The sequence below is a fragment of the Lithobates pipiens genome, unplaced genomic scaffold (assembly GCF_037356315.1).
Source record: "Lithobates pipiens isolate NorthernLeopardFrog02 unplaced genomic scaffold, aLitPip1_a1.2 Scaffold_13, whole genome shotgun sequence".
Lineage (NCBI taxonomy): Eukaryota > Metazoa > Chordata > Amphibia > Anura > Ranidae > Lithobates > Lithobates pipiens.
In genome coordinates, this window is record NW_027507718.1 from 307,883,218 (window position 1) to 308,009,666 (window position 126,449).

General features: G+C 43.3%; 2 protein-coding genes across 2 annotated transcripts; one reads left to right on the forward strand and one right to left on the reverse strand.

Annotated features, from left to right (window-relative positions):
• Positions 1-15,807: 15,807 nt before the first annotated feature.
• On the reverse strand, positions 15,808-48,652 carry MFSD8 (major facilitator superfamily domain containing 8). The gene is made up of 13 exons (XM_077476888.1): positions 48,488-48,652; positions 45,930-46,062; positions 40,558-40,643; positions 38,785-38,828; positions 35,098-35,338; positions 33,471-33,584; positions 33,250-33,394; positions 31,712-31,770; positions 23,016-23,121; positions 20,802-20,936; positions 20,323-20,426; positions 19,275-19,510; positions 15,808-17,555 (listed from the first exon to the last, which is right to left on the reverse strand). Exons 2-13 carry the CDS (start codon positions 45,992-45,994, stop codon positions 17,355-17,357), a joined length of 1,536 nt encoding a protein of 511 aa, XP_077333014.1. The 5' UTR covers positions 45,995-46,062; positions 48,488-48,652; the 3' UTR covers positions 15,808-17,354.
• A 742-nt stretch (positions 48,653-49,394) lies between these two features.
• On the forward strand, positions 49,395-104,066 carry ABHD18 (abhydrolase domain containing 18). The gene is made up of 13 exons (XM_077476889.1): positions 49,395-49,575; positions 66,407-66,513; positions 69,460-69,544; positions 69,738-69,838; positions 71,480-71,558; positions 82,511-82,595; positions 83,550-83,577; positions 85,989-86,127; positions 87,408-87,497; positions 88,046-88,147; positions 91,766-92,099; positions 98,242-98,404; positions 103,394-104,066. Exons 2-13 carry the CDS (start codon positions 66,422-66,424, stop codon positions 103,443-103,445), a joined length of 1,350 nt encoding a protein of 449 aa, XP_077333015.1. The 5' UTR covers positions 49,395-49,575; positions 66,407-66,421; the 3' UTR covers positions 103,446-104,066.
• The last annotated feature ends 22,383 nt before the right edge of the window (positions 104,067-126,449 follow it).

Sequence of the window (126,449 nt, forward strand, 5' to 3'; positions counted from 1 at the left end):
CAGGAAGAGATAATCTAACATGAAGAGCACTTTCTAAAGGATATATACAGTAGATATCCATGTAAAATTTATGTAGGGAGATTTATTTCATCCCTGTGTATCATCCCTGTGTATCATCTGAGGCTGTTCCCTTCACTGCATATATGTGAGGGTTTGCATCCACTTTAAGTGGGGATGTGCACTCCTGTGAGTGGCCCGTTGTTAGTGGAGGTAGATAAAACCTTTATCCCAAAACGAAAAAAAAATAATTGGCTGACTGTTTATCCAAACGTCCAGGTGAAATGGCAGATGGATAAGACTTACGAGCTTATACTTGCTAGAGACAATACAACTCAGAATAGCAATGAAAGAGAGTAATTATTATTGGATAGCCATCACATCAGAGGGCTCCAGTCCCATCTAATCACTTACATGAGAAAGATATGGTTGTGCAGTTTGGACCAATCAGAGATTCAATTATACTGAATGAAATGAATTAGGATGAGAAACAGAGACACCTAGGGGGCTCCATAACAGAAGGTCTGTGCCAGAGAAGACTTCACAAGATGAAAGAGTGGACTTCATCTGGGAATGACACTAAATCTACACAAGTGAACCTGGTTTCTGACAATCCCTGATTGTTCTAGAAATCACAACTATAACCCAAGCTAAATAACTTTAGTGTATCCCTATTAGTGATGGCCGAACGGTTCGCCCGGCGGTCGTTTCGCGGCGAATTTCCGACATTCGCGGTCCGCACGTTCGAACGCCTTTTTCCGTCGTTCGCCGCGGCGGACTTACGTGTTTAATGTATACAAGAACTTTAACCTTTGGTGACACGTTTATCATGTGATACAGGACAGCCAATTGAGACATGACAGCACATGGACACTTGTACATTCCCCCTAACCTATAAATACACCCGATCCGGTGGCCATTTTACATTCTTTCTTCTGTTAAGATAGGGACAGGTTCCTGTGTGGAGTAGGGAGAGATAAACCACTAGCTATTTGGTACACAAAAGTTCTTTTCAGGACTGGTATAGGTGTTAGGTGTTGATAGGTTTGCTGTGCTGCTGATTCTTGCAGCAGCCTGAGTGTCTTTTGTTAGTTTAGAGAAAGGGAAAGGACGGTGTATGCTACAGGGACAGCCAGATTAGTCTTTCATCATCATCATCATCATCATCATCATTAGCTGTTACTATCAAGGTCCACAAAAGAGCTGTTCCAGTAACCACTAATCGTTCTCTTTTTTTGCCAATTTGTATAGGGACAGGAAGGAAGCAGTGTTGTCAGGCAGTGAGGGTAATTTTAAAGACTTGCTGTTATTATTAGTTCCACAAAGGTTCTTTTCAGGACTGGTATCAGTGGTACAGTAATAGGCTTGTACATGTATAATATTCTTTCTTCCAAATATAGAAAGGATATTATACTTGACTGCTGCCCTTCTGCTGCAGTCTGCTAAACATTCACAACTCACTTGTTCCACAAAAGTTCTTATAAGGACTGGTAACTTGGTATAGGGTGCTACGGTACATAGGCTTGAGTGCGGTACAGTCTGCTGTTCTGTAAGGACCGCTATCGGTCCACAATAGATAGGGTTGACGTGCACCACTGCTGACCGCTGCCCTATACTGCAGCAGTCCTTCAGCGGTATAGGGACTGACGTACAGTCTGCTAATCACTAACACACAACCTGCTTGTTCCACAAAAGTTCTTATAAGGACTGGTAACTTGGTATAGGGTGCTACGGTACATAGGCTTGAGTGCGGTACAGTCTGCTGTTCTGTAAGGACCGCTATCGGTCCACAATAGATAGGGTTGACGTGCACCACTGCTGACCGCTGCCCTATACTGCAGCAGTCCTTCAGCGGTATAGGGACTGACGTACAGTCTGCTAAAAACTAATACACAACCTGCTTGGTCCACAAAAGTTCTTATAAGGACTGGTAACTTGGTATAGGGTGCTACGGTACATAGGCTTGAGTGCGGTACAGTCTGCTGTTCTGTAAGGACCGCTATCGGTCCACAATAGATAGGGTTGACGTGCACCACTGCTGACCGCTCACCTATACTGCAGCAGTCCTTCAGCGGTATAGGGACTGACGTACAGTCTGCTAAACACTAATACACAACCTGCTTGTTCCACAAAAGTTCTTATAAGGACTGGTAACTTGGTATAGGGTGCTACGGTACATAGGCTTGAGTGCGGTACAGTCTGCTGTTCTGTAAGGACCGCTATCGGTCCACAATAGATAGGGTTGACGTGCACCACTGCTGACCGCTCACCTATACTGCAGCAGTCCTTCAGCGGTATAGGGACTGACGTACAGTCTGCTAATCACTAACACACAACCTGCTTGTTCCACAAAAGTTCTTATAAGGACTGGTAACTTGGTATAGGGTGCTACGGTACATAGGCTTGAGTGCGGTACAGTCTGCTGTTCTGTAAGGACCGCTATCGGTCCACAATAGATAGGGTTGACGTGCACCACTGCTGACCGCTCACCTATACTGCAGCAGTCCTTCAGCGGTATAGGGACTGACGTACAGTCTGCTAAACACTAATACACAACCTGCTTGTTCCACAAAAGTTCTTATAAGGACTGGTAACTTGGTATAGGGTGCTACGGTACATAGGCTTGAGTGCGGTACAGTCTGCTGTTCTGTAAGGACCGCTATCGGTCCACAATAGATAGGGTTGACGTGCACCACTGCTGACCGCTGCCCTATACTGCAGCAGTCATTCAGCGGTATAGGGACTGACGTACAGTCTGCTAAACACTAATACACAACCTGCTTGGTCCACAAAAGTTCTTATAAGGACTGGTAACTTGGTATAGGGTGCTACGGTACATAGGCTTGAGTGCGGTACAGTCTGCTGTTCTGTAAGGACCGCTATCGGTCCACAATAGATAGGGTTGACGTGCACCACTGCTGACCGCTCACCTATACTGCAGCAGTCCTTCAGCGGTATAGGGACTGACGTACAGTCTGCTAATCACTAACACACAACCTGCTTGTTCCACAAAAGTTCTTATAAGGACTGGTAACTTGGTATAGGGTGCTACGGTACATAGGCTTGAGTGCGGTACAGTCTGCTGTTCTGTAAGGACCGCTATCGGTCCACAATAGATAGGGTTGACGTGCACCACTGCTGACCGCTGCCCTATACTGCAGCAGTCCTTCAGCGGTATAGGGACTGACGTACAGTCTGCTAAACACTAATACACAACCTGCTTGGTCCACAAAAGTTCTTATAAGGACTGGTAACTTGGTATAGGGTGCTACGGTACATAGGCTTGAGTGCGGTACAGTCTGCTGTTCTGTAAGGACCGCTATCGGTCCACAATAGATAGGGTTGACGTGCACCACTGCTGACCGCTGCCCTATACTGCAGCAGTCCTTCAGCGGTATAGGGACTGACGTACAGTCTGCTAAACACTAATACACAACCTGCTTGGTCCACAAAAGTTCTTATAAGGACTGGTAACTTGGTATAGGGTGCTACGGTACATAGGCTTGAGTGCGGTACAGTCTGCTGTTCTGTAAGGACCGCTATCGGTCCACAATAGATAGGGTTGACGTGCACCACTGCTGACCGCTGCCCTATACTGCAGCAGTCCTTCAGCGGTATAGGGACTGACGTACAGTCTGCTAAACACTAATACACAACCTGCTTGGTCCACAAAAGTTCTTATAAGGACTGGTAACTTGGTATAGGGTGCTACGGTACATAGGCTTGAGTGCGGTACAGTCTGCTGTTCTGTAAGGACCGCTATCGGTCCACAATAGATAGGGTTGACGTGCACCACTGCTGACCGCTGCCCTATACTGCAGCAGTCCTTCAGCGGTATAGGGACTGACGTACAGTCTGCTAAACACTAATACACAACCTGCTTGGTCCACAAAAGTTCTTATAAGGACTGGTAACTTGGTATAGGGTGCTACGGTACATAGGCTTGAGTGCGGTACAGTCTGCTGTTCTGTAAGGACCGCTATCGGTCCACAATAGATAGGGTTGACGTGCACCACTGCTGACCGCTGCCCTATACTGCAGCAGTCCTTCAGCGGTATAGGGACTGACGTACAGTCTGCTAAACACTAATACACAACCTGCTTGGTCCACAAAAGTTCTTATAAGGACTGGTAACTTGGTATAGGGTGCTACGGTACATAGGCTTGAGTGCGGTACAGTCTGCTGTTCTGTAAGGACCGCTATAGGTCCACAATAGATAGGGTTGACGTGCACCACTGCTGACCGCTCACCTATACTGCAGCAGTCCTTCAGCGGTATAGGGACTAAGAGTTTTGTCACAGGGTCATTTAAAAAATGACATGCAGAGGAAGAGGCAGGCCCTTCCGCAGGGGTGGTAGGGGTAGGGCAGGAGCAACAGGCTTGAGCCAAAGTGGGAAGTTGCAGAAGGTGCGTTCAATTACTTTAAAGGATGCACCAGACTTGGTTGAGTGGCTCGCTCAGCCTTACTCTTCTGCACCCTCCTCATCCTCTCGATCTGCACCCTCTTCTTCACTCTCTGCTATGTGCACCCCCAAAGACACTACCACCAACAACACGACCACCACCACCACCACCACATACCTTCCGCTTGAGTCACTGGAATTATTTTCCGATCCATATCAAGAGGACATTTCTGATGCGCAGCCACTCTTGGTATTGGATCAGGAAGAGGAGGTAGCAACAAGCGCTACTCAGCAGTCTGACGCCAGTACCCAGATCAGCCCAAGGAGGAGGTTGGTCCCCGGTGTTGCTGCCTACTCCGAGATCTCTACTTATAGCGGTGGGGAAGGTGACGTTGATGATGACGTGTCTAGTGATGTCACGTGGGTGCCCACAAGAGAGGAAGAGGAGGGGAGTTCAGAGGGAGATATGGACCAGCAGATAGGGAGGAGAAGCAGCAATGACTTACATTGCACAGCAGGGACAAAGCAGACTGCAAATGTATCAGGAGCGAGTCATCGACCATGTACGGTCACATCTGGCGCTCCCAGGACACCGGCACATGGCTCCGCAGTGTGGGCTTTTTTTAACGTGTCCGCTGCTGACAATAGCGTTGCCATCTGCAATCTTTGCAGTCAACGCGTTAGTCGCGGTAAGCCCAATACTCACCTAGGGACGACCGCCTTAAGAAGGCACATGAGCAGCCATCACCGAGCCCAGTGGGAGCAACGGAACACACAAAGCCACACTGCAGGCTCTCACCGTCCAGCCTCGTCTTCTACTTCTCCTTCTCCTCTCTCCTCACAATTGTCCTCCACTCCACCTTCCATCACGCCAAGCTCACATTTTTCTGCAAAAAGGCAGGCTTCCGTGGGCCTAATGTTTGAGCGTAAAAAAATGATGATGCCGGATAACCCTCTTGCCCAACGGTTGGCGGCTGGCTTGTCAGAACTCATAGCCCGCCAACTACTGCCATATAAACTGGTGGACTCGGAGGCCTTTCGCAAATTTGTGGCCATTGGAACACCACAATGGAAGGTCCCAGGAAGGAAGTATTTCTCAGAGAAGGGCATCCCAGAGCTATATGGCCATGTTCAGCGGCAAGTGAATGTATCTCTGGCACACAGTGTCGGTGCCAAGATACATCTGACCACAGACACGTGGTCTAGCAAACACGGGCAGGGAAGGTATATCAGTTTTACTGCCCACTGGGTGAACCTTCTGACGGCCGTCAAGCATGTAACCCGTGGCACCCGTGTAGATTTGGTTTTACCGCCACGGATTGCATGCAGGCCTGACTCTTCTTCTCCTCCTCCTACTCCATCCTCCTCCCTCTCCTCCTCAGCTGCCTCCTCCTTTTCCGCTGCTAGCGTCTCTTCCACTGCACCGCCCAAGCTCCCCAGAACCTATTCCACATGCCAGGTGAGACGTTGCCATGCCGTGCTGCGTCTGTTGTGCCTGGAAGCAAAGAGCCACACTGGCCCGGCACTCCTTTCAGCTTTGCGTTCACAGGCAGATGAGTGGCTAACACCGCTCAATTTGACAGTTGGTAAAGTGGTGTGTGACAACGGTGCCAATCTGCTTAGCGCATTGAAACAGGGCAAAATCACGCACGTGCCGTGCATGGCACACGTCTTAAACTTGGTCGTGCAGCGATTCCTTGTCAAATACCCTGGGGTCCAGGACATCTTGCGGCAGGCAAGGAAAATCTCGGCCCATTTCAGAAGATCTTACACGGCCATGGCTCGCCTTGCTGACATTCAGCGGCGACACCATCTGCCGGTCAGACGTCTTATTTGCGATTGCCCGACGCGATGGAACTCAACCTTCTATATGCTTGATAGGCTGCTCCAGCAGAAACGTGCAGTTAACGTCTACCTGTATGAACTCTGCGAAAGAAACGGTTCTGGGGAGCTGGGTTTTTTTTCACCGCGCCAGTGGCTGCTCATGCGCGACACATGCAGACTTCTGCGGCCATTTGAGGAGATCACCAAACTGGTCAGTCGCAGCCATGGCGCCATCAGTGACATGGTACCTTATGCCTTCTTTCTGGAGCGTGCATTGCGTCGTGTCATTGATCAGGCTGTGGAGGAGCAGGAGCGGGAAGATGAGGAAGTCGCAATGCTGGATGAATTCCCAGGGGGGGCTACTCTATCTGAGACAAGTCAACAACAGGAGTCTGATGAGGAGTCAGAGGAGGATGGTGCCGGGGCGGATGAGCAGGAGCAAGAAGAGCATGCTTTAAACCTTTCTGGGATCCCTGTTGTGCGAGGATGGGGAGAGGAGAATGAAGAGGACGACATTATCCTGGATGATGAGCAGGAGCCAGGCCACCACACCGCTTCCACTTTAGTGCAAATGGGGGCCTTCATGCTCCAGTGTTTTAATAGGGACCCCCGTATAAAAAGCATGAGGGTCAAGGACCAGTACTGGGTGGCAACGTACTTAGACCCCCGGTACAAACACAAAATGGCGGAAATGTTACCGCCGTCGCAGAGGGCTGTCAGAATGCAGCACTTCCAGGCCTTGCTTCGAGAAATGCTGCATTCTGCTTTTGCGTGCGCTGGCAGAGGAGCAATTCCCACTCCCAGAGAAGGATTTGCGGGTACCAATCCAACAGCGCCTGCAAGAAGAGGCCGGTTTGAAGATGTGTTGGTGACTTCGGATATGAGGTCATTCTTTCAGCCGACCCATCGACAGGTGTCATCCGGATCCAGCATCAGGGAACGCCTAGACCGTCAGGTGTCCGACTACATTGGGTTAACGGCCGATGTGGACGCTCTGAGGAGTGATGAACCCCTAGACTACTGGGTGGGCAGGCTTGACCTCTGGCCAGAGCTTGCCCAATTTGCAATCGAACTGTTGGCTTGCCCCTCATCCAGTGTCCTGTCCGAAAGGACGTTCAGCGCAGCAGGGGGGATTGTGACCGATAAGCGTACTCGCCTAGCTCACCACAGTGTTAACTACCTCACATTTCTAAAAATGAATGAGGCATGGATCTCGGAGGAATTCAACACATGTGACCAGTAGACCATGTATATGTCTATAAACTATTTTTTTAATCAAGCACACAGACCTTCTTAATTCATTTGGCTCACTTCCTTGACCCAAAAAAGCACACCGTACTATATGCCCCTACCCTCCTCTTTGAAGAGGTTGAGCGGTGTCATATTTCTACTGGGGCTGCTTATGATATCCCTGTGCTGTGCTGACTTCCTCCTGGGGGTTCTTATTATGAAGGGATCACACTATCCCTGTGCTGTGCTGACTTCCTCCTGGGGGTTCTTATTATGAGGGGATCACACCATCCCTGTGCTGTGCTGACTTCCTCCTGGGGCTGCTTACGGTGCTGCTGTCAGTGCTGTATGTCACGGTGCTGCTGTCAGCGCTGTATGTCACGGTGCTGCTGTCAGCGCTGTATGTCACGGTGCTGCTGTCAGCGCTGTATGTCACGGTGCTGCTGTCAGCGCTGTATGTCACGGTGCTGCTGTCAGCGCTGTATGTCACGGTGCTGCTGTCAGCGCTGTATGTCACGGTGCTGCTGTCAGCGCTGTATGTCACGGTGCTGCTGTCAGCGCTGTATGTCACGGTGCTGCTGTCAGCGCTGTATGTCACGGTGCTGCTGTCAGCGCTGTATGTCACGGTGCTGCTGTCAGCGCTGTATGTCACGGTGCTGCTGTCAGTGCTCTGTATTACGGTGCTGCTGTCAGATGCCTCTATCACGGTGCATGTGTCATTCCGGTATGTCACGCTGCTGGTGATCATCTCCTGCACCCTCTTCTTTGCCTACCCTGGTCCCTGACCTTCCCTCTCCTCCATTGCCTTCATTAGCTCCATAGTCCTGAATTGTTAGAACAATTTCCCAAATAAAATAAAAATGCTTGTAGTTATCGATCCCAAATTCACCTCATACATGTATTATGTCATTGTCCAGATGGTGGGACTACGTTTTACCCCCTAATAATTACCACGTGGCCGCAAATTCGACATGAAGGTTTGCAAAGTTCGCCTCCCATTGAAGTCAATGGGGCCCGCGGCGAACGGTCGGTTTCGCGAACGTTTGGGTCCGTTCGCATTTCGCGTTCGCGAAACGTCCCGTCGGAAGTTCGTCCATCACTAATCCCTATCACATACAGACCCATTGTCCCTGCTCATTTGCTAGGAAGGTTAGACAGCGTGTGCATATGTGCTGCATGCATATTTGTAGCAGCCTGTATGTCTTGTATTGTCTTATACAATTGTAAGCAGTTTGTATGTGCGGCATCCTTGTTCAGTAAAAGCACTTTATTGCCCGACAGGGGTTTTCTGCTTCCTTGCTTAACCACAAATTAACCAAATGATACACGCAAAATAATTGAGGGCCTGTCCAGGATTTGTGCTAAAGTTCAACTGAAATGGACTTGTTTTCTGTTGCTTGGGCTAAGAAAAATACTGCATACACTATTTAGGAAAACCAAGGCTGAAGAGGTTTCTGGTGTCCAGGACGGGTGTGCAACCTGCCTGCTAGGCCAGAGACAATCAACAGATGTCTCTTGCAAAGTATAATTCTTAGGCCGCGTACACACGCGCGGACTGTTCGCCCAACCTTGTTCGTCAAACAGTTTGACAAACAGTCCGCTCAAAATTAGCATGAACGGACTTGACCACACACGATGAACGAACAGTCCGCTAAAACCGTGCGCAATGACGTGAACGGCACGTACGACGGGACTAGAAAACGACGTCCTATACACTGCAATGCAACCTTCGGTGTGTAAATCCTTTCTGAGTATGCGCGGAACTTAGTTTGACGAACAAGCCTACACACGAGCGGACTGTCCGCTCAAACAAAGTTTCAGCGGACAGTTTTACGGAACTTCCGAAAAACTTTGTTCGTCAGACTGTCCGCTGAAACTGTCCGCTGAAGCCCACACACGAGCGGACTGTCCGCTGAAACACTGTTCAGCGGACAAAGTTGGGCGAACAGTCCGCCCGTGTGTACGCGGCCTTACTTTAATAGGACTTGGGGGATAGTGTTTTGGATAATTTCATATATTTTAGCCTTGAGGGTTTTGATTTAAGTAAAGCAGAGAAGGTAGTGTCCTTAGCTGGTTTGTACTTCCTTCATGCTCTCTATACTGAAACACAAAGGAGGGAGAAGGCAGAGGAAGAAATTGAAAGAAGTATGGGAATAGAGGTCACACTTACCTAGGTGGATGCAGCATTGGTCCCCCTGGCAGCTCCAAGACTGGCAACAAGCGATTAAACACCGCTGATCGCTCTGTTCTCACAGCTTCCTGAGCAGAGAGCTAGTGCTCTCTGTTTGGCCCCTCCCCCCACGCTCACTGGAGCGCTGGGCTGGGAGGGGTGGGAGTGGCTGGCTCAAGCTCTCAGAAGCTGGCTGAGCTGGGTGCCAGTCCAGGCGTGTGGGTGTATCCCAACCATATGCTTGTGATCTTTCCGGAGCCTGTAGCGGCTCTGTGACATCAGCTGACAGCGGGCTTCAGAGCAAACTGCACTCCTGTGATCCATGGGAGAAGTACAGCCAAACAAGCTTTGGCTGTATTTCTCCTTTAAGGTGTTAAAAGAGCAGGTAGCAATTGCTTCAACATGTACGTTCAACTGCTAGTCTGGCTGATGATTTGCAAGAGCAGTGTGCAGCCCTCATGACCAAATTAATGCCTTTAGGAAAAAAAAAAAAAAAAAAGAAGAAGAAGAAGGGGTCCCCTGGGGGTGGACTTTTAAGGCACGTACAAATTATAATAGTATACAAATTATTTTATTACATAAAACCAACAAAAGGTAATTGAATATACAGTATACATTAACCACTTAATAACCGCCCTATACCCGAATGACGGCTTTAGGGCGGTTTCTTAACTGTGGGAGGCCGTCATATGACGTCCTCCCAGAATTCCGCTCTCGCGAGCCCCCTGGGGCGCGCACTCGAGAGCATCCGTGACCGCCGGGTGCATCACGGATCACGGTAAACGGCCGCTCGTCGCGGCCGTTTACCACGTGATCGCTCCGTCAAATGACGGAGTGATCACTTGTAAACAAACCGGCGTCATGTTATGACGCCGGTTCCTCCCTCCCCCTCTCTGTACCGATCGGAACAGCGGAGGGGGAGGAGATCGGTGTCAGCAGCGATGTGGGCTGCATCTGCAGTGCCCACATCGCTGCTCACCGAAAATTAACCCCTCAATTCCCTGCAAATACTCTGCAATACCCTGCCATTACTCTGCAATACCCTGCATTACCCTGCAATACCCGCCAATACCCTGCAACGCTCTGCAACACTCTGCAACGCTCTGCAACACTCTGCAACGCTCTGCAACACTCTGCAACGCTCTGCAACGCTCTGCAACACCCACCAATACCCTGCAACACTCTGCAATGCTCTGCAACACCCGCCAATACCGTGCAACACTGCAATGCTCTGCAACACCCTCCAATATCCTGCAATGCTCTGCAACGCAATACTCTGCAACGCCATACTCTGAGATACCCAGCCATACTCTGATATACCCAGCCATACCCAGCCATAGTCGGTGATACCCTGCAATACCCAGCCATAGACACCCCCCCCCCCTCCCGCCGCCCTCCGGTGCTTCTACCGACTCGCCAATACTATCAAATCCAGAATCTTTTTGTTTTTTTTTCAGGCTTCCCAGCTTAGAGGCGAGATGCGGGGTCTTATTGACCCCACATCTCACTGTAAAGAGGACCTGTCATGCCATATTCCTATTACAAGGGATGTTTACATTCCTTGTAATAGGAATAAAAGTGATCAAAAAATTTATTTTTGGGGAAAAAAATGTCAAACTAAAATAAATAAAGTAAAATGAACAATAAAATTATTTTTTTTTTTTTTAAAGCGCCCCTGTCCCCATGTGCTCGCATGCAGAAGCGAACGCATACGTAAGTCCCGCCCACATATGAAAACGGTGTTCAAACCACACATGTGAGGTATCGCTACGTACGTTGGAGCGAGAGCAATAATTCTAGCCCTAGACCTCCTCTGTAACTCAAAACATATAACCAGTAAAAAAAAATTAAATCGTCGCCTATGGGGATTTTTAAGTAGCGACGTTTGGCGCCATTCCACGAGCCTGTGCAATTTTGAAAAGTGACATGTTAGGTATCGATTTACTCGGTGTAACTTCATCTTTCACATTATGCAAAAATTGGGCTAACTTTACTGTGTTTTTTTTTTTTTTAAGCACAAACCAGTTTTTTTTCCAAAAAAAAGCATTCGAAAAATTGCTGCGCAAATACTGTGCGAGATAAAAAGTTGCAACGACCACCATTGTATTCTCCAGGGTGTTTGCTAAAAAAACATATATAATGTTTTGGGATTCGATGTAATTTTCTAGCAAATAAATGATGATTTTTACATGTAGGAGAGAAATGTCAGAATTGTCCTGGGTGCTCCAGAACGCCTGATAGCGCTCCCTGCATGTTGGGCCTCTGTATGTGGCCGCACTGTGTAAAAGTCTCACACATGTGGTATCGCCGTACACGGGAGTAATAGCAGAATGTGTTTTGGGGTGTAATTTGTGGTATGCATATGCTGTGTGAGAAATAAACTGATAATATGACAATTTTGTGAAAAAAAAAAAAAAAAGTAAAAAAAAATCTTGATTTTGCAAAGAATTGTGGGAAAAAATAAAAAATTACAACTTCAAAAAACTCATCATGCCTCTTACTAAATACCTTGGAATGTCTTCTTTCCAAAAAGGGGTCATTTGGGGGGTATTTGTACTTTTCTGGCATGTTAGGGTCTCAAGAATTGAAATAGGCCGTCAGTACTTCAGGTGTGATCAATTTTCAGATATTGGCACCATAGCTTGTGGACTCTATAACTTTCACAAAGACCAAATAATATCCACCAATTTGTACTTATTTTTACCAAAGATATGTAGTGGTATAAATTCTGGCCAAAATTTATGAAGAAAAAAATTACTAATCTGCTAAATTTTATAACAGAAATGAAGAAAAATTCATTTTTTTACAGAATTTTCTGTATTTTTTTCTTTTATAGCACAAAAAATTAAAAACCCAGCGGTGATTAAATACCACCAAAAGAAAGCTCCATTTGTGTGAAAAAAAGGACAAAAATTTCATATAGGTCCAGTGTTGCATGACTGAGTAATTGTCATTCAAAATGTGAGAGCACCGAAAGCTGAAAATTGGTCTGGTTATTAAGGGTGTTTAAGTGCCCAGTGGTCAAGTGGTTAAAAAGTACACCAACAGGTATATATACAACCAGTATTGATTGATTTTATGTAATAAAATAATTTGTATACTATTATAATTTGTACGTGCCTTAAAAGTCCACCCCCAGGGGACCCCTTCTTCTTTGTTGTGATGTTCTAGGATGTGGCACAACAAATTAACGTGACCCTGTCATACCCTCTCTCTTGTTTAGGAAAAAGAGAGTACATAAACCGGTTAGTAAGGCTAGTGTACGTGTCACATCCCACAACTAGGATTAAAGTGGCTTTTTTTTTTTCCCTTCCTAACTTGTAAAAAAAAAAAAAAAAAAAGGAGAGAGAGAAAAGAGACAAGAGGAGAAGAGGAGAAGAAGAGAAGAAGAGAGAATTACTACAATCCCAGAGATGTGGAATTTGAAGAAGTAAAGGAGTTTACACAAACTGTACACAGGTCCTTTATTGTCCTTATTGGGAAGCCTGCAATTAAACAGCTGTATTCACAAAGCCATTATCACCTCAAGTCAGTTGGGGGAGCTAAAGAAGACTAAAACAAAACTTGTCAGGGCAGTAGATAAGGTTAAGGCAAGGCAAGGCAAGGCAAGGAGGAAATAAGCAGAGAGGGAAATGAGGGCAGAAGACAAGACATAGGGTGCAGAGAAAACCAGGTTATTTACCACTAAGAAAACAAATGTGAGTGGACTTTTAAAGGCAGGAGTACCTAATGATGAGAAAGGTGGGATTTATACTGCAGAATTGTTGAAGAGGTGAAAAGAGTGGGGAGGAATTGTCAGGGTCGGAAACACTTCTACTAGTGAAGATAACATCAGCCTAGAGTTAGAGAAAACAGAACCAACCTCTCCTTTTAGCCCCAAACTGATTCCCAAAACTGCACATGAATCCAAATCCCTTTATTCTGGTGGGTGGTTAGATTCTCAGGAAGAGGAACTGGGAGGTTCCTTATCCTTTATGAAGGGAAGGTGGGTCTTCTGTAATAGCAGTGAGGATAGTGACAGCAGGAGACAGACACCCATATGCACATGTCACTGTATGGTGGCGGAAGTCATCTTCTACACGTGATGGCTTTCGTAGTCACACATTTGCAAGAAAATCCCTCCCATCACAAAGCAGAAATGATTCATGTAGATACACAGTTTGTGAGGGTAAACCACACCAACAGTCAGGACATGGCTAAAATTGGCTATTGGCAAGGAACCAGGATGGGACAAATGTTTTGGTTATCCGAAAATATTCTTGTGAAAGATGTACTTCAAGGTCGGTCAATTCAAACTAAACATTTACATTTGGGTATCCTGATAAAGTGTATCTGGTAAGGATGATTATGATTGTGGTCAGAGAACATGCAAAATGGGCCCCTGTCCACATTCATCCACCAGAGAAGCCAGTCTGTCTCAAACAGTACAGGCTTCCAGGAGGTCACAAAGAAATTGGAGAGGCTTTTCAAGAATCATAGATCTGCTGTAAGGTTTTTTTCTCAGGTCTTATGTTCCAGTAAAGAAACCTGATGGGACATATAGAATGACTATGGATTACAGAAGCCTAAACAAAGTGGCATCTCAATTGAAGTCAGCTGTACCTGATATAATCTCACTAGCTGACAAAAAAAAAAAACTGCAAAGGAGGCAGAAGAATATCATGCAGTGACAGACCTTAAAGAGGAAGTAAACCCTGATGGGTTTACTTCCTCTTTCATTCCCTGCAAAGGCAAAGCATAATGGACTACTATGCATCGCATAGTAGTCCATTATGTGTCACTTACCTGACACAGGAGCCAGCAAAGTCACCGCTGTCCCCTGTAGTCCGGCACATCCATCTTCTCGGTGGGTCTCGCAGCTCCGCCACTGTCATTCAGCGAAGCCGCGATGACGTCACTCCCGTGCATGCACACGGGAGCCGACACGTGCGGCATCTTCGTCATGGACGATGCCGCGCTCAGTGCGCCGCTGTCTGGTAGACAGCGGTGCCTGTCTTCGGGGCATGCGTCGTAGACAGAGGTGCCTGTCTTCGGGGCAAATATCTCCTAAACCGTATAGGCCTTAATCTAGGCTTACCTGTAGGTCAGTGTGTTGTAAGGGTTTACAACCACTTTAATAGAGCTGCAACCATGGGCGTCTGCAGAACTTTTTTCAGGGGGGGGGGCATCCTTTTAGGGTCACCCATGCACCACCCCTTTTTGACAATGTAATGATCACATTATCATGGTCAGAGACTGCAGACGTAGTATCGTCCCTAGGATAAGTAATGGATAATGGCCAACAGACCCTCTTAATAGACCCAGCGAAACTACAGCAGTGATCCCTCCTGCTGGAAAATTGCTCACTCTGGGTTCCCCAGGGGCGACTCTGATCAGTAGTTTAGCATGTCTGTGGTCCAGTCTCTCTCTCTGGTGGCACTGGGCAGCATGGCTCTCTCTCTGGCTTACGCCCACCACACTCCTTTGCCCTGTAGTGCTCTCTACCTCAGCTTTTTTCCAGGATGCAGTCTCTCAATCTCTCTCTTGATCGAGCTGTAGCCTCCTCCCTGTGGAAAATGGGGCCGCCAATCTTTGGGACTACATGTTCTATGATGCCCTCCTCTCCTAGTCTCCTTTGATTGGCCCTTAGTTATGGCCAACAGGAAAGGAATGGAGCAGGCAGGAAGCTGGGCAGGGAATCTGGTAAGAGCCGCCATCTCTTTTCCCTCACAGGAGAAAGGGGGGGTGAGTGGGAGCTGAATTTAAGCTTCGATCAGATTCGGGGGGGTGGGTGGCACTTGACCCCCCTTGCCCCTACCTGCGGATGCCCATGGCTGCAACTAACAACTATTTTCATAATGAAATTGTTGGCAGATTATCGTTTTGATTTGAATAAGATCTGGAAAAAAATAAAAAAAAGTGTGGTCTGCAATTTAGTTAGTATGTAAAGTTTTTAAAAAACAAATTATTCTTGAATATCTATATGCAGTGGTAAATATAAATAACCATCTATAAGAAAAAAAAATGACCTAATACATTGTTTTGCAGATTAACACAGGACTGTACGTATATCTCTCAATTTTATAATAAATATACCATAGGAAATGCAGGGCATTTTGACTGGGAGTCAGACATGAAGGAGGAGGGGTGCTATAAATCTTTTTATATTAGCATTTTTAAATATAATCCATAATACTGGTAAACTTTTACTTTAAAGGGGGTGTAAACCCCATTTTTATTTTTTTTAATTAAGGCTTGTACCTTGTACAGTATAGGAATTCATTTTATCTGTGCCCAGTCTTGCCACAAAGAGTTAATCCAGCTCTTAACACTCCTTATAACCTTTTTCACTGAGATAAAAACAGAGAGAAAGAGTAAGTCAGTTCTTCCCCCATGCCGTGACAGACAGCTCCTTTCCTTATTTCATGAAGGAGATTGAGAGACACATTCTGTGTACTTCACACTCCCCCCTCCCCTGTCCCCTTTCTTCTCCAGCTCTCTCAGGATTGGCTGCCTTTCCTGTGTTTTGACTGGATGTTTCTCATCATGGGATGTGATCCACAGATCGGTGTGAGAGGAGGAAATGCATGTATAGTGCAGTGAACTATCACAGGAGGCCCAGCAGAAGATACACAGACAAGTGATCCGATTTAGGGGAGATGTATTTAGTCAGAGATGAGCTGAGTAGAAGCTCCAGTGATCTGATTATTGTTATGGTGCAGTGTGTGTGTCTGAAGTCCCCAGGATGTGTTATGTGGGGGAGGGGTGGATTTCTCACTTTTCATAATTACACCCAGTAAGGCTCAATGAGCTCAAAGTTTACAGCCTACCTGTGTCACCTGACTGCTCCCACCAAGTCCCTACTTGTGTCACCTGACTGCTCCCACCAAGTCCCTACTTGTGTCACCTGACTGCTCCCACCAAGTCCCTACTTGTGTCACCTGACTGCTCCCACCAAGTCCCTACTTGTGTCACCTGACTGCTCCCACCAAGTGTACTCAGGGCCCACTAACAGGCCAGGTTTGCAAGGTAACTGAAATACATCACAGGTGATATTTTCTGCTGTGATTGCAGTATTTTTGTCTGCATCTCCCCAAGTTAATACATCAAATCTGGCCTGTTAGTGGGTCCTGAGGACAGGGTTTATGATCACTGACATAATGCATCAAGGTTATTTATATATATATATATATATAAACACCTTCTGCCTTTAGAATCACTTCCTTCTCCTGTCCAGGACGATATGTCCCATGATGCATTGCTCCTCACACATTCACAAGTTTTCAGGCACTTACTGACATGTATGAATGGTGTACTGAGCTGTATGTGTACTGCACTGTGTATACTGACATATGTCTGAAGGGTGTATTGAGCTGAATGTCTGCTGCCCTTAGTATACTGACATGTACACACAGTGCAGCACACATACAACTCAGTACACAGTTAATACTGACATGTAAACAAATAATGCATTCTGTATGAAGGTCGGATAAATCGGCTGATCCACTAGTCGATAATAAAAATAGTGGTCAGTAATTTTCATTATCGGTACTACTAGTTTATGTCACTTAGTTGTTTCAGCCCTAGACCTTAAAGTGTTTCTAAGCCTAAAAAAAAGTTTTTTACCCTAATGCATTGTTTGCATTAAAGGTAAAAAAAAAAAAAAAAAAACATTGAACTGCTTTAAAACAATTTTAAATCCAGTGTAGTGCACATTAACAAATCTTCACTGCTGATACAGCCAATTCCTGCTATATTTTTCCATATCGAACGGAAAAAGCAATAAGTCTTTTGTAAACTGCTGCCAAGTGTAGCAGAGATATTGCCACTATTCCACAAATTAGACTGTAGGTCCACCGAGGTCCAAGGTGTGTGTAGGTCTCACTGACAAATACTGGTCCCAAGGTCCGAGCTGCACTGCCAGCTGCAGTTAGCCAGCCCATATATAACCCCTAAAGGAAAACAAAAAAAAAAAAAAAATAACACATTTTAGAACAGGAATCTGGGTTATGTTCAAACTTTATTGTGGGGTCACCATACCGGTGACCCCACAATAGGGATAAAACTTTTTTGCAAAAGGGAGTTTAACAAGACTTGTGGCCACTCATTAAAATTGGAAGAAAAGAGGTTTAACCTTAAACTACGTACAGGGTTCTTTACTGTAAGAGCAGCAAGGATGTAGAATTCCCTTCCACAGGCGGTGGTCTCAGCAGGGGATCTCGATAGTGCCAAGAAACTATTAGAGAAGCAACTGAACGACCACAACATACAGGGATATACAATGTAATACTGACATACAATCAAACACATAGGTTGGACTTGATGGACTTGTGTCTTTTTTCAACCTCACCTGCTATGTAACACTTATGCAACCACATTATTTTAATACATTTTTTTTACTTCCACCCCCCACCCCTAAAAGATTTCAGTTTGTTTTTCAATTGAGTTGTACAGTTTATAGGTCACATTAAAGGGATTGTAAAGGTATTTTTTTTAAATAACAAATATGTTATACTTTCCTCCACTGTGCAGCTCGTTTTGCACAGAGTGGCCCCAAACCTGCTCTTCTGGGGTCCCTCGGCGGCTGTCTCTGCTTCCTCCCGCAGGTACTTCTCACGTTCATGTGAGCTCCCTCACATGGTGAGAACCACCTGCGGGCGTGCTCCCGTGATACAGCCAGCAGCTATAGCCGCTTGAGGGGTCAGGTAAGTAAAAACGGGGTGGCTGGGGGCGCCAGCACTGTCAGATGTTTTTTCACCTTAATGCATAGAATGCATTAAGGTGAAAAAACATTTACCTTTACGACCCCTTTAAAATGTGGAAAATGTTCTGAAATCATTTATCTTTGTCTCATTTTTTTTTACATCACAGAAACCTGACATTTTAACAAGGGTATGTAGACTTTTTATATCCACTGTAAATCAAGGTTAGATCTAGGTCAGTGCCAGGGTTAATGTTTGGGTCAAGGTCAAAGGTCAGTGGGTTTTTTTTTTTTGGACAAATTTTTTTTTGTTAATTAGTATCAGTGTTCAGGTCAGTGGGATTTAGGTAGGATTTAAAAAAAATAAAAAATAAAAATGCGCACTATTGGGCTGTACTACAGGTACATACAACTAACATATGTGATATCGCTGCGATTGTCTAGGAGTTCAGGAGTTCATTCTGCTGCATTAAACTGAGAGAACTCAATGGAACTCTTCAGCCCAGGCACAAAGGTGCACAAAGGCACTCTGTCATCAACTGAAAAATTGCAGGCTATTTGGTGCTTAATCCAAGCCCCTTCCTAAAACTATCTGTGGATAATCAACTTCTGTTTGGATAAAGGCCCTGGTTGGGTATTTTAGCCACAGGCTCCTAAAAGCTTGCCCTCTGGTAAGCATGCATTTTATGTGGTGGAGGTACACTGTTGTCAAGAGGTATCACATCACAACAACCTACATTTATGTGCTATTCATGGACGATAGTGATATTTGCCATCACCCATGTTTGTGTATTCTAGTTCACACACATTCACTGTTTTTGACTATTTATTTTTAATCCACGTTCTTCTATAGCGCTGCTACTTTGTATTGTGTATCTGTGTGTAGCTCACGGTTTTAGCAGCTGCTTCATTTGTACATACATATGTTATTTAGCGCAGTATTTTTCACTTTTTTTATTTACAGACTTACCTGTGGTTTGGGGCCTATGATTTTTGAGTACAAAGTGTAAACCATGACATTACAGACTGGATAGCCAAAACCAATCAAAATATTAGATGTAAGATACTGCGCAAGGTGGATTACAGGTGTGTAAAAGCACCAGGACTGAGTTGCAGGACAACCAGTTGGCTCTGCAGTCTGATTGCTGGACATCACAAAACTTAAATCCCAGGAGCTTGAGTTATGAATGGTTGTGTTTTCAATGTCTGCAATAGAAGGCAATAGTCATAAATCAGAATATCTGAGACTGTTAATTTATACGTTTGGCTAACACTCAGTTAAGATGTCATTATAGACATTTTATAAAAAGTCAGGCAGGAATTCTGTTGAATTAAATGTAACTAAATATTTGGTGTTCAGAGAAATCTTAAGCCGCTTTTCACACAGATGGACCTATCTTTTTTTCAGGTGGACCCATTTGGACCATCCACTGCCCTCTATGGAGCGGTGGATATGACATGTGTCTGTTGACACCCCATGTCATTCGATCCGCTAAACACAGATGGATGCGGGATTTGTTCCTCATCTGTCTGGTGGATCGGATGGCAACGGACAGGCAGTCCATTTCCATCCAACAACCCGTAGAGGACAGCGGGCTATGTCCGTGTCTGCTGCGCTGATGCATTAGGTCAGTGGGGATCAGTGGAGATATCCCCTGGTGAGCAGACGGACAGGCTGGCAGACTCTACCAGTGTGAAAGGGGCCTAAAAAAGCAAAATTTATATAAAGCTAACTGCTTCCTTATTCTGAAGTCTTTGAAGAAATACATTGAGGGGGGAATGTCAATTCTGGAAGCATTGCTTTAGATCAGGGATATGCAATTAGCGGACCTCCAGCTGTTGAAAAACTACCAATCATAGTCCCATCATGCTCTGCCTCTGGGTGTCATGCTTGTGGCTGTCAGAGTTTTGCTATGCCTCGTGGGACTTGTAGTTCTGCAACAGATGGAGGTCCGCTAATTGCATATCCCTGCTTTAGATCTTCCCTCCAAAATGAGGTTATTACCAGGTATACTAACCTGCCCACTGTATCTTTGGGTATTGGTTTCCCCAAGGCAACAAGACAAAGAACCCTGCCCAAATAACAGCCAATCCACCGACAAGCCAAATACGATCTCCAGTCCTGTAAAAGCATGATGAATGCTTGAAATAAAATATTTTTAACAACAGCCATAGATCTGATTAATTTTTCACTTGATACAGCAGAGAACACATGAGTGTAACAAGCATACAAAGGAATAAAAAATGCTTACAATAATCTTTACTATCTATGAGTGGGAAACAACTTGCATTTGTTGGAAAACCTGTAGCCCTTTTCAACAATGTCACCCAGTATGATGAAAATTAAATACTATAATTTACTGATATTATTTTATGAACAGCAGTCACCTGCACTGATAATACAGCCTACAGTCTGAAGAAACTGTAAATCATGAGTTTAACATACAAATTTAACAAGAGTAATTATTTAAATTATTGTATTATTTAAGTCACTTACTTTTTAGAAAGCAATTTAACTGTAATGAATACAAACACTGATTCCACACCAATAGCAGCCAAGATAATGCCATTATAAAACACTGCCTGTGTTCTGGTCCATGCAAACATGTCCATTGTTAGTGGGGTTGCAATTCTGGAGAAACAGTAGCAAGAAAGTCTTAAAGAAAAGGATATACATATATTATGTAAAACACGCAAAGTACTCTGTCTATATTGTATAGTCTAGGTACTGCAATGACAAGGATAAGATGTCATCTTCCCCTCCCTAATTAGAACATTGCCCCAGCGTCAATTTCCAATTTCAGAGAACACCTGTGGGAATCTCATTGGATAAAGACTAATGCCCTGTACACACGGGCAGAATATCTGGAGACATTTCATGGTACAAAAAATACCTGCCAACATTCTGCCCCTGTGTATGTCAGTCTGTCCGACAGAAGCAGGACATTAGGCCAGCTTCTGTCAGATGTGCATGCTGGAAAACCAGCAGTCGACCGACTCTCGATCGGCACTCTCCGTCAATGGCAGAGAGCACCGATCGGAGTGTTCTGGTAGGGGCGTCATCCCCCTGTCAGAACACGACAGGGGGAGATTGCTGAACTAACCTCGTATGGTTAGTACAGCAGCTCTTGACTGGAGGGGTCAGTTTTTTTTTTCGTGCAACCCAAACAGTAGTGTGTACCCAGCTTTAGGTATTCATTTATACTGGGGAACAGATATTACTATGCAAACTCTTTCATACCCCACAGGGTTTCTCCATACCGTGGATGCATTTTGCATCCATTCATAAAATGCAGTCTGTGGTATGGAGCCTGCAGTGTCCCATGCAGTTCTAGCTACTTTGCGCAAGTCGCATGATCCTTACTTAGCCTGCCACCACCCCCCCCCCCCCCCCTCTAATTTTTATTGCACTCCACTTGCTTCAGAGTTCCAAAGGCAGGTGAGAGCAATGAACATTTGTACAGTCACTGCTGTGATTATTATTTATTGCAGTAGCCTTTCTTGATTTCAAAGCAGTAATATGGCCATGGTAAAGGCTATACCACTTACATTATGAATGGATCTCTAAGAACTGTAAGAAATTCTTTCTTCATAGTGATATGTACCTTCAGAGCACCCCCTCAGATTTCCTCTTTTCTGGTCTTTTTGACCCCAGACCTTATATTTAAGAGGTCTTGTCATGCTTTGTTCCTATTACAAGGGTTTACATTCCTTGTAATAGGAATAAAAGTGACACAAATTTTTATTTTTTAAAAGAACAGTCTTAAAATAAAAAAGGTAAAAAAAATTTTTAAAACGCACCCTGTCCCGCTGAACAGAAGCGAACATATATACAAGTAGCGCCCACATATGAAAACAGCGATCGTTAGAGTGAGAGCAATAATTCTAGCCCTAGACCTCCTCTGTAAACTTAAAACATGCAACCTATAGAATTTTTTTAAATGTTTCATATGGAGATTTTTAAGGGTAAAAGTGTGCCGCCATTCCACGAGTGGGTGCAACTTTGAAACATGACATGTTGGCTATCAATTTACTTGGCGTAACATCTTTCACAATCCAAAAAAAAAAAAAAAATGGGCTAACTTAACAGGTGTCTTATTTTTAAATTTAAAAAAGGTGCGCTTGTAAGACCGCTGCGCAAATACATTGTGATAGAAAGTATTGCAATGACCGCCATTTTATTCTCTAGGGTCTTGGGGAATATATATATATATATATTTATTAATTACGCTTTACTTTTCCCAACACCCTAGAGAATAAAATGGCAGGGTATGTATATATATATATATACATACATACATACATACATACATACACACACACACACCATTTTATTCTCTAGGGTGTAAAACATGTAAATATATATTACATTATTATATATGTTTGGGGATTCTAAGGAATTTTCTAGCATTAAAAACGGATTTTAACTTGTAGACAAGTTTGAAAAATAGGCCCAGTCTTAAAGTGGTTAATATGTGCATACATACGTCTATACTGTACTGTGTAGATGTTCGCATATGTACTCTCAGCGTTTGTAAACCAACATTCAATTCTATAAAACTGGGGAAAGTTTAAGCGTCCACAGTGGAAAGATCCATGAGATCTTGCCATAGAAAAAAGGCGGATCGCAACTTCACGTGAAAGTTTCACCCACAAACATGCATACAACTACTTTCTATATATGCTAATGACATGAAAAAGACATACTTACGTTTCAAAAATGGCAAATACAAACAAAGTTACAAAGAACAAAACATTTGATGAGACAACTGCCACTCGATCAATTGCCTCTTCACTCTCTTCCTGTGAAATCAACTCTGAAAATAGAAAAAACAAAAAACATACAATAAACTCACTCCAGCCTTTAGTTCATCTAGTCTAGTGGAACAAACTCAACAAGGCCTAGTGAGGCAAAAGTGTTTAACTGAGAAACTAAGTATAAACATAATAGTATGTAAAAAATACTTCTTAAGCCTCATGCACACTGGACATTTTTTGAAGTTTTTACAGCAGCTGTTGTTTTGGCCCATAGAGGTTTTTTTCTACAATCATTAAACTCTACATGTTATCCTATGTGTCCATGCACACATAGGCTGTTATCAGCAGTTTTGGGCAGTGATGTTTTTGAGCAGTAAAAAACAAAATCAAAACTGGTGGGTTCTGAGAGATGTTTTTGAGCTGTAAAAACGCTCTAATGCTGATAAACAATCGATAAATGCTCAAAAACGTTGCACACCAGTGTTTAAAATTTTTGATCAACTGGAAAAAAAAAAAAAAAAATAGAAAAAAATTTCCAAAAAACAAAAACAAAAACCTAAAAAAACGCTAAAAAGACGCTATTGCAAAAACTTTGAAAAAAAGTTGAAACTCACTGCAAAGCTACTGATGTTTTTAGAATTTTTTTTTTTAACGTCCAGTGTGCATGAGGCCTAAAGCTTAAAGAGGAAGTTTACTCTGATTTTCCTTTCTTTCCACTTATCTGCTCTCCTCAACATGCGGGTGAATTTTTAAATAAAACTTTGCCATTTTCATTCAATACCATACTTTAAAACTTACTGATGTTATCAGTAAGTCTCTATGCTTCTCTTTAGTAATGTAGGCAGATCAAGGCTGGTAGGAGGGTCAGCAAACCTTCCTGAATTTATTTACAGCACCTGCCTCAGTACTCCTATCAAGAGCTCTCAGCCCTTATGCAAGCAGCAGGTTGGCTCTTAGGAGGAGATATGCCAATCTCAAAGAGGGTCAATACCAGGGGCGTAACTATAGGGGGTGCAGCAGTCGCGACCGCAACCGGACCCTGTGATGCAGGGGGCCCATGCAGCCCCCTCTACATATGGCCGGCAGCAGCATAGGCAGCTAGGGGTACCTAAAAATTAAAAAGAAAATAATTTAAAAAAAACTACTGATGCCAGTGGTGGAACTACAGGGCTCACAAAGGTCATACCTGTGACCACACCCTGGAGTTCCACTGCCGGACCCGGAGGGAAAGGCCCTGGCTGGGGTTCAGGGAGGCCCTTCATGGTTTCTTGCATCGGGGCCCTGAAGGTTCTAGTTACGCCACTGGTCAATACCTTAAAGGGTGGACGTCAGTCTGGAAGAATAGGCTGAACTTACTAGCAGACCACCATAGGTAATATGTTGTCCATATGTTCTACTTAACCTCCATGACTAAAAGAACTGAAATCCAATGAATGAAAGGGACAAGTCAGGCTTGGGAGGAAGGACTAGATGATGCTGGATGTCCTTCAGCCAGGAAATAAGGCAAGCTTTATTTGACTTGGTGCAGCTTCTAAAGGCACTGTGTGCAGCAAAATCAGAGCAAGCTATTTTAGTACAGGAGATGAGCCTGTACAACCGTGCAAGACTAAAAAGGTAAGGCCGAAGTTCAGCTTTAAAATAAAACTTGTGCTCGTCATTTTATCAATTTTCATCTACATTGTGAAACACAAGACAACACCCGACAAATGCTGGGATGTGGGCTATAATCCAGTGTTGTCATGAACAATTATGCATATTGTGTGTGTTTATTTTTTACATTTTGAAACTCTTCTGCTCATATTTCCCAAGTTCAAACTCAAATGAAGAAAATGGCTGAGCAGCACAAGGAAACCCAGTAAGAGGCCACACTAAGGCAAGCCATACACGGTTTGAATTTCAGTCAAAGGTCAGTGCAGCAGAAAGCGGCCTGATAATCGAACCATGTATGGGCAGACTGAATGCACCAAATTGATCGATCTTTCAACTTGGATATAACCAGACTGCCTGTGACTGTTTTACCTACGATCATAGTGGCTGCTATAGCCGTTAATCATCACTGTCTTCTCCCGGCGGGAGAAGACAATGGCCTGGCAGGAGAGATTCATGCATCACTGTGTCTGCAAGAAAGTTAAATTTGCTCCGTGTATGGCCAGCCTTCCAAAATTAATATGTACAGTACTTAGGGAAATTAATGCATTATTAACCCGCCCAGCCTATAGTGAATTGACGGCTGGACGGGACTCTCATCGATCCGTGTGGACGTCATATGAGGTCCTTGTGGGGCCGTGCTGTGGCGCAATCTGTCATCGGCTGTGTCCACCAGACACAGTTGATGACTGATCACTGTACCGGCCCACTGCCGGTACCATGTGACTGCTTTAACCAATCACAGCAGGTCACATGACAGTTGTAAACAAAGGATGGCTTCCTTTTAAGTCTTCCATTGTGTACAATTGTGTTGCTAGCTGTGATTGGTAACAGTGATCACATGGTACAGGTGGGCCAAACACAGCTCATTGGTGCACAAAACAAACTGAATGAATCAACTTCATTCAGTAAATTTCTTGCATATAGCAATGAAATTCATTGCTATAAGCAAACATAATGTGCCTCTTATCAGTGCCACACCAGTTATATGACGATGCTGTACTGCACTGTGACAGTAAGTAAAAAAAAAAAAAAAAATGGTTTTAATTTCTTTTATTTTCCAAAAAATGATGACAAAAAAAATAACTTCAAAAAAACTCTCCATGCCTCTTACTAAATACATTGGACTGACTACATTCCAAAAAGGGGCAATTTGTGACATATCTGTACTGTCCAGACGTTTTTGGACCACAAAAAATTAGACAGATACATCAGAATTGATAAATTTTCAGATATATACCATAGTTTGTGGACTGTATAAATTTTCCTACAGACTAAATAATATACACCGATTTGGGTTATTTTCACCCAGAAACATAGCAAAATACATTTTGCCCTAAATTATGAACAATTATTTATTTGCCAAATTTTATAACAGAAATGAAGAAAATGTTTGGCCTTGTTACATTTATTTAGCAAACATAAAAACCCAGTAGTAATTAAATACCAATCAAAAGAAAGCTCTATTTGTGTGTAAAAAATTATAACAATTTTGTTTGGGTACAGTGTTACATTACTGAGTAATTGTCATTCAAAGTGTGACAGTGCTGAAAGCTGAAAATTGGCCTGGGCAGGAAGGGGGTAAAGTGCCCTGTATTGAAGCGATTAAACTTTATTTTTTAATTTAGTAATTTACTGGTGTGCTACTGTATGTTTCAGAAGGATTTCTCTAAAAAAGCCCTGCCCTAGGTTATTATTCCTTGAAGATTTTTTCAGTAACCTAAACCACGTTTTAGTCATCCCTTGTGGGGCTGTGCTGTGGTGCAGTCTGTCATAGTCATCCCTTACAAACGGGAAGGAGAACGTCTGGATAAAATGTAATGACATTCCTGCCTACCTTTTTTTGCATGTTTACTAGGGTCTACAAGGGTTTATGTTATTTTTTGTTTATGTATTATCAAGAATGAAGAATATTCAAGAACAGAAAATGTCCACAGTGCAAAGACACTAAAAAATAAAATTATACTTACTTTTTAGGGCCTATGTTAATGGACTTTCATTTGCATCAGAACTGCCTGTCTCCCCATACAAGTCAATGGGAATGCAAAAGCAGATTTATGCATGTCAGAAGGAGGTCAACTGCAGGTCAAATGGATCTGTCTTTAAATTCTGAATGATCTCAGAAATCTCTAAAATTGATGTCAAAATGCAAGCAGAATGCACCCAAAAGCACACTGCATTTGCTCATCAATATAAGCTCAATGCCCATCAACACAGGCCCTTCATGATTTTACCGTTCATTTCACTGGGTCATCTTAAAGTGATTCTAATGGTTCTCTTTATTTACAGTATCTCACAAAAACGAGTACACCCCTCACATTTTTGTAAATATTTTATTATATCTTTTCATGTGAAAACCCTGAAGAAATTACACGTTTCTACAAATTAGTGAGTGTACAGCTTGTATAACAGTGTAAATTTGCTGTCCCCTCAAAATAACTCAACACAGCCATTGATGTCTAAACCGCTGGCAACAAAAGTGAGTACACACCTATGTGAAAATGTCCAAATTGGGTCCAATTAGTAGGGGTGCACCGAATGGGTTTTTTGGTGCCGAAACCGATACCGAAAATGAAAAATACACTAGGCCGAAAACCGATACCGAAAATGACTGTTTTTAAAAAATATTTTCATACAGCAGATGGTCAGGGACTGCAGGCATGGTACAGCAGATGGTCAGAGACTGCAGGCATGGTACAGGAGATGGTCAGAGACTGCAAGCATGGTACAGGAGATGGTCAGAGACTGCAGGCATGGTACAGGAGATGGTCAGAGACTGCAGGCATGGTACAGGAGATGGTCAGAGACTGCAGGCATGGTACAGGAGATGGTCAGAGACTGCAGGCATGGTACAGGAGATGGTCAGAGACTGCAGGCATGGTACAGGAGATCAAAGCAGCCTCACCAGTTCCCCTCAGATGCAGCCTGCCTGATAAAAATACATGCACAGTGTTTTCCATGTATTCCAATGGCTTTAGTTCACACCATGCAGTCAGTTTCCGGTGCAGAAACTGACTGCATGGTGTGAACTAGAGCCATTGGAATACATGGAAAACACTGTGCATGCATTTTGTCCAAAAAAAAAAAAAAAAGCACACGGAACTGGATCTGGTGTGAACTGGCCCCAAGCAAGCTACCTGGTTCCGTTCCAACAGACTTCTATTGGGAATGCTCATATCGTTACCTCTACTAGCAATAACTTAACCCTTCCCCATTATCACATGGCGATGAAAACCTAGCTGGGTCAAAAATCAAGATCATTATTATTTTTTTTATATATATGGCCAATAAAGGGAGTACAGCCTTTGTCGTGTGACCTGGTTTATATAGCATGGCTACATTCACACAAGTGGCCAGAGGTAGATAGTTTCAGAGGCAAACAAATCACTTTTGGATGCAGCAGCACTGTGGGCACAAAAAACTTGATTTAGCTGCGGACAAAACTCTGCAATGCTTGCCCTGGGCACACTCTTTCCCCCTCATGCAGCTTGCCAGTGTCTAAATGCAGCCTTACCCATGCCCGGATCTGTGCAGTGATCTCCGTGTGTCACGGAGCTGTGCATTGAATTGCCTGGGCGGCTGCAGTAACAATGTCCCGCCTCCTGTAATCACATCACGCTGATTCAATGTCCCGCCATTGGATCAGTGTACCGTCTGTCACAGGAGGCGGGACATTGTTACTGCAGCCGCCCAGGCAATTGAATGCACAGCTCCGTGACACACTGAGATCACCGCGCTGTCGGGCGGGAGGAAAGGAGGAGGGAGGACGGAGGAGGGAGGACAGAGGACTGGGGACAAGCCAGGAAAACACCCGTGCAATGGGCGGCACCAGGGGGCGGAGCCCCGCAAGGTCCCGCCCCCATTGTCAGCAATATTTTCCTTTCGGCAATTTGCCGAAAACACCATTTTCGGCCGATATGTTTCGGCGGCCGAAATTTCGGTGCATCCCTACCAATTAGCCATTTTCTCTCCCAGATGTCATGTGACTCATTCGTGTTACAAGGTCTTAGGTATGAATGGGGGGGCAGGTGTGTTAAATTTGGTGTTATCACTCTCACTTTCTCATATTTGTCACTGGAAGTTCAACATGGCACCTCACAGCAAAGAACTCTGAGGATTTGAAAAAAAATAATTGTTGCTCTACATAAAGATGGCCTAGACTATGAGAAGATTATCAAGACCCTGAAATTGAGCTTCAGCATGGTGGCCAAGACCATACAGCGGTTTAACAGGAGAGGTTCCACTCAGAACAGGCCTTGCCATGTTGGACCAAAGAAGTTGAGTGCACGTACTCAGCGTCATATCCAGAGGTTGTCTTTGGGAAATAGACATAAGAATGCTGCCAGAATTGCTGCAGAAGTTGAAGGAGTGGGGGGGGGTCAGCCTGTTTGTGCTGAGACCATACCACGCACGCTGCATCAAATTGGTCTGCATGGCTGTTGTCCCAGAAGAAAGCCTCTTCTAAAGATGATGCACAAGAAAGCCTGGAAGCAGTTTGCTGAAGAATAGCAGACTAAGGACATGGATTACTGGAACCATGTCCTGGGGTCTGATGGGCCCAAGATAAATGTATTCAATTCAGATAGTGTCAAGCGTGTGTGGCGGCAACCAGGTGAGGAGTACAAGTGTGTCTTGCCTACAGTCAAGCATGGTAGTGGGAGTGTCACGGTCTGGGGCTGCATGAGTGCTGCCGGCACTGGGGAGCTACAGTTCATTGAGGGAACCATGAATGCCAACATGTACTGTGACATACTGAAGCAGAGCATTATCCCCCTCCCTTCGGAGACTGGGCCGCAGGGCAGTATTCCAACATGACAGAAACCCCAAACACACCTCCAAGACGACCACTGCCTTGCTAAAGAAGCTGAGGGTAAAGGTGATGGACTGGCCAAGCATGTGTCCAGACCTAAACCCTATTGAGCATCTGTGGGGCATCCTCAAATGGAAGGTGGAGGAGCGCCAGGTCTCTAACATCCACCAGCTGCGTGATGTCATGGAGGAGTGGAAGAGGACTCCAGTGGCAACCTGTGAAGCTCTGGTGAACTCCATGGCCAAGAGGGTTAAGGCAGTGCTGGAAAATAATGGTGGCCACACTAACTAAATATTGACACTTTGGGCCCAATTTGGACATTTTCACTTAGGGGTGTACTCATCTTTTGTTGCCAGCGATTTAGACATTAAATGGCTGTGTGTTGCGTTATTGCGAGGGGAAAGCAAATTTACACTGTTATAAAAGCTGTACACTTACTACTTTACATTGTAGCAAAGTCTAATTTCTTCAGTTTTGTCACATGAAAAGATATAATAAAATATTTACAAAAATGTGAGGGGTGTACTCACTTATTTGAGATACTGTATTGTTTTTAATAACCTACCCACTCTGTGCAATAGTTTTGCAGAGATCAGCTCTGATCCTCCTCTTCTTAGATCCCCTGCTCCTGTCCTCTCCCCCTGCCGAGTGCCAACCATAGTAAGCTTCTTGCTATGGGAGCACTTATACGAGCTCACGCCTGAGCTGCCTATGTGTGTCCATAAGACACTCAGCGTGTGGCTCAGCCCTGCTCCCGCCTTACTGGCAGAGATTGACAGCAGCGGGTGCACACTTAAAACAGAGAAGGCTTGCCGCTCCAGGTGAGATGAGGAAGCCTGATGGAACTCGTAGGTGCTTGCCTCCGCAATCAATATGTAAAAAGAATAGGCTGCACACCATGATTGGGATCCAAAATCCTTTATTGGGACACCCCAGAGTGACACCACAAGATCAGAGTGCCCGATAAACGCGTTACACACCTTTATAAGTGCTAAATCATATGGGTGCACACTACTGGATCAAGATCAGGGTCAGGTAAGTATTGGGTGCGGGATGGAACGGAACCTGCACCCAGATGGTGTTCAACCTTCATGCATAGAATCCACGAAGATATAAAACCTTCTGCCCTTACAATCCCTTTATTGGATAAAAATTTGCCAGCCTGCAAAAGCAAGGTTTGCCTCTGCATAATACCCTTATGCACTCTTCTCGCCATTTATTTATTAAAATGCTTAACCTACTCAGTCTTACCGGAAGGCCTCGATGCACAAATCAAAAAACACACTGACATTAAAAGACCCAACATACCAGCATGCCAACATACAAATTAAAAGCCAGGGAGTCTGTGCAACACACCCCCAATTAAAATTAGGTGACTCCAAAAGCTTGTACAAAAAGTCACCCATGCCAGAGCTATACCACCTATTCCCGCCACCATCTCCAACCCATCCACAAATATAGAGTGGTCGATGGTATCAAAAGCTGCCGACAGATCCAGATGTACCAAGGCTGAAGCTTCATTCTCATCCAAGGCCCAGAGTAGGTCATCCTGGACTTTTACCATGGCTGTTTCCGAGCCTCTCCCAGGATGAAATCCTGACTGGAAGTCAAAAATTTTATCAGACTGCAGGTGAGGTTGAAATTGCCATACCGCAGCTCGCTCCATGATTGTTGCCAAAAACGGCAGGGTGGAAATAGGACGATTGTTGCTCAACACAGTGAGCTCCATGTTAGCTTTCTTTAGCAGGGGTATAACCGCCGCCTGCTTCAGAATACATGGAACGACACCGGTAGCAAAAAGACATTCTGACAATGTCTGCAATAAAAAGGTGCCAGAGCATCTGAGGAGTCCTTCACCAACTGTGCAATGCAGGGATCAAGTGATGAGGACGAGGATCTGAGAGATTTGAGGACGATTTTAATATCTTCTTCCATGTGCAGGGACCGAGAAGCGGGTCCCTGCATATGGTGGGCATGTTTCTTCCACCTTTATTTTTAATAAATTTGCAAAGATTTAAAACAAACTTTTTTCACATTACATTATGGGGTGTTTGTAGAATTTTGAGGAAAATAATGAATTTAATCCATTTTGGATTAAGGCTGTAAACAAAACAAAATGTGGAAAAAGCGAAGCGCTGTGAATATTTTCCGGATGCACTGTAGGTATGTGTGAAATCTTAAAAGTATATTACCTTCAGGCTCATAGTTTAAATTTCCCATGTGCCTTCCCAGGTCATCCACTTTGTATTCTCTGCAGGGAGAAAATACTGATTAACCGCAATTTTCATAAAACCACAGAGCCACAGCAAAAATATATTATATAAAAGTTTAGAATAACCAGGCAATGAATAACAAATCATATGTGCTAAATAAAACAAAGGACAAGCAAAATAACAATACACTCCAATTGTCCTAAAAAAATTCCATTGATGAAAGAGGGCTGCATGCTCCTTATTAGCCAGAGACAAAAGACAAGGGCTTGAACTGAAGTATTGAGATGACATTGTACCTTTACATTCTAGTAGATAGCAGTCAAATTTTAGCGGTTGGCCTTTCCATGAAAAACTGAAAAAGAACATTCTCAAAAATCCCTTTAGATATGGATAATGCCTGTTATTTTCTAAAGCTAATCCAGAAGAGTTGAAGATTAACTATTTATCAATTGCAGCTGTTGACATCACATCTAAGAGAGTGGCACCAGCAGCAGTCTCAGGCCTTTTGGATGTCTACACAAGGGAGACATTTAAAAAAGGTAAAAAACATCCATAAAATATGCACATCTTATCTTATGGGAAGATTGTTAAATCTCTGGTGCCAGGGTCATTTTTATTATAGATGCTAAAGTAAATGCGGTGCAATTCCTGTCCGACTCGCATGTGGTTTCCCGCACCACTCTTGTGAACCCAAGGCTGAAGTCCTTGTGAAAAGCCTGGGCTCACACAGGAGTGGTGGGGGAAACCACATGTGATTCAGGCAGGAATCGCACTGCATTTCTGTTCAAAATCACATGCGATTTTTTCCAGTGCAATTTCAGCCCATTCGTTTTGTATGGGCTCAAACTGCACCGGAAAGGTATCGGTTTTAGGTATTGGAGCTTTTGCATGAGTACTCGTGCAAATGCTCAGTATTGGTACCGATAATCAGTATAATCCTAGTTTTAACCCCCCCCCCCCCACTTTATCCAGAAGAAAAACGTTTTTCGATTTAGTCATACATTAATTGAATTAATTAAAATCTGTGTTTCATTAAGAAAATTTTCCTTTACTTTCTGTTCTACAGATTCAACAGTAAGTGAGCAGATATTATTCCAAAGTGAGGGATATCATCTCTTGTCGGATGGTTGTCCAGGAACATGTGTACCTATTAGAAGATTTCCCCTCTATTCCTGGTCTGGTGTCAATTCATAATTTTGGCTTTCATTTGCGATGGCATTGGTGATCAGAACAATTAGAGAGAGTGACATTTCCTATGAAGGAAATCCAGCAATAGAAACACGATAGTTGTTCTAACCTTGGGTGCTCAATCTGTGGCGGAAGTGCAAATCCCATGAGGCATTGCAAGGCTGAGGCATAAAAGGCAAAGTCATGATGGGACTTGTAGTTCCGCAACAGCTGGAGAGCCACAGGTTGTGCACCAATATAACTCCTTGCCATAGATTTACATTTCCCTACCAAAGTAGATATTTAAATAAAAAAAAAATTCAAAGCAGTTTTAGGAAAAAAGTTAATACCTGAATATAATAAAGATCAGAATGATGTTCACAATGCCAAGGAACGCACCCATGAGTGATGGGGTGGTGTACATGTTCAGCTGGAGATCAATAGCAGTGAAGGTTACACCCTGTTCTCCAATCAGAGTAAAGACAGCCTGGAATGCTAGAGGAGAGAAGTTTATTTATCCAAAATGAAAGGCCTGTGCACAATCCCACGTCACCTCCAATAACCTACCTACCAGGGCCCAAGATAAATCCTAGTGCTTGGAATGCACTTGTGTTTGCCATTGCACCAGTCCTTTCTGAAATGGAAGTTGCACCAGCAACATACGATCTAACAACAGCAACATTGCCTAGGATTTAAGCAAAATATAACATAATAATCTGATGGCTTTAAAAAAAAATGGGAGTAATGATAGATGGAATTAAGAACCTAGTTCTGTTCCCCGAGTACAGGGCATGACAAATTTGATTTGAATCTAGGAGCCAGCTAAAAAAAAAAAAAGTTAGGATCCAGTTTTTTTTTGTTTTTTTTTAAACTAACAAAGCTTAGAGGTGTAACATATTTCTGAAGGTGATCTTCTCCTTTAACCCTGTCACAGCCATAGCAGTTTTTGTGCCTTTTTCACAAGTTAAAAAAATCATTCTAGGCCTGAAGATTACAAAAAACTCCCAAACATTATGTTTTCTGAATGTAGACACCCTAGAAAATAAAAAAAGTGCTAGTTGCCATTTTTATGCCACACGATATTACCGCAAATGTCAGTAAAAAAACACATTAAAAGTGTTTAATGTAAAAGTGTTAAGGGGCACAAAAACGCAATCAATTTTTGGGTAAAATATAAAAGCCACGGTTGCACCAAGTACATAGATACCCAACATGTCAGACCTTGAATTTGTGTGCACCTGTGAAATGGCGACAAACTTCAGTATCCAATATTTTCTATAGGCGACGCTTTAAAAGCCCCCTAAAGGTCATCAGTTTAGTGTTACGAATGAAGTCTGGTGATAGAATTATTGATCTCACTCTGGCGTGCACATCTATATTTAACATTTTTATTTCAAGCGACATTTTCACACATAAGTGCCCCACCACACGTGATTACATTTGTACGTGCGGATACGTTGGGGTGGGGTGCCTCAATATTTTTTTTGGGGGGGGGGGGGTTTACTTAAACCCCCCCTCCAATCACATAGGGGACAAAAAGTCCCCTATATGATGTTTTTTTTGGCGACAGGTTCTCCCTAATGAGAGATCCAGGGTTAAAAAGACGCTGCATGTCTCCCCTGTGTGCCACTGAAAGTAATGCAATACACATTGCACTGCATTACATTCTTTCCCGGCCCAGATGGCTGGGGAAACTGTCAACAGGGACCCGGAAGTGACGTCACATCCGGGTCAGCAATAAGGAGGGTCCCTCCCTCCCCTCCATGCCAGTTGTGGGCTCGCAGGTGGGCAAATGGAGCCTAGGATGCATTGGGGGGGGGGGCGCATTTGGGTGTCAGCCCAGGCGCTAGGACGCAACTTCTTGTTGCCTGGGGTTTGTGGTGCCCTGCCTGAGCATGTTCTTCAGACTAATCCTCTATAACAGGGCTCTCCAAAAAATCTAAAATGAAGGACCAGTAAACTATCCTTCCGGCTTTTGGGGGAGGGGGGGCAGACTGTGGCCAGTGGAATTAGTGAAAGTAAACAGTGTCTCCTCATGTCTGTGGGATGAATGTTGCCCCATCATTGGTGTCTGTGGATTGAATGGTGGCTCAAGGGCCAGATACAGGCAATCAATGGGCCCACATCCAGCCCGCAGACCGCAGTTTGGAGACCACTGCTCTAGAACACAATGTTTTACTATTTCTGTAGCAACACACCTGATCCGAAGCCAACCAGGGCACGGGCGGCAAGCATGTAATACTTGTTGTGATTGGCAGGAACATGTACATAGGCATAAAGACAGCTGGCTGCCACCAATATGGAGATGGAGACAACTAGAGGCTCTCTTCGTGGCCTATGATTAGACCATAAACCAAACAAGGGTGAGGCAATCATCTGACCCAAACTGTATGAAGCGATTACCCAGCCGAGGAAACTTGCATCAGCACTTGAGTCAATCTGAGAAAAATGAACAGTGAATATGGATTATATTGAGCAAGAAACATCAAAGTTTATCCCCAATGTATATAATCTCACTAAACTTCATGCCACTTAATAGTATACATATAAACTATAAACAAATATATTAATAATAATCATTTACAGCACTGTTCACCTTTTCATACTGTATATCAGCATGTCTTACAGTTTTATATTGATTAAAAAAAGTAATGGAAGGTGTGTGTGTTGCCTATAGCAACAATCAGCTATGGATGAATGACAGCTGGAGTGTGATTGGTTACTATGGGCAATACAGAAATGTTTTCTTCGGTTACCCCTTCTAAAAGTAGTGCTATGGAAAAGTGCACACAAAGCTAGAAGAAATGACATTACCACCTGGATGGCAAAACTGGCAGGCTTTTATTGCTGTCTGCTCCCCAATTAGAGGGATTCACCCTCTAGTTGTCTGATGACTGCTATCCCCTAAAGTGAAAGAAAATCCCACATTTTGATTGGTCCCCAGAACAGGAACAGAGGGGAAATCTTTCAGTGGAGACACTAGTTCTGGTGACAACTAAGGATTTCCTCACTTTACTACACCTTAAAGCAGCAAGATTTGGGGATTTTAACACTAATCACATGTTGTGAGGAATCACGGTATCATTATGGGCTTGTTTTAATGAACGCATTCAATTTTGCAGAAATAGACTGCACTAAGTCTATAAACAATCTCTTTTTATCAAATAGAGGCAATCGTTCCAGGTGGATAATTCAATTAAAGAGGTTGTAAACCCTTACATATACCCAGTGAAGCGACTGTCCTCAGGTGATACAAAGAGATGAAACAAATCCTCCTACATAAGTTGAACCCGTTTTCTGCAGTCTTCTATCCTCTACATCTGTTTATAGTGAAGAATTTTTAAAGCTTGTCTGAGCTGTCAGCAAAAAAGGGGACAGGGAGCTGAAGTTAAAAGAGGCATTCCACCTGGGGGAAAAAAATAAAATAGATAAGGGTCCATATATTAAAATTCAGCCGCTACAGTATTTGTAGCGGCTGACTTTTAACATATGGACGCTTACCTGTGCAGGGAGCCCAGATGTCGGCACAACAGCCGATTTTCAAATCCGCTGTCAGGTGCTGCCATCGCTATTCATCATAAGGGTAACCTTTCGGCTCCACAGTCGGTTCCCTACTGCGCATGCCTGGCACCAAAGAAAGGAGGAGGGGGGGGGGGGGAACCGCCAAGGGATGCTGCCACGGCGCAGTCTCTCAGAAGAGGGGAAGGGTAACTGTTAAAAACAAGTACCCATTCCCCCCTCTCCCCTGAAAGGTGCCAAATGTGGCACCAGTAGGGGGAGGAAGCAGATAAGCGGAAGTTCCTCTTTTGGGTGGAACTCCGCTTTAACCACTTTAAGTCCAGGCTTTTTCTGGCACTTTTTGTTTACAAGTTCAAATCAGTATTTTTTTAAATAGGATACCCCAATTTCTTGTAAAATGTGAAAGATATCCATTTACTTGGCGTAACATCATCTAACATGTCGTGCTTTAAAACTGCACATGCTTGTGCAATGGCGACTACTATGGTACATCGCTTGCCGACCGGCTCACGCCGATATACGTCGGCAGATTAACATACCTGTACGTTGCCCTTTAAGAAGTGGTTTACGCCCACAGCGACCTCCGTAATCATGGGGCCCGTGGACCCGATGTCCACTGGGATAGAAGGACGTCCATTTTGTTTGGGAGCCACGTCGCACAACCGCGCAATTGTCAGTTAAAGAGACGCAGTGCTGAATCGCAAAAAATGCTCTGGTCTTTGGGCAGCCAAATGGTCCGGGGCTTAAGTGGTTAAAAGCCTACATAGGCGATGCTTTAAACGCCTTTACAGGTTACCTGTTTAGAGTACAGCGGAGGTCTAGCGCTAAAATTATTGCTCTAACGTTTGCTGCGATACTTCACATGTGTGGTGCAAACACCATTCCAGCAGCTCATGAGTCGCTCAGAATGCTTTCACAAGAAAGCCAGCTGCCAATTGACAAAAAAAAAAAAAAAAACCCACACACAAAGGGTTATGGCTGATACCTTCACCCATAACCCCAGGAAACCACTTCAAAGCCGTATTCGTATTGCGGTCTTGAAGTGGTTAAACACTGCAATGCTCAGTAAGGAGAACTCTGAGAGCTGACTGGAGAGAAGGGACACACCCCCTTCACACAGCTCACAGGAACAGAGATGAGGCTGCCAATCAGCTGGAAATCCCTCCTCTGTCACCATTTTACTATTGGTTTCAGGAAAGCTTGTTAGCAGTGATTCATGCGGATAGCAGATAAATGAAGCAGCAGACAGAAATAACACTAAAGTTGACCATAGATGGTTAGAATCTCAGCTGGTTCAGCCGGGATCGGCTGAGATTTGAACCATCTATGTGCAGGGTGATTACCCATGTCGGTCCATCAATCAGCTTAAAGCGGGGTTCCACCCTAAAGTGGAACTTCCGCTCATCAGAAAACCCCCCCCCTCCGGTGTAACAGTTGCCATCTTTCAGGGGGAGGGGAGTGCAGATACCTGTCCAAGACAGGTATTTGCACCTACTTCTGGGCATAGACTCCCACGGGAGTCTGTGCTGTTTCCTGTCCCGCCTCGCTGTCTGCTGGGACACACACGGGTCCCAGAGACAGCACGGACCATTCCTATTGCGCGACTCACGCAAGCGCAGTAGGGAACCGGGAAGTGAAGCCGCAACACTTCACTTCCTGATTCCCTCACCCTCCCTCACCGCAGCAGCAGCCTAGCGATCGATCAGTCTTGGCTGCCGACATCGCTGGACCCCGGGACAGGTGAGTGTCCATTTATTAAAAGTCAGCAGCTGAAGCATTTATAGCTGCTGGCTTTTAATATTTTTTTGTAGGTGGAATCCCTCTTTAATGTAAAAACAGAATGCTGGATTTTTCCATGCAATTATTACCAGCCGCAAACAATCACTGTATTCTCCCGGCACTGTAAATTTCCATTAACACCGAGTGTGTTGATGGGGGATTGCCTCCCGTGAAACTATTGTGTTCTCCTAGCAGGGGGACTCAGTGATTATTGATAGCAGCTGTGTTGATGGGCAATCAAGTGATTTTCTTTCCTGCAACCCGTGGTTGCAGGAAAGAAAATCGTATCATCTATGGCCTGCCTAACGCTCTTAACTGAGACAAGTACACACTATAGATGGATGTGTTTTTTTCAAACTTCATGTTGGAGGTTTACAACCACTTTAAAGTCAACCAAATCAACCTTTACTTTGTTTTATCCAATAAATATTTGCAAACAAATGATCATTTGAAACAACCAGCACTACAATGTGTTGTTTATGGTTATGTATATGGTCAGACAAAGCATAAAACTTACTCATTACCCTTAGCTCTAAAACTAAACAGCAAATAAAGCATGGGGCAAGTGATAAAAGGACATAACTAACCTTTTTCAGATATGGCCAAATTGAGGTCATCACAATAGAAAACCCTTAAAAAAAAAAAAAAAATACAAAGTAAAAACAATTAAAAGGTAAACTATGTCTAGAGACACATATGAGTTTATACCCATTCTATAGAAAGAAGATTATTTTTTTTTTTTTTTTTAACAAAGCAGACCTATCCTGAGAATCAATGTCTCATGATCTACAAGAGGTAGTAGCATCAATAATAAGTAGCGCAATCCCTAAAGACAGAGCTACACTACATTACAAAAAGTATTGGGACCCCTGCCTTTACACGCACATGAAGTTTAATGGCATCCCAGTCTTAGTCCTGAGGGTTCAATATTGAGTTGGCCCACCCTTTGCAGCTATAACAGCTTCAACTCTTCTGGGAAGGTTGTCCACAAGGTTCAGGAGTGTGTCTATGGGAATGTTTGACCATTCTTCTAGAAGCACATTTGTGAGGTCAGGGACTGATTTTGGATGACAAGGCCTGGCTCGCGGTCTCCGCTTTAATTCATCCCAAAAGGTGTTTATCGGGTTGAGGTCAGGACTGTGTGCAGGCCAGTCATGTTCCTCCACCCCAAACTCACTCATCCATGTCTTTATGGACCTTGCTGCTTTGTGCACTGGTGCACAGTCATGTTGGAACAAGAAGGGGCCATTCTCAAACTATTCCCACAATGTTGGAGACATGAAATTGTCCAAAATATCTTGGTATGCCGACGCCTTAAGACTTCCCTCCATTGGAAGCAAGAAGAACTAGGGTTGCTACCTCATCACTTTAAACCCGAACACATATGAATTACACAGGTTCTGAAGCTAATTTAATACAGATAAGGCACCAAGTGAGTTTAATTACCACCTTAAAGAGGAAGTAAAGGCATTTAAAAAAAAAAAAATAAAGGAACCTACAAGGCAAAGGCATAATGAGCTAGTATGCATAGCATACTAGCTCATTATGAATAACTTACCTGAGAACGAAGCCCCCGAAGCTGTCCTCCGTCTTCATGTCCGCCGCTGCCATGGATCCCAGAGTGACTTTCGGGTCTCGCTGCTCCGGCGCTGTGATTCACCGGAGCAGCGATGACGTCACTCCCGCGCATTCGCACAGGAGCCGACACTCACGGCATATCGCCGCGATCTGCGGCATGCCCAGTGCACTGTCTTTTTGTAAATATCTCCTAAACCGTATAGTTTTAGGAGATATTTCTTGGACCTACAGGTAAGCCTTACCTGTAGGTCAAAGTGGTTTGTAAGGGTTTACAACCACTTTAATCGGCCACAGAACCTGTGTAATTAATATGTGTTCGGTTTTAAAGGGATGAGGTGGCAACCCTAAGCCCAACCCCTGAAAAACAACCCCACACCATAATACCCCTTCACCAAATCATTCAGACCAGTGCACAAAGCAAAGTCCATAAAGACACCTTAGTTCCAATGGTCCGATGATATCAAGGAACCTCACCAGCACCATTATCTTCTCTCCAGGTTATTCTGAGTGCTAGTATTCAGATGTTTAGATTGGCCAACACAGGAGTACAGTCAACCTGATGCAAAATGAGCTGTGTATGCGCAGCTCAAAGTACATTCCACAGAGGATTTCAAATAGACAGGAAAGTGTTATTACAGAAAAGATGTTGCAGGTCTCTTCCACAATAAAAAGACTGCCCGTTTATTTTCTACATTTAATTCCACTTTTAAAGCGCAGCAAAACATTATCTAACAATTACACTCCAAGGTTCACCAGGTCTTATTTGGCTGGTCAATACTCACCTACACTGCTGAGAAACATGGTAAGGTACATAATCCTGATGGACCACCATCTGCTTTTGTTCTGATCTTGAGTTTCAATGACATAGCTAGAAACACAAAATCCATTTTAATGGAAATATTACCTAATAAACTAGAAGACAGATCTTTTAGAAGAATAGGAAATGAGCTGAGAAATCAAACTATACAAAGAGTTTAACTGTAACAGTTTTAAAGTTCACTTTAATGGCCATTTACACGCCTAAGCTTTAATGAACATGTTCCAATGTACAAGGACACGTGTCATGGTTTCTCATAATAAAGATAGTGGCTGTTCCCAGCGCTGTTGGAAAAATAAAATGTTAGTTTTTTTATTGTGCATTTTATTGCCTTGGGGAGCCATAGAAGACAAAGGCAGCTCATTATAATTCTTATGTAATAGGTGTTTTAATGCACTGGAAACAAGTATTTACACATCTTGGTCAATGGTAGTTAACCTTCTCCACTCAAACTTTTAAATTTAAACACACACTGGAAACATGCACCAAAAAAAGCATATCAATGCACCAAGGCTAATGCTAAACAAAAAAAACACACACATCTCTATACACATACTGTACATATACTGTACATATATTTAAATTGGCCATTAGACAAGGTGCACTTGTGTGACATTTCCTAGTCAAATCCACTGGTTCAACCTTCTGGTGACAAGCCATTGAGAAATCAATAAAATGTGCCAAATCCTAAGGCTCGGTTCACACAGGGGGCGACGCGCCGTGACCTGACAATTCGCCCCCGTTCTGTACTACGGAACCGTTCTAAGAGGAGCGACTCGAGTCGCTCCGACTTAGAAAAAAGGTTCCTGTACTACTTTTGGGCGACCTCGGGCGACTTGCATTGACTTCTATACAGAAGTCGTTTGCAAGTCACCGCTGAGGTCGCGGAGCGGCAAGTCGTGTCGCCCCCTGTGTGAACCGAGCCTAAGGCACCTATATACAGTAGTTCACAAACTGACAAAGGTTACAAAATACTGTATTTACTGAGAGGCACACGTTATGGCAGTTAGTGCTCAGGCAGTGATCAAGTAAGGAAGCAAACAGAAGAAGCTATTGGGGATCATAAGAAAACAATCACAAGGCACAGGAATTACACTGAACCTATGACACACATTTTATACTTACTACAACCTCTAATAAGAGACCCTTATAAGAGCCAGTTGCATGGACGGGTAACCACCAGCTGCTAGTAGGAGCTGCATAAAGGAATGCCTGAAACAGTTGCACTGTTTCCAAGTACCGTATATACTCGAGTATAGGCCGACCCGAATATAAGCCGAGGCCCCCAATTTACCCCCAAAAAAACTGGCAAACTTATTGACTCGTGTATAAGCCGAGGGTGAGACATGCCTGTCCATCCCTGTGTGTGTGTCCGTCCATCCCTGTGTGTCCGTCCATCCCTGTGTGTCCGTCCATCCCTGTGTGTGTGTCCGTCCATCCCTGTGTGTGTGTCCGTCCATCCCTGTGTGTCCGTCCATCCATCCCTGTGTGTGTGTGTGTCCATCCATCCATCCATCCCTGTGTGTGTGTCCATCCATCCATCCATCCCTGTGTGTGTGTGTCTCCATCCATCCATCCATCCCTGTGTGTGTGTGTCTCCATCCATCCATCCCTGTGTGTGTGTGTCTCCATCCATCCATCCCTGTGTGTGTGTGTCTCCATCCATCCATCCATCCCTGTGTGTGTGTGTCTCCATCCATCCATCCATCCCTGTGTGTGTGGGTATCCATCCATCCCTGTGTGTGTGTGTCCATGTGTGTGTGTGTGTGTGTCCATGTGTGTGTGTGTGTGTGTGTGTGTGTGTCCAGCCTACCTGTGTCCCGAGCCTGTGTCCCGTGCCTTGCCTCCTTGCCTCCGTCCCGTGCCTTGCCTCCTTGCCTCTGTCCCGTGCCGTGCCTCCGTCCCGTGTCGTGCCTTGCCTCCGTCCCGTCCCGTGCCTTGCCTTGCCTCCGTCCCGTGCCTTGCCAGGATCGCCGCTCTTCGTCGGCGCCTCGGCGGACATTCTACCATTCAAACGCCGCGCCTCCGCCTTCGCCTGTGATAGGCGGAACACTGAATTTCCCAGCAGCCTGTGTTCCGCCTATCACGGACATCGTCTCATCCTCGTCCGTAGTACGAGGATGAGACGATGTCCGTGATAGGTGGAACACAGGCTGCTGGGAAATTCAGTGTTCCGCCTATCACAGGCGAAGGCGGAGGCGCGGCGTTTGAATGGTAGAATGTCCGCTGTCTGTCTGCTCGACACGCTGATCGAGCAGGCAGACAGCGATGACTCGAGTATAAGCCGAGGGGGGCACTTTCAGCCTCAAAAAAGAGGCTGAAAATCTCGGCTTATACTCGAGTATATACGGTAAATCCTTTTTGCTCCTTTGCTCTGAGCTAAACTACCCCCACCCCACACACACACAGATGTATACTTACCTTCAACCTACGGCTACAGCTTTCAGTGACGGTTTACATTCTGACTGTCCCCGAGCATTACAGCTTCACAGACTTCTATGGGACTGTCTCCCTTGCATCACAGCCCCATAGAAGTCTATAGGTGGGCTGCAATGCGCAGGCATGGCCAAGACAGTTAAACTTGCAGTCCTGGATGTAAACAATCATTGGAGGCTATGGTCGCTGCATCATAAAAAGTATACATCTGGGAAGGGAGAGGGTGGGTTAGTTTAGACCAAGTTAAAATTTGTATTTTTTGCTAGAAAAGTACTTAGAACCATATTATATATATTTTAGCAAAGACTCTGGAGAATAAAATGGCGGTCACTGCAATATTTTGTGTCATACGATATGTGCGGCAGCGGTCTTTCAAACGCAATTTTTTGGGGAAAAAAATACACCTCACTGAAAATTAACTAAAAACAGTAAAGTTAGCCCAATTTTTTGTATAATGTGAAAGATGTTGTTACGCCGAGTAAATAGATACCTAACATGTTACCGTTTAAAATTGCACACACTTGTAAATTGACGACAAACTACGGTATTTAAAAATCTCCACAGGCGACGCTTTAAAAAATGTTAACGGTTACCAGGTTAGAGTTGCAGAAGAGGAATTTTGCTAGAATTATTGCTCTCACTGTGACGCTCACGGTGATACCTCACATTTGTGATTTGAACACCGTTTACATTTGTAGGGACAGGAGGTGCGTAAAAAAAAAAAAAAAAAAAAAAAAATGTATTTCTTCTTACTTATTTATTTATTTTTATTTTTTAAAGAGACAGTTTAAAAAAAAAAAAAAAAAAATGTAAACATCCCTTATGACAGCAATAGGCAGTGACAGGTACTCTTTATGGAGGGATCGAGGGTCTACAAGACCCCAAATACCTCCTTTGCACTTAAAAGTATTCAAAACGCCAAAATCAGCATTTTGGAATACTAGAGATTTTTTTAAATTGACACCATTGGCAGCCAAGCAAACCGGATGCAACAACGCTTCCAGGTTACTAAATCAGAGACACACCGACGTACCCTCCCGCTCCTTGTGATAATGGCCGAGCATCTGCTGAGCCGCATCAGTTATCAGAAAGCCCACCACCACCACCCTATCCACACCCTTCTGCAGTGGGTAGGGTAGAACTGTTAGACCCCCCCCCCCCCACCCCACTGCTCTGTATAGCCCAGTGATGATGTTACTTCTACAAATAATAATATCGGAGTTTTCAAGGTCAACATAAAGAGGAAAGAATCTCCGCTACTCCCGACCAGCCCAGGTAAACAATAAAGAGCGTATTCAGCCTACAGGTCTCCACCAAACATCAGGGTGTGTGGTTTGGTAGAGACCTGTAGGCTGAGGCCACTCTTTATTGTTTATTTACCTGGGCTGGTCAGGATTAGCGGAGATCCTTTCCTCTTTACATTTACTAACCCCCTGAATTGGTACTAGAACAAACCTGCACCCCATGTTCTGGGACACAGAGATATGCTTTCACCTCTAATTTGAGCAGTCCCAAAAGTAACCAAATGGGTTTTCAAATCCATTTCATGCAAACAAAGAGCATTTACACCTATTCTGTGGTTATGGAGGAATACATGTAAACAGGAGTTTGCGTGTCACAAGTTCTCCCGAGCTGACAGGCAGGGAGGGGAGGGGAGCTGTGAATGACAGAGGCACATAAACTGACCACGGTGTCAGGGCTCAGCAGCCGTGATAAACCGCGGTCAGTTTACAGAAGGGAGGGCAAAACCAGGCAGGATCAGCCAGGTTTTTTTTACAGTTCCAGAGGGACAGGTTAGACAGCACAAGCACTGTGCTTTTTAATCTGCTGTAAGAGAGCAGGATTTTATTTTTATTTATTTTTTTAGGGTCAAAAACATTTTAATGGAGAGAATACTTTAGTATATATAAAGATACAATCAGCACAAACCTTACTGAACTACATAAAATTTAAAACATTACGCCAGCTGAACACCTGGGAAATTCTGAAGCCCAAGAAACAATATAATAATAAACGGTGCAGCACATATAATAAATTACAGAATGTCCATATCCAGACGAAAGAGACAAAAAGAAATAATTAATTTCAAAGACTCCTTTGTGCTTGAAATCCCAAGACAGACAGACCACACCGAATTCCTTGTGTAAATGAGCCCACCACCGACCTCTCAGGTGATAACCGTCATCCCGAAGTCATGAAACATTGAAAAAACACAATCTAAGTGCTCTCTGTATATTTAAGCAAACCACTTTATTTGTAATGCACTTACAATTACTTTCAATTTGAGTGAAGCCTTATTAAAAATGCCAGGCAGCTCTTGGCAATACACGATCAGTACAGATGGCATCGGGTGACGTCAGCAGAGTGCGAGAGTAGCCTTACTAAAACTGGAGCACACACAATCTGGTACAGCTGTCCAGGTCTGGCAACCATGCACAGCTGTCAGTTTTTATTGTTGTTTATACCCCCGTTAAGGAAATTCACCCTCTCTATTTGTCCTGTTTACCATTATGATTGAAAGTAAAAAAGTCCCAAATTTTGGGTTGTTCCCAAAAAATTTATAGAGGGGAGATCTAGTCCATCTAGTTCACCACTAGTTCTGGTGACATGGGGGTCCCCAAGGAATTTCCTTAATTTGCAGGGATTTGCTCCCACTTCCTGTTTGGCTTTGGGACAGGAAGTGAAGTGAAATCACTGAGGTGGGGGGAAAAAAAATTGACAGGGGGTTATAACTCTCTCTTGCTCTATCTAAAATGGAAAAAAAAAATGTTGCCTATAGTTCCACTTTAAAGGTAAAAACCTGAATCCTATCCAACCACTTTAAGCACTCTCTGCAAGATGTCAAGTGTTACTGACAATATATGCTGTTTGTTTCCTTTTGATGAACATTTGCTGCATTACCCCGGGTCTGGTGCTGATGACTGCAGTAGCGGCGAGCACTCCTCATCTTCACTCACTGAAGCCATGACATCTGTCAGTAATCACACGTCTTTATACCATACATAGCAGAAGAATGAGGAGGAAGTCTGGACTCCTAAGGAGACAACATTGGTCACTCAGTAATAAAGTACAAACAAAGCTAAACTGATCACTTCATCCCATTTGTGTATAGGGAAGATACTCATGGTCGGATCATACTGCAAATGAAGACTAGAAACTCAATGATTTCACGCTACAAAAACAATGCAACATTTTCTAACATATGTATTTAATCTCCTTATGGGTAAAGGTCCACTTAGAAAATAATGTTCTTTAGCAAGGAACATACATTCCACATTAATAATTCTGCCACCAAAATGAGTGTGCTCTGTAAATTGATTCCAGCATTGCTCCTGTTTCTTCTTGCTGGAGGCTGCAATCTTGCTGAAGGCCAGAGCCCCTGAGCAGCAGTAAATCATAAAGCGTAACTAAACCCAGTTTTAACAGTTTCAAAAAACAGTTACATCCCAGGAATGGTGGGATTGCCAACTGTCACATGTGCTTATGTCCTCAACAAAACTGTCAAACCATCAAATGGCCGGTGTCATAACGGATCAGGATTGGGCTGAGCTGCTTGTTCCTGCTATCGCGCATTTCTTTACATGTCTGTATGTCCTGTGGTGGCCCCCGTTCTCACCTTTGCTATGCTGGTTTTAACTTGTATACTTGTAAGTGCAATTCTTTTTAATAAATTCAATCTCTAAGGGCCCTTTCACACTGAGCCACCCCGGGCGTCGGCGGTAAAACGCCGCTATTTTTAGCGGCGCTATTCAGCAGCTATCGGGGCGCTTTTAACCCCCACTAGTGGCCGAAAAAAGGGTTAAAACCACTCGCAAAGTGCTGCTACAGCGGTGCTGTCCATTGATTTCAATGGGCAGGGGCACTTTAGGAGCGGTGAGTTCACCGCTCCTAATGCACTCCACAGAAGCTGCTGGCAGGACATTTTCTGATGCCCTGCCAGTGCACCGCTCCAGTGTGAAAGCCCTCGAGCTTCCACACTGGAGTGAATGCAGCCACTGTATCAGGGCGCCTTGCAGGCGCTATTTTTAATGCTATAGTGTCTGCAAAGCACCTCAGTGTGAAAGGGGTCTAAAAGGTTTTATGCCATCTAGCGTTTGTTTTGTTTGGATCTGGCTCTATGTTCACTGTGTGGGTGGAGTCCTTTGGATACTTTGAACTGTTCCTGACGTCATTCCTTCACACATCCCGTCAGTGATCTCTACTGGGATTTTTACATCAAGCCCATTTGACCCTTCATAATAAAGGGTCCAGGCTCTCTGGTAAGAGTCTAATATTTTGCGGTGGTGGCAGATTCACCTAGTGGAGGGATTTAGATCCATTCTTATCTACAGTTGGGTTTGATATTTTGATCATTATGGTCCTTTTTACAGACTGATATTTTTTTTGGACTGTTTCATATTTACTGTACTTTTGATTTATCACTTATTTTTAGAGCAACGCTTTTTTTCTTAGTTTTTTTTTTTTGCTATATTGTGAAAATCTCACATTTGTGGTGCCATTTTTTGTTTAAAACTTAATTTTTTTAATAACTTCTTCACATGTGCAGTATTATTTATTACAAAAAAGACATAACTGATCACATGTGCAGCACCATGGCAGTTGCAGATCAAACAGAAGCAGCTGCCTTGGCTGTAAAGGATGGGAGGGTTTAATTCTAATTTAAGACTGTCAGGCGATCGACCTCTACAAACTCAGCAGTGCCAAAAAATAGAGAGCAACTGAGCATGTGCAGAGCAGGGTGGGACAGCATATTACTGGACTATACACAGTATAGACACTTATTTTTTTATATTATTTTCTAAATGTACATAATATAACTGGGTACTAACATTTCTAGGTAAAGTTTATGTAGGGAATATCTGATTGCCTCTCGGGAGATCGGGAAGGAATTTCTCCCCTGCTGGAGCCAATAGTATTATACTTTTCACCTTTCTCTGGGTTAACTGTGGGTATGGGATTATGTATATGTGATTTTCTGTTTCTCTTTATGGTTTGAACTAGATGAATGGGTCTTTTTTTTTTTTCAACCCGGCTAACTATGTAACATATATATACCTGCAAAAGGTGCCAGCCTGAAGTGATCTAGCAGGACTGACTAAAGTTTCACTTTAGGGTATAACTACAGGCAAGTTTGTCTAAAGTTTTAGATAGAGCAAGGAGGGGAAACCTCCCCAATGGGACCAGATGGCCAAAAAAAAAACAGGCAGGGGTTATAACCCTCCTATACTCCATCCATACTGCAAAAAAAGTTTGCATTTAGTTACTCTTTAAAAAACAAAACAAAAAAAACAAAAATAACTTAAACAGTGAAACAAACATGCAGGAAAAAATAACATTATTGCTGAGGTCAGTTTTTGGAAATCAGGGGCATCTCCTGTAACTACTGTTATATGTAAACAAGAACTTGCATTAGTGTCGAATCAAAATAATCAGCGGGGCTAAAGGGACTGTTTACTTACCTTGCACAGCCAGTCCAAGCAACATTACTACCAGACTCCCTAAGCTTCCAAATGTGGGTCAAAGGACTGTGTCACATGACCAGGATCATATTCTTCCGCCAGTTGTCGCCATATTCATTGTGGGCAAAAAGTAGCTAACTCCTGAGAGTATTCATTGGTGCTGATAATAACTATGCACGTCTAGCGGTTGTTATTCAAAACTCCGCCTTTGCACTGTTAAAGCGTATTAGAAAACGAATGCCCGTTGTCGCCATTTTGTCGTAGCCCGTGCCACAACTTTTCTACATAAATTGTTACTATATAGACATGATTTATCTATTTATGGGCTTAGAGTTATGTAAATCTCTTTATAGTGCAATTATGTGCATCTGCCGTATGTCATGTGCTCCGTGCCGCTCCCCTCTACATTCCGCTCACAGGACGGGACGCCCATTCAGAGATGATGTCATGATCCCGCCCCCGTGTCTTCAGTGTCCAAGTGTTTCATCAGATTTGGCGACCCGTCAGAATGTATAACGGAAGTGACGTTAAGTCGCCGCCATCTTGCTACATCCCGCACTCCTCCATAGTAAGGATACACTGAGAAGGGGGAAAAGCGGACATCTTGTTACACCCACCGGAGGTTTGTATTTTGCATTTATTTTTAACAGTAAAGTGGGTTTATATAGTGAAATACAGTACTTAGAATTCCGTCTGGCTGGCTAGTGGTTGAATTTTAAAAGCGGGCGGCAAGCCTACTCATCTCATAGGTTTGCTAATCTGACAGAAGTTCGCTGCTTTTAAAATTCAACATCTAACCAGTCAGATGGAGTTCTAATAACTGTATTTCACTATATAAACTCACATTACTGGTAAAAATAAGTGAAAATGCAAAACTCCGGTGGGTGTAACATGATGTCCGCTTTCCCCTTCTCAGTGTATCCTTACTATGGAGGAGTGCGGGGTGTAGCAAGATGGCGGCGATGGAAGGTCACTTCCGTTACACATTCTGACGGGTCGCCTAATCTGAGGAAACACCGGGCTAGGTCCCATACAGTAGCAGCCAAGCGGAGGCGCCTCCTGGCGGTACAGCGGCTGATGTCACCCCCGTGAGTAGAGCGGTCCCCTAAGTTTACCTGGGAGAATGGAGGGAGGGGGCGGGCTGTGACCCTCTATTGACTTGTCCATGGAGAACTGGAAGGGTCATGACCTCACCCCAATGTATGGGGATCATGGCAGACATGACCGGTCTCCTGTTATTGGGTGACCTTTGATCCTCCATATTGTCAGTAGCATGGGTTTAGTCCTCCAATGTCCTGTGTGGGGACACCAATTTGTAGACCTGCTTTCTTAAAGGGGAACACCACCCTAAAATGACTATTTAGACACTGAACAGCCATATAACGTGTGTGACATCTGTCCGCTCTCTGGTTGTCCCATAGACGTCCTCCGAACTCATCTCTAACCAAACATGTGCTCCTCTTTTTTTTTTTTCTTTTTTTTTTCTCCAATGAGCTGCGGCTTCATTCTCACCTAAACAACATGGGGGACCGGGGGTGGGAATGACCAGGTCCTCTGCTCATTAATGTAGAAGAAGAGTGCAGGTTTGTCTAGAGGGGCGTTCAGAGGGCGTCCAAGCTCATCTCTGTAGTCCAGCAAAAAGCCTTTGAAACTGTCAGCTATGATCAGTGACACCATGCAACTCAAGGTGTCACCCAGCCCTCCTCTTGATTGACTGCATCATTGCACGAAGGACGTGAGCTCATGGACTAAGCCGCGCATGTCTGTTATTAGAGGGCTTTCACACCGTGCCGCTACCGGCATCAGCGGTAAAGGGGTGCTATTCGCCCGCTAGTGTGTTTTTTTTTTTTAACCTCCCCGCTAGTGGCCGAAAAGGGGTTTAAACCGCCCGCAAAACGCCGCCGGTATCGTAGCGCAGCTTCATTGAGTTCACCACTCTAAAGAAGCTGCTGGCAGGACTTTTCGTGATGCCCTGCCAGCGCACCTTTCCAGTATGAAAGCCCTCGGGAGCTGCTTTTTTCAGGCGCTATGCAGATGCTGTTTTTAGCTTTGTAGCGCCTGAAAAATGGGAGAGGGGTCTTAGTGATGGGTGTTTTTTTTTCAGGGAAAGCCATTGATGTCATGTGCCCACCTTTCAGACATGATCAAGGCAAATGTCTTAATTCCCCCATCCATGCTAAACCGCTTACATGGAGGAATCCACTGCTTCCGGCTATTGTATTCTGACAGCCTGCAAATGTCACAATACCCCAACAGTGGCTACAGCTGATTGGATAAAGTGGCTGTTGGACAATTTTCCACTTAGCTCCTTTAGCCTGGGTTCACACATGTGGGAACCAGGGTTGATTCTATTGCGGGTTCCCACATTGCATGTCCCTCTGCGAACTGCTACGGGTGTGAATACAAAGTTAATGACACCCCCAGATCAGATCGCAGTGCGAACTGTGAGTTCAGGCAGGAATCGGATTGCATGGTTGCGAACACCCAATGCAATCCAGTTCGGAGAAAAAAGGTTCCTGCAGCAATTTTGTGCAAATCCAATGTGAGTTCATCCATACAAACTGTATGTCTGAATTCGCATTGCACAGACATTACATGTGATCTGCACAGCAATGCGGTGTGAATCAGATGCGATGTCTGTGTTCACAATAGTGTGAATCCAGGCTAAAGTGGTTGTAAACTTCAGACATGAAATATGAACAAAGCACATCCCTCTATAGTGGGTACTTGTCTCAGTCCAGAGCACTGAGTGTCATTTCTGCCTTCTGCTTCATTCCTCTTCTGTCAGCATAAATCACTTCTGACAAGTTTTAATGACACCTAGAGAAAAAAAGGTGACCGGGAGGGATCTCGAACTGATTGACAGCCTCAGATTCTGTTCATGTATGCTGTGTGGAGGGGGATGTGTCCCTTCTCTCCAATCAGCTCTCTGCTGAGTGTAACTTCTGCTCGCTGTCCCCTGTTTTCTGACAGCTCAGACAAGCTTTATAAATTCTGCACTATGAATGGATGTAGAGAATACCGCAGATAACCAGTTACAACTTATGTAGGAGGATTTGTTTCATCTCTGTGTATCACCTGAGGCTGGTCATTTCACTGGGTGTACATAAGGGTTTACAACCAGTTTAACTTTCAAGTCAAAGTTTTTTCAAGCCAGGTGGGGTTGGCAGGGCCACATATGGCTTGAATTTCAGTTAATTAAGCAGGAATTGGGCAAAATAGTGCTGGCATTAGAGGGAATGATGTAAAAAAACAAAAGTGTGTGTGTGTGTGTGTGTGGGGGGGGGGGGGGGGCGGGGGGTTTGGGGGGTTGTATGTGTAGAAATCAATATCTATATGCAGGTATCTTATTTGCATCTGTCTTCATATAATAACCCGATACTTGGCTTTTATTTTGGAGTCTGTGGCTTTGAATTGTCAATTTTAAGCCATAGATGAACCCTGCTAACCCCACCTGGCTTGACAAACTTTGACTTGAAAGTTAAAGTGGTTGTAAACCCTTACATACACCCAGTGAAGTGACTGGCCTCAGGTGATACACAGAGATCAAACAAATCCTCCTACATAAGTTGTACCTGTTTATCTGCAGTCGTCTCTTCTCTACATCTTTTCAAAGTGTAACATTTACTAACCTTGTCTGCGCTGTCAGAAAAAAGGGGGCGGAGAGCTGAAATTACTTTGCAGGACTTAGTGGGGAGAGCTCTGAGAGTTGATTGGTGGGAAGAGACACCCCCCATTTCACAGAGCTGAGGCTGTCAATCTGCTTGCTATCCCTCCCCTGTCACCATTTTTCTCTTGGTGTCATAAACACTTGTCAGAAGTGATTAATGCTGATAGCAGAAATGACATCTAGTGCTCTGGACTGAGACAAGTACACACTATAGAGGGATATGCTTTGTTCATATTCCATGTCTAATGTTTACAACCACTTTAAAAAAATTTTTTTGACCCTTTGTCCTGACCAGTCCAAATCCCCCTCCCTTTTCCACAGATGTATCGGACAGCCACGTTCTCCGTTGTTTACATCCAGGGGTGAAAGGTTCCCTCCCCTGGCTAAGTCTGTGAAGTATAGTCTTCTATGGGGCTGGTCTATCTTCATCTCCAACAGCTTCATAGATACAATGCCTTGCAAAAGTATTCACGCCCTTTGCATTTTTCTTGTTTTGTTGCCTCACAACCTGGAATTAATATGAATTGTTTGAGGATTTGCAGCATTCAATTTACAGAACATGCCCACAACTTTGAAGATGCGTGTTTGTTGTTTTTTTTTTTTTTTTTATTGTGAAGCAAACCACAAAAAGAAAAAGTCAGTGAGCATAATTATTCACTTCCCTGAAGTCAATACTTTTTAGAGCCATGTTTTGTGGCTATCACAGCTCCAAGTCACTTTGGATAAGTCTCTATGAGCTTTCCACATCTTAACACTGGGATTTTTGTCCATTCCTCCTTGCAAAACTGCTCCAGCTCTTCAAATTGGATGGTTTGCACTTGTGAACAGGATTCTTTAAGTCTGACCACAGATTTTCTATTGGATTGAGGTCTGGGCTTTGACTAGACCATTCCAACACATTTACATTTTTCCCCTTAAACCACTCAAGTGTTGCTTTAGCAGTGTGTTTGGGGTCATTGTCCCGCTGGAAGGTGAACCTCCGTCCTAGCCTCAAATCACACACAGAATGGTACAGGTTTTGCTGAAGAATATCCGTGTTTTTAGCACAATCCATCTTTCCCTCAACTCTGACCAGTTTCTCAGTCCTGACTGCTGAAAAACATCCCCACAGCATGATGCTGCCACCACCATGTTTCACTGTGGGGATGGTGTTCTTTGGGTGATGCACCAGACATAGCGTTTTCTTTGATGGCCAAAAAGTTCAATTTAAAAAAACCTGTGAGCTGCTCTTTCTGTAGCTCCCCTTAATATGCTCTCTCTCGGTCAAGTGATATGCACGAGAGCCTCAGCTGTCCCGGAACGCCCTCACCTCATAGGCCCAGACAGCAGTGGCAGCCTAAGGCTCCCACTGCTGTGGATCACAGCCAATGAGGAGAAAGTATGGGCGGGCTAAGCCACAGCTCTATGTGTCTTATGGACACCAGTGCCCCCATAACAGGCGGCTTGCTATTGGAGGCACTGGTCAAGGAGGAAGAGACAGGAGCGCTGACGGGGGACCTGAGAAGAGGAGGATCGGGGCTGCTCTGTTCAAAACCATTACACAGAGCAGGTAAGTATAATATGTTTGCTATTTGAAAAATAAAAATGAATCCAATCCTTTTAATACTACTTTAAGCCCGGGTTCACACTATAACCCGCTGCGGAACGCACAGGAGCGCTGTGTGTCCTTGTTCCCTGTTTCAGGGACAAATCGGGGCCGATTCTATGCCTGAATTCGGCCCTGAAACAGAGCCAAAGACGCACGTGTTTTTTCTGCAGTGCGCTCCGCAGCCGCCCCGGAGATATGTGAACCGGCTCAATAGGGAGCCAGTCACATTCTCCTCCTATGGGAATTGGATGCAGCGAAATGCACATCTATTTTGCATAGATGTGAACAGGGGCTAAGCCTTTAGAACCACTTTTTAATTGTAAGTGCACTCACCATTGTCCCTAAAGCCACACAAATGCCTATTGATCCTGCCAATGACGCTCCTCTAATGCAGCTTCCTGGGATGGGGGGGGGGGGGGGGGTGAACATTGCCTCATACAGGCTGTGCCTGCTTGTACTGCAGTGGGATAGGAGGATGTTGCAGAGGGCGTGGTTATCTGCATTTTCACTGCTGATGTATGAGGCTGTATCTTGTCAATTAGTACCTGGCCACACCCCTTTCTCTGCTCCATTCTAGATTGACAGCATTTCCTCTGTTTATGAAACCCTCCACTCTGAGCTGCAGTGTCTGGGAGGGGGAGAATGTGATATGCAAATGAAGGAGCATTTGGCCCACCCAATGGAGGTAAAAGAAACTTGCAAAAGGCACCAGTGACATCACCGCATCTCAAGGCTGGAAATACAGCAGGATTGTCCTCCAGCCCATTGCAGGAATACATTCTTGTGGGGTTTCGGGCTCTGCTTGACATGACTGTATTACCAAACTGCATTGTCTGCAGAAAGATCCATAACCTGGCTGTGCTGTTTGGCAGGGGTGCCCAGATTATGGGCTGTCTGAAAAGAATTACAAATCCTTTGACGGGCAAAACTGTTCTCGCAGTATATGGATTCCACTGAGTCTTTGGTTTTTGCCTGGGGATCAGCTTTTGCTACTTTTCTGAAGTGAGGTAGAATAGATCACTTGTTGCGAATTCTAAAACCTTGTACTCTGTCAGCGTGGTGAGAATGTTATGCATTCCTTAGAAATATAAAGCTGTCCATGTACCTATGACATATCACCTCCTCACCTCTTGTCAAACACCCCTAAAAAAAAGCAATCCATTGGATCGCTCTTCAGAAGAACTAGCTCTAAGGGATGTTTTAGAGCATACTAAATAAAACATTCAGCTCTTTAATCACTTCCGGAATGAATGAAAATATATATATATATACACACACAGACCAATCTGTATTCTGCTACATATGTTTGGTAAAAAAAAATCCCAATAAGCGTATATTGATTGGTTTGCACAAAGGTTCTAGAGTCTACAAACTATGAGATATTTTTATTTATTTGTTTTACTAGTAATGGTGGCGATCAGCAACTTAGGCCTCTTTCACACGGGGCGGATCAGTAATGATCCGCCCCGTGATGATCCGCTCGCTCAGTGGGGATCGCTCCGTTGTCCCCGCTGAGCCGGCTGCGGACAGGGCGGTCTCCACACACTGTGCGGGGACCGCCCTGTCAGATCTCCGCTCTCCTCTATGGGGACCGGACGAGCACAGACCGTGTGTCCGTGTTCATCCGATCCGCTCTGCAGACGGACAGAAAAATAGGATTTTCCTCCGTCTGCAGAATCGGACAGTTGCGGAGGCGGACAATAGCGGGTGTCTGCGGATGCTCATCCGCAGACACCCGCTATCCCATAGGGATGAATGTATGGCCCGTATTTCATCCGCAAACGGATGGATGAAATACGGACATACCATCCGCATGTGTGAAAGGGGCCTTATAGCAGGACTTTGATATTGCGACGGACATTCGGACACCTAATTCCTAATTGACACTTTTGACACTTTTTGGGGACCAGTGACACCAATACATAGTCAAGTTGGAAAAAAGACACAAGTCTTTCTAGTTCAACCATAAAATACAATGATCGGTCCTAAAAAAAAGAATATGCACTGTCACTGTACTAATGACACTGGCTAGGAAGGGGTTAAACATTAGGGGTGATCAAAGTGTTAAGTGGGGTACACACTATCGTCCAATTTTCCTTCACAGCAAATCGGAACCGATGAGCAAGCATTCTCGTACGACTAAGGCTTTTTTTTTTTTTTTTTTTTTTTTTTTGTTTCTGACCATGCACAGTCTTTGTTTTCTGATCTTTCTTGTAAAAAAACAGTACACATTAAACAAAAATGATTTCTTCTGTTCCTGTATGAGAAAAAGTTTGGAGTTTGTCCCTTCGGGAATTTTCATACAAAAATTCAGAAATTGGTAAAAGATGTGTACACACTATACGAAAATCGTCCAAAAATTCTTTGGATGAAAAAGTTCAGCCGATTTTTCTTATAGTGTGTACAAGCCTTTAACGCAGTTGTATGCCCGCAAAAAAACAAAATAGAAAAAAAAAACCTGTAAGGCAAAGGCATAATGAGCTAGTATGCACCACATACTAGCTCATTATGAAATACTTCCTGTAGAACGAAGCGCACGCACCACCTCCCGGTCACTGCTAAGGGAGCTGACATGTTCCCTCAGCGTTTCTTCTGGTTTCACTGTGAGTGGCCGGAGCCGTGACAACGTCATTCCCACCCTAGCGTGCGAGAGTCCTCTTTCCGGCAAGGAGCTCTGATTTTCCGGCAGCTGACATCAGCGGCTGCATGCAAGGTAAATCTCTCCTAAACCATACAGGTTTAGGAGATATTCATTTTACCTACAAGTAAGGCCGCGTACACACGGGCGGACTGTATGGCGTACTTAGTCCGTCGAAACACATTTCAGCGGACAGTCCGCTCGTGTGTGGGCTTCAGCGGACTTTTTCAGCGTGCAGTCTGGCGTACTAAGTATTTCGGATTTTTCTAAATTCTGTCCGTCGTACTTTGGTTTCAGCGGACAATCCGCTTGTGAGTAGGCTAGTTCGACGGACTAAGAATGGCGCATGCTCAGAAAGGATTTACACGGCGGAAGGGTGCATTGCTGTGTATTGGACTTCCTATTTCTAGTCCCGTCGTACGTGCTGTACACGTCATCGCGCAAGCTTTCGACGGACTGTTTGTTCATCCGTGTGTGGTCAAGTCCGTTCAGTCGAAAGTATGATGGACTGTCCGTCGGATTGTATGACGGACTAAGTAGGCCATACAGTCCGCCCGTGTGTACGCGGCTTAAGCCTTATTATAGGCTTACCTTTTTAGGTAAAAATGTGCAAGCAGGGTTTACAACCACTGTAACTGTGTTTCTAGCCTGTGTTTTTTAGTGTACAATGTGGGAGGTGCTTTTACTAGGGGAAGACGTGGATCCATGGTCCTGCTTTGCAGAGACACGGATGCAAGCCTTTCCCCTGGGCAGAACAGCTATCTGCCTTGTTTACATAGGCACAGAGACAGAACGGCAGTCTGTCTAACAATCAGCGGGTGCTGGCAGACATCGAGTCTGCGGTACCTGCAGATCAGATCCCATTATGTATAATCACATCGGGAGTGGCCCACCGTTGGCGCGCATGCAAGCCCCCTGCAAAGAAGTGTCATTTATGTTGTTTAAAAGACAACATTAACGGTCGTTAACCACTTGCCGACCATATAACGTACATATATGATGACAAGGCAGCTCTGCTGCGACAGATCACATACCTAGTACATGATCTGTCACAGCAGAGCTGCCTTGTCACTATTTATATACTTTATGTGGTTGGCAAGTGGTAAATGACCGTCTTTTAAACATCATGAATGACAATTATTTGAGTCTGTCACAAATGTTCTATGCAAGCTGCATTGTTCACTGGTGCTGATGACCTGTAGTGCTGTTTGTTGACTGTCTTTAAGTTTGTAACTTTTTATATGGAAAATTTAAATAAAAATGTATTAAAAAAAAACCCCAACATAAATGACCAGTGTTTGCTGGATCTCAGGGGATAACCAGAGCTGTTGCATATGAGGCCAAGAAGGACAAGGCTCAGGCAAGCCTGATCTGTGCATGGACAGCTTTACTTCAGAGACTGGCCTGCCCACATTATACAAGCCCTGATAACATGACATGTCACAGCACTGTACTGCCTAGGGAATGATTATGATAAGGCTGTATGGTGGGTGGAGATAGCTTTGTAGGTGAAATGTGAAGGTCAGGATTTTCCTGCATGTATAGATAGTAAATGAGTATACTACTAGACAATGCAAGTAGATGTCACTATATATAGAAAGCCTGGTTGGTAAGGGGCTGATAAATTGTCACCGATGCATATATTGTATTACATTCTAGAAGAGAGCTGTCATGTTTACAGTCACATGTCAGAATTCAGCAAATCTGTCAACACCATATGCAGAGATGTGTGTATTATGTAGGACTCTGCAAGGATACAAGGAAAACTCCACCAATCCACCATGACACTGCAGTCACTTGAGCAGAACTATGTAACATAAATTCTCTGCATGGGCACAAAACCCCCCCCAAAAAAACAGTTGCTTATGTGCCCTGTTCACACCACAATGTTGACATTACAGGAGTATTTTTTTTTTTGTGTGTGGAGAAAAGGCCATACTCCATGCAGATTTCTGCCCAGGAAAAATCTGCACATAACAGGGGTTTGGTGTGAACAGGACACATACAGAACAGTTGATTTATTTGTACCCATGCAGAAAAACTCTGAACATGGTGTGAATGAGGCCCAGGGCTGTCTTTAATATTGATTGGACCCTGGGGGGAGGGGAACCCACAACAGCACATTGGGGGTTATTTATGAAAGGCAAATCCACTTTACACTACAAGTGCACTTGGAAGTGTAGTCGCTGTAGATCCGAGGGTGACATGCAAGGAAAATAAAAAAACAGCATTTTAGCTTGCACGTGATTGGATAATAAAATCAGCAGAGCTTCCACTCATTTCAGATCTACCCCTTAGATTTACAGCGACTGCACTTCCAAGTGCACTTTCAGTGCAAAGTGGATTTGCCTTTCGTAAATAACCCCCATTGTGTTAAAAAAAAAAAAGTAGAGCCATTGGCAAAACATTTTTTTTATTTTGGTTAGAGCAAGGGAGGGCTATAACCCCTGTCAGATTTTTTATTTTTTTTTGCCATCTGTGTTCCATTGCAGAGATTTACCTTCACTTCCTGTTCCATAGCCATAACAGGAAGTCAAAGGAAATCCCTGAAAATTAAGGGAATTCTTTGGGGTCTTTCAGGTCACCAGAGCTAGTGTCCCCTCTATTTTTTTTCTGGGGACAAACCAACATTTGGGGTTTTCTTTTACTGATTATAAGCAGCACTGATTGTTCATTCATAAATGTGACAGATCACTAAGCACTACTTTCTGTGAGTCTATCAGTAGCTGCCTTTACACATCCACAGCTCTGCTGATAGATCGTTCATTCATAAAACTGGGGGGGGGGATAGAGATAATTGAAGTACAATGTGGAAATGAACATATCATTTTACATTTTGACCATAGATACGCAGATGTGCATTGTAACTTTGTCCCTGAACGGACAGGGCATTACATGTCGGTACTAAGGGTGTGCACCGAATGGAAATTTTGGTGCCGAAAATTAGTTTTTTTTTTTTTTAAGTAATAAAATTTATTTGATGTATAAAATTCAAAATTGTGTTTTATTCGTTATGCTTAAGCTTGTTCTCAAAGTAAAAAATCAGCTTCCAGTCCACGATACTTCATCATTCACATCACATAATGGGAGTGGGACAATTGGAAAATCCAGCAACAGGCTAAGGTCTTTCTAGTACTTACCACTTCCTTAAAGCCAAAGCTCTGAGTAGAGGAAAGTCCTCAAAACACGTTAACCTGTTGGGTTTTCCAGTTGTCCTAGGCTATAGGTGATGTGATATGATGTATTGTGGACTGGAAGCTTACTTTTGATGACAAGTTTGATAGAGTACACCTGTTGGTTTGTTGTATATTACTTAAGTTTCCATATTAACAAAGAGAGGTCTTTCTTGATGCACTAGGCCGGGGCGCCCTCTGTCTTGTTTTATTTCAGACAGTGTATCCACTGACTTCCCTAGTCATAAGATGGCATCAAGGCGAGGCATGTCCAGTGAAGCCAGCAGGGAAAAAACAGTCTGGGGCCCACTTCCAAGCACCAGAGATTGTGGAGTTGATTTACTAAAATTGGAGAGATTGAAAAATTTAGCGCAGCTGAGTACATTAGGCTAGCCAATGAGTTTCGAAGTTCTTCGGCTTGTTCAAAGCTTTGCCAAAAAACAAAAAAAATGGAAGCAGATCGGTTAACCTAACCTTCTATGCAGAGCTGCACCAGAGTTTGCACTCTCCAGGTTTGGTAATAATAAATCAATCAACCTCTGTGTTTTCCTATTCAGTTTCATATGCCTTTAATGGCAAAGTTATTGTGCAAAACAACCTTGTTATAAAATTAAAGAACAACTAATCATAACAGAAACATAGCAGAAGGCTGAAGGCCTCATGCACACGAGACGCAGGTGAAAACTCTGCTCAAAAAAAGCTGAAACACGCGTTTTGCTGCGTTTGCATGACGCGTTTAGCCGCGTTTGCGTTTATAAGCGTTTATAAAGATAACATCATGTAGACCCTCCCCAAGCTCTCAAAGCATGTTTTTTTAACTATTTTTGCTATTTTGATCAGAGTGAGCAGCAGCAGCATAGAGAGCAGTTGTACACTTGCATTTGCCTCTCTTTCTGTGGTATATATTTTGAAATGGATCCCATTATGAATATATGTCAGGAAATGCTCCTGATGTTGCTCTTGATGAGACAGCAACGTCGTCGCAAATTTCGTGAGAGGTCCAGAGTCGGAGCTCATCGATATTGGACCCATCCGTTGATGGGACAGCGAATGTCCGTTGGCTATTTCACAAACATGTATGTGCAGCTGCGTACCTACCCCGACAAGTTTTTTAATTTTAGCCGGATGTCCATTGTCACATTTGATCTGCTCTTAGAAAAAGTACGACCTGGTCTGACATTCGTGGACACCAATATGAGAAACAGTGTGTCACCAGAGGAACGTCTGTTGGTAACGATCAGGTATGTGTACATATTTATAAAATATATTTATCTATAGATGTAGATGATTTTTTTTCTCTGTGCTTTATTTTTAAAAAAAAATGTCTATTTATAGCAAATTATCCAATTTTTTAAAATATCTAAAATTTTCTTGTCGCAATTTTTAACATGTTTTCATTATTTCTAATATAAAACAATATTAAAATAGTTATTTATTTTTTAATCTTAATATGTGTTTATTAATTTTTTCTAGTTTCAAATTGTTTTATTTAAAAGCAAACCTATGTTAATTAGATTTTTTATAATTGTTTTAAATTTATTTGGCCAATTTTTCAATATATTTTTAACATGTTAAAAATTGCCACCTGAAAATTTTAGATATTTTAAAAAATTGGATAATTTGCTATAAATAGACATTATTTTTTTTTAAATAAAGGACAGAGAAAAAAATTCATCTGTACATCTATAGATAAATATATTTTATAAATATATACACATACCTGATCGTTACCAACAGCAGTTCCTCTGGTGACACACTGTTTCTCATATTGGTGTCCACGAATGTCAGATCTGGTAGTACTTTTTCTAAGAGCAGATCAAATGTGACAATGGACATCCGGGATAAAATAAAAAAAACTTGTCGGGGTAGGTACGCAGCTGCACATACATGTTTTATATTTTTATCGTGAAATATGTATTGCTTAATATATTTTAATTCTTTGCTGCTGTATATGGTAGTATAATATTTTTTAATGCCTTATTAAAATATCCAGAATCCTAACCCTAACCATTCATCCTAACACTAACCACTAACCCCTAACACTAACCCTACCCCTAACAGCTAACCCTAACCCTAAACAACCCTAATCCAACCCTTAATCCTAAACAATAACCCTAACCCTAACGGATAACCACTTACCATAACACCCAACCCTAATGACCAAATGACATTGCCACAGATGGTCACAGTTGGCTTTGAGGCCATGTATCTCTGATGCAGAAAAGTGCATGACATGACATTGGGGTTCCTGGCATTAATTGGCCCCAAGATATGGGCCCCCAAAGTCGGATCGCAAAATGTCATTCTCTGATGCAGAAAAGTGCATGACATTTTGCGACCCGACTTTGAGGCCCCCTTTCTCGGGGTCACTTGGTGATAGGAACCCCAAATTTGGATATGTTGTAGTGCTAGATCCACAGTGTCTGCATACCACTGTTCCTGGCATCAAGTGGCCCCAAGATATGGGCCCCCAAATTCGGGTCACAAAATGTCATTCTCAGATCATATTTCTGAGTTTTCAGGTCCAATAAATTGGGTTCCTTTAAAAACGCATATAAACGCAAACGCGGCTAAACGCGTGTGCCGCGTTTAGCCACGTTTTGCATCTGAAACGTGGAAATTTTTGCGTCTGAACCTATATTTTTGCTTCTGGAAAAACGAGGTTAAACACAACTGCATAAAAATGGCAAAAAACGAGACTGTGTGCATGGACACATAGGATAACATTGAATGAGTTCAGGGGCAGTTGAAAAAAGTGTCCAACTGCATCTGAACACGCGTTTAACTGCGTCTCGTGTGCATGAGGCCTTATTCTGTTTCACAGTTTTTCTGTAAATTATATATATATATATATATAAAACTTATGATTTTTTTTATTGTTTTTTTTTATTTTCAACTTAAATGAGAATGAAGTTCTCGCCCTAAGGTGTCTGCGGCTGCATGTGTGATAAAACTCTATGCATCTATATGTAACATGTAGCTGCGCGTTTCATGCAGTACACCACACTGTGTTCTGGGTATGGGCGGAGACGTCCCGGAACACAGACTAGTCTACAGTCTGGTCTACAGCAGCGGCGCTCAGCCAATCACAGCAAGCAATGTAGACTAGTCTGTTTCTGGAAGTCTCTGTCCCATAGCCGGAACACAGTGCGGTATGTATGTAGCCAGCCACAGATACAGAACAGATATACATGCAGCGGGCTGACAGCTTAGGGAGAGACATGGTTTGGTCCAACAACAAACTATGTGTACAGTAGTTCAAAAGCTGGAGTTCTCTTATAAATTGAAGAAGTGCAAAAAAAACTGTAGAAGAACTACAATGAACAACAAATGGCACAACTAGACAATTGCAACATAATATGTTTCAATTGTGTCCAATAGCACAGTCTGAATATACCAATTAATTTACTATGTTCAACATAGTAAATTAATTGGACTGTGCTACTGATTTCTCAAGCTATTTCAGTAAAAGTGGCAGATTTCGCCTTAAGAACAAAATTTGTTCAGCTTCCTCACAGGAGAGATGGTTCCTCTTCTCATCAAGAATGTGGTGTTAGACTGAATAGTCTCTCACTCTCTGTACTTGTGCTTGAGGCAAATAAATATATGCGTGCAATCTTTGCAAGCAAAGGAAAACGTTGTTTGTTGATGCGCCAGTACTCAAGGGGATTGTCGCTTCTGGCAATAGGCTGTTCAGGTAAATACAGTAAATCTCCAGCTGTTGGGTAGCTGCAGTTGTTGGGGCACTGCTATGGATCGGGGTGCATTCATGTAAAATTTCTTCAAACATATCAGAAATTGGGGGAGTGTGTTCCTTTTCACTTGTATGCAGCCTTTTCTCTGGTATACTTTCCTCTGTGCTACACCCCGAAACTCCTTCACCAGATGCTTCCATCACCTATATTTGTGCCTATATCTTTTCCCATACACGCTGATTTTTCTCTACATTAAAAAAAATAATGCTCTTTAAATTGAGGATCTAGAACTGTTGCAATGCAGTACAGAAGGTTGGATTTGGTGTCTTGAAACCAGTTATCGGCCTCCAGTAGAGTGGTTTTAGCCGTTTTTTTCACCATGGTCTGTTTCTGCCTCTTTTCCTAGCAGATGCTTCAGTGCAGCAATCAAGGGGATAACTTCAGCAATGGAAGCATTAGCTAAGCTTATTTCTTTTGTTAACTGTTCAAATGGAGATAGAAGAGACAAACTATTTTCAACTAACATCCACTGATGTGTGCTCAGTGTTGCCGGTAGTTCGTAATGTGCAATCTACACAGCTAAAGCATGCCTTTATTCGAAAAGACTTAGTAGGTACTGTTTAAATGAGTGACTACATCTTTCTGCAGTCGTTTTTGTGGCATTCCAAACTGTATCTACAAAGTTTGTAATCTGGAATAAGCAAGCGGAGAATGCTTAAAGTGACCTACAATTTTTCTTCCTTTTTGTTTTGATATCAGATAGGGTGCACTGACTCAGCAATCCCTCATTCACAGTCAATTGCAGCTTGTGTGCCATACACGGTATGCTTTTAAGTTCACTGTCCTCCGTTGCCTTTGTCATGTTCCTCGCATTATCTTGGACAATCAAATGCACTTTAGACTTTTCAATGTGGCAAGTGTCAGATATTGCTGCTGCAGTATGTGATCCAACAAACTCACGTGCGTTAAGTAGGATGTTTTGCAATTGAAATTTGGCATCTATCCACTACGCTGTCAGGCTAAACATGCTCGTTGGACTGACGTCTGAACTCCAAATGTCAGTAGTAAAACTGATTGCTATGATGTCAGTAGTCATGAGCTCATGAACACGGCTCAATATGTTGCATGAGCCTATGGAATCCAATGTCCTCCACAACAGAGAATGGCTGGTCATCTAATGCAATAATTTCCACAATTTTATCTGTAATGTCACGAGCTTTGGGACTGTCACTTGTAAATTTTTTAACCTTTTCGAAGACTGATGCCACAGATGGTATTGAACTTAATGTGCTTGAGCCTGAGGCACTTTTTGGAAGTGGTACTGTTTTCTTGTTTTCTTGTATTCTGAACTGGATGACGTGTTTTTAGGTGGTGTATCAAACCATTGGTTTGAAAAATGCCTTGGCACTGAACCCCCTCTTGAAATTTCTGCTGAGTAAAGACTGCAGATTGCAAATTTGGGGGTCTTTATCAGAAACTTTTAAATATTTCAACACTGCAGACATGGTCCACCTTTGCTGGTAGCGTAGAATAGCATAGAATAATCTATAGTGGGAGTGAAATCTGAGGGGAAAAGACGACTAAAATGAATCTAAAAACTAAACCCCAGGCAGCTATAAAAAAAAAAAAAAAAAAAACTAGACCTAACCACCAATCTTTTTTAACAGTTCAGCTCTCTTGCCATGCACTGCAGTACATCTGACTTGTACCAAAGAATATATTGATTTTATTGATTTGATTGCATGCTATTTTTGATATATAATATTCAGTAGTATATTGCTGCATGGTGCATACTGTCATATTTAAAAAAATTCAACACTTGGCAGTGTAGTATTAGTATAACACACTAACTGAATGCTATATAAATTGATGGTGCTATATAAGTACCTTAAAAATAAATAATAATTATTACCTGGATTGTTAGAGTAGTAGTAGTAGTAGAACTAACTATAATACTACAAGTACAACTGAATATCTCTTTTTCAATAGCAAAGTTTGCATTGTATATAGTACTAGATGGATTGTTTGTCAGTAGTTAAAGAGAATGCTCACCGGCGAATAGTAGCCATCCAGGAGGGACGGTGCCCACTCTCCAATGCAGCCGTCTCCTGAGTAACAACTGCCTCTCAAGTCTCAACCACGAGCAACGTCCTTGGGGAAAGTGCTTCCAACTCAAGCGGCTCCACCTCAGGGAACGTGCTCGCGAGTTCAGCGTCTTAACCACAAGGAACGTGCATGACATCACACAGTGCGTGCACCACTTCTGCGCATGTGCAGTTTTAGGCGCCATTATCTACATTTTTTTTTTTTCTTTCGGCAATGTGCTGAAAACACCATTTTTGGCCGATATGTTTCAGCAGCCGATATTTCGGTGCATCCCTAGTCGGTACCATTCGGTACGGCATTCGTCTCATCCAGCTGCCCCCAGCTACATCACTGACCTAGTCTCTAAATACCAACCTAATCGTTCTCTTTGTTCTTCTCAAGACCTTCTGCTCTCATCACCTCCTCCCATGCTCATCTCCAGGACTATTCCAGAGCCTCTCCAAGCCTATGGCACTCCTTACCCCAAACTGTTCTCCTTAGCTTTTATATCATCCCTGAAAATCCTCCTCTTTAGAGAAGCCTATCCTACAGACACCTAACAACTGTATTTTCATTTTCTCTATCTGATCTTTCCCCACAGCTACTACCCTTTGTTCCACTTGACCCCCTTCTAGATTGTAAGCTCTAATAAGCAGGGCCCTCTTACCCCCCCTGTATTGTATTGAATTGTATTGTAATTGTACTGTCTTCCCTGATGTTGTAAAGCGCTGCACAAACTGTTGGCTCTAAAAATCCTGTATAACGTAATGCAAGGGCCAACCTGATTGCATACAAATTGAAAGTGTTCAGGTTTGATCCCATATATTATATGGTTTTGGTAAATCTAAAGGAAAATTGTATAATCTATGTCCAGTTTGTATGTTCTATCCAAAAAATTAAAACATATTGGAATGTATGTAATTGCCTTCTGCTGACTCCCCCTGCAGTGTTTGTGACTGTAAATGGGGCAAACACATTAGACTTTAAGCAGCTTGGGAAGAAGAATGTGAATCTGATAGATTATTGCCTTTGACTATTTTAACATTTGTATTGCTTTTTTTTTTTTCCAGCTGTGACATACCCAAATGGGTTTGAGTAAACTCGATGTGCTATACAGACGGTTGCTTCTAACAAAATTTTTCATCCGCGGATGGGGAAAACCTGAAGATTTAAAGCGGTATGATTATAGAATTCATATTATATTATTGATGGTAGTGTTCATCATCTTCTATAATTCTATGTGGTATTTGTTCTATATTTAAAATGTAATTTAAATCGGTTGGCATATAAAAGCTGTAAAACTGCCAATGCAACCCTGGATTCTGAACTGTACTTTCAGGCCAACATCCAATCCCTGTCCAAATCAGGCTGCCTTAACATCTCCAGAAAGGAGTGGCTCAAGAAGCAGTACATTAAGGTCACAGATTGGCCTAGCCAGTCTCCAGCTCTTAATCGTATAGAAAATTTATGGAGGGAGCTGAAACTTTGAGTTGCCAAGAGACAGCCAAGATTCACCAAAGATTTCTAAGGTTTGCGGTGGATCAGTGCCACTTCCATTTCATGGCCCTACCTTTCAGTCTTGCTACCTCACCTCGAGTGTTCACGAAAATTCTCTCCCCGCCCCTGGCAAAACTAAGGGCTTGGGGCATAACAGTGACAGCTTATATGGATGATTTGCTACTCGTAGAACAGTCCGCAGCACGCTTAGACTGCAATGTACTCAGCACAGTAGAGTACCTAGGCTGGGTCCTCAATCTAGAAAAATCTTCCTTACAGCCCCTAAAAAGACTGGAGTATTTGGGCATAAACACAGTCCAAAGCAGAGTATTTTTTATCCAGGTCAAAAGCTAAAGCCATAAAGGATTTGGCACGGGTAGTCATAGCAAGGAAAAATCCCTCCATTTGACTATGTATGAGACTATTAGGGAAAATGGTGGCCTCTTTCGAGGCTGTTCTTTACGCCCAGTTTCACTCAAGGCCTTTACAGAGCAGCATCCTCTCTGCCTGGAACAAAAGAGTTCAAGCCTTGGATCTTTCCAATGTGCCTATCACCATGGGTATGCCAGGGCCTCAATTGGTGGTTGCTGACCAAGAATCTACTGAAAGGAAAATCCCTTGTTCCAGTTACTTGGAAAGTCATAACCACAGATGCCAGCCTAATAGGCTGGGGAGCGGTTGTGGAAGAAGCTTCCACCCAGGGAAGATGGTCCAGAGCCGAAAGGCTCATGCCCATCAACATTCTGGAGATTTGGGCGATTCGTCTAGCCCTCTGGACTTACAGGTTGCAGGGTTGTCCTGTCCGGATACAGTCTGACAGTACTATGGCAGTGACCTATATCAATCACCAAGGGGGCATCAGGAGTCTGGATGCCCAAAAAGAGGCGAATTACATTTTTTCTTGGGCAGAGAGGCATGTTCCTTGTCTGTCTGTGGTCTTCATTCCAGGGATAGAAAATTGGCAGGCGGATTTCCTAAGCCGCCAGCAGCTGTGTCCAGGAGAATGGTCTCTACACCCCAACATATTTCCTGCCATATGTCAAAAATGGGGTACCCCGGATGTAAACCTTGTAAAAATTGGACAGTTTTGTGTCAAGAACAAAGGATCCACTAGCACAAGGGTCAGATGCCTTAACGATTCCATGGGATCAGTATTCTGATTTATGCGTTCCTTCCAGTTCTGCTTCTCCAATTCCTTCAGAGAGTCAAAACAGAAGGAAAGCCGGTAATTCTGGTGGCCCAGGCGACCTTGGTATGCGGAGATTGTAAAAACGGCAGAAGGAAGACCTTGGGTTCTTCTGCTGCACCAGATCTACTCTCACAGGGTCCAATATTCCATCCTGCCTGAATTTGACGGTTTGGCAGTTGAGACCCACATTCTGAAGTGTCGTGGCCTCTTGGGGCCAGTCCTGTCCACTCTAGCTAATGCTAGGAAGCCAACCTTCAGGCTCATCTACTACAGAATCTGGAAGGCATATGTTTCCTGGTGTGAATCCAGGGGGTGGCATCCTAGAAAGTATGGCATTAGCAGGATTCTTGCCTTTCTTCAATTAGACGTAGAAATGAAGCTGGCCTTGAGCACTATCAAGGGCCAGATCTCAGCCTTGTTGATATTCTTTCAAAGACCACTTGCCTCTCATTCCCTGGTCCGGACCTTTGTTCAGGGGGCACTATACTTGAATCCGCCGGTTAAGCCACCTGTGTACCCATGGGATTTGAATTTTGGTTTTGTCTGTTTTAGAGGAATAACATTTTGAACCATTGCACCATGCTTCTTTAGTTCTTTTGACAAAGAAATAGTTTTTTCTGGTAGCCATATCCTTGGCTAGAAGGGTATCGGAGTTAGCAGCTCTTTCTTGTAAAGAGCCATATTTGATTATTCACAAAGACAGGGTGGTGTTGCGTCCTCATCTGACTTTTCTGCCTAAAGTGGTTTCAGGATTCCATCTGAATCAAGATGTGATCCTACCGTCCTTTTTTCCAGTTCCACAGTCGAACGGAGGAGAAGTTGTTGCGCTCTTTAGATGTTGTAAGAGCAGTCAGAATCTATCTGCAGCCAACGGCTCAGATACGAAAGACTGATTGTCTATGTATTCTGCCAGAAGGCCCCAAAAAGGGCCAGGTAGCGTCGAAATCCACTATCTCTAGATGGATTCAACAGGTTATTGTTCAGGCTTATGGTGTAAAGAAGAAGATTCTTCCTTTTTCAGGTTAAAGCGCACTCAACTAGAGCAGTTAGTGCTTCATGGGCAGTGCCTCCATGGCTCAGATCTACAAGGCTGCAACTTGGTCTTCAGTCCATACATTCACTAGATTCTATCAGGTGGATTTAAGAGGGCATGAGGATGCCCCTTTTCGGTCACAGGGTGCTGCTGGCTGCAGTATAGGTCCTCTTGTCCAATCTGAAATCTGCAGGGGATCAAATAATTTTCCCCACTGTAGATTCAATTTGATATGTGTTTATATGGAGCACAAATTGCAATGTGTGTGTGTGTGTGTGTATATGTATATGTGTATATAATATATATAATATAATATAATATATATAATATATATATATATATATATATATATATATATATATATTTTATATTATGGATCTTTCATTTATATTTACTTTTTCCAGACTATTTGAATTTCGTAAGCTTATTGGAAATCGAGAAACATGTCAGCATCTGGTGCCTAAAGATTACCCAGTGTACGTTGACACGGTAAGGCTTTCATTTAGACATTTAGTATATGACTGGTTTCATCCTGGTTCTACTGCTGTAACATATGGATCAGTTTAAACCTCGACTGTTATTTATCTGTGTGACCGGATTGGAAATGGATTGTATGATAATTGATTTCCTTTTTATGTGTAACAAAGTTTAACTTGTGGTTATGTTTTATGCCTTGATTTAGGTTGAAGAACAAACAGATTGCAAGATTCTCGATGGACATTTTACCTCACCTTTGGTTCACTATGTGCCAGATGTTATGCCCAGTGAAACAGTTGTAGCACGGTAAGCTTGGCTGGTGACCTTCCCAGAAAGCATTTTTTGTAGATGTCATATGAGAAATAACGGGCTGTTTGACTAATCTTCTTGGAATTGGTTGCTTTGGTGCTAGGACCCACTGCAGACACATCAGTAACTCTCCAGAAAAAAATTGCAACTGGTCTTGGTGGCATGGCTGCAGATTCAATGCAGGGAAGATATCTATTATTCAGAGATACATCGGCTGAAGTGACATTCGGTCAATGTGTGTTGATGGCACAAATGCAGTGATACTTGTTACTTATTCCCCTTTGATAAGGGAAGAGTTAATGCTTGTACAGAGATTTTGCAGCCACTGATAACAAGTGCTATTAATGGTCATAAGTGTACAATAATACTTATAGAAAAGACCTACCAAGCTCCGCTGTCACAAGTGATGCTTTCTTCTGGAGCGGTACTTGCATAGATCTGGCTTTCAATGTCATGTTTATTTTCACTTATTAACTACTTCCAGTCTGGACCAATTCTGACATTCCTCTCCTACATGTAAAAAACATTACTTAGAACCCCCAAACATTATAGAAGCCCTAGAAAATAAAATGGGGCGTGTTGCATATTTTTATGTCACACAAGAGTGGTTTTTCAAATGCAGATTAAAAAAAAAAAAAAGAAAAACTTTATTGTATTTTAAAGCACAAAAAAAACAAAAACGCAATATAATACCCAATTTTTGGGTAAAATATAAAAGATGATGTTTAGCCAAGTAAATAGCCACTACACATGTCAAGCTTTAAAATTGCGCCCGCCTGAGGAACAGCACCAACCTTCGTTACCTCAAAGACCTCATAGACAACACTTTAAAAGCTTTTACAGGTTACCAGTTTAGGGTTGCACAGGAGGTCTGGTGATAGAATTCTTGCTCTCGCTCTGACTTTTGCAGCGATACCTCACATGTGTTGTGCAATTGCTGTTCTCAAATGTGTGGGAGGACAGGGGCACTTTTAAAGTTTTTTAAAAAAAATGTTATTTATTTTGTTTGAATTAACATTTTCTACACTGTCTCTTTAATTTTAAACTTTTTTTTTTTTCCAATAACTTTATTGCTGTCACAAGCATTAAACAACATCCCTTGTGACTGCATGGGATGGAACAGGTCCTCTTTATAGACAGATCTGGAGTCTATTAGGCCCCAGATCTCTCTTCTGGCCTCCAATGCAGCCAATCAGATACAGATCAGTATGATCAGCTGCTTCACTGGCCAGTAATCAGCCAGTAAGCACAAAGCCGAAACCAGAAGTGACTAAATCCTCGAAGCTTCTGGTTTCTGCCACCTCTCATTGTGAGAGACGAGCCGGATGCCGCCAGTCGCATCCTTACTGGGCTCCCCTATCACTCAGGAGAGCCCTGTAAAGGCAGAAGGAGGGGGGAGGGACCCCCTTCTACTGCCTGTAAATGTAATCCAGCTGTGATACCTCCAGCAAGTGTTACCTTCTATTGTATTTTTTTTTTTATTTCTGTGTTTTTTCACTGGGGTACATTTGAAGCCAATGGTTTTTCATGATCGATACAAATAAATCTCCCATGTCATTGGAAATAAAAAGTAATTATAAGCTCTCACCTCCATGCAAGGTGATATATCTGCTGTATTATTTTTATTATGTTTTATAGGTTTCAGTTCATAGTGCCTAAAGAATGGAAGAGCAAGTACAGGCCTGTGTGCATTCATCTGGCTGGTACAGGTGACCATGTAAGTATCTTTTATATATGGCACACTTGAAACATATTTGTGTATGTTCTATTTTCTATGGGGGCAGGATACTCTTCATGCATATGCTTGTGTGGGTTTACTCCGGATCCTTTGGCTTGGCCTTAGTATGTGCTTGCATGTAGAATCGGGACCTTAGGTTGTAAGCTCTCTAAGGCAGGGATTGATGTAAGTGAAAGTTATGCCTAAATTGCCGGTGCTATATCAATACCTGTAGTATAGTATTCTGTGATAAATGGGTTATCTTCAGATCTGTTAATTCTTATTTGTGACTGGGCCAGAATGCCCCCACAAAAAACACCAAAACGATGAGGTTTATTTAGAATGAATTAATTTTCAAAGAGGATTCCTCCATTACATTTAACAATCTGCCCTCATCAACAGTTTCCTTTAATACAGAGATTATAATAACAAAGCTTTGCCCCTTAGCCACCATATTACATTCAAATATAATGTGGGCAAATGAGGTGAAAATTATTGCCGAATCTTGCCTATTATTCAAATTCTCTTTTATGTTGTGTGCAGCTGTTGATGGACAAATCATATTAAATTGAAATGCTATGGGCAAGCCCTGTTTGTTTTTTAGAATATCTCTATCATGTTTATGTGACTACAGATGGGTGAATAGGGCAAATTGTCTGAAAATTATGTTCTAATTCCACAAAATACAGATAGATGAATGTCCAGCAGTGTGCAAACCCCAAAGGTTCTACTTTATAAATAGACCACATTTCTTTATCGTACATCATGGGACACAAAGCGTTAAGTTACTTAATGGGTTATAGGCTACCTTCAGGTGTTGACACTGGTAAACCCAATCAAGGAAGTTTACTCCCTATATAACCCCTCTTCCTTCCAGGAGCACATCAGTTTTTTCACCTGTGTCTAAAGGTGTTGGTCACGAGTTAAGATGTGCTCTGAGGAGCTCCAGGGGGGATCCATGCTGGATTTAAATAGCCTCCATAGACCAGATCCATCCAAAGTGCCATTGAGGTCTAAATGGATGGGTGCCTGGGACCTCGTATCCGAAGCACGAGATTTTGCCTGTAACGCCTCTCTTTGTAGGGCAGGAACCCAGGGCTTAGGTCTTGTTACATTTACCTAAACTTCTTGATGGAGTGCTCTTTACAGGTCCAAGGCAGTTGGAACCCCGTTTTAGGGACCCAGTCCTTGAAGGTTTGCTGCCCAGCCCGCCGTGATGGATGAATTCAGCAAATCCTGCGGTGAGGATAAGGTAAGGGAAGAAACTTGGGAATTAAAAACACCTATGTATTTCTTCCGTCTCAGCAGCGTGTGGAGGGAGACTCTGCAAGGTAAAAGAAAGCTGCAAACATGTTTTCTTCTCCCCCCTGATGGGACCAGAGCATCCCCACCGCAGGGGTCCAGCTAATACTGCTAATTGTTTTTACTGTGGCTGATTTCATTGTTTGTGCCTGCTGCTGAGTGGGTCCCTGCTCCCCTCCACCCCCCTTGTGTTGGATCGGTAGGACCCGAAAATGCCGTGTACAAACGCGGGAACATTTTAAAAGTAAAAAGGGGGCAAAACTTTTCCTGGGAGAGGGCAGGGCCTAAGCACGATTCTGTGAATGTCCACGAGGACACACTGCAGGCTAACACAAAATGCAACAGAGCTGTGACAGTCTCTCCACAGCTGACAAGGAGAAAACCAGCAGCCTGCAACAAAAGGACACAAGAGCTGTGGGACATGGGAGGGTTGCAAACTGGCATTCCTGATACAGGAAAGACACCCTTTTCCCAGCACTATGCTGAATTTTATAGCGCCTTTAAATGTCATGACTATTTTCAGAGATTAAGTGCAATTTGTATAGTGCCTCTGTTTTTTGTACTTGGAGCTATGCCTACCAAAAAAAGACACCACGTAAAGGTTTCACCACCAGGGGCTAGTATCCCGAGTCACATTTCCATGCTGTCATCCTCGCCTGAATTACCAGTTATGGCAAGCCAGGGTGAGCCATTTGGAACAAATTGATGGTGCAACTGCTTCTCACATCTCAGCCCCTTTATACGTGACTGAAGATGTCCTTTCCTCCTCCCTGCAGGGTCTGGAAGAAAGATTAGTGGCTTTAATCGCATCCTTCATTCAGATGGATAGGAAGCATGCTAGATCCACCTCCCCGATTTCAGAACCTTTGCAAGAGGACCAGTGGGCACAGGATGAGGTGTTACCCTCAGTCAATCGGGAGGAAAAACTAACCGATGATGATTCCTCTGCGGAGGAAACAACGGTAGAAGAGCCTTTTTTTCAGCCTCTCAAATCTGAGAAATTGCTGATACAATCTCTTACGGAGATGGGTCATTCTACTTTCATGCTATCCCTAACGGAGTCTCCTGAAAGGTCGGTTTCTTCCTTGGATTCTTTAAAACCCTCTCAACCTTTGCATGCGTTTCCTGCATACGCATTACTAGAACAGCTTATTTTTGCTGAATGGGATCACCCGGATAAGCATTTTTTTTCCTCCTAAGAAAATTGCAATCCCTTGGAGACTAAATTCTCTAAAAGATGGAAAATACCAGCGGTTGATGGGTTGATGCTGCGATTTCCAATGTGAATAAAGGCCTAACTTGTCCAGAAGACAACGCACAGATGCTTAAGGATCCAACAGATAAGGATTTGGAATCCCTGTTAAGATCTACTTTTTCCATGGCAGGTGCCAAAACTCAGTCTGCAGTCGCTGCAATAAGCGTCTGTCAATCCCCAAAGGACCAATTTAAACAGGCCCTTAGAGAGCTTCCTGCACGACAAGCTTGGGAATTGGCTGAACTACCAAAAGCATTATGCTTTGCCATAGATGCTATTAAAGATTCTATTCAACCGGCATATCGCTATACGTTTGTGCAGATGCGTAGAATCCAGTGGTTAAAAAATTTGGTCAGCTGAAGCACCATTTAAAGACCTCCTAACTGGGCTCCCTTTTCATGGGGAGTGACTATTTGGAGAAAACTTGGACAAATCTATCCAAGCAATTTCTAATGGGAAAAGAACTCTTTTGTCATTCAAAAGAAAGTATAAACGCCCTTCATTTAAACAGGGTCTATCTCCTACGCCAGGGGCTTCCACCTCTAGGCAGGGCCGACTGCCTCCGCTGTCACACTCTAGAGGAAAATCTCAGAGTCAGACCCAGGCTCAAAAGAAGTCCTTGGGTCGGAAACCTGCAAAGCAGAATCCTAAAACCTCATCATGAAGAGGCAACCCCCCTCACCAAGGTAGGGGGAAGACTTCTGCAGTTTTCAGAAGTCTGGAAAGCAAGAAATTCAGGACAGATGGGTCACCTCCATGGTAACGCTGGGGTAAAAGCTGGAATTTCAGGACTTTTTATCGTCTCGCTTCCTGAGGTCAAGCGTTCCCAAGGATCCAGAGAAAGACCATCTCTGTTTCAGACACTAGACCGATTAATATCTCAAGGGGTGATCGTACAGATCCCCACAAAGGAGCAAGGTTTTGGGTCTTATTCAAACCTTTTTATTTTTTATGGTTCTGCTCCTTTTTGCATGGAGACGATCAGGTCAGTAGTTTCTATCCTTCTAGGAGGAGAACTTCTGCCATCAATCGACTTCAGGAATGCATAACTGCATGTCCCTATATTTCCCGCTCATCAAAAGTTCTGCGGTTCGAGTTAGAACAGCAGCATTTCCAGTTTGTAGCCCTGCCCTTCGGGCTAGCTGCAACACCCCAGGTGTTTACCAAAGTGCTGGCCCCACCTCTAGCCAGGTTAAGGGCACAGGGCATAACAGTCCTAGCATACCTAGATTATCTATTATTAATAGATCAGTCAGTGGGTCATTTGGAGCAAAGCGTACACACTACAACCAACTATCTGAAGAGTTGGGTTTGGACTCTCAGCCTAGAGAAATCTCCCTTAATACCGCTAAAAAGCTGGAGTACTTGAGTCTGATCATAGACACAGCCCGGGAAAAGGTGTTTTTGCATCAGGCAAAGATCAACTCCATAAGAGTTGGTGCAGATGGTCAGGTCAAATGGCGATTCCCTCCATTTGCCTTTGCATGAGGTTGCTAGGAACCATGGTGGCTTTATTTCGAAGCAGTTCCCTATGTCCAGTTTCTTTTAAGACTGTTGCAAAAAGTACCATGTCTGCTTGGAACAAAACAATTCAAGCTTTAGACTTGCCAATGCAGCTGTCCCCAGGACTGCACCAAAGCCTCACTTGGTAGTTGCTAACTTAGAATCTGCTAAAAGGAAAATCCTTCAGACCAGTCATCTGGATAGTGTTAGTACTGGATAGGCTGGGGACCAGTACTAGAAAGGACAACTGTCCAGGGACAGTGGTCAAGAACCGAAAAGAACCTTGTCCATTAATATGTCCTAGATTTTCAGACAGTACATTTGGTTCTAAAGACCTGGACTTTAAGGTTACGGGATTGTCCTGTCAGGATTCAATCTGACAAAGCTGTGGCCTATATCAATCACCAAGGGGGCACCGAAGGTCTCTCAGCACGAAGGGAATGTTCCATGCCTATTGGCAGTCTTCATTCCGGGAGTAGAGAATTGGCAGGCGGACTACTTGAGTCGCCAGCAGTTATTTCCAGCGGAATGGTCTCTTCACCCCGACATATTTCTGTTTGCCAAAGATGGGGGACTCCGCACGTAGATCTTCTAGCGTCCAGGTTCAACATGAATTTAGTCAACTTTGTGGCCAGAACAGGTGATCCATTTGCATGCGGAACGGATGCGTTGGTGACCCCACGGGATTAGTTCTCACTGATCTATGCATTGCCCCCTATTCAGTTGCTGCCTCATCTTCTTTGCAGGATCAAGCTGTAAAGAAACCCGGTAATTTTGGTGGCACCAGCATGGCCCAGAAGGTCAGGGTATGCAGAAATCGTAAAGATGGCAGTGGAGGACCCATGGTCCCTCCCACTATGGCCAGATCTGCTCTCGCAGGGACCAATATTCCATCTTACCGTACGGTCTCTAAATTTAACGGCTTGGCTATTGAAACCCACATTCTGAAGAAACGTGGGTTTTCCGGGTCAGTTATCTCTACCCTGATTAGTGCAAGGAAACCAGCTTCCAGAACTATAGAGTCTCGAGTGCTTATGTTTCCTGGTGTGAATCCAAGGGTTGGCACCCTTGGAGATTTATTTAATAGGCGGAATTCTTGCCTTTCTACAATTAGGGGTAGAAATTAAATTGGTCTTGAGTACTATTAAAGGCCAAATCTCGGTCTTATTTCAAAAGACCACTTGCTACTCATTCTTAGTCCGGGGATTTATACAAGGGGTGACGTGGCTTATTCCGCCTGTCAAACCTCCCTTGAACCTTTGGGACTTGAACATAGTTTTGTCTGTGTTACAAAAAACAGCCTATTTGAACCAATACAACATATTCCCCTAGTCCTTCTGACAAGGAAATTGGTATTTTTGGTTGCTATATCCTCAGCAAGGAGGGTTTCGGAATTGGCTGCTCTTTCTTGTAAAGAGCCATATTTGATTTGTCATGGGGACAGAGTGGTGTTACACCCTTGTCCAGACTTTGTTTTTATCAAAAGTGGTTTAAGATTTCACCTAAACCAAGATATTGTCCTGCCATCGTTTTTTCCAAAACCATGTTCCAGGGAAGAAGAGTCCCTACATTGTCTTAATGTGTTAAGAGCAGTGAAAATCAATTTTAAGGCCACTGTTCAGATTCGTAAGACTGATGTCTTATTTATTCTGCCAGAGGGTCCTAAGAAAGGACAGGCAGTGTGAAGATCCACTGTTGCTAAGTGGATTCGACAAGTGATAATTCAAACTTACGATTCAAGTTAAGGTGCACTCTACCAGGTCGGTTAGTGCTTTTTGGGCAGTGCGTCACCAGGCCTCCATGGCTCAGGTCTGTAAGGCTGCAACTTGGTTTTCAGTGCATACATTTGCAAAACTTTATCAGGTGGGTGTAAGGAGGTATGAGGATATCACCTTCGGGCGCAGTGTACTGCAGGCAGCAGTATAAATCCTCAAGTGTGTGGGTACCCTGCTGGTTGTTTCTCCCTCCCTTCAAGTAGCATTGCTATGGGATGTCCTATTAAGTAATTACTTAAGGCTCTGTGTCCCATGATGTATGATTAAGAAAATAGGATTTTTATTACAGCTTACCTGTAAAATCCCTTTTCTTTGAGGTACATCATGGGGCACAGAGGTCCCGCCTCTATTTTGGGATTAAGTATATTGCTTTGCTACAAAAACTGATGTGCTCCTGGAAGGGGCTATATAAGGAGTAAGCTTCCTTGATTGGGATTATCCTTGTCAACACTTGAAGGTAGCCTATAACCCATTAAGTAATTATTTAAGGCTCTGTGTCCCATGATGTACGATAAAGAAAAGGATTTTACAGGTACCGTATATACTCGAGTATAAGCCGAGATTTTCAGCCTCTTTTTTGAGGCTGAAAGTGCCCCCCTCGGCTTATACTCGAGTCATCGCTGTCTGCCCGCTCGATCAGCGTGTCGAGCAGACAGACAGCGGCCATTCTATAATTCAAAAGCCGCGCCTCCGGCTCCGCCTTCGCCTGTGATAGGCGGAACACTGAATTTCCCAGCAGCCTGTGTTCCGCCTATCACGGACATCGTATCATCCTCGTACTACGGACGAGGATGATACGATGTCCGTGATAGGCGGAACACAGGCTGCTGGGAAATTCAGTGTTCCGCCTATCACAGGCGAAGGCGGAGGCGCGGCTTTTGAATTTTACAATGGCCGCCGAGGCGCCGACGAAGAGGGCACGGGACGAAGGCAAGGCAAGGCACGGCACGGGATGGAGGCAAGGCAAGGCACGACACGGGACGGAGGCAAGGCACGGCATGGGACGGAGGCAAGGAGGCAAGGCACGGGACGGAGGCTCGGGACACAGGTAGGCTGGACACACACACACACACACACACACACACACACACACACACACACACACACACACACACACACACACACACACACACCAGGGATGGATGGATGGATGGATGGAGACACACACACACAGGGATGGATGGATGGAGACACACACACACAGGGATGGATGGATGGATGGATGGAGACACACACACACAGGGATGGATGGATGGATGGACACACACACACACAGGGATGGATGGACGGACACCCAGGGATGGACGGACACACAGGGATGGACGGACACACAGGGATGGACGGACACACACACAGGGATGGACAGGCATGTCTCACCCTCGGCTTATACACGAGTCAATAAGTTTGCCAGTTTTTTTGGGGGTAAATTGGGGGCCTCGGCTTATATTCGGGTCGGCCTATACTCGAGTATATACGGTAAGTTGTAATACAAATCCTATTTTTTACAATGATGCCAAGGGAACCCAGCCAGAAATAAACCAGACTTTCCAGGTGCTGCCATATTTTTTTGTAGACTCCTTGGGGTAGATTTACTAAAACTAGTGCACACAGGTCCTGGTGCAGCTGTGCATAGCAACCAATCAGCTTTTATCTTCAGCTTTGCTCAATCAAGCTTTTCCAATAAAAACCTAGAAGCTGATTGGTTACTATGCACAGATGCACCAGATTTTGTGTGTACCAGCTTTAGTGAATACCCCTCCCCAAGTATCTGAATTTTGCCTGCATATTTTCTTCAAGTTTTAGTGTTTTGACCATCATACAAAATACATGAGGGTACAGCTATAACTGAATGGCGAGTGCAAAATCTGGTGCAGCTCTGAATAGAAACCAATCAACTTCCATATTTTTTTTTTTTTTTGTCAAAGCTTAACCACATCAGCCCCAAAGGATTTGCCCCTTTCCTAACCAGGCCATTTTTTGCAATTACGGCACTGCGTCGCTTTAACTGATAATTGCGCAGTCGTGTTTCATTGTACCAAAACTAAATTGATGTCCTTTTTCCCCCACAAATAGTTTTTTTTTTTTTGTTGGTATTTGATAACCTGCGTTTTTTATTTCTTGCTCTATAAACAAATTCCAATTTTGGAAAAAAAACACAATATTTTGTACTTTTTGCTATAATATCCCCCAAAAAAAAAATTTCTTCAGTTTAGGCCGATATGTATTCTTCATATTTTTGGTAAAAAAATATCGCAATAAGCGTATATTGATTGGTTCGCACAAGCGTTATAGCGTCTACAGAATAGGGGATAGATTTATGGTATTTTTTTATTTATTTTTACTAGTAATGGCGGCGATCTGTGATTTTTTTTTTTTTTTATCGGGATTGTGACATTGCGGGTGGACACTTTTTTGGGTCCATTGACATTTATACAGCGATCAGAGCTAAATATAGCCACTGATTACTGTATAAATGTCACTGTCAGGGAAGGGGTTAAAGCGGAGTTCTGCTATAAAAAATACTGCAGCTGCTGACTTTTAATAATCAGACACTTACCTGTCCCATGGTCCATCGATGCGGGGTAATTAAGCCCCCGAAGCCCCGCTTGTCTCCCCCTCCTCTCAGTGGCACCGGCATTGTAACTGTGAATAATAGATATTCCCGTGCTAATTGCAACTGTGTGTTTGCCCGGCTGTGGCTTTACAGCTGGGCACCCACTGCGCATGCACGAGCCGCGCGCCATTACTGGCCGGGCAATCATCTGGGACCTGATCTGTCCCAGATGATTGGCGAGAGGGAGGGGGGAGAGGTGATCTCCCTTCCGGTGCCACGATGCGCTGGGAGGAAGTGGGAGCTGGGACCCTCTAAAACAGGGATATGCAATTAGCGGACCTCCAGCTGTTGCAAAACTACAAGTCCCATCATGCCTCTGCCTCTGGGTGTCATGCTTGTGACTGTCAGAGTCTTGCTATGCCTCATGGAACTTGTAGTTTTGCAACAGCTGGAGGTCCGCTAATTGCATATCCCTGCTCTAAAAAGAAGGTATCCGCTCCCCTCCCCAAAAAAATGACATGCCAAATGTGGCATGTCAGGGGGTCACCTCCCTTAAGGCGGAAGTTCCATTTTTGGATGGAACTCCGCTTTAAGTGTGTTCCCTAGGTGTGTCTATAACTGTGGGGGGGGGGGGGGGGGTGTGACTGACTGGGGGAACACACAATCTGTCTCTACTCCCCTCCCCAGCAATTTGTGTTTTACACACACAGATCCACGTTCTCATTCTGTCAGGAGCAATCACGGGTGCCCGGCAGGGCACGCGCATCAGCTCCGGGGCTATAGTGTCTTAAAGAGCAGACGTATAGCTATGGTGATTTGAGCAGCCGTGTTAATCTGCCATAGTATAATTGCGGCAGCTGGACGGCAAGCATTTAAAGTGGATGTAAACCCAATTCGTGAAATTTGTTCTATGCACATACAGTATGGCTGTAGTATTTACTTATCTCTCTCCAAAGCACTAAGTCCTGTGTTCTTCTGCTGTTTTGTTCCTCTGTTATCAGCATGATAACTTCTGACAATTTCTCCGACAACCAAGCTAAATCCAGCCTGCGATTTGTGTAGGGGTGGGTGCTATAAATAGATTAGCAGAGAGCTTCTCTTGTCGGACCATCAGGTTGCTAGTGTAAAGTGTCTCCGCTTCACCGCCATTGGTTGAAGGGCCCACGGGCATCCCTGCAGTCAATGACATTGTATTTGCACACCACCCCCTGCTGCTCATCTCGCGGCTTCTACCAAGGTAAGGTGTGACGTCACGTGCGCGCCCACACCCTGTTGCTCATTTTCTCTTGGCTCTCGTCTCTCTCTCACTCCTTGCCAGTCACAGGGTTTGATGCTCGCCCCGCCCCCTTCAGCAAGGCATGTGGAGCAGCTCTCGGCCCCTGCAACTTTCTACCTCTGCTGGCTTCCGCTCCCCATCTGCCCGCAAGGTATGTGGGATGCAATATATACAGGAACACAATGATGGGCACATTTTTTCTTAAGGGGCATGCTGATGGGCACATTATACTAGTTGCGGCATGCTGATGGGCAAATATTATGTTAAGGGGTGCTCTAATGAGCACAACAAAATGTCCCCATCAAAGTGCTTCTTTACATAAAATATGCCGATCACTGTACCCCTTAACATAAAATAAGGGCATTCTGATGGACATAATGTTAAGGGGTGCTCTGATGGGCACAACAAAATGTGCCCATCAGTGTGAACCTTAACATAAAATATATGTGCCCATCAGTGTGCCACCACTAGCATAAAATGTGCCCATCAGAGTGAGCCTTAACATAAAATAAGGGGCATGCAGATGGCCACATTTAATGCTAATGGGGGCATGCTCAGGGGCACACATTATATTAAGGGGCACTCTGAATAGAATGCCTGATGTAAAAGAGCACTCTGATGGGCACACCGGATGTGATGGGAATACCTGATGTAAGGTGGCACTGTGATGGGGGACATCTGATGTAAAGGGGCACTCTGGGCACACCTGATATTCGGGGGCAGTCTGATGGGGACAGCTCATGTAAAGGGGCACTCTGATGGGCACACGTGATGTGATGGGGACACCTGATTTAAAGGAGCACTCTGACAACACCGAATGTAAAGGGGCAGCACCCTGATGGAGACAAATGAGGTAAGGGGGCCTACTGATGAAGAAACCTGATGTAAGTGGACACTGATGGAAATACCTGAAGTAAGGGGGCACTTTGATGGGGACACCTGATGTAAGAGGATAACCTGATGGTGGCAACTGATTTATGGGGGTAGTCTGATGAGGGCACCCAATGTAATTAATTACTCTGGTAGGGGCACCTGATGTAAGGGAAATACTATTGGGGACATTTACAGATTTACAGTATTACCAGAGTGTGTGGAGGAAACGGTAAGAAAAGCACCAGAGAGTGTGGCTTGCTCCAAAAAAAACAAAAGACGCATGCAATCTTTGATGGCACAGACTTGTGATTCAGACCTCGGCCAGATTTTTTTCTTTTAAGTGATTGGACCACCTTGAATTTGAATTCATTACCCCTGGTATTAATGTAATGTACTTTATTTTTTGTCATATAGTATTACTGGAGGAGAAGAACTTTAATGGCCCGTCCTATGCTTAAAGAGGCTGGCATGGCTTCCTTGTTGTTAGAAAATCCGTACTATATCCTTTAAAAAAAAAAATTCTATGTAGTATGTGGTAAGTCGGTTTCTTTTTTTATTGCACTTTTTTCCTAGCTAGAAGACTAGCGTATTCAAAAGGAGAGTTTTACAATGATTATGTTTTTCTTTAAAGTCTGACAGTAATCATATCATAATTATATTATAAAAAAAGACTTGTATTACTATATATTAGTTGTTTCCAGATTTTCACTGACCATCTTCTTGCTCCTACAGAGATTCAGGCTCTAAAGTGCAGATCCCAACTACAACTGGCAAATCTGTTGTCTAGCTGAAAAATTGTACATTGTCTACCTTCTTTCCTTGGTGGGTTGGTTTTCAGCCTCTGACTTTTTTTATTTTTTTTATTCCGCCCCTTGAACTTCCTGCACATATAGCGTTTGTCACATGTACTATACACTTATCAACTCTGCAAAATAAAATGTTGTCCCAGGTGAAATATGTGCTGTTACATTGAGAAATGCTATCACAGCAGTTCAAGTGTACTGTTGTGTTGAAAAATGTAATGCAACATTTTTTAGCATCAAAATAAGGGCTCTAAAATTTGTTTTGGTTTTTTCCCCCTAGTTCATATGGTAGTGCACATTTTCTTTCATGTATTTCTTTTTATTGATAGTTTTTATTTATACAACTGTATTAACTTGCCACTAGAAAATTGTTTTATTTGGTACCCACCCTTGTTGTGTCTATTACTTTTCTACAGTGCCATGGATTCTGATGGTTCCATTTACATTACAAATAGTAGAAGGTTTTGTTTTTATATATCAAAATAGCAGATCATTTTCTCATTTTAGTGGCAGCTTTTTGACCTTCATATTGTGTACTTGTACTGATTAAACTCTTATGTGTTTTGGTAAAGTGCCACACTACTTGACTTTACTGTTTCTCTACACAAATAATACTAACATTAATACTTTTTCCTTGACCAAAATCTTACATGGCTGCAGAAAACCTAAGGACCAACTGTAAGTATGAATTACCTGTTGCCTCCCAAATGTTTTGTTTTTTCTCTAACTACAGTATATCTTTTTATTTACTTTTTTTAGACACAGATTTGAATAAAAGTAAACAATAACAAGCCGTCATATACCAGAAGACATTTTTGACTTCTTAAAAAAATAAAAATAAAAAAGGGGTTAACTCTGTTAACACCTTATGCTCATAAATAATGGGCTTTACTCATTCCCTATCGCATGTGTTTGATAAATTGCTCTCAAGTTGCCCTAATTTCTCTAATCATCCACCCAGGGTGGTTCACTAGGGAAAGGGCCTTCTGCAGGAAACACTTGGTGAATGTAAAGACTTCCAGGAGTCATTGCCTTTAGTACATGTGTTACCTGCCTCCTGCAAATATTCCATGTGCCTGCTCCTGGTGTGTGCGGGCCATGGGCGGCGGGGCAGAGTCAAGCTGCGGAGCCTCCATGTGTTAACTGCAGAGGTCGGAGGCCCCTTTTCCCATGACAGCTCAAGGTTACGATTGTGGGCACTGGGACTTGGCAAACCTAAGGTGTGGGGCCAGAGAAGGGTGCCTGGGAGGTGTCTCACACTGTACCCTTCTTCCCTTACAGACCCTTTCAGGCTCTGTAGTGGTAGCCACCATTTTCCCTCACAAGGGGGGTGGGTTGGCTGCTGAGTGCCCATGGAGCATGGGCCAATGACTTGCTTCTGGTGCGACCCAAGCTAAGTCAAAAGGTGACCTGAAGTGACATAGGCAGTATGCAGCGCACAATGGTGACACTGGCTTGTCATCGCTGGAGCGCAAGGGGGCTTACAGCTGATGCACATCCAGCACATTGTGAACTGGACAGGTGCAAGCAGGACTCTGGATAAAGGAGTGGACATTTGGGGGACACCTGGGGGTCTGGTTCTCGATCCTCCAGCAGATGGTAGAAGAACCACCAATGTTCCCAGAAAGAGGGATTTCCTGTCACAACTCAAAGAGAGTTGCAACCTGGATCTTAAAGTGGTTGTTACCGCAAAAATGTATTTCACTGCCAGCCCCTCTATTATAGCAAGGCATAACACACAGGGTAAATGTTTTATTAAAACTAAGCTTGTAATTGCCTTTTTACAGCTATCTTCAGGCTGGTCACGAGACTCCTGGCCAGTCTCCTGCTCCGATCCAGAGCTACTGTGGGAGGGGTCGAGATCTCCCTCTGATGTCAGCCGGGTTGTTAACGTGGCCGCTCAACCCCCTCCCGCTGTAACCCTGGATTGGAGTAGGAGACTGGCCGGGGGTCACATAACTGGCCTGAAGATAGCTGTAAAATGTATTTACCACTTTTTAGTTTTAATAAAACATTTAACCTATGTCTTATACCTAGTTATAATAGAGGGCTGGCAGTGACAATTGCACGTTTCTGAGCATGCGTCATTCTTAGTCCGCCGGACTAGCACACTAATGAACGGATTGTCCGCTGAAAGCCAAGTCCGGCGGACAAATTTTGAGTCAAAACTACTTTCTAAGTCCGCTGGACTTTACGATAAAAAAGTCCGCTGGAGCCCACACGATCAAATTGTCCAGCGTAATGCAGGACAATTCAGTCGTGTGTACACGGCATTAAGTTGATGGCTCCTAGGAGGGTGGGTGGAGCCATTACTGTAGTGAGCCATTCTGGAGTATAGTATAGAAAGGAGTTACCCATTTTTTTTTTTTTTTTTGCTCTTAAATTATTTAGATCTCATTTTAGCTGAATTTATTTAGATACATACAAATAGATCTAGTATATATCCAGTAAAGGTATATATTGTTCACAGATAATGTATATGCTGCAATTAACCTTGTTTCCATTGTTTGCTTTTATGCTGTTCTGGTTTTAGTTTTTATGTGTTGCTATTTCACACAGACATAGTTGAGTCAAATGTGGAGTATATGACAGGATTTCTTTGTGGCCTCACCTGGGGCTAGACTTTCCCTGCAGTCAATGATGACCCTTGTTTGTCAATGAACATTTAGATCATGCCTAGCCCTGCCCCGTGCCTGAAAAATTAAAGAGCAGGTGACCATGGATCTGAAGACCTGTTGAAATGATGAGAGCTGCCCATCCACATAGCAATCGCTGAGCAACCAGACTGCTGTTATTTTTATTTTTCATTTGTTATCTGCACCTGAATTTGTCTGTTAAAAGGGTCATACATTTTTATCATATAAAGAATTGTCAAATTCTTACTTGTAGACATTTTTCATACATTTAGAATGTCATTTCTACCAGTGACACACATTGTCTTTTTGTTTTTCATACAGTGTTCATTTATAGCTGCCAGTTCTCACACTGCATTACTAACAGCATAACTCGGATAGTATACAGTCTACAAACAAAAACCTGGAATGTAATTTTGCATGAACCACTAAACATTTTTTTTCTTTGTACTTAAGGAGATCCAGCCTGAAGAATGTCTCTGATTTGTTTGTAATGGGTGCAGCTCTGGTGTTGGAGTCTGCTGCCCTCCTCCACTGGCTGGAGAGAGAAGGATATGGTCCTCTGGGCATGACTGGGATTTCAATGGGAGGACATGTAAGTTTTCATGTGTTTTTAGCTGCTGTTCCTGAAAAAAAAAAGCCTACTGTAAAAATCTATTAGGAGGATATTACTGTCCTGATTTTTCACCCTGATCAGTAGATTACAGGTGATTTAATGTTCTCTCCAGCAGCCGCTATTGTAGGTACATGCCAAGATTTCTGGTGAAGCTCTGTTGACTTGCAGATTTAGTTCACCTTAAAGGTGTGAGTTAAAGTGGTTCTAAAGGCAGAAAGTTTTTTACTGTATTGCATTTTCTGCATTAAGGTAAAAAACCTTCCACTTTCTGTGCCTCCCCCTCCCCTCCCTAAACACTTACCTGACACCACTCTCGATCCAGCACTGTCCTCACCAGCAGCCCTACTCTGCTGTCTTCCTGCATTCACAGGCTTTGCCAAGAGCTCCTGCTGCAGTCAGTCAAATCCTTTTAGAAGGGAGCAGCGGTGGGGCCAAACTGCACTGTGTGTGTCCGTGGGTGCACACAGCCAGGCTAAGGAGCACGCACAAACGGGTACCCCCATAGAAAGCAGCTTGCTCTGGCGGCACTCGGAAGAGCAGAGAAGCCAAGAGTTTCAGCGAGAGAACCTAGAAGAGGCGGTTCGTGGCCACTTTGTTCAATATCATTGCACAGAGCAGGTAAGTATAACATGTTTTTTATTTTAATAAAAAAAAAAAATTTAGCTTTACAATTACTTTAATGCCGGCGAGTTGAATCAGCCATGGACCTCTCAAGCTTTTATATCTTTTTGGGGTTCCAGTAGTGATCTTCCTATGCTTTAGCTCTCAGGTCTGCACCCTCTCTGCCACAGGGTCTCACTTCTGCTGTATTGCCCATAATGACAATCCCAACACAAGTACTATTCATAATGGCCACAGCAGGTGGTCAGACATGGCGAAGGAGGGTAATGAGTAATTTAGGAGACAACACATCTAGCAAGTGCGGTTATCTACTTTATAATGTAAACTATTATAAAGATTTACTGTATTTTAGCAAACTATAATGCAAGGTTTTTCTTATAGCCAACTGGTAGGGCAGTTTTTAGGTCACAGGCTTGTTTTTCTTAAAGCAATTTATGAAGTTTCCTTTTTGTTATATTTGCTGAGTGCACATTACTTGTGCTGCAATCTCTGATAGTTATACAGTGCTTTCAACAGTCAGTGTTTAAATTGTCAAGAGTATCATTTATTTTTGGGGTTATTTGCCAGCGTTACATTTTTAGGCTAAATACTTAAGGCAAAACAACTATTACTTTGAAATTGTGCTTTTGTATTTTCAGATGGCATCGCTGGCAGTGACCAATTGGTCAAAACCAATTCCTCTCATTCCATGTCTTTCCTGGTCAACCGCCTCTGGGGTCTTTACAACAGTGAGTTAACATCTGCTGCTTGTATTTGTTTAATGCAGGAATGCATGCAGAATCACACATGTTACTGCAGAGGACAAAAAATACATACATCCCTTTTGCAGGTACACAGCAGCGCCATTAGTTGTTAATGGCTTCCGTACCACAACATACAGTAATGTGGGAAAAACACGAGGCAACGCATGTGCACTGCCACATCACATAAGTGTGAACCAAGCCTAATGAGCTCTCCCAGTTCTTTTTTAGGGACTACAGAATGATTTTTCTTTGTTGAGTAGGTGGTTCTGAGTAGTTTGGCAAGGTAGCACTCAACAGTGCTGACAACTCTGAAACAGAAACACATCACACAAATTACTGTATAAGCCCACAACAGGGATTATGAGCAGACTGCATTTATGATAGATCAGCGGGTATTTTTCTGTACTTGCAGAGTTTTTAAAAGGATTAATCATGAGACAGGGTGCATGCATTGTAGAGATGCATATATATTTTTTTTTTTGCCTTGACATACACTAATTCAATTGTTATAACATTCTTACTTATCTTTTAAGGGTGTTCTAAGCAAAGCTGTAAACTGGAGAGAGCTGGAGAAACAGTACTTTACACAGACGGTATATGAGGATGAGATCTTGCACTTGCTTGAATATTGTGGGGTATGTAAGCAATCTGAACACTTCCTCAGGTGCATCACAGTGAAAAGCGGTCTTGCCTAAAGGAAAACTACAAATAGCAATGACATACATTATTTAGAATGAATTTAGGTAATGTTATAGCCAGTTGTAATACTATTCCTGTATATATTGATGAAACTGCGTATATTCTGTTTGTAACTGAGGTGTACACTTAAGTGTCAAGAAGTACATATTTATATTCAGTGTAGAGTGAATATATGGGCTCTACCATTACCTGCATTTTTTTTTTTTTTTAACCTCTCCTTCTTTGTACATCATGCCTGTCCTTGCACTGGATCTAGAAGATCACAACTCATAGCAAATTTGCAAGATTTTCCCAAAATGGAACCTATGCTGGTTGTATCTTGCCCAGGAGTCATGTGGAAGATGCTTTTAACACCCCAATAGTCAAAAAAATATGTGGCCACATTATCTTTTTATTAAATATTTTATAACTTCTACTGAACAAAATCAATAAAGACCAATACAGGGGACATGGTGCATACTGTGATTATACCGGTGCAGAGTTAATAAAATAAAATAAAACAATAAGCCAGGAGGCCCAATCACACATGACCACCTCCCCTCTAATCATGGAGCTCACTCTTTTACGTTAAAGTAGTTGTAAAGGTGTGTGTGTGTGTGTATGTATATATGTGTATATATATATATATATATATATATATATATATATATATATATATATATATATATATATATATTAATATAATTTTTTATTATTAAAATGAATAAACATGTTCTACTTACCTGCTCTGTGTAATAGTATTAGTATTATACAGAGAGGACTGAACCTCCTCTTCTGGGGTACCTGATGATGCCTACTGCACTCCTCTCCTTTGAGGGAACCCATAGCAAGCCGCTTGCTATGAAGGCACTCACGTGGGCTTGGTCCTGAGCTCAACTTAGTTTCTTTTCTTGAAACATAATTAAAACACCATGGTACACAAAATTTCATTAGAACCCAATTTTACCCCTACTTAATCTATAAAAGATAGACCTTAGTAATGCACAAATGTGTTAATAAACGCATCAAGTGACCTCTACTGAGGGATAGACATGCTCTTACATGGATGTTTGGAGACAACCTGACAAACTCAAAACAGTTTCCAGACGTGAAAAGGAATTACATGGATGACTTCTGTTTTTACTTCATTTCCTCTTCTGCCTTGGCCCCTGCTTCCCCCCCCCCCCCCCCCCCCCGCTACCTGTGTGTGTCCCAGAAGAAGACGGAGCCATTCAGAAAGCGCCGTGTGACTCAGGCATGGACAGTTCGAAACCAGCTGTGGAGCCTGAAGGCCATTTTTCCTTAGTTGCAATGGAGGCGCCTTCACCCGAGCCAATGGGGCTGACATCGCAGGCTCCATGGACAGGTAAGTGTCCTTATTAAAAGTCAGCAGCTACAGTATTTGTAGCTGCTGACTTTACAAAAAAAAAACATTTTTGAGGGTAGAACTCCGCTTTAAATTTTTTGCTACAGGTAAGCCTATAATAAGGCCTACCTGTAGCTACCCTGGATATCTCCTAAACTTGAACGGTTTAGGAGATATCCCCTGTATTTGCATGTGCCGACGTCATCGGGAACATGCGCATTGAAGCAATGCCACGTACGATTGCTTTCAGTTTACCAACACCTTTACCTTTATGTGACGTCATTGAGGCTCCGGCCAATCACAATGCCGGAGCCCGTGACACCTGGAAGTAACTCCGGGAGCGATGTCGCCGGCCGGAGCGGTGAAAGAGGACCGATGCGGGGGCTTCGATCTAAGGTAATTAATACATAATGAGTTAGTATGCTACGCATCCTAGCTCATTATGCCTTTGTCTTGCAGGTTTTTTTTTTGAGGAGGGGGGGGTTTTCAACTACTTTTAAGGTAACCTGTAGTACTCTGGAAAACCTTTGTTATATATATATATATAGATAGTAAAAACAAAGTTAATATAAAAGGGTTAAGAATTTTATAAAACTTTCAAAAAGCTAAAGTAACATTGACCCAAACCTATTAAAACATTTTTTATCAAAAAAGTTGCTAGAACTGATATGTATGTGGATTAAGTCACAAGCCTTTAATCTGCACAAAGCAAAATACAGTGTAAGAATGATGTTGCAATGTATCTATAAATGAAGCTGAAAACACTGCTTAAAGGCTTTACGTACATAAGAAAACACTGCTACACTGCTGCCGAGTCTGAGTGTACCTGACTGTCATTGACACAGCAGGGAGGAAGTCTTGAGCACATGCAGTATGGTTAAAGTGTGTATATGTGTGTGTGTGTGTGTGTGTGTGTGTGTGTATATAATAAATAAATATATATATTTAGAGATAGAATTAGCATCTCCTGTGCACAGCCCTCTTCAGATCACTCCACAGATTTTCAATTCAGGTCTGGGCTCTGGCTGGGTCATTCCGAAATTTTAATCTTCTGGTGAAGCCATTCCTTTGTTGATTTGGATGTATGCTTTGGGTCGTTGTCATGCTGAAAGACGAAGTTCCTCTTCACGTTCAGCTTTCTAGCAGAAGAAGCCTGAAGGTTTTGTGCCAATATTGACTGGTATTTGGAACTGTTGCTAATACCCTCAACCTTGTCTAAGGCCCCTGTTCCACCTGAAGGAAAACAGCCCCAAAGCATGATGCTGCCACCACCTTGCTTCACTGTGGGTATGATGTTCTTTTGGTGATGTGCAGTGTTGTTTTCGCGCCAAACATCTTTTGGAATTATGGCCAAAAAGTTCAACCTTTGTTTTAGCAGACCATAAAACATTTTCCCACATGCTTTTTGGAGACTTCAGATGTGTTTTTGCAAAATGTAGCTGGGCTTAGATGTTTGTCTTCCTAAGAAAGAGGCTTCCATCTTTCCTCTCTACCCCATAGCCCAGACATATGAAGAATATGGGAGATTATTGTCACATGTATCACACAGCCAGTACTTGTCACCCTTTCTGACCTTCTTCTCGTCTTTTCATCATTTTTGGAGGGCCATCCAGTTCCTGGTAATATCACTGTTGTGCCATATTTTCTCCACTTGATGACGACGGTCTTCACTGTGTTCCATGGTGGTCTATCTAATGCTTTGGAAATTCTTTTGTACTCTTCTCCTGACTGATACTTGATCACTCTGATGCTATGGAAGCTCTCTGCAGACCATGGCTTTTGTTGCAGGATGCAACTAAGAAAATGTCAGGAAAGACCTACTAGAACAGCTGAACTTTATTTGGGGTTAATCAGAGGCACTTTAAATGATGGCAGGTGTGTACTGACTCCTATTTAACATGAGTTTGAACGTGATTGCTTAATTCTGAACACAGTTACATCCCCAGTTATAATAGGGTGTGCACATTTATGCAAGCACATTACCTTTATTTCCAAAAAAAACTGATTTCAGTTTGTTGTTCAATTGAGTTGTATAGTTTATAGGTCACATTAAATGTGCAAAAAGTTCTAAAATTATTTATCTTTGTCTCATATATACATATATATATTTTTTATGTATACTTTGTATGCCCAATATTTTTAACTAGTTCAATTTGTTATCTATATTATGTATGTTCCTTTGGTTCTTACAATTACTTCTTCATTTTAGGCAGATTCATTCAAAATGGGGCAAGACTTTGTGAAAAACTCCCCAAAAAGTGTTGACAGTCTGACCCATTTAAAACTAGCTGCCAGCCTTTTCCACCTGAACCGCACCCGGAAGCCATTATCTCCTGATTCTATTCAAACAGCAAGTAGCGGCAACAATAGCTTTATGTTCCAAGGTCACTCTAAATTGTCATATATTAGACAAGCAATTACTGCTGGAGTCAGCAATCCCCAAAAGAGAGAAGACACAAAGAAGAATGAAGCTCTGCAAAGGGAGTCCTGGTTATTTATGAAGGGCGTCATGGATGAGTGCACACATGTAGGAAACTTCTCAGGTATTTACTGAGCCCTCTTACGTTGTCCTGAAAATTCTCACTTTCCTTCCCTGTCCTTTCCTGGACCCAAATGTAACTAATGCCATGTACACATGGTTGAACTTTCCGGCAGAAAAAGTCAGCTTTCTTTTCATTCGTTATTCCGATCGTGTGTATGCCTTATCTGCCTTTTTTTTTTTTTTTTTTTATTCTGAAGGACCTAGAAATAGAACATGTTTTAAATCTTTCCGACGGAATCAATTCCTATCGGGAAAACCATTTATCTGTATGCTGTTTAGACGGACCAAAAAGGACGCATGTGCAGCTATGGGCTACTGGTTATTGAACGTCCTTTTTCTAGTCCCGTTGTACGTGTTGTACGTCACCGCATTCTAGACGATCAGACTTTGGTGTGATCATGTGTAGGCAAGACCGTTTCAGTGGAACTCCATTGGAAAAACCGCCAGAGTTTATTCTGACGGAAAAAACGGTCGTGTGTACATGGCATTAGGGTCATTTTCATTTACCACAGACATACATGCAACAGCATGGTCAATTAGCTTACCGTTAACATGCATGCGTAGTTCATTTTTTTTATTTTTTTTAATAAACGTTAAAGGAACTTTGACCCTTTGACTTTTACCCAACTGGCTAATTTATAGCACTACGTAAAATAAATATATTAAAACACCACCATGAAAATACTCACAAACATAAAATAAATAATATTTTTCACATTTATGCTTATAAGTTATATTTTTGCTGTGGAGTCAGTTGGTACTTATGAGTTGAAGGAAAGAATACAACAAAAGGTCAAACTAATATTTTTCTTCTTTGGCACTACTGAACATAAGTTATCTGTGTGTTGGAGAATATCATTCTAGCTATCCACAAGGTGCCTAATGGTAAACAGACCTCTGGGGTAATTTCAGGTTCATAAACTGGCTCCTACCCTACCCAGTTACTCCAAGTGCCTGGGCTTGTATTTAGGATTTGAAAAACACCCCAGGGACCTGGACCCTGTACGCTGAAGGCTTCAACTACCAGTGATACATGGGCTAGAAGAATTTTTGATACATGATTGACAGCGATCACATAAAATTTCACATAGAGGGGCAACATGATAGCAGGGGCAGTAAAGGGTTTACAACAGGCTCTCCTTTTCTCTGCACAAGCACTGCAACAGAATAAGGTTTAGCAATGGTCTTTTTAAGTCCAATGTTTTACTTTAATCCCTATATCTACCTGGAGTTTAATTGTAAATTCAAAACGGATGTCTGTAGAAGTCCACGCTAACACTAAAATCCCTGCACCTACAGACATCCATGATCTAACACTAACCTATCTAACCCTGTAAAGAAGAAATCCGTATACTTTTTCTGAAGCCGATGCGACCCGATCACACACTAAGCTGTCAGCTGTGACTTCGCTGTGGAGGCAGGTGCAGAGAGGGCAGCCGACAACGGAAGCCCCATAGTAACTCTATGGGTGACGTCACTCCCCATTCAGTCAGCTGTGTCCTCTGCAGAGCTTCCGCTGCTGGAGACCGGATCGGATCAGCCTCAAAAAAGGTAAGTATATGTTGCACATATGCTGAAAGTATGGTCAATACATCCAATGTATATGGGCCGGGTGAAACCAGAAGTGTTTTTATTGAAAAGTTTCTGCACTGACACAAACACATGACCTTCAGACTGATAGACCGGGTAGCAACTGCTATTCCGTTCCCACCAGAAACAGAGGTCAGTCTTTTTGGTTCCCCCTGCTATTAGCAATGGTTTCATTAGAATGTGCTCTGTCATTCAGGCTTTTCACTCTATGCTGCCATCTACTGGTGATTTAATAGAAATGCCATGAGTTTTACTTTATTTTACTTTTTTTTTTTAATTTTATGTTGTCCACGACATATGCAGATTTTAGTATAAGAACCATTCCTTTCCCCATCTCACAATAATGACAGGGAGCCAAGGTTAAAGCGGAGGTCCGCCAAAAAAAAAAAAAAAAAAAAAAAATATATATATATATATATATATATATATATATATATATATATATATATATATAAAATTAAAAGCCAGCAGCTAGAAATACTGCAGCTGCTGACTTTGTATATATGGGCACTTATCTGTCTAGGAAGCCCACGATGTTGGCAGCTGAAGTCGATCTTCCTGTTGGCTCTCGGCTGCTGCCACCGCCATCATCTTTAATGGAATCAGGAAGTGAAGCCATGCTGGTTCGTACCATATTGGCCCCATAAAGGATGAGGAAGGGCATCGGGTTACAAAGGATGGGAAGATGGCAAAGTTATTGAATTTATTCTTCTCCTCAGTTTTCACGAGGGGATCGGGGGGGCTTCAGTAACTCAAAACTAAGTCAAAACTGCAGTGTTTATCCTCATGACACATCACAGGAAGCACCTCCATGGCTAACAGAGGACAAATTTAGACTTGGGAAACTTTAATCACCCGGGCCAGATAGCTTACACCCGAGGGTACATAGAGAACTCAGTCAAGTAATTGCCAGACCATTGTCCCTAATTTTTACTGACAGTCTACTGACTGAAATGGTACCAGCTGATTGGAGAAAAGCCAATGTAGCACCAATATTTAAAAAGGGCCCAAAATACATCCCTGGGAATTGCAGACCAGTTAGCCTAACATCAATAGTACGTAAACTCTTGAGGGGCTGATAAGAGAATATATACAAGATTTTAGTAATGAGAACAGTATCATTAGCAGTAATCAGCATGGATTCATGAAGAATCGTTCTTGCCAGACCAATCTACTAACCTTCTATGAGGAGGTGAGTTGCCAGCTAGATAAATGAAGGCCCGTAGATGTGGTGTATCTGGATTTTGTGAAAGCATTTGACACAGTTCCCCATAAACGCTTACTGTACAAAATAAGGTCCATTGGCATGGACCATAAGGGTGAGTACATGGATTGAAAACTGGCTACAAGGGTGAGTTCAGAGGGTGGTGATAAATGGGGAGTACTCGGAATGGTCAGGGGTGGGTAATGGGATCCCCCAGGGTTCTGTGCTGGGACCAATCCTATTTAATTTGTTCATAAACGACCTGGAGGATAGGGTAAACAGTTCAATCTCTGTACTTTTGGACAATGCTAAGCTAAGCAGGGCAATAACTTCTCAGCTGGCTGTGGAAACCTTGCAAAAATATCTGAACAAACTACATGGCAAATGAGGTTCAATGTAGAAAAATATAAAATAATGCATTTGGGTGGCAAAAATATGAATGCAATCTAAACACTAGGGGGAGAACCTCTGGGGGGAATCTAGGATGGAAAAGGACCTGAGGGTCCTAGTAGATGATAGTAATGGCATGCAATGCCAAGCTGCTGCTAACAAAGCAAACAGAATATTGGCATGCATTAAAAAAGGGGATCAACTCCAGAGATAAAACAATAATTCTCCCGCTCTACAAGACTCGTCTGGCCGCACCTGGAATATGCTGTCCAGTTCTGGGCACCAGTCCTCAGGAAGGATGTACTGGAAATGGAGCGAGTACAAAGAAGGGTAACAAAGCTAATAAAGGGTCTGGAGGATATTAGTTCTGAAGAAAAGGTTGCGAGTACTGAACTTATTCTCTCCGGAGAAGAGACGCTTGAGAGGGGATGTGATTTCATCATACAAATACCATACTGGTGACCCCACAATAGGGATAAAACTTTTTTGCAAAAGGGAGTTTAACAAGACTCATGGCAACTTATTAAAATTCGAAGAAAAGAGGTTTAACCTTAAGCTATGTAGAGGATCCTTTACTGTAAGAGTGGCAAGGATGTGGAATTCCCTTCCACAGGTGGTGGTCTCAGCGAGGTGCATTGATAGTTTCAAGAAACTATTAGATAAGCACCTGAACAACCGCAACATACAGGGATATGCAATGTAATACTGACATATAATCACACACATAGGTTGGACTTGTGTCTTTTTTCAACCTCACCTAATATGTAATATACAAATATATTCTAAATATACAAACTCACGCTGATGGTGTAGCAAATGATAGTGTAAGAAAATATATCAAAACATGAAATAAAGTGAAAATTAAATATCAAGTGCAGCTGCTGTACACAATGTGCTAATCACTTGACCAAATATAATAAAAATATGAATTACAGAGCTAGCAAACACAACATTAGTGAAAATGAAAACAATTCATTAGAAAGGTAAAAGTCCATATAAATTGACTGATGTGCTCCAATCCAACAAAAGTGCTCTCCAGAGTTTTTGATGATGCCCTGTGGGAGGGTGAAAGGCGTAGATGTAATTTCTGGTTCCTATTGATGTCACTTCCGGTATCGTGGAATGCACGCCAGGAATGGTATTTTTGTACTCACAGATCCCATGTTTTTTATGCCTGGTTTTATCTTGCTTCTTGTAAGTATTCATTTTTATGTGCAATAAATCCTTTACCAAAGTGGTACTTCACTATCAGTCCCTTCCTTTCAATTTGAGTACCTTTCATCCTGGCTGAGTATCCTTAATAAGGGAGGTTTACGTGATCAGATGTGTCAAGCTGCCATTACTGGCCACCACTATTAAGCCTGAAGTGACCCCTAGACTGAGAAGCTGGGGGTCCATTCTATCCGATGAGTGGGGACACAGGAGGGGCTGTTGTGGTACACCTTGAAAACTCTGAAGCACTTTTGCACTTTTGTTGGACTGGAGCACATCAGTCACTTTATACTTGCTTCGGAGGCCTTAATAAATTGGCATGTCTCAATGAGATCACCGACTGTCAGGTAAATCAGGTGCCCACTGATTTCATCTTGCAACTTTTCTATCTCCATCTGTGTATGATTCCCATGCAGAAACGTTTAATACCTTAATCTTCTCTCAGCTTCGCCATGGACAGTGTAACTGCTCTTTTCCACTTCCATGACCGTTTTGCGTTTTCTTCACCAGGTCCCACGTTGGTGCCAATTTTGTTGCGCATATGCTGAAAGTATGGTCAATAATTCCAATGTGCCAAGGGAGCGGGCCGAGTGAAGCCAGAAGTGTTTTTATTGAAAAGTTTCTACAATGACCCAAACACATGACCTTCAGACTGATGGAACGGGTAGCAACTGCTTTTCTGTTCCTACATAAAAATAATACACATCTATTATAATAACATTCTCATATATAAAGGAATAACCTCCTCATAGAAACTAATAAACAATTGCACATGTGCTGATATGTTTTTAATCATACAACAGCGACAGCAGCTTTTACTGATCACAGGGTTGTGAATTAAACCAATTTCACCCTGTTTATAGCCTTAAATATGCTCCTTCTTACCTGCAATGACACAAACGCATGACCTTCAGACTGGTAGACTGGGTAGCAACTGCTATTTCGTTCCGACCAGAAACAAAGGTCAGTTTTTTTGGTTCCCCTGCTATTAGCAGTGGTTTCATTAGAATGTGCTCTATGTCACTCAGGCTTTTCACTCTATGCTGCCATCTACTGTTGATGTAATAGAAATGCTACGAGTTTTACTCTGTCCATGACCGAACTAAAATCCTTTTTATGGGGCACCTGATTTTGACATCCCTTACATGTATCGATTTCTTCTTTACAGGGCTAGATAGGTTAGTGTTAGATCGTGAGTGTCTGTAGATGCAGGGATATTAGTGTTAGGGTGGAGTTGTACTTTAAAAATCCATACAGAAAAAAATCATCAAATGCAACTAGTTCAAGTGTGCAAATTTGTCTTCCTGTGAGATTACTATACTCTCCTGTATGATAGAATACTAACTAGTTGAGGGAGGCCAAGTACAAAGTAAACAGTCATGCTTGGCTTCAATGCTGTACTTGTGATGAAGTCATAAGTTGGCAGCTGCTTCTTAAAGCTAAACTCCAGGCACAAGAACTTTCATTTAAACATGTTCCCTATTAGCCAGAAAGGATATAAATAAGCTTTGCACCAAGTGTTTTTCCAGACCCAAACATTACCTTTAAAAGGTACCTGTGATGTAATCACCAAGCCAGGAGCCAGCAAGTGTATTCCAATTTTGTATTTAGCTGTTTGCAGCTTTAATCTAAAATGGGTAAATCGTGTTTTTTTTTAATTTTGTTTTGTTTGTTGTTTGTTTACTTTTTCATGTGCTTTAATCCTGAGATTCTGGTAAAAAATAATACATTATTTTGCCTTACTTAGTTCCGGTGGACCCCAGTTTAATTATAGTTGTGCAAGCCAAGGAAGATGCATATATCCCAAGGGTTGGTGTACGCAGCCTTCAAGAAATCTGGCCTGGTTGTGAGGTTCGATATATAGAAGGCGGCCATGTCAGTGCCTACCTCTTCAAACAAGGGCTTTTCAGGTATTCATGTTGAACATGGTGAACATCTTTTTTGGTTTCCTAATGTTTTTATCTCATGCAACTTGGCCAATGCACTATAGTGGCTTATGAGCAATTTACTATTTTTCCTTTCGTCTTTTTAATGACAAGGGGGAAAACTGTCCATCAAGCAGTGTTAATTTTGTAGACTAAAACATTTTTCGTAGACTAAATAAATACTATTTTAGTCTACTAAAATAGGAACTAAAACTAAAATGGCATTTTAGTCAAGAGTATGAACAAAACTAATTTGAAATTTGACATCAAAATAAACACTTCTCTATAGTGCATGTTCAAACCATAATACCATAAATGATAACATACTGGATTTTTTACTCCAGCAGTATAAAATGAGTTTGGAAATCATAGAGAAATGCTTAAATAATGCATTGCAATTTAACTACACCCATTAGATTTTAGACAACTAAAATGTACTGGAGATTTTAGTCAACTAAAATGTAGGACATTTAAGTTGACTAAAATTTACTGGAGATTTAGTCGTTTAAATACGAATAAAACTAAAACAATTGCAGAAGACTAAAATGCCATTTTAGCCAAAAGACTAAGACTAAAACTAAATCAAAATTTGCTGCCAAAATTAACACTGCTATCAAGTTGGAGCATCAGATTCTGAAGGGTAGTTGTCAAATTGTGGGGAAGGATCAACAGGTTTAAAGCCACACTAAAGCTGGCAATAGATGGATTATTCCTTTTTTGTTTTTTGATCAGCCACCCAGCTGTGCTATAGTATTCTGGCAGCAGGACTCTTCCACTGCCAGAATACACCAATCAGCAGCTGCAAGCGCTGATTAAGGGAAATATATCCACAGTCCCGTTTGCAAGGAATTGGTCACTAGGAGTAGGCAAGTCGTTTTTATTAAGGTGTAGCCTGCCTACGCTGACCAAGAAGGATGAACTTATATTACAATGAACTGAAGAGTTCATCTTAAAGTGGTTCTTAAGCTTCTGTTCTTTTAATTAAAATAACAAACGTGTTCTACTTACCTGCTCTTTGCAATGGTTTTGAACAGACTAGTCCCGATCCTCCTCTTCCCTGGTACCCTACTGCCACTTCTGGCCCCTCACCCACTCGTTCATGCTTGCTTCCAAGTTTGTGTCTATGGGAGTTAAACGTTATGTTAGCTCAGTCCCCCCCCCCCGTTCCCTGTGTCTCAGCCTATAAGGAGGACGACACCTTGGAGAGTCATTGCTCTTGTGCACATCGCTGCATCATGCTCAAGCTCCGGTAAGTAAAGGGGAGGCTGCGGTAGAGGCTACACACTGAAGGTTTTTTCACCTTCATGTATTGAATGCATGAAGGTAAGAAACCTTCATTCTTTACAACCACCTTAACCTATACAGTATAGTTTAACTTACATATTTCATGGTTTTATTATATTCGTTTAATTTGTGTGTTAGCTTACTGGTTTATTATTCAGCTGTAAGCAAGAAGAGTTATGACATTAGTAACCATGGAATTATTAATAGACACATGAAAATTTTTTGTTTGCTGATCCTTAACCACTTCCCACCCGGCCAATGCATATATACGGCCGGGTGGGAGCCGTCTACTCCTGATAGGCCGTTCAGGAACGTCCTTCAGAAGTAGCGGGATCGCGCGCGCGCGCGTGCCCGCGCAGCGGCGTGATCCCGATGTGCTCGTGTCACACGGACACGGCACATCTCAGATCGGCAGGAGGGCTCTGTGATTGGCCCTTCTGATCACATGACGGCCGTGTCCAATCACGGCCGTCATGTGATGTAAACAAACAGCCGGTTGCTAGGCAATCGGCTCTCCTCTCCTCACACGGAAGTCATCGCTGAGGAGAGGAGAGCAGAACGCTGCAGCCGGCTGATCAGTGAGTATGAGCTGTTGTTTACAGCTTTTTACTCACTGATCATCAGTCTAGTGTCAACACACCACACAGTACAAACACAGTCCCCACATATGTCCCCAAAACATACATGTCCCAAAATAATAAAAACACATGTCCCCAATAATAAAAACATGTCCCCCACATATGTCCCACTAAAATCACATGTCCCAATGATTATCTGCACACATATGTACGTGATCACCTGCACACATATGTACATGATCATTTGCGTACATATGTCCCTGATCACACAAACCAATTATTATACACTTAACGGAATTTTTTTTACCAAAAACATGTAGCAGAATACATTTTGGCTTAAATTTATGACAAAATTTGATTTTATTGGATTTCTTTTCAAATAGAAAAAAGAAAATATTGTTTTTTTTCCAAATTTCCGCTTTTTTTGCGCTTATATCGCAAAAAATAAAAAACGGAGTCGTGAATAAATAACACCAAAATAAAGCTCTATTTATGCAAACAAAATGATAACCATTTCATTTGGGTACAGTGTAGCATGACCGCGCAATTGTTATTGAAAGCGCTAGAGCGATGAAAGCTGAAAATTGGGCTGGGAAGGAAGGGGGTGAAAGTGCCCTGTATTGTAGTGGTTAAAGAAATTTCTCAGTAATATAGTCAGCGTACTTTCAGACACACAGATATGAACTGTGTAATTTCAGTGGCCTTGCACAGCTCAAGTGTAGTGACTTTTGACTCTCTCCCAACTCCCCCATGCCAAAAGCAATTTGGAATAGCAGTTTGGTTGATGCTCTTTAACCACTTGATTTACACAATATTTTAATAATATTCCTACAAATGGGTCTCTGTGCCAAAGGGAATGTTGTCCTTCATTGCACATGTGTTAGCTAGCAAAAATATGCTGCTAGCTCTCAGACTTGGCTGACCGCTCCAGAGACAGATTATCAACCAAACATCCAGAAAAACACGATATAAATGTTAATAAATTGAGTTGCAGTTCAGTGAGTAAAATAAGTATTTGATCCCCAAACAAAATATAACTTAGTACTTGGTGGAGAAACCCTTGTTAGCAAGCACAGATGTAAGACATTGTTTGTAGATGGTTACCAGGTTTGCACACATCTCAGGAGGGATTTTGGTCCACTCTTCTTTACAGATATTCTCCTAAAGGTGTCTTGGCTGTTGCTTGGCAACTCGGAGTTTCAGCTCCTTCAATACATTTTCTTAAGGATTAAGGTCTGGAGACTGGCTAGGCAATGTCATGACCTTAATTTGCTTCTTCTTTAGCCACTCCTTTATTGCCCTGGTGGTATGTTTTGGGTCATTGTCATGTTGGAAGACATATCAACGACCCATCTTCAGTGTTCTGGCTGAGGGAAGAAGGTTCTCATCCAAGATTTTACAATACATGGCCCTATCTATTGGCCCCGCAATGCGACAAAGTCAACCTGTAACTTTAGCAGGGAAATGGCCCCAAAGCATAATGAACCTCTGTGCTTGACTGTAGGGATGCTGTTCTTAGGTTCATAGTCAGCATTTTTCTTCCACCAAACAGCCAGTCGAGTAAATGCCAGAGAGCTCAATTTTGGTCTCATCTGACCACAGCACTTTCTCCCAATCCTTCTCTGAATCATTTAGATGTTCATTGGCAAACTTCAGATGGGCCTGTACATGTGCCTTTTTAAAGAGGGGGACCTTGAGTTCGCCGCAGGATTTCAGTCCATATATTGTGTTACTAATGATTTGTTTGGTGACTGTGGTCCCAACTGCCTTGAGATCATTCACAATCTCCTCTGGTGTAGTTCTGGGCTGATCCCTCACTTACCCCATGAGGCAAAATCTTGCATGGTGCACTAGACCGAGGGCTACTGATGGTTATTTTGCGAATAATTGCTGCAAAAGTTGTCTCCTTCTCACCAAGCTTCTTGCTGATGGTCTTGTAGCCCATTCTAGCCTTGTGCAGGTCTACGATCTTTTCCCTGACGTTCTTTGACAGCTCTTTGATCTTACCCATGATGGTGAGGTTTGAATGGAAGAAAGATTCTGTGGACAGGTGTCTTTTATACACACAATGAGTTGTTGTCAGGAGAACCTTCTTAAATTGACAGGACTAATCTGTGTACCACATGAACACATATTGTAGCCAGTATGTGGGGGCCAGAATTATTGTTGTTTGGTAGGGTATAAAATACTTATTTTACTCACTAAACTGCAACTCCATTTATAACATTTGTATCATGTGTTTTTTCTGGATTTTTGGTTGATATTTTGTCCCTTTTTAAATACACCTATGATAACAGTTATAGGCCCTTCATTTCTTTGTAAGTGGGCAAACTTAAAAAAATCTGCAGGAGATCAATTAATAATTTCCCCCACTGTACCATGAGCTTTAAATATAGCAATTATTAGCTTGAAAATAACAATTATTAGCAAGGGTTCCCTGAGGTCAGAATGTTTTTCAAGGGTTCCTTTGAGAAAGGCTGCTCTATGGTAAGGCTAGGTTTCCACTAGTGCAACTTTTCATACCCCATGATTTCCAATGAGTACCATTCATATCTGTGCGACTTCAAGATGCAGCGACTTCAAAGTAGTCCCTTCACTAGTTTGGTCCCACTTTGATGCGACTCGAGGTCCACAGACCTCAACAATACACAGGCATTGCTTCAAGTCGTGGCAAAAAATTGCGCGACTTTGGGGACGCAATAGTGGAAACAATGCCTAATTCACCATTACCAGCTCCCGGGCCATGGGCTTTGGAAATTATTTGGGAGCAGCACAAGGCCATATGTAGAGAAATTATAAGTAATGGCTGTGTCTATTCATGTACTGTATGTATGCTTAGACTTTCAATGTGTATATGTATCCAGTGTTTCAGCATCATTTGCTGGATATGTCTGCCTAGAGGAGGGACCTCAGTTTAGAAACCTTGGCAGAATGTTGTGTCTATGGGACAGGAGGGAATGGGGAATCTCTAGAAAGTCACAGATAGCAAAAGAAAAATACCTGACAGTGCTTTTAACCAGCCGATGTTCTATGCATAACTAGTTTATTTTTTTGCTGTAGATACTTTTATCTGTTGTGGCTATAGTTCATGTTCATTCTCTTTTCTTTCTAGGCAAGCCATCTATGATGCCTTTAATCGGTTTCTTCTGAAGTATCCTATGTGAATATGTGTGTGGACTTTCTTTGGTGTGTTCACGTTCATTCCGTCCTTAAGAGATTGCTTTACTAATTGTACTAAGCACATTTCCAGAGCTGAAGGGAAAGTATCCCCACAGTCTCCAGTATGGTGCTGCTTATCTTACCATTACAGAGGAAAACGCAGAGTAGCGGCCTCTGCAATGCTCTTTATGCATATTGAGGGACATGTGGAAATTTTTCTACTGACAGTAATTTTTTTCCTTATTTGAGGAAGTGATTAGTTTCTTGATGGGAAAGAGTTTTCAAATTACGATTTAGAACTTTTTTTTTTTTTTCTCCTTGAAAATATTATGTTTGAAGACGTGAAATGCTTTGAAGATTTGTACTTTAATAATTTTTAGCATTTTCTACCTATTTTTTAACAACTTTCAGTGTTTAATGATTTAAAATGATATAAGATCAAATGTAACAGTTTTGTACTGTAAATTAATTGAATGTAAATTATTTGCTTGTCAGGAGGATACTTCATACCAATATCATGTTAACACGCCTTTGTTTACTGAATAATGGAGTACCTAATTTTGATGAATAATAAATGTGTATGTCTGGTAATATATCTTTTATAAAGTTAGACTGTGTGATTGCTATCCATTGAGTTGTGTCTGATTTTAGGCGATTCTAAGGACCAGCTAATTCCACAATTTCCTGATCTTGTGCTGCTTCTTTAAGGCTCGGTTCACACTGCTGCAACATGGTGTCCAACTTATGAGGCCTCAAGTCGCATGACCTGTCAAACTCAGTGTTTTCTTATGAGAGCCATCATAAATGATAACACACAAGTCGCTCCAACTTTAGAAAAGGTTTCTGTACTACTTTGGTCTGACAAGTGCAACTTCGGCCCTTGTACAGGCTCCTAAATAGCATCCAAGTCGGATCGAAGTCACAGGGCCGTCGCAACAGTGTGAACCAAGCCTTAGTTGTTTCATGCTCTGGCTGGTGTCAACTTTTATGGTGTCCAACCATCACGTGCTCATTATTGGCCTGGCTGCCTACCAAGCGTAATTGCTTTCTCCAGTGCCTACCAGTCCTTTTATTAACGCATCAGTTTTTTCCTTTTTTTTAAAAAAGAATATCTGTCACAAAATTGAACACCTGATTCAGAAACCTGTGCTAGAAGTATTAAAGAATTTGTTAAACCAACATTTCATATTCATATTTGATATATGCTGGCTGTACCATATACTTGTATGAAAAGTATCCTGTTCTCTTTGTATTGCCACTACACTCTTCCCAGCAAACTATGCAATGAAAAATAGGTATATTTAATTCACATATATTGTAATTCATGTTTAAGCTGACCAACTGCATCAAAGTAACCCCTCTTCCGGCCAGTCCTACACTGCCGTGCCACTGCAAATGCTATGGTGGACACGATGCCAACATGGGGCATAAAGACCCAAGGTGGGGGAGAGCAACTAGGTTTAGATCTGACTTGCTTTACAAAAGAGAAAAGATATACCTGTGCGCAAATCCCAATAGCTTGTACATGTATTTGAACTATCGGGTGTTAAACTACCAATTCTGGATGGACCCTGTGCACACTGCTATACCCTTCGCAGCAAACTATGCAATGAAAAACATGTATATTTAGTTTGCATATATTGCAATATATGTTTAAGCTGAGCAACTGCATCAAAGTAATTGCTTCTTTTGTGGGAAATCCATGGTGTTTCTGCCAGTCCCTCTGCTTTCCTATTAAAAACTGGCTGCGCTAGGCATGAGAGCACAGCATGGTCAGTTTTATTTCCTCCAATGATTACACTTCTATGCCCATCTAGCCATTCCCTGAGAGGTTCAGTGTGCTTCTGTTTCTTCAGCCTCCTCTCTATAAGCTCCTTTATGCACTTGAGAACAGAGGGTATTTGATCACTTATAAAAAAGGAAAAAAAAAAGGTATTTATAATCTTTATTTATATTTGTGTGTATCTGTATATATAATACATGGGGGCGTGGCTTGGCGCGCAGCGTGGATGGACGCTGAATAGGAGAGCTCCGGTGTGCCAGGGGATCGATCGCTGAAAACAGCCTTACAACGGGATGAATATGCCCAACCACAATAAGAAGGGACCCCACAATCATTCCCTGAGGTCATCTGGAACCCCCAAGAGCAAACAGTCAGCGCACAGCCTCAACAAATACCGCTACAGCGGCGAACACAGCGGATCCAAGATAGCGCCGACATACAGAGCGGCTGGGAGAGAAGACAGGGAGGATGATGAAATATCCCTACCAGCGTCGGAAGACTCCAGCAGAGGTAATACCGCTTCTGACCCACCTCTGACATATGCTACCATGACCGAAATAGCAGCAGACATTAAAAGCTCTTTCTCTGCAGCCATAACTGACATAAAAACTGAGTTGCTCAGGCTCACAGAGCAAATAGCAGTGACAGAGAGAGCAGGAAGGAGGAGAGACAGAGCTCTAGTGAGGCTGGATGATATATCAGAACAGCACACCTCACAGATGCTGGAAATGAACAGACAGATCGAAGACCTTGACAACAGGGGAAGGAGACACAACCTTAGAGTGAGAGGAGTCCCTGAGACCATCACCCCTGAGCAGATTAAACCTGCTTTATCCTCCATCTTCAATGGCCTCCTGGGCAGGCCTGCCGACTCACCCATAGAATATGATAGGGCTCACAGAGCTCTGCGGCCCAGAGCACAAGATAACAATCCCCCCAGAGACATTATATGCTGCCTGCCAAACTTCCCCCTGAAAGAGGAGATTCTGCAGAAAGCCAGGACAAATGACCAAGTGCTTTTTAATGATGAAGCTGTCCAGATCTTCCAGGACTTATCACCAATTACTCTGAGAAATAGAAGAGCTCTGAGACCATTACTGGCAGCTCTTCAAGAAAAAAGGATTGCTTACAGGTGGAAATTCCCCTTTGCTCTCCAAGCCACCTTTAATGGCAAACAACATTTACTCAGAGTTCCGGAAGAACTGCCTAAATTTTTTGAAAACCTACATATCGCCCCAATGGACCTACCTGACTGGTACTCCGAGTACAGACTACCGCCCCTCATCAATAATGTGACTCCCACATCAGATCCTTCTCCAGCAAAATCTCCCTATCATCTTGGGAGAAATAGAGGAAGCTCCTCCAGGCGTAGCTACTCCTCACCCTCCACCAAGGGCCCCAGAATGTGATTGTTGTGCAAGGGTTGCAGTAAATCCCCTTTTAACCTTAACTGGTCGCCATACTGCAAAAGACAGCAACACTGTTTAACTTAGGCCACAAAGTCATCAAGCTAACCATAGATTGAATCACCCGTGTTAATTGAAGTCCTGAACATGGGTTGTTTACATGCTCAACGGCTCCATACCTCAGACTTCACACCATTAAAGGGAGATCAGGGCGTCAAAGTTGGTTACGTTAACCCGATTAACACAGTTTGGAATGCCCAACCATCTCCTTTCACGAGAGCTCCCACGCGTGGTTATATGTACAGACGCACCAATAGCTAAATTGCTACTGGCTGAAGTTGAGCTATTCTCCACGTGTGATGTCGGAGAGTGAGCTACACCGGTAAAGTTGATTTTTTTTGCATTTAAACTGGTCTGCGTGTAGACAACCTCTTTATTAGTACTTTGATGAGAAGAACTCCCACACACTGTTCCTTATTTTTGAATTTGGCACTACAATCCAGATCGTCACACCAACGGACCGTTATTTGCAGTAACAGTTGGTGGCTTACCCAGCAGGCGCTTTTCACTGCGCAGCTACCAGGTGCCGTCGGTTTCTTTACATGATCTCTTTCCCCTCCAGTGCGGGACAAGCTTATGACTTCCAGGACTGAGACCTATTGGTAAGCAATAGATAAGGTAATCTGTGCATCTGGACCTTTGACCTACACGCTGCCATGACTCTGCAGTAGCATGGATATGAAGGTCTCCAACTCTAAAGTTACCTACACTACACTGATGCAGTACTACCGAAGTGACGATCAGATGGGCCGAGATATGTGATACATACTTTATGCCCCTCTGCCTTACTAAAATTGTACTTGCAGATTGTATTTTCGCGAATAAGGTTAAGATGTTATGATTTAAGTATAAGATGCCTTACCGCATTTTTTGCCTTTTGTACATTTCTAGATATCCCCTTCTCTCAAACTAACCTAGGCTTCTATTCAGGTTTTCACTATGTAATAGAATTTGATGGTGGTTATCCCACAGACAAGAAATGTGAGTGTTTATTATGTTGACGAAGAACCTAGTTCAGTTCTCTCTTTTTTCTTACGCAGAGTAAGGGCCCTCAGAGCTATGTGACCATACTATTGCAGAATACATAATATCCTAAGGTTTATAAGTTTTTCGGTATTGCAATTTACTAGCTGCAACTGGCACCCCCGACAACCCCAATTGCTAATCCCAGGCATATCGATGGACGAATGCATACAACAAGGCTACAGATTTCTATTAATTCCTACCCAAACCTTCATATAGATCCCCTTGGCAGACCATCCCCCAGAGACATATTTATAAATCAATTCTCTCTATACACGCTCACGGGCGTACCTCCCACCAACACCCCAGAGTCGTTTTCGGTGTGCACCTACCCACACCGTGTGAGTGACTCAGAACCACTTGATAGTGCTTCTGAGCGGAGACTCGTAGAGGGCTACCTCTCGCCCCCCAATCTACCCCCACCCCACCATTCCTAGGTAAGCCCGATCGCTACCTTTCCCGCTACCTGTCCCCCCTGATAAATTTTTTCTTACCACAGATACCCACCCCTCTCGGCCACACTAACCCCCCCCCCTTTTTTTTTTTCTTTTTCCTTTTTTTCTCTCTTCCTATAAATTTTTATATTCCCTCCCCTCACTCACCCTCCACCCCCCCCCACTAAACTACAACTATAATGGCATACTCCTCATTTGGAAAATCCCCAGTAATAGTATCGCACAACATAAACGGACTCAACACGCCAGAAAAACGAACTAAAATACTCAGAGAGCTTAAAAAATCGAATCCTGCTATAGTTTTCTTACAGGAAACTCATTTTAAAGGCCAAAACATACCCAGACTTACTGACAATACCTTCTCACGTGCCTACCATGCCACAAACCCATTAGCTAAGACCAAAGGGGTGTCTATTCTAGTTAATAAAAACTCCCCATTTCAATTATCTGACCAACTTGCGGACCCGGAAGGCCGCTACCTCTTCCTCAAGGGCACATGGGAAGGCAACCCAATCACCTTTGCGAATGTCTATTTTCCGAACAAAGCACATATCACTTTTTGCAACAATATCATAACTGAACTTAAATGGTTCGCCACCGGATGCATAATATTAGGGGGCGATTTCAATATACCACTATCACCGCTACAAGACACTTCGACAGGGTACTCTCACATATCCTATAAAATATTGAAGAGAATCAAAATCCTATTGCAATCCCTAACACTAGTTGACTCATGGCGGTTTATGCACCCCACCGGGAGAGATTTCACATATTTCTCATCGCCGCACCAAAGATACTCAAGGATTGACCTGATTTTTATCTCCCAAAGAGACCTGATTAACTTAACCACAGCTGATATAGGAATCATTACTGTCTCGGACCATGCCCCCACGGCAATCACCTTAAAACTTGACCGACCCCAAAAGACACCCTTCAACTGGAGACTTAACGCTGCACTTCTCACTGACAAGACGATAACAGAAGACATACACAACTCCATTACTAACTACTTCACAAACAACAAGGACTCTGACACCAACCCTCTCACTAATTGGGAAGCCCATAAGAGCGTGATAAGGGGAGACCTTATAAAATGGGGAGCACGCAAGAAAAAAGAAAGAAACAAAGAAATAGAGGACCTGTCCCTTAAAATTGCCAGACTAGAGACACTACATAAACAATCCCTTACGGCTAAAGCTGCGGAAGATCTAACTCAACACAGGCAATCCCTGTTGAAAATACTACATTTTCAATCCCAGAAATCTCTTTTCTTCCATAAAGGTATATTTTACGAGTTTGGCGATAAGAGTGGGAAACAATTAGCTAGAGCCCTAAGGGATGCAAAGACACAGACTCACATACATGCAATAAGGAACAAAGGAGGCACCCTGGAGCACAACCCAGGAAAGATAGCAATGCTCTTCCATGATTTCTACACGAAACTTTACAACTTACCCCCTCAGCACAAACCGATACACATATCGCAGCCAAGAGCAGACGCTATTGCACACTTCCTGTCGGATAGCAAATTACCCTCACTACAAACCTCAGACAAAGAAATTTTGAGTGAACCAATTACCACGACCGAAATAACGGACGCGATCAAACAGTTAAAAACGGGCAAAAGCCCCGGCCCAGACGGCTTCACGACACAATATTACAAAACCTTTACACAACTTTTGACCGAGCCCCTACTTAGAGCCTTTAATCACCTAGCCAAAAACGAACATGACTCTAACACCCTTCTGTCCGCACACATAGCGATTATACCTAAACCAGAGAAAGACCACACAGACTGTGCGAATTTTCGGCCTATATCCCTATTAAACATTGACATCAAATTGTTAGCGAAAATCCTGGCCAACAGACTAATACCCTTACTCCTGAAAATCATAGGACCTGAGCAAGTCGGCTTCATGCCCGGCAGGGAGGCTAGGGATAACATTATTAAATCTCTTAACCTAATTCACTATGCACGCAATTCCAAACTAGAGGGCCTTCTGGTTTCTACGGATGCCGAGAAGGCCTTCGATAGGGTCTCTTGGGACTATATGTTCGCTACATGTACACATATTGGTCTTGAAGGTAACATGCTAAATTGGATAAAAGCCCTTTACCGTAACCCTCAGGCCAAAATAAAAGTAAATAACACAATGTCAGACCCGATACGTATCCGCAACGGTACTAGACAAGGCTGCCCCCTGTCACCACTACTCTTTATCCTGACGCTAGAGCCGCTCATAAGAACTATAAACCTGTCCCCTGATATCAAAGGCTTTACCCTGCACAAGAGAGATTACAAACTGGCCGCCTACGCGGATGACCTATTGTTTTTTATTACCCAGCCACACTTGTCACTGCCCAACCTTATGAAAATCTTCTCTATTTTTGGCCATATATCTAATTTTAAAGTGAATCAAACCAAATCCGAAGCACTTAACCTAAACCTCCCTACTGAAAAGCTCAGCACAATTGTAGGGAACTACAAATTCAAATGGGAACAGGATACGCTTAAATATTTAGGTATAAAATTAACGCCCAATATAGAATCCCTCTTCTCAGCTAACTTTACCCCTCTGTTGAGATCAATACATAAAGATCTCCAGAACTGGACTTCAAAAGGATTCTCTTGGTTTGGAAGAGCCGCTATATTAAAAATGACGATACTCCCGAGACTGCTATACTTTTTTAGTGCATTGCCCATCCCAATACCTAACTCCTTCTTTTCCAAATTATTAGCAATGCAAAGAAAATTCCTGTGGGCTAATAGGAATCCCAGAATAAACTTCCAACTTCTAACATGGCCCAAACACAAAGGAGGATTAGGTCTACCCGATTACAAAAAATATTACTACGCCACGAATATTGCCAGACTGATTGACTGGCACTGCCATGCCAACACAAAAGATTGGATACACTTGGAATATCAACACGGCGAACCACAGTTACTATATTACCCTTGGTCCACACACTCCAAAAACACCAAACGAATCACGCACCCACTGGTGGCCAATACTCTACAAATATGGCATAAAACTGTCTCCCGGTATGGGCTTGCCACCGTACCAGGCCCACTGACTTCGCTGACAAATAATCCTGACTTCTTACCGGGTCTTAATCAGAGGATACTACCAACCCCTGGCCCGAACTCCAGCTTCTTAGCTATGCATTGTATACAGGGACCTAGGGTAAAATCACTGAACACACTAAAAACAGAACTAGGCAGTGCTACCCCGAACCCACGGTTCTACCTTCAGATACAAAACTTTTTACTTAACAATAAACACAAGCTGTCATTTTTTCAAAGGCTGACCCCGCTTGAGGACATTTGCTATAAGGGCACTCAAATTTTTGGAACCACGTCCACAGCGTATTAGTGGCTAGCCTCCCCCCCACCGAATAGTCACTACAAACATAAAGAAAAATGGGAAATGGACCTAGGCATCCAGATCAGCGACGCCCAATGGGAAAAAGCATGTATCTTAACACACAAGTGCTCCCTTAGTTCAAGGTATCAAGAAATATCTTACAAAATACTCACGCAGTGGTATATAACACCGGTCAAAACTAATAATGGTTACAAACATCCTCTGATCTATGCTGGCGCTGTGAAAAAGAGGTGGGCACATTTATGCACGTGTGGTGGGGGTGTCCCCCGATCCAAGACTACTGGAACAAAATTATTTACTGGATTAAACATATTACGAATTCCAAGATCAAATTTGATGCGGCTGCTTGTTTGCTACACATGAACTCACTCTCTATAGGCAAATACAAGAAGGCGTTATCACGGCATTTACTGACAGCAGCTAAGAGTTTAATTCCACTACATTGGAAATCCAAACATGTTCCGGTGGTCAGGGATTGGCTGGACAGAGTCCACTATATGTATAAAATGGAAGAAGTGGTAGCCATGAAAAAGGAAAACTGTAACTATTTTCATGAAACTTGGCAACCCTGGTTGCTATTCAAGCTCTCGAGGGAATATCTGTCTTTTCAGTTATAAAGTGATGTATTACATTGTGTAACCATCTCCTGAGAACCTTTGTTCTATATAGACCTAGTATAGCTGTGGGGTGCTCAACACGAGCACGGACTCCTTCGAGTCCAAACTAGATCTCTATTCCGATGCCTAGTGTACTATTGTTGATATGAAAACGATTGCTTTTATATATCGTACTACCCCTTCATGTACCTCTTTCAGTAACCCCCTCCTCCCCCCCCCCTTTTTTTTTTTTTTTTTCTTTCCCTCTCTCCACCCTCTATACCTTAACCCCGCACCTATCACCCCCACCCCCTGTCTACTACCCCTTAAAGATCGTATTGCAACATCTCACTGAATAAGCTGTAATAACTTCATTTTCATACCATGTTCTATGCCATGTATATGCACAGTGGCGGCCCGTCCATAGGGGGCGCCCGGGCGCCGCCCCCCCTCCAGGCAGTCACAAAAAAAAAAAAAAAAAATGAAAAAAAAAATATTTTTTTTTTTTGGAAATGGCCCTTTAAAAAAAAAAAAATGAAAAAAAGTCCTTAAGTGCACTGTGTACGAGCGCCGGATACAGTGCAGCGCTGGACACAGTGCACTATGTGAAGACGCCACGTCAACGCAATCACAAGATTGCAGACGCGGCGCTTCATTTGCGGGGTTTTAACCCGCCTTGTGGCGCTAGTACAAATGCCGATCTGCATCCGCCTGGCGCCCATAGGTTTACAATGCTATGGGTTTGAGTGACAGACTAGTTAGCCGTCACTTCCGGTCTTCCCCTGTCGGATCAGCGCGCGGAGCGGAGGAGCAGAGGAATGTGAACTGCTGCTGGCCTGCTGCACTATGAAACAACAAGGTTAGAATTGCTGGAAATCCACAGGAGGGGGGCAGAGCTACAGGATGGATGGAGGGGGAGGCTTTACACGGGCAGCACTGACGATCAGCAGATGCCTTTTAAGTAACAAATCTTCTTGTTAGAATTCTCCTCCTCTCTGAAGTGCCATGGCAATTTTTCTTTTTTTTTTCTTCAAACTGCCTGTGACAGCTCAGATCAAGGAAGACTGGATGTTCGTCTTACCGTTAAGCTCTCAAACCGTGAGCATGCTATGTTGTAGCAAGCTAGCTGTATATGGCATATGCTTTACCACTAAGTAAACTAGATGTATTTGCAGTACATTCTGCATGCGTGACATATTTTGTGATCTGTCTTGTGTAAGTGACAAAAGTTCTTGTAATTAAAGTAAACCATTCACAAACCTGGGAAACTGAGCAGTGGAGGCTCTTGTGAAACACACAGCCCATATGAAGCCTCCCCCCACCCACCCATCCCTCTGTCCCTGATTCATCCCAACCACCATCTCTCTGTCCCTGATCCCTGATCCATCCCACCCACCATCCCTCTGTCCCTGATTCATCCCAACCACCATCTCTCTGTCCCTGATCCCTGATCCATCCCACCCACCATCCCTCTGTCCCTGATCCATCCCACCCACCCATCCCTCTGTCCCTGATTCATCCCAACCACCATCTCTCTGTCCCTGATCCCTGATCCATCCCACCCACCATCCCTCTGTCCCTGATTCATCCCACCCACCAGCTCTCTGTCCCTGATCCCTGATCCATCCCACCCACCATCCCTCTGTCCCTGATTCATCCCAACCACCATCTCTCTGTCCCTGATCCCTGATCCATCCCACCCACCATCCCTCTGTCCCTGATCCATCCCACCCACCCATCCCTCTGTCCCTGATTCATCCCAACCACCATCTCTCTGTCCCTGATCCCTGATCCATCCCACCCACCATCCCTCTGTCCCTGATTCATCCCACCCACCAGCTCTCTGTCCCTGATCCATCCCACCCACCCACCATCCCTCTGTCCCTGATCCATCCCACCCACCATCTCTCTGTCCCTGATCCATCCCACCGTCCTTCTGTCCCTGATCCATCCCACCTACCATCTCTCTGTCCCTGATCCATCCCACCCACCATCTCTCTGTCCCTGATCCATCCCACCCACCATCTCTCTGTCCCTGATCCATCCCACCGTCCTTCTGTCCCTGATCCATCACACCTACCATCTCTCTGTCCCTGGTCCATCCCACCCACCATCTCTCTGTCCCTGATCCACCCCTCTGTCCCTGATCCACCCCTCTGTCCCTGATCCATCCCTCTGTCCCTGATCCCATCCCACCCACCACTGATCCAACTCCCCACCCCACCTCCATCCTTCTGTCTCTGATCATCACCATCCCTCTGATCCCACCACCAAAGGAAAACATGTAAGATATTGCATTATTGCAGTCACTAAATGTGATGACTGTATTTGTTTTATTTTATTAGGCTTTCTTGTACTTCATTGTCTGCGGTGACCTCTGCCTATTGCTGTTTCCCGAGCACCTTTTTTGTGTTTCCTGTTTTTTTTTCTCTGGTGAACGAGGAGTGTGGCTGGGCTGTCAGACATATTGATGTGTCATTAGAACCTGGTGTATAATGTAGAGCCTGGTATATGATGTACAGAGCCCTGTCTATAATGTAGAGCCTGGTATATGATGTACAGAGCCCTGTCTATAATGTAGAGCCTGGTATATGAAGTATAGGGCCCTGTGTATAATGTAGAGCCTGGTATATGATGTACAGAGCCCTGTCTATAACGTAGAGCCTGGTATATGAAGTATAGGGCCCTGTGTATACTGTAGAGCCTTGTATATGATGTACTACAGGGGACGGAGTTGGTGGATTCTATAATGGGATGGGTCAAAAGGGTGGGCGTGGTCTAGCGCCCCCCATCTTAAAACTTCACCAGCCGCCACTGTATATGCATACCGCTGGTTTGTCTTGTGTTTTCATTGTTACTGCATTTTTATTAAATAAAAACCTTTTGATTGCGAAAACACACACACACACACACACACACACACACACACACACACACACACTCTTTAACCATACTGCATGTGCTCAAGACTTCCGTCCTTGCTGTGTCAGTGACAGTCAGGTTCACTCTGAGACTCGGGAGCAGTGTTTTCTTATGTACGTAAAGCCTTTAAGCAGTATTTTCAGCTTCATTTATAGATACATTGAAACATCATTCTTCCACTGTATTTTGCTTTGTGCAGATTAAATTATTTCCCATGGCCGTGGTACATCACACCCAAGTGTACATGAAACCTTATTGAGAGGCTGATATAGTCTGCAAAAGGCTGCTGTATCAGAGGCTTCTGAGACCAGCATTTAGCCTTGTGACAGATTGCTAAATTCAGCTCCAGAAAATGCTAGTTGGCTATCACATGCACCCTGCTGCTGCATCAGTGCTTTTAAGTCAATGATCTGAAACAAGTATGCAAATAAGGACTAGGTTTTCTCTGACTTTCCTTATCTCTGTACTAGTTCCACATCAGTGACTTGAGCAGTACTGAAACCCTTTAGGTTGGCAAAACCTTGAGGGAACTGTCATTTTCAGAAGGAAGTTAACAAAAACAAAGCAAAAGCCCCTGTATTTTTGTCATTGCATGTCTCCATTACCTTGATTTGACAGCATTGCTCCATTGGTAATCACAGTATTAAAACTTCACTTAGAAGCATATCTTGACAAGTAACATCCAGGTGCCATGAGATCAAAGACCTGGTGGAAATGTTGCAGGAACACCCCCCCCCCCTTGACTTGCTGTGTGCTTCCCCAAGGTCCCAGCTTGACAGCCATGAAAACCAAAAGTTTTGATGTTTATTTGTGCATTAACAAAAAAGACGTGCACTAATTTTTTTTAATACTAAAAGGAAAAATGTAATATGTTTAAAAAAAGCAAAGTAACACGTGATAGCTCCCTTAGTAGTAATGCCCCTCTACCCAGTATCCCACTGGATCCAATGAAATACTGTAATACCTTGTTGTCACAATGTAATACTTGGTACCTGAGTGACATATTGCCATGGCACACATGGGTTGATTTACTAAAACTAGAGACTGCAAAATCGAGTGCAACTGTGCATGGTAGCCGAGTGCATCCGAGCGGTCTCCGAGTGTCTCCAGTGCCCCCCCCCCCCCACCTCTAGCCACATGCAGGCCTGCATACAATAGCAGCTCCACTACAACTGCCTCTTGTAGTTTTTTCAACACTAAGCTCCCTGTCTCTCACTAGACCCTCTGATTCTCTGACTCTGAATCCCTTGAGCTCTTCCAAGGTTGGCAGTGGTATCTCCCTCAAGCATTGCCCACGTTTCCCTGCTGGGTCCCTAGCTTGGCACTCCAGATACTTCTCAAGCTTCACCCCTGCTAACTGGCTCAGTCCCTGGCTTAGCTCACAAGGCTGCTCTGCAAGCGTTACCTCCGCTAGTTGGGTCCCTGACTTGATCACTGCCTGAAGCGTCCCCATTCTCTCGCCCATTTGGGGAGAATAGGTTCCGGTACTTTCTTCAGTTACTCACTGTGGTCTCTGGTAAATGTTGCTGGTTTCTTTGTGGTGACAGCTTCCCTTCTACCTCCGACCACTGACAGGTTCTCCAGCCAACAGAACCATCACTGCAAGCCGCAGTCCCAACCCTGTGCTGCCCTCTAACTTCTGGATAGACCCTTACACAGCCTGGCAGCCAGATAGCCCCAGTATAGGCCCAATCTCTGGCCCAGCAGCCCGGAGCGTACGACACATGCCCACCCAGACAGCTGTCCAGGTGGTACAGAACAGCGATCACCTGACCTCACCCAAATATATAGGTTCTCCCAGCAGGTCAAGGGATTCAAGAAAACCCCTGCCCATTGGCTAGGATGCCCCATATACCCATAACCTGACCCTGGGTTTCCCTCCTCATATCTAGTATCACCAAGTTCCCGGCCACCCAGTGGTAGAAGAGAAAAGTGCAACAAGGCCAAGGGAGACCAAGGGAGAAATCAATAGATCGCTATTAATCGACCAAGATGACTACTCTTGGCAAGTAAATTTGTGAAGAGTTCCCTGACTAAACCCCAGGGTTCTACAATATCACAATATACAACAGTATAATTTTTTAAAAGAACTCTTACTTTTATCAAAAAAGCAGTTTGTGAGCTCTGGTCCAGTGACTTTGCCTAGTTTCAGGTGATGTCATCAGTCTACCGCAGGCATGAAGAAGCACTTCCTCAGTCTCCCTAATAAGTAGAGATAAGCTTGGGCGTCTTCTGAACTTATCTCTAGTCAACGTTCAAACTTGCTCTCTTTTTTTTTTTTTTTTTTTTTAACGCCAGTGAACTGCAAACTGGTTCATTCCCACCCTGCAGCTCACGTAAATAAAGAGGTGGATTGTGTGGTGGGAATAACCAGGAGTACAGTTAATTGTAATAAAAAAAGAGCACAAGTTTAGCCACTTGACCACTGGGCACTTAAACACCCTTAATAACCAGACCAATTTTCAGCTTTCGGTGCTCTCACATTTTGAATGACAATTACTCAGTCATGCAACACTGGACCTATATGAAATTTTTGTCCTTTTTTTCAAACAAATGGAGCTTTCTTTTGGTGGTATTTAATCACCGCTGGGTTTTTTATTTTTTGTGCTATAAAAGAAAAAATACAGAAAATTCAGTAAAAAAATGAATTTTTCTTCGTTTCTGTAATTTTTTCTTCATAAATTTTGGCCAAAATTTATACTACTACATATCTTTGGTAAAAATAAGTACAAATTGGTGGATATTATTTGGTCTTTGTGAAAGTTATAGAGTCCACAAGCTATGGTGCCAATATCTGAAAATTGATCACACCTGAAGTACTGACGGCCTATTTGAATTCTTGAGACCCTAACATGCCAGAAAAGTACAAATACCCCCCAAATGACCCCTTTTTGGAAAGAAGACATTCCAAGGTATTTAGTAAGAGGCATGATGAGTTTTTTGAAGTTGTCATTTTTTCCCACAGTTCTTTGCAAAATCAAGATTTTTTTAACTTTTTTTTTTTTTTTCACAAAATTGTCATATTATCAGTTTATTTCTCACACAGCATATGCATACCACAAATTACACCCCAAAACACATTCTGCTATTACTCCCGAGTACGGCGATACCACATGTGCGAGACTTTTACACAGTGTGGCCACATACAGAGGCCCAACATGCAGGGAGCGCCATCAGGCGTTCTGGAGCACCCAGGACAATTCTGACATTTCTCTCCTACATGTAAAAATCATCATTTATTTGCGAGAAAATTACATCGAATCCCAAAACATTATATATGTTTTTTTAGCAAACACCCTGGAGAATACAATGGTGGTCGTTGCAATTTTTCGAATGTTTTTTTTTGGAAAAAAAACAGTTTTGTGCTTAAAAAAAAAAAAAACACAGTAAAGTTAGCCTAATTTTTGCATAATGTTAAAGATGAAGTTACACCGAGTAAATCGATACCTAACATGTCACTCTTCAAAATTGCACAGGCTCGTGGAATGGCGCCAAACGTCGCTACTTAAAAATCCCTATAGGCGACGATTAAATTTTTTTTTTACTGGTTATATGTTTTGAGGTACAGAGGAGGTCTAGGGCTAGAATTATTGCTCTCGCTCTAACGTTCGCAGCGATACCTCACATGTGTGGTTTGAACACCGTTTTCATATGTGGGCGGGACTTACGTATGCGTTCGCTTCTGCATGCGAGCACATGGGGACAGGGGCGCTTTAAAAAAAAAAAAAAAAAAAATGTTATTGTTCATTTTACTTTATTTATTTTAGTTTGACATTTTTTTCCCCAAAAATAATTTTTTTGATCACTTTTATTCCTATTACAAGGAATGTTAACATCCCTTGTAATAGGAATATGGCATGACAGGTCCTCTTTACAGTGAGATATGGGGTCAATAAGACCCCGCATCTCATCTCTAAGCTGGGAAGCCTGAACAAAAAAAAAAGATTCTGGATTTGATCGTATTGGCGAGTCGGTAGAAGCACCGGAGGGCGGCGGGAGGGGGGGGGTGTCTATGGCTGGGTATTGCAGGGATTCACCGACTTTGGCTGGGTATGGCTGGGTATCTCAGAGTATGGCTGGGTATTGCGTTGCAGAGCATTGCAGGATATTGGAGGGTGTTGCAGAGCATTTCAGAGTGTTGCACGGTATTGGCGGGTGTTGCAGAGCATTGCAGAGTGTTGCAGGGTATTGGTGGGTGTTGCAGAGCATTGCAGAGTGTTGCAGAGCATTGCAGAGTGTTGCAGGGTATTGCAGAGTGTTGCAGAGTATTGCAGGGTATTGCAGAGTATTGCAGAGTAATGCAGGGTATTGCAGAGTAATGCAGAGTGTTGCAGGGTATTGCAGAGTGTTGCAGGGTATTGCAGAGTAATGCAGAGTAATGCAGAGTATTGCAGAGTATTGCAGAGTAATGCAGGGTATTGCAGAGTATTGCAGGGTATTGCAGAGTAATGGCAGGGTATTGCAGAGTATTTGCAGGGAATTGAGGGGTTAATTTTCGGTGAGCAGCGATGTGGGCACTGCAGATGCAGCCCACATCGCTGCTGACACCGATCTCTTCCCCCTCCGCTGTTCCGATCGGTACAGAGAGGGGGAGGGAGGAACCGGCGTCATAACATATCATTTGACGGAGCGATCACGTGGTAAACGGCCGCTATGAGCGGCCGTTTACCGTGATCCGTGATGCGCCGGGTCCACATGGATGCTCTCGAGTGCGCGAGAGCGGAATTCTGGGAGGACGTCATATGACGGCCTCCCAGAGTTAAGAAACCGCCCTGTAGCCGTCATTCGGCTATAGGGCGGTTATTAAGTGGTTAGAGTTAAGGCAGAACTAAATTCATTGATTTAACACTTTCAAAAAATAGTTACATTCCCAGCATGTGCTGGGAATGTAACTGTCAGTTTGTACCAAACCTCCCAACTTTTTGAGATGGGAATGAGGGACACCTAACAGCAAAGTATGCACACATAGAACACACCCCTTACCACGACCCCTTAACAGCTTACCGCCCGCCAGCCATCATATGATGGGCAGGCGGCGAAGCTCTTGACCTGGGCAAGTGTCATATGATGTCCGTCCATTTAAAGGGGCGTGCACACGATCATGTGCGTGAAGCCCTGTACCTTTGGTGGCAGCATGTCACGGAGACACCGCTCGCCACGTGACTTCATCACAGCCGATCACAGATGGTACCGCCCCACTTTGCACAGCGCATGCACGTGATCGCGCTGCACGTGCATGTTGTGGCAGCGTGTTCCATTGGCCGGCGGCTGTTTACCACGTGATTGGCTGTGATCCTTTTCACAGCTGATCACTAAATGTAAACATAGAGCAGCAATGAGATGTTACTGGGTTCTCCTCACTCAACGATCTGTGTGAGAAAGAGATTGCGGTAACATTACCGCTTACAGTGTACACCAACACTCACTGATTGCGCCCCCCCCCAATAAAGGGACCTGTCATAGTCCATCTGAGTACCCGAGTAACTGTCACAGTTCATCCAAATACCCGAGTACCTGTCACAGTCATATGAGTACCATAGTACCTGTCACAGTTCATCTAAGTACCCGAATACCTGTCACAGTTCATCTGAGTACCCGAGTACAAGTCACAGTTCATCTGAGTAACCGAGTACCTGTCACAGTCCATTTGAGTACCTGAGTACCTGTCACGGTTCATATGAGTACTGAGTACCTGACACCGCCCTTCAGAGTACCCAAATACCAGTCACAAGCCCATCAGAGTGCCCGAGTACCTATCTGTAGCCCATCAGGGTACACAAGTACCTGTCACCAAGGCATCGGAGTACCCGAGTACCTGTCACCAGCCCATCAGAGTACCCGAGTATCTATATGCAGCCCATGCCCCATAGAATATAAGTTGGGGTGTTTTGTGGGTAATTCCACTGTCCCGGTGCTCAAGGACCTTCAAAAGTGTGATGGGTAGGAATGAAATGAGATTGTGTAAGGCTCGATTCACACTAGCGCGTTTTTTGATGCATTTTGTAGAAATGCAAGGAAATTTTTTTAACATGGGTTCCTATGGAACATGTTCACATCAATGCATTTTTGTGCCTCTGCATTTTTGGAAAGGGTCGGGGACTTTTTTTCATGCAAAATGCAGCGTTTTGCATGTAATAGAAGTCAATGGACCTGCATAAAAAAAAAAGCAAGTACCGCGTTTTTGCCACGATTTGCGTTTTTGTTTTTTCATTTTTTTTCACTGTATATGTCTGGTTGCTAAGCAAAAAGCACTGCAAAAATGCTCAAAAGCAACATGCATAGATGTGAATGGAGCCTAAGAAAGAGAGTGTAATTTATGCTCCTAGAACGCATGAAGGCACTACTTCAATGTTGGGCCTTTGTATGTGGCCAGGCTGTGTAAAAGTCTCACATATGTGGTATCGCCATACTTGCGAAGAGTAGCAGAGTTTATTTTGTGGTGTAATTTGTTGTATGCATATGTCATAATATGACAATTTTGCAAATAAATAAATAATTTAAAAAAATCTTAATTTTGCAAAGAATTGTGGAAAAAAAAATTACAACTTAAAAAAACTCACCATGCTACTTACTCGGAATGTTTACTTTCTAAAAAGGGGTAATTTGGGGGGTATTTGTACTTTCTTGACTTGATAGTGTCTCAAGAAAAGAAATTCACCTTATGTACTGAAAGCCTGATCAGATGTGATCAATTTTCAGTGACCAGCACCATACTTTGTAGACTCTATAACTTTCACAAAGACCAAACAATATACACTAATTTGGGTTATTTTTACCAAAGTTATGTAGCAGTGTAAATTTTGGACAAAATTTATGAAGAAAAATGACTAATTAGCTAAATTTTATGACAGAAATAAAGAAAGGGACATTTTTTTCACAAAATGTATGGTATTTTTTTATTTATAGCACAAAAAAAAAACACTAGTGATTAAATACCACCAAAAGAAAGCTCTATTTGTGTGAAAAAAAGGATGCAAATTTCATATGGGTACAGCGTTGCATGACTGAGTAATTGTCATTCAAAATGTGAGAGCGCTGAAAGCTGAAAATTGGTCTGGTCAGGAAGTGGGTTGTAAGTTCCCTGTATGGAGGTGGTTAAAGGAGAATTGTACAAAAAAACAAGAGTAGTTAAACCCACAAGTGCTTTCTTTTTACCACTACTATTCCTTTATATTGGCTTTTGGAATTTACAAATGCAGAAATTTAGAAATCAGATGAAAGGTTTAGGGCTGGAAAACACTTTTTGATAGATAAAAAGTGCATTTTACATACAACTATATAGATCAGACCAACATGAGGGACAAATGAAGAGGAATGAGGGACAGAGGGACATTGCTCTAAATCAGGGACAGTCCCTCGAAATCAGGGACAGTTTGGAGCTATGGTTGTGTTCTCAACCAAACTTTCAAATCATAAAATGGCTGGTGTCATAACTGATCACATGTGCAGCATCATGGCAGTTGCAGATCAGACGCCAGGAAAGCAGCTTCCATGGTTAAAGCAATAGTAAGGTTTCGTTTCACATTAAGCTAGAGACAAATTTTAAAGTGGTTGCAAAGCCTTAAGGTTTTTCACCTTAATGCATTCTATATATTAGGGCGAAAAGCCTTCTGTGCTGCAGCGCCCCCCTTTTTCTTACCTGAGCCAGGTCCAATCCAGCAATGTACATGAGCCCAGTCCAGCCGCTTTCTCTCTCCTCATTGGACAGATTGCGCAGATGGCTCCTGCTACTGTCAATCAAATCATGTGACACGGAAGCGGGGGGCAGTGTTGAATCCCGCTGTCTGTTTTCAATGGACACAGCAGTGGAACTTGGAAGCGGCTTTCTGTGTGGGGGCACCCAATGAAGAGGAATCTGGAGCGTCAGCAGGGGACCCCATAAGAAGAGGATCAGGGCTACTCTGTGCAAAAACAATGCACAGAGCAGGTAGGTATAGACACGTTTGTTATTTTACTACAAAAAAAAACCCTTTACAACCATTCTTTGCTGGGTTCACGTCTAAGCTGCATGTGGCTCACAGCAGAGGTCTGCTGCGTCCCTGTTCACTGTTTCAGGTCCGATTTCAGGCCCTGCTCCATTTTAGGCTCCATTATTGGCAATATTTTCCTTTCGGCAATGTGTCGAAAACACAATTTTTGGCAGTTTTTTTTGGCCGCTGAAATTTTGGTACATCCCTACTTTAAAGACTGCAGGTTTGGAGGGTGCCTGAGCTCCTATCTAGTATTAAAGCGGAGCTCCACCCTAAAGTGGAGCTTCCGCTCATTGGAACCCTCCCCCCCTCCGGCGCCACAATTGGCACCTTTCAGGGGGGAGGGGGGTGTAGGTACCTGTACAGTACAGGTATCTGCACCCACTTCCGGCATAGATATCTGCAGAATCTACGCCCCTTTCTGCAGGTCCCCCGCTGTCTGCTGGGAAACACACGGATCCCAGAGACAGCGGGGACCATCCTTATTGCGCAGCGCGACTCGCGCATGCGCAGTAGGGAACCGGGAAATGAAGCCGCAAGGCTCCACTTCCTGATTCCCATACCCAAGATGGCGGCGGCAGCACCCGAGAGACGATCGAGAGATCGGCTTCGGGTGCCGACATCACGGGTGCGCTGGGCGGGTAAGTGTCCTTATTTTAAAAGTCAGCAGCTGCAGTATTTGTAGCTGCTGGCTTTTAAAAAAACAAAAAAAAAAACGGCGGAACTCCCGCTTTAATATACCTCCAGTCCTAAGGTCAATCTTTGCCTGAATTCAGACCCGAAATAGACCAAAAGATGCATAGGACTGGTGCAAATTTGCACTGGAACTGCCGCGGAGATATATGAACTGGCCCCTAATAGAGCTGATTACAATCTCCTGCTGTGCGAATTTGATACAAGGAACCCACAACCAATTTGCACTAGTGTGAACCCAGCCTTAAGCAGTGGTTCTCAACCTCTGTCTTCAGGGCCCAATAACAGGCCAGATTTTAAGTATTACCTTGGAGCGATGCAGACTAGAATACTGCAATCACTGAGCAGAAAATTACTGTATATAACCTGTGATGTATTTCTTAGAGAAGTATGGGTTTAGCTTTTTTTCCCCATTCATATTTACCTAGGTGGATGCAGCATCAATCCGATTGTGCATCTCTGCACTGAGAACTGAGTGATCGAACTTCGCCCATGGCTCGGTTCTCCCAGCTCTCCTGCTCTGCTCCTGGAGCTCTGAGCTGTGGAGGGGAGGCGCGCGGCCATCTAATCGGCTCACTGAGAGACTGAGACAGCCATCAGTCCAGGCAGCTGGAGGATCCAGAGTCGGGATGACGCGGTGCCTGGACTGATATTGGCGACGTCAGCAGAGAGTAGACTTCAGACCGCTCTCTGCTGAAAAGGGGTCACAGAACTGCAAAATGAATTGCACCCCTGTGACCCATAGGAGAAGCCCAGCCAAACGAGCCCAGGCTAAACATCTCCTTTAAGTTATCTTGCAAATCTGGCCTGTTAGTGGGTCCTGAGGACAGGAGTTGAGAACCACTGACTTAAAGGGTGCCTGAGCTCACCGCTGTTATTAAAAGAGAAATTTGGGATTTTTTCATTTTAACAATCGTACTTACCTAGGTGGATGCAGCATTGATCTGATGATGCATCTGTCCCCCTCTGTCTCTAAAGCCCCGTACACACGAGAGGATTTATGTCCGACAGACTTCCGAAGGAGTCCTGCCGGAGTTCTGCCGGAGTTCCGACAGAGTTCTGACGGACTTTTCGACTGAGCGGACTTGGCCACACACAATCACACCAAACTCCGACGGATTCGAACGTGATGACGTACGACTGGACTCGAATAAGGAAGTTCATAGCCAGTAGCCAATAGCTGCCCTAGCGTCGGTTTTAGTCTGTCGGAATAGCATACACACGAGCGAATTTTTCGAAGGGACCGGGTCCGGCGGAGTTCCATCGGAAAAATTTGAAGCATGTTCCATTTTCTAAAGTCCGTCAGACTTTTGCGAATCAAAAGTCCGTTGCAGCCCACACACGATCGAATAGTCTGACGGAATCATTCCGTCGGACTTTGGATGTTGAAAAGTCCGCTCGTGTGTACGCGGCAAAAGACTAAGAACCGAGCAATCAAAGACCACTGATTGCTTTGTTCTCAGTGTTGCTTGAGCAGAGAGCTGATGACTGTCAGTTACCGGCTCTTCACTCTGCTCCCCCGTGCTCACTGGAGTGCTAAACTGTAGAAGGGGTGGTTTAGGAGATATCCCCTGTATCAGCATGTGCCGATGTCATGTGCATTGAAGCAATGGCATGTCCACGCCATTGCTTCAGTTAGTATGCCGTTACCAGCGGCTCCTGTGCGCATGCATCGCATACTAGCCCATTATGAAATACTTACCTTAGATAGAAGCTCTCACGCTGAGTTATTTCTGGGTTTGCAGGCTGCGGCGCTGTAATTGGCCGGAGCTGCGATGATGTCACTGGAGCCGCTGGTCATGTCACAGGCCCTTTAGAAATGGCACGATCTTATTCTAGGCTTATCTGTAGGTACAAGTGGTGTAACAGGGTTTTCAACCACTTTAAAGTGGTTGTAAAGGCTTAAGATTTTTTTCATGCATTCTATACATGAAGGTAAAAGACCTTCTGTGTGCTGCCCCCTCCTCCCCCCCACAGCCCCCCTAATACTCACGTGAGCCCTCTCTTTATCCAGCGATGTGCACGAGGGCCTTGGCTGTCCCAGGACTCCCTCTCCTCATTGGCTCACACAGCTGTCAATTACAGCCAGTGAGGCAATGAGGAGGGGGGGGGGGGGCAAGCCATGGCTCTATGTGTCTTATGGATGCATAGAGCAGGGCACAGGAGCGAGAATGCACCAGTGCCCCCCATAGCAAACCGCTTGCTATTGAGGGCACTTGTCAAGGGGGAGGAGCCAGGAGTGCTAACGGGGGGACCCAAGAAGAGGAGGATTGGGCCTGCTCTGTGCAAAACTACAGACTACAGGTGTCTGTTTTTTATGTTTTAGGCCCTGTTCACAAGGATGCGGTTTGAAATTTGCAGCAAAGTCTGTGTGGGTTACACTCCGCATCAAAATTTCACCCCATTCATGTTAACCGCTGCGGGTCCCTATGTTAAGTTAACAACAAACCGAAAATTGGTTTGCAAAGCGCAGTGCGATTTTCAGCATTGGATTGCATGGGTGTTCACAACCAGGTGATTCTGGTACGGAAAAAAAGGGGGTCCTGTACGATTTTAACCATACAGAATGAATGGCTCAAATCGCACTGCTGAAGAGTTGCATGTGATTTGAACAGGAATGCAGTACGGTATGCATAGGATCCAACCGTGCATACAGTGTGAGCAGGGCCTATAAACCAATGTAGTGCAAGGGCCTGCCTGATTGTGTAC

Coding starts and splice junctions, on each gene's coding strand:
- MFSD8 (XM_077476888.1), bottom strand. CDS start 45,994: ATGGCTTCAGTGAGTGAAGATGAGGAGTGCTCGCCGCTACTGCAGTCA. Junction 40,644..45,929: donor TCATCAGCACCAGACCCGGG/GTAATGCAGCAA, acceptor TTGTGTTTCTAG/CTATGTCATTGAAACTCAAG. Junction 20,427..20,801: donor GTTAAATTGCTTTCTAAAAA/GTAAGTGACTTA, acceptor ATGCTTTTACAG/GACTGGAGATCGTATTTGGC.
- ABHD18 (XM_077476889.1), top strand. CDS start 66,422: ATGGGTTTGAGTAAACTCGATGTGCTATACAGACGGTTGCTTCTAACA. Junction 71,559..82,510: donor TGGCTGGTACAGGTGACCAT/GTAAGTATCTTT, acceptor TTTGTCATATAG/TATTACTGGAGGAGAAGAAC. Junction 86,128..87,407: donor GGATTTCAATGGGAGGACAT/GTAAGTTTTCAT, acceptor TTGTATTTTCAG/ATGGCATCGCTGGCAGTGAC.